The sequence below is a fragment of the Dermochelys coriacea genome, chromosome 1 (genome assembly GCF_009764565.3).
Source record: "Dermochelys coriacea isolate rDerCor1 chromosome 1, rDerCor1.pri.v4, whole genome shotgun sequence".
NCBI classification, from domain to species: domain Eukaryota; kingdom Metazoa; phylum Chordata; order Testudines; family Dermochelyidae; genus Dermochelys; species Dermochelys coriacea.
This window is the reverse complement of record NC_050068.2, coordinates 252821479-252944439: the sequence shown is the minus strand read 5'-3', so window position 1 is coordinate 252944439 and position 122961 is coordinate 252821479. Positions and strand designations below refer to the sequence as shown.

The 122961-nt window shown below is 42.3% G+C and overlaps 4 protein-coding genes across 11 annotated transcripts; 2 read left to right on the top strand and 2 right to left on the bottom strand.

The window, feature by feature from the left end:
• Nucleotides 1-15237: 15237 nt before the first annotated feature.
• On the top strand, nt 15238-50375 carry GLT8D2 (glycosyltransferase 8 domain containing 2). 4 transcript variants are annotated; one of them, XM_043519404.1, is made up of 12 exons: nt 15238-15645; nt 16522-16676; nt 18763-18872; nt 35355-35399; nt 38480-38575; nt 39815-39983; nt 41393-41510; nt 43740-43824; nt 46106-46218; nt 46699-46865; nt 48425-48537; nt 49738-50375. In XM_043519404.1, exons 4-12 carry the CDS (start codon nt 35381-35383, stop codon nt 49908-49910), a joined length of 1053 nt encoding a protein of 350 aa, XP_043375339.1. In that variant the 5' UTR covers nt 15238-15645; nt 16522-16676; nt 18763-18872; nt 35355-35380; the 3' UTR covers nt 49911-50375. The 4 variants fall into 4 exon arrangements, with proteins under 4 accessions (XP_043375339.1, XP_043375346.1, XP_038247866.1 ...); XM_043519411.1 differs by lacking the exons at nt 15238-15645; nt 16522-16676 and adding an exon at nt 16742-16902; XM_038391938.1 differs by lacking the exons at nt 15238-15645; nt 16522-16676; nt 18763-18872 and adding an exon at nt 27011-27054.
• A 126-nt stretch (nt 50376-50501) lies between these two features.
• Nucleotides 50502-71768, bottom strand: TDG (thymine DNA glycosylase). Of its 4 annotated transcripts, none has more exons than XM_038391888.2 (10): nt 71563-71768; nt 66424-66572; nt 61502-61719; nt 60903-60972; nt 56958-57093; nt 56788-56870; nt 56612-56706; nt 54910-55081; nt 54433-54561; nt 50502-52777 (listed from the first exon to the last, which is right to left on the bottom strand). In XM_038391888.2, exons 1-10 carry the CDS (start codon nt 71673-71675, stop codon nt 52638-52640), a joined length of 1305 nt encoding a protein of 434 aa, XP_038247816.1. In that variant the 5' UTR covers nt 71676-71768; the 3' UTR covers nt 50502-52637. The 4 variants fall into 4 exon arrangements, with proteins under 4 accessions (XP_038247816.1, XP_038247840.1, XP_038247847.1 ...); XM_038391912.2 differs by lacking the exon at nt 71563-71768 and adding an exon at nt 71237-71321; XM_038391919.2 differs by lacking the exon at nt 71563-71768 and adding an exon at nt 69404-69520.
• A 22-nt stretch (nt 71769-71790) lies between these two features.
• On the top strand, nt 71791-75968 carry C1H12orf73 (chromosome 1 C12orf73 homolog). 2 transcript variants are annotated; one of them, XM_038391970.2, is made up of 3 exons: nt 71791-71956; nt 72496-72646; nt 75428-75968. In XM_038391970.2, the coding sequence occupies exons 1-3, from the start codon at nt 71886-71888 to the stop codon at nt 75521-75523; spliced, it is 318 nt and encodes a 105-aa protein (XP_038247898.1). In that variant the 5' UTR covers nt 71791-71885; the 3' UTR covers nt 75524-75968. The 2 variants fall into 2 exon arrangements, with proteins under 2 accessions (XP_038247898.1, XP_038247907.1); XM_038391979.2 differs by having other exon boundaries at nt 71803-71952; nt 72500-72646.
• A 10197-nt stretch (nt 75969-86165) lies between these two features.
• On the bottom strand, nt 86166-102346 carry HSP90B1 (heat shock protein 90 beta family member 1). Its single transcript, XM_038391877.2, has 18 exons — nt 101886-102346; nt 101197-101296; nt 99609-99750; nt 99391-99507; nt 98584-98915; nt 96430-96541; nt 95307-95423; nt 94302-94418; nt 92402-92539; nt 92240-92317; nt 92091-92156; nt 91383-91652; nt 90835-91080; nt 90233-90369; nt 89244-89322; nt 89001-89156; nt 88080-88178; nt 86166-86421 (listed from the first exon to the last, which is right to left on the bottom strand). Exons 1-18 carry the CDS (start codon nt 101932-101934, stop codon nt 86392-86394), a joined length of 2385 nt encoding a protein of 794 aa, XP_038247805.1. The 5' UTR covers nt 101935-102346; the 3' UTR covers nt 86166-86391.
• Nucleotides 102347-122961: the final 20615 nt, after the last annotated feature.

Genomic DNA, 122961 nt, shown 5'->3' with positions numbered 1-122961 from the left:
TGAGTATGGAAGAGGCCTCCTTTTCCTAACCTCCCCGCACTCACCGGTAGCGGGAAGCAGAGCACCGTGGCTGGGAGGTGGCAGAGTGGAGCGAGTTGGTCTCCACTTCCCACTGTTGCCGGTGAATGCCTGTCAGGGTGGGAGGTGTGGATAGGGGTTGGAGCAGTCAGGGAGCAGGGGGGTTGGGTGGGGTCTTGGGGGTGATTAGGGATGGGGGTCTCTGGAGTGGGCAGTCAAGGAATGGGAGGGGGCAAAGCAAGTTCGATATAATGCGGTCTCGCCTATAACGCGGTGACATTTTTTGTCTCCCAAGGACTGCATTACGTCGGAGTAGAGGTGTACTAACAGAACCACTATGAAAAGCTAGGGAAAACGTGGAGAACTTGCTAAGCAAGATGCCACAGTTCCTACAACTATCACGGAACTGAGGGGGTGCCAGGTCAGCAGGGTCATATATTGAGCACCATGGAAGTGCCACTCAACGGGGCTCTGCAGCTAACCTGATGGATGCTGCTAGGGGAAAAAACTTCCGACAGCTGTGCCCGCGGCGTGTGCACACCTAATTGGAATCAATATGAGCAATCACTCGAAGAAAAAATGTTCATGTTGACAGTGGCTTCTTGAATGATTGAATAGCATTCAGTGGGGTTTTTTTTCCTGCCTTAGTTGACCCCCCTCACCCCAATCCCGATACCCAGTAAAAATAGTAAGTTTATTAGCAGCTTATGCAGGGAAATGCAGAGACTTAAGTTGATATTGGTTGACTCCTGCTTTGTAAATATTCATGCATGTCTTTTTGTCAACTGCCTGGAATCTAGTTTTCTTAAATATATTCATGTATTGAGGCCTGGGGTCCATTTTTCCCAAAGGAATAATTGTTTTGGTGATGATAGGTAAGTATTCTTTTTAAAATTCAAATCAATAGTGAAAGCTTCTATTCCTGTCCTGTGTAGAGCAAATTACATAAGAGGGGAGATTCAATTTAGGATGGGCCACGAAGAAAAAAAAAAATCTGTTGTTCTCAATTACAGGAGAACATGAAACGCATGAGACAGAACCATTACTACTGGATTGGGCTAAGAAAGCAGAATGGCAGTGGGATGATGGATCTCCATTTACTAATGATGTGTATGTTTTTCAGCTGTGACTAGAAACTTGGGGGGGGGTATTGGCATATGTCTGGCTGAAAACAGAAAAAATGAGTTGCTGTCAGAGCAGAGTTGAGAGAAATTGTATGTAATTATTTTTAATTCATCAAGACACTTAACTTCTGCAACAACAAAAAATAGATTGTTTGCTGATTGCTTCTGTCTTTAGTTGCATTAATCTGGAGCTGTAGAAATTATTGGTGATCCTGGCTTTTCACAAACATTTATCTTCAGAATGGAAGTGATTCATTCCCATATATTTTTTCTTCTCCCTAGCATCCAATTGGAAAATGAAGACGCAAAGCTAAAGTGTTCCTTCCTAAACAGTGACAAAATTGTTACTGTAGACTGCACATCTTCAAGACGCTGGATCTGTGTCAGAGTCCAAATGAGTAGTCTTCATCTCCAGTGAAGGGTTTTAGTAGTGCAAGGTACAAACATAATCTGATTTTTTCCAATGGAGTTTATTACAACTTCTAAATTCTAACAAGAGTTTTTAGAGAAATGTAGTAGATAGAGCTCTCCAGAACATAAGATCTAAAGTGCTGTGATTGGAGGCTTGTTGCAAGGTGCATCGGGGTATGCCTGTAGCTGACGTGCCATGACAAGCAAAATCCAACTCCTGTGGACATCTGCACTTATTTATTTGTATGTGTATATATACGTACATGTGTATTATGATAGCGTTCAAAGTCAAGATCTGGATTATTCTAGATGCTGTACAAACTCAATGAAGACATTATCCTGAAGAGTCGGCACCCAAAAGTGTACTTTTGTTGGGGGTGTGTGTGTATACATACACATTGTGATTCATATGTCCATGTAATACGTTGTAGGTCATTGAGGCCTGGTATGAATGACGCGTGCTTGACATGAATGCATGTGTAGCAAATTAGCAACTGAAGCAAGAACTTAAGATCAAGGACTATTAGAACTCTTTGTGCAAAAACAATCTTATGCTCTGAGAAAAATACTGAAAATCATCAGAAAAGGAAATAACACCAGCTGGACTGATATAAAATTGTATAAGAATTGGAGGAAATGGCATGTCTTGGATCATGGCAGCCCATCCAGGATTGTCTCTTTGGAGTTGTGTGGGTAGAAGCCCTAATAAACAAAGGCAAAGAACCGATGATGTGACGGAACAGACTATGAATGGATGCCTTTTTTTTTTTCCAAATTGGAGTCGTCTATTGATCCAGAGAACCATGTGGATATAGATGTGATTTTCCATCAGCTCCCCTCATCTTATGATCTTGTCCTGATGGAAGGAACCTCGACTGGCCATTGGGAGCATTCTGACTTTTGGACTCCGGTATAGTATGTTTGGGGTGTGAATGTGGAGTGAGTAAGGTTTCTTTTGTAATCAGTGAAGAGCATTTAGAGTATTATATACCAACACTGTGTCCGGTATCTGCTTGCTCCCCATCTCGTAGGGAGACCTCTATTGCAGGTCTAACACTTAGGTAATTTACAGACACACACAAAGATTACATTTTTTACAAAAAAAAAAAAAGTGTGGGAGGAGAGAGAGTCTCAGCATGAGCCTTTCCCTGCCATTTATATTTTCTCTGTCTTGCCTGTTTTGTTTCTAGCCATTGTCCATGCCACTTTTTTAGTTTATCTCATGCCATTTGCCTCTTTATCAGTGATTATTTCTAAGAAGCTAGGCAACAGTTACATACTGGGAATTTTGGTAATCTTCAATTTCTTTTTCTTAGGAATTCTGCCCTTTCCTCACCATTTACCCTACTAGAACCTTTGGCTCCTTGGTTATGACTTTATAACCTTTCCCTGCTCTTCCCAAATTCTCCTGCTACCTCCTCCCCATGCTTCAACTACATCACTCACCCCTTGAAACCCTCATTTTGTTGACAGAAAAAAGTCTGTCTGGATTTTTTTCTTAATTTCTAACACTGATAAGGGATTAAGGGGAAAAAACTTTTTGTTTTGTGAACAGCATTTTATGTAAATTAATTTTCACTCTTTTTTTCCCAGCAATTTGTGTGGATTTTTTCAACAGCAACAGGGAGAAACACTTTTACTTGACTAGATTTCAAATTCATGTTACCCACTTCAATTCAGTCCATTTCAGAGATTTGGGTGTGTGTGTGTGTGTATGTCTTTGTTTGTTTTATAAATGTACTTGAATCTACAGCAGGATTCCCAATTTACCACAGACACAAGAGAGTCTTGTTGCAGAATTCAGCTTCCACTTGCTGGACCTTCCTTAACATAAAATGCTCCAGAAAGCCAATTATAACTTAAGTGCTATATCATGGCTGTTTTAAGGCAATGGTTCTAAACTTCTTCTATACAGTGATCCTATGTGAAAACGGAAACAATTTTCAAGATCCTCCTATCTAGCCATAAAGAAGGGGAAGGTGGTTACAGCTTCCTGAAACTTGTTTGTGACCTGACAAGGGTAACATTTCCCAGGTTGAAAACCCTTTATCTCAGGTATCTGCAGTTATCATTCTGTGTAGCCAGGGGTGAGTTCCAGTGCCATATCTTTGAATCTATTGTTATAATTTTTAATAATTGTTTGTTTGTTCAACTTTAGATTTTTGGGTTATTTGCCAGACATGCTTCGGAAGCCAGGATTGTGCTCCTCTGACAAGCTGGAAAATCAATCCTAAATCTGCAAAGCCTACAACTCTAACCTGCCTAGAGTCCCAAATTGCACATTAAGGCCACATGAGAATATATGTAGTATGGTGTTTAGGCTCCTCATGTCCCACTGAAGGTACCTGGCAGTATTAGACACTTTTAAACAGTTGGATACTTCAAGTTTGTATATTTTTTTAACACAACCCTTTTCCCAGTAACTATTTTTTAAACTAGATCATTACACTTTTCTCAATGTATTCATTATTTTTAATTCAGAATGTGAAGCATCTTTCAGAACAGGGAGGGACAAAAATGTATAGAAGTAGCAAAAAGTAAGGGTGACATTTGGCTTTTTTGACTGCCGCTGCACATCAAGTGGACATTTTCAGAGAACTATCTGCAATAACTCCAAGATTTTTCGTGAATGGTAACAGCTAATTTAGACCCAGTCATTTTATATGTATAGTTAGAACCTAGATGCTTGAAAACCAATGTTTTAAAATTAACATCTTGTCCGTTATTTTTAATGGGATGTTGTATTTTCACTTACTGCTTCATACAGAAATTGCATGCAATGACGTGAGGGGCTTTGTCTACCCTCTGTCCTGATTCAAATATAAGAAGTTGTTTTTGACTCAAGCTTAAGTGACAGGCTTTCTGCTTCTAAACAATTCTTGTGCTACTTTTTGGACTACTAGGGGAATAAACATACAAAATACAGTATCTCTTGGAGAACACATACACTCTTTCCCAATCAAAATGCTGATAGCAGAACTGAGGCCAAGCTATGAAAATATCAATGTCCCATAAACAAACAAGATCAGGCACTGAAGCCCAGATCCAAAAAGGGGATTTGGGAGTAGCAATGTTGAGCATTAGGGGGGAGTTGCCTAAATTAGCCAGTGGGAGAGGCTGAGAAGAGTAGTGCGTGCTAAGCCCTGCTCCACTCTGAGATAGGCACTCAAGTCCAAGCTGCACAGATGTGCCTACCTCTACTTGCGATTTATAACCTGGAATTCCTCTCCTGGAGTCACATATGACAGGTTCAGTCACAGAGATCCCCTTAGGACTGTCACCTGATGTGCTGAAATTATCTCTGAGCCCATTTCCCCTGCCAGCTTGGGGCTTCCAAAACCCTGTCTTGCTGAGCCAGACATCTTAGCCTGCTGCAACACAGACCCAGAGTCCGGTCCATGCCCCCAAAGCTGCAGACTTAACTGAAAACAGCTCAGTAGGTTACCTATCTCCAGTACCCAGACACCTAGTTCCCAATGGGATCCAAACCCCAAATAAATCCATTTTACTCTGTATAAAGTTTATACAGGTTAAATTCATACATTGTCTGCCCCTCTATAACACTGATAGAGAGATGCACAGCTGTTTGCTCCCCCAGGTATTAATCACTTTGGGTTTATTAATAAACCAAAGTGATTTTATTAAGTATAAAAAGTAGATTAAGTGGTTTCAAGGAACAGACAGAACAAAAATTTATTTGAGCATAAGCTTTTGTGTAACTCACAAAAGCTTATGCTCAAATAAATTTGTTAGTCTCTAAGGAGCCACAAGTCCTCCTTTTCTTTTTGTGGATACAGACTAACACAGCTGCTACTCTGAAACCAGACAGAACAAAGTAAGTCACCCAGGAAAATAAAGCAAAATCATGCAAGTCTAAGCCTAATACATCAAGAAACTGATTACATGTAATATCTCACCCTCAGAGATGTTCCAATAAGCTTCTTTCACAGACTAGACTCCTTAGTCTGGGCCTAATCCTTTCCCCTGGTACAGTCCTTGTTCATTCCAGCAGACATCTCAGGTGGTTAGCAGGGTTTTCTCATGACTGGCAACCTTTGTCCTGCTCCACCCCCTTTTATAGCTTTGGCACAAGACAGGAATCTTTTGTCTCCCTGGATCCCCATCCCTTCTTCTAAATGGAAAATACCAGATTTAAGATGGATTTCATTATCAGGTGACATGGTCACATGTCACTGTAAGACCCATAGTTTCCATTCCCCATGGGTTTCAGAGTAGCAGCCGTTTTAGTCTTTATTCGCAAAAAGAAAAGGAGTACCTGTGGCACCTTAGAGACTAACAAATTTATTTGAGCATAAGCTTTCATGAGCTATAGCTCACTTCATCGGATGCATTCAGTGTAAAATACAGTTGGGAGATCTATATACATAGAGAACATGAAACGATGGGTGTTATCATACACACTGTAACCAGAGTGATCACTTAAGGTGAGCTATTACGAGTGGGGGGGGGGGGAACCTTTTCTAGTGATAATCAAGGTGGGCCATTTCCAGCAGTTGACAAGAAAGTCTGAGGAAGTATGGGGGAGATAAACATGGGGAAATAGTTTTACTTTGTGTAATGACCCATCCACTCCCAGTCTCTATTCAAGCCTAAGTTAATTGTATCCAGTTTGCTGAATTGGAATTAATTTGCAGTCTCTCGTTGGAGTCTGTTTTTGAAGTTTTTTTGTTGAAAAATAGCCACACTGAGGACTGTAATCAAGTGACCAGAGAGACTGAAGTGTTCTCCAACTGGTTTTTGAATGTTATAATTCTTGACGTCTGATTTGTGTTCATTTATTCTTTTACGTAGAGACTGTCCAGTTTGACCAATGTACATGGCAGAGGGGCATTGCTGGCACATGATGACGTATATCACATTGGTAGATGCGCAGGTGAACGAGCCTCTGATAGTGTGGCTGATGTGATTAGGCCCTTTGATGGTGTCCCCTGAATAGATATGTGGACAGAGTTGGCAATGGGCTTTGTTGCAAGGATAGGTTCCTGGGTTAGTGGTTCTGTTGTGTGGTGTGTGGTTGCTGGTGAGTATTTGCTTCAGGTTGGGGGGCTGTCTATAAGCAAGGACTGGCCTGTCTCCCAAGATCTGTGAGAGTGATGGGTCGTCCTTCAGGATAGGTTGTAGATCCTTGATGATGTGTTGGAGAGGTTTTAGTTGGGGGCTGAAGGTGATGGCTAGTGGCATTCTGTTATTTTCTTTGTTGGGCCTGTCCTGTAGTAGGTGACTTCTGGGTACTCTTCTGGCTCTGTCAATCTGTTTCTTCACTTCAGCAGGTGGGTATTGTAGTTGTAAGAATGCATGATAGAGATCTTGTAGGTGTTTGTCTCTGTCTGAGGGGTTGGAGCAAATGCGGTTGTCTCATAGAGCTTGGCTGTAGACAATGGATCGTGTGGTGTGGTCTGGATGAAAGCTGGAGGCATGTAGGTAGGAATAGCGGTCAGTAGGTTTCCAGTATAGGGTGGTGTTTATGTGACCATCGCTTATTAGCACCATAGTGTCCAGGAAGCGGATCTCTTATATGGACTGGTCCAGGCTGGGGTTGATGGTGGGATGGAAATTGTTGAAATCATGGTGGAATTCCTCAAGGGCTTCTTTTCCCTGGGTCCAGATGATGAAGATGTCATCAATGTAGTGCAAGTAGAGTAGGGGCATTAGGCGATGAGAGCTGAGGAAGCGTTGTTCTAAGTCAGCCGTAAAAATGTTGACATACTGTTGGGCCATGCAGGTACCCATCACAGTGCCGCTGATTTGAAAGTATACATTGTCTCCAAATGTGAAATAGTTATGGGTGAGGACAAAGTCACAAAGTTCAGCCACCAGGTTAGCCATGACATTATCGGGGACACTGTTCCTGACGGCTTGTAGTCCATCTTTGTGTGGAATGACGGTGTAGAGGGCTTCTACATCCATAGTGGCCAGGATGGTGTTTTCAGGAAGATCACTGATGGATTGTAGTTTCCTCAGGAAGTCAGTGGTGTCTGAAATTGTGGAAGAGCAGCACCACTTGCCCCATAACCTTGGCCGTGCAGAACATAATGCCATCCAGAGCCTCAAAAACTCTGACATCATAATCAAAAAGGCTGACAAAGGAGGTGCTGTCGTCATCACGAATAGGTGGGAATATGAACAAGAGGCTGCTAGGCAGCTCTCCAACACCACTTTCTACAAGCCATTTCCCTCTGATCCCACTGAGGGTTACCAAAAGAAACTACACCATTTGCTCAAGACTCTCCCTGAAAAAGCACAAGAACAAATCCGCACAGACACATTTCTGGAACCCCGATCTGGGGTATTCTATCTGCTACCCAAGATCCATAAACCTGGAAATCCTGGACGCCCCATCGTCTCAGGCATTGGCACCCTGACAGCAGGATAGTCTGGCTATGTAGACTCCCTCCTCAGGCCCTAGCTACCAGCACTCCCAGCTATCTTCGAGACACCACTGACTTCCTGAGGAAATTTGTTAGTCTCTAAGGTGCCACAAGTACTCCTTTTCTTTTTACAATCCATCGGTGATCTTCAAATTTAAAAAGTGCCTGTTTGCAGGCTTGAGAGATGTGAACAGTAAAGAAAGGGGGGGGGGGGGGTATTTAGGGTGGGGTCAGAAGGCTCTTACTGGGAAGGATTCAAGAAAGCAGCAGTACTTTCCATTCTGAATCTCTCCCCGCACATGTCGCAGAGGAAGAGCAGGACTTGTTACCTGTAGGTCAGGTCAGTGCAGTGCTCTGCTTCGGGAGTCGCTCTCTGGTTGGATCCGACAGGAGTACAGAACAAGCTTGTTGGCTTCATAGCAGCAACGAAAACACCCACCAAACAAGTGCAGGGCAGATCTTTGCCTGTGGCTGAGCCCGCGTGTCGCATAGGCTAAATTTGGGTCTGCCGCTATAGATGCTACTGCACCTATTACAACGATCCGCCCTGCACATTCAGCGCTCTATGGAATCAAAACTCACCTGTCTTAAGGCTGTACTTAAGTCGCTGAAGCCCGCACGCATACAACGGAAGTTGGTCAGGCAGCAGCCAACCTCCGAACGCGTGCACAGGAGTTCACAGTGATTGGATTTGGAAGCGGAGGCTCATTTGAAGCAAAGAAACCACCGACTCAAGCAGGCCAAATCGAAATGCAAGGCAGCCTAGCCGCCCCGCCCGCTGGCTTTCACACATTCGCTATATCGGTGACCTGTGGGCTGTAGACTCTCCAGCTCACAGCCGGCCCCCCAGCAGCTCCCTGCTCAACTGCCCCCCCCCAGCACCCCGCGCACAGACCGCTCAGCAACCGCGCGGCCGCCCCGCTCTGACTCTCGGCAGACACTGCCCCAGGGCGCGCGCGAGCTCACCCCCTCCTCGCGCGGGACTGTAATTCTCCCCGGGGGGAGAGCTACCGTAAAGTCTATAGCGCTGCAGCCTCAGCCAGTTCTTCAGCTCCTTGCCGAAAGGAGCCTTCTGCCTCACGCTCGCCCCAGCTTTAGAACGCGTTGTCTTTAATGGTTCACCTATCGGCTGCTTGCCAAGAAGGATGGTTTTGTGCCTAAGGGGCAGGCCTAGGCAGCAGCAGGCCTAGGGTCTGTTTCCACTTCTAACAGTGGCCTCATTTTTTCCTACCTCAAGCGGGAGCTGTAGGGTTCCTTCATTCATTGCAGTTTTCCTGTTATGCAACATAATCACATTACATGAAAATCCTTTCTTCTTTCTTTTTTTGGTAATAAAAACAAGCCCTACCTTTCAGGCATGCACTAAGCTGTGTCCTCTGAACTCAAATACAAGCATCCTGTGCGGTTTACTTTGGTTAAAGTTCATAAGTGACCAGCCTCTCACTGCCCCTTCCTTCCTACTAACTTTCCATGGTTGCTTTTGCTGTGACAGGAAGGGTTGTTTGTTTCTCTTGGTTTCACTCTGCAAAAGAGGCTAGAGATGGCAGAGGGGGAGGATGGTTACACAGCCCTACGCTTCAAAGGAAGAAGGAAAAGATCAAATGGAAGTAAGAATAACATCTCCAGAGTTTATTTCTGTGCCATGTACCACCAGATCATTTGATTTAGCGCAATGATTCTCAACTAGGGGTCTGGGGCCCTCTGGGGGGCTGCAAGCAGGTTTCAGGGGTCTGGCCTGCCAAGCAGGGCTAGCATTAGAATCACTGGGGCTCAGGGCAGAAAGCCGAAGCCCCACAGCCACTGCATGGGACTCAAGCCTGGGGCCCTGAGCCCCACCACCTGCAGGTTGAAGCTGAAGCCTAAACACTGTAGCTTTACGGGGGCTCCTGTGGCATGGGGCCTCAGGCAACTGCCCTGCTTGCTACTTCCTAATGCCAGCCCGGGCTTTTATATACAAAAAAACAGTTGTTGTGGCTCAGGTGGGCCGTGGAGTTTTTATAGCATGTTGGGGGGACCTCAGAAAAAGAAAGGTTGAGAACCTGTGATTTAGTGGATAGAGCAGGAAACGGAGTCAGGACTAGAGCTGGGCAAAAATTTCTGGACACTTTATTTGATGAAAAATACAGTTTTGACTGACCCAAAAGTATGTGCAAATTTGGTACAAATAATATGGCTAGTCACAAAATAGCAGAGGTGGTGGTGCTGCTGCTAGCCCCCCAACCTTTAGTCCAGGGGTGAGATGCAGGTGATCTGGCTTTGAATCCATGCTCTGGAACAGAGCCAGACCACCCTTTATTGATTCATCAAAAATTTTAAAAATCAAATCCGGTTCAGTTCAACCTGAACCAATTTTTCCCCCCGTTTTTTTTTTTTTAACTGCCATCAAACTAAAAGATCAGTTATTTGTCCAGCTCTAGTCGGGACTCCTTGAGTACATCTACATGGCAAGCAGAAACCCACAGCAGCGAGTCTGGATCTAAAGACTTGGGTTCACAGGGCTCATGACACAGTGCAAAAATAGCTTCCTAGATTCAGGCTTGGGCTGGAGCTTAGGCTATTTTTAGTACTATAGTGTGAGCCAGAGTTCACAGACCCAGGCTCTGAGACTTGCTGCCGCATGTTTCTGCTTGCCATATAGACGTACCTCTTAGGTCTTTATCCAATTCTGCCATTTGCTTGCTGCATGACCTCCAATTAAGCATGCTATTTAAACTTCCTGTATCTCAGTTTCCCCGTCTGTAAAATGTACTTGTTTCTGGATGTGGTGAAGCTTAATATTTATAAAATGTTTTGAGACCCTTCAATGAAAAGTACTATAAGAGTGCATAGGCATATTTATTTTCATTATATTTTTCTTTAATGAGGTTTGATAATGCCATAACCACAGATAGGTTAGAATACGTTGAACTGAGAGGGCATGATTCCTCTTTCACTTATATATCAGTGGAGTTACTCCTGATTTACACCAGCATAAGTGAGAGGAGTATCAGGCCAAGAGTCTTAACAGACTTACGGGAGCCCCATTTGCACATGAGATACTGTCTAATATGCCTAGCCTATACCGGCTGCTTTTGTAAACACTTTTGAAGAGGGTGACTGGGTAACAGCTTTTCCCTGGCACTACTGAAGCCGCTGATAGGATTTGTCACCCTTCTATGGGTTACTCTTTAGCAAAATTAATGTTATTTATAAAATAATTATATCCGGAAGTCATCACAAAATGGTGCCTTAACCCACAGGTTCCTGCCCATTTATGTAAACATCAGCTAAAGCTCCACCCAGTGAGCGAGCACGTGGGCATGTGCTATCCCAGTGCAGCAAAACAAATGTGATCCTTAAAAAGAGGAAAAAAAAATAACTTTAGGGCAGGGGTGGGCAAACTTTTTGGCCTCAGGGCTACATCGGGTTTCCAAAATTGTATGGAGAGCCAGTTAGGGCTGGCTGTGTCTCCCCAAACAGCCAGGCATGCCCTGGCCCCTGCCTCTTATCCAACCCCGTCACTTCTTGCAGCCTGATGGCTCCCCCAGGACTCCTGCCCCATCCAACCCTCCCCGTCCCCTGATGGCCCCCCCGGGACTCCTACCCCATAGACCACCCCCGGACCCCCCCACTCCTGACTGCCCCTTGCTGCCGCATCCAACCACCCCTTCTCATTCCTGACTTGCCCCCCCGGGACCCCTGCCCCATCCAGCCACCCCTTTTCCCTGTCCCCGATTGCCCCCGGAACCCCTGCCCCTGACTGTCCCCCGCCACCCCATCCAACCCTCCTTCTCCCTGACTGCCCCCCTGGGACCCCTGCCCCATCCAACCCCCCTGTTCCCTGCCCTCTGACCGCTCCACCCTCTATCCACACCCCTGCCCCTGGCCACCCCGACACCTCCCCTGCCCTCTATATGGCCCATGGGCCATAGTTTGCCCACCTCTGCTTTAGGGCAATGCATAACCCAAAGCTAATTACATCTTTTGTTGCTGTCTTAGGAGAGTGGTCATCTAGCATATATTTGGGGAGGGGTTTACGGAAGGAAAGGACTGCACCTCAGCTGCTCTCAACCTTTCCAGACTACTGTACCCCTTTCAGGAGCCTGATCTGTCTTGCATATCGCCAAGTTTCACCTCACTTAAAAACTACTTGCTTACAAAATCAGGGCATAATAATACAAAAGTGTTACAGCACGCTATTACTGACAAATTGCTTACTTTCTCATTTTTACCATATAATTAAAAATAAATCAATTGGAATATAAATATTGTACTTCCATTTCAGTATATAGTATATAGAGTAGTATAAACAAGTCATTTGTCTGGATGAAATTTAAATTTGTACTGACTTCGCTAGTGCTTTTTATGTAGCCTGCTGTAAAAATAGGCATATATCTAGATGAGTTGATGTATAATGGAAGACCCCTGGAAGACCTCTGCATACCCCTGGTGGAGAACCGCTGCTGTAACTTATCTGATCTCTGAGTAAAATGGAAGCAAGTATATTTGTATCATGGACCTAGAGAATGTACAGTAAGAATTTAGAGGGTGAAGTGTGACTGAATGATTTGGGAGTAGTGGGAAATGGGTTGCCATGCAGCTCCACCTCAATGGATTGAATGACTCAAGGAGATAGCATACAGAACCTTTTATCTCTAGGGCACAGTTTACATCCACTCTCAGGTCATGGGGAATGGGTTAAATAGAGCCTTCACCTCTGCAGAAGTCACCTTTTCCAATCTTGCCCTATGCATGTGGAGATTGAATAATTCAGGGGGGCTGAAAGGGGATACAGACCCACTCAGCTTTAGGAGCCATCAGTTCCTATCTGTTCTATGCAGGTCAGTAGTGAGTGATCAGAAATCATTCCCATCTGCCAGCTGTTCAGTGCATTATGTGAAATTATTTAGGGTTGTAGACTAATTTCTGATTGGACAATTGTCCACATCACAAAATCCACTTCCATGGCTGGGATTGCTTACCCTTAATTAGCTGGCTCCCAAGGAATGAATGGGTTACAGAGACCGAATTCCCTACTCAGCCTTGGAAGAGGGATCTTCAGATCATGATCAAGTCACTTTGATGGGGGTCTGATGTGTGTGTTGGAAACTTGTACTGCCACTGCTTATACTATACCTGTTTGGAGAGAGATACAAAGAGCTTCAGGTTCCTGGACTCACAACCCAGCACCTTTCACCAACACTGTATTCATGGAAAGTAAACCACCAAAGAACAGAATAGAATAGAAATGTTCTCTTCCTCCAACCAGTAGGCTGGTACAAGCTCATTGACTACGGGAGGCTTGATGGTATATAGGTTCATAGTTCAAAATACTTAGTCCCTAGATTCATAGATTATAAAGCTAGAAGGGTCCACTGGGATCGTTTGGTCTGACCTGTATAACGCAGGCCATAGAACTTCCCTAAATGAATTCCTGTTTGAGCTAAAGAAGAGATCGAAATATCCACAATGCCCCATATGAAGCACCATTGCACCATATATACCATGAAAGGAAATTTCTTCCTGACCTCCAGAGAGTAGTTTATGCCCTGAAGCATTAGCAATGAGGGAAATAGTTAACCCTTGTAGAGTCACTGCAGATGCTATTCTTATATTTTAATTCCTACAGAGCTATTTGCCTCATTAGTAACCCAGATCAGTGTCGTCTGTTGGGCAATTCTAACTTTCTTTCTTTTTAAGTGCCCCCCTTGTCTTCTGTTATGGGTTAGGATGAATAAAAGTGCCCAGCTGGCCTTTGCCTTGGTGGGTCTCTTCCTGTTTCTAACCAGGAGTCGGCAACCTTCAGCACGTGGCCCATCAGGGTAATCCACTGGTGGGCCGCTAGACATTTTGTTTAGGTTGACCTTCCGCAGGCACAGCCCCCGCAGCTCCCAGCATCTGCGGTTTGTCATTCCCGGCCAATGGGAGCTGCAGGAAGTGGCGGCCAGCACATCCCTTCAGCTCGCCGCTTCCTGAAGCTCTCATTGGCCAGGAACGGCAAACCGCGGACACTGGGAGCTGTGGGGGGCTATGCTTGTGAACGATTAATGTAAATAAACTGTCTCGCAGCCCACTAGTGGATTACCCTGATGGGCTGCATGCTGAAGGTTGCCAACCCTTGATTCTAAACTATGCTAACAGCTCCTTCTGTACTTGCAGCTTCTTCCAGGTCTTCTCCATTTTGCCATCCATTTACCATATCCCTAGGAGCAGCGGTGACCATTCTGCTTGGGACTGTGACAGGTTTGACTGTTCTGAGTAAGTTCTGGCTCCTTGTTTCAAAGCCAAGAAGTCACAAGAAGGGGAGGGTTAGTTCAATAATGGATTAGACATGCCATAGGACCTCCATTTTTATGATCATATCTTCCATCCCTAAACCATCTGCCCTGCATATTACACTGGAAACACAACAGCTAGAGATTTCTAGCACTCAGCCATTTTAATTGATGAAGGAAAATAGAGCCCATTGAAGAGGGAAAGAGTTTGCATTTAGAAAAGCTTGGCATTTTCTTTCACTGCTCCTGCTACTTGTCCATTTGGCAAGATGAGACAAGTGTAAAGCAATGACTGAGGCATAAAAGCAAACCTCTGCCAGAGGCAATTCAGAGAGACAATCAGGCCATCTGTGGCAAAAAAAAGGACAATATTAGATGGGCCTCATTTTTCCTCGATCAGCTCATCACAGGGTGACACTGCCCTTAGGAGTGAGCAGGGCCAGTGCCTCTGTGACTCGTCAGCTGTCTCCCAGTTGTTTTAAAAGAACTTCTGAACGGCCATACTGCGTTAGACCAAAGGTCCATCTAGCCCAGTATCCTGTCTTCTGACAGTGGCCAATGCCAGATGCTTCAGAGGGAATGAACAGAACAAATAATTAAGTGACTGTGATCCATCCCCTGTGGCCCATTCCCAGCTTCTGGCAAACGGGTTAGGGACACCATCCCAAAAGAGGGCACCTGGGCTGAGAGGGAGAAAAACCTGGTGAGTCAAAGCTCCCAGAGAACAGGAGATGGGAGGAGTTGTCTGGTAGAGCCTATAGGGAGCAGATTCCTCTCTGCAGGCCTTCCCTGGAAAGAGGTGGGAATTATTAGGAAGGCAGTGGAGGGGTTGGCTAGCTGACCTTCCTGAGCCAGACAGACAAGCCAGGAGAGAGCTTAAGACTGCGAGCAGCAGAGGGAGATGCTTACTGGCTCGTGGAGCCAGAGATCTGAAGCTGAAGGGACAGAGAGAGCAGAAGGCTGGGAGAGGCATGGTGAGGGATGCCAGAGCCTGTGGTGAAGGACGCTGATTGATTTGATGTTGGGAATATGATTATGGGACTTGGGTTATGGGTTGTGTGCATGGGACTTTGGTAATTAACCCTGCAAGGACTATGGTTGTACTCAAAGATAGTTTGGACTATTTACTGGGGACTCTGAGAAAGGGGAAACTGAGGCAGGTGTGCCTCTCATGCTGTGGCTTGCTGTAGAAGGGCACTCCAAGCAAGGTTGCTGTTTGACACAGCTATCCATTTTGCTTAATCCATTTAATGTATTTATATCTCTATGTGTTTTCTATTTAAGTCTTTCAAGGCTCTAATCTCAGCTGCCTCAACAGTGCCCAGAATTTGTCTGAGGAACTCAGTGGAAATACCCAGAATACGTCCGATGACCTTCACAGAAATACTGTGATGATGCTGGGCAAATTAAGGGAACATTTTTGTGGGGAGTTAGAGAGCGGAAAAGCAGGTAACAGCCTCATGTGATATTCTCCTTCCTATGCATCACTGAAGCATGTAGAAACCTGTATCTTTATTAATAATAGTTCATAGTTTTATGACTGTAGGCATTTATAAAGCCCCAATCACTGTAGTATCTTGGTGCACTTTGAATAATTTAGAGGAGGTTTAGAAACAACATTTCCCCCTCTCCCCAAATAGACAGCAAATACACCATCACCCTCTGCAGCACTAAACTGGCTACCCAAAAAGGACAGGGGGTGGACCACCTAGTGGCCTGAATGGCTTTCCCGCAACTTGTACTTACTATAAAGTCTGAACAGAGAGATGGATCTTACATCACACTTCAAATGGAGCCAGACTCAGATCAGATATTTTTTCCAGCAGAAGCGAATTCCAGAGGTGAGGACTGGAACATCCTGTCTATGGTGCCCATGAGTAGCCCCCCTCAGGCAGGCGGCAGGAGCATTCCTGCTGAGCATAGATGCAATGACTGGACAGAGAGAGAGAGAGCTGGGGCCTAGAAACAGGCTCTTATAAGTGATGATCAGTGCTTTGATTATCACCTATCGATGACTTGGCACCTCGGGAAGAAAAAGGAGCGTGGGTATAATAAGCTGCTGTTGCTCTGCACCACTTAGAAAAAGTGGGCAGCTGCATTCCGTATTAGGTGAAGCATCTAGCTGGTTTTTAAGGGAGTCCCCAGGTAGCGTGTGTTCCCGCAGTCTAGCCTTGAGTAGACAAAGGCAGGGATTTGCCATGTCAGGCTCCACATCTGAGAAGAAAGGATGGTCCATGAAAGAGAGAGGGACTGGATAATGAGAGGAAAACGGAGGGTGGAGATACTCCATTGATCTCTTTATAGGACTCTTTCTTTACCCTGTAGAACATGCCCAGTGTGAGTACTGCCCAGTTGGATGGGTTCTGCACCATGGGAAATGCTACTATTTCTCGGAGAAGAAAAAAAACTGGAGTGATAGCAAGTGGTACTGCAGCTCACAGGCAGCCAGCCTCACTGTGATTGACAATGAGGAGGAGAAGGTGAGAGAACACCTCGTTCACAGTTCTAATGGAGAAAGGGGGAGCGATCCAACAAAGGAACATAAGAAATACCATACCAGAAGGAAGTCAAATGTAGCTCACTTCCTGCCACAGAGGATCAGACCATTGTATGGCCTGTATCAAGCTCCTGACAAACCAGACATGACCTGGAATCCATTTGTCCTGGGTCCTTCATCTACTGCACCACTACTGGATCAGATCAATGGTACATCTAATCCATTATTCTCTCTCAGCTTTTGCCATAGTGGAACAAACCAAAGGCTCATCTAGCCCTGTATCCTGTTTCTGACATGGTCAATGCAAGATGCTGGTGGGATGTACATCCGCAATGCCCTATTATTATACTGGGGGATAGTGGAATTGCTTCCTTGAAAGTCCGTCTTCTCTGATTTTTTTTCTGGGGGTCTTGTTGTGACAACTGGTCTATAACTTTTCTCTGCTCAGAAAATTACCGTGGAAAGTAGGCTAAGTTATTTTCAATTAAAAAAAATGTTATAAGCGGGTGCAAAAGAATCAGAGAGACTGGATTATCTTAAACCAAAAAGACCACATTGATATAATCCAAGGACTGTTGAAATTATGCTTGTTAAAACATTATGTGGAGCCAGATATTAATGAATTAAAAATGGTATGTCAGTTATTAGGCCTAATTGCTGAACAAAACAATGAGAGATGGACTATCCCACCCACCATTCCTTTTGTGAGTCCTTAAAGAAAAAGACTTCAGGGGAGAAAGGACTGAGTTTCACCATCATGGCTGCCATCCCCACCACCTCCTGGGATCCGTGGGCCTTCATTATCCTAACCTGAGAGTATGCCTGCACAGGGATAAAAACCCACGGCTGACCAGGGTCAGCTGACTTGGGCTCTTGCTCCAGGGCTGACAAATGACTGCGTAGATGTCTGGGCTCAGTCTGGAGCCTGAGCTCTGGGACCCTGTGAGGGTGGAGAGACCCAGGGCACAGGCTCCAGCCTGAGCCCAAACATCTACAGAGTGATTTTTAGCCCCATAGGCCAAGCCCCACCAGTCTGAGGCAGCTTCCTGTGTGGGAAAGTGAGATTATGCCAATAAGGCCCCATGTCACTTCACAAGCTAACCAGAGTCTCTTCAAAGTATCCTACTTCTGTTTAAGGACAAAGTACAGTAATAGAGAGCTTTCTATCCAAAGTATACTAACATCAGAGAATCCTGGAAAGGCCTTATTATTATTATTATTATTATTATTTATTATTTTTAGGCTGCACTTAGTCCAGTGCCTGCACCCCACTAGCCAGTTCAGTTATTGTTCCTTGCAAAATATGCTCACTGTTCATTATCTAACTCATTTCTTTAGAAGTTTCTAGATATGGTGTTTTAACCACTTCCCCAGGGGACTATTATGTATTCACAAGGGGAAGTTTCAGGGTAGCAGCCATGTTAGTCTGTATCCGCAAAAAGAAAAGGAGGACTTGTGGCACCTTAGAGACTAACAAATTTATTTGAGCATAAACTTCAGTGAGCTACAGCTCACTTCATCGGATGCAGCTCACGAAAGCTTATGTTCAAATAAATTTGTTAGTCTCTAAGGTGCCACAAGTACTCCTTTTCTTTTTACAAGGGGAAGTGAGTGTTGCACCCAATTAATATGGGCTCAGAAAGAATAGTCTTGCAGTTAACACTGAGGTCTGGGAGTCAGGAGACCTAGATTCTATTCCTACTCTTGTCACAAGCTTGTATGACTTTTCAAATTACCTAAACTCTTTGGGTCCAATTCACCTATGTTCAGAAGGTCAAAAACAGTGTCTAAGCACCACTTAGTGGCATTCATTGGTCTGCTGCACAGGTGTGAATTTCACTCTTTGTACCTTAATTTCCCCATTCTTAAAATGGGATTAATAAAACTAAGCTGATATTCATAAAGAACTCTAGAATGGAAGGTGTCATGAAACTGCACATTATTATTATTTTATTTATGGATTATTTCCCATAAGAGCTTTGGGACAACTGGTTACACGTTTTTCTTTCTTTTGCCTTCATTAATATTATCCTGTCAATCTGAAACAGTTTTGGTCTTGTATCTTCCAGACCTTTATTATGAACAGGATGAAGATGGAAAAAGGCTACTATTGGGTTGGACTCAGTAAGGGGAAGGACGGATGGCTGTGGGTGACTGGTGCTGGGTTACCAGCAGAGAAGTATGTTGAATCCATTCCCTTTTATTATTATTAATTTTAAACTATTTGGATCAAATAAGGATTCTATTGTTTATGCAATGTTCTTACTGCACTAAACGAAAAGATCATCGGACTGATGAGACCCCTGGCCCATCTAGTCTGGTATCCTGTCTGTGGCAGACAGGGCCGTCCTTAGGATTTATGGGGCCCTATGCAGTATTTTTAAACTGGTGCCCTTATGCACAACTGCGGCCGGTGTTCACATGTGTATTTTAGATAAGGGTGGTCTTTTAAAGGCTTTATTTAAAAAATGATACGCATGACAATCCAAGCATTTAAGGCTAAAGATGAATACTCAGATTGTGCATCTAAAAATCTATGCAAGGATTTTTTAGAGATCTGATTTTATAATCTTCAGCAACACACTAATGAAATATTTTTAAAGCAAATTTTAAATTAAGGTCCTGTAGACTAACATGTTCTGAATAAATATTACAGTAATGCACAACTGTTTTTGTCAGTAAATTCAGAAACTGAGAGTGTGTATCTGGTGTTTGGCAAATGCCTGTTAAATGGCTTCATTACCACTTGAATGGCTCTTTAACAGTTTCAGTGTGGTGCTAATAGGTCTGGCAGGCTGGAAGGCTTTTTCACTTTTAAGTACTAGATCCCCTCCGGAGGAAGACTCACCAGGCTGCAGCAGCCAGCTGTGGTGGGAGCCTGCAGGAAGGGTCAAATTAGAACAGGGATAGGAAATGGCGGGAGGGTGGACACTAAGACCCTAAGGACAGTCCTGGTGGCAGAAGGCAGTACTTGATGCTTTTGAAGAAGGTGAAAGTCCCCCAGAATGCAATCCTATGTTCAACATTGCACAACTGGAGCAGGGGTCGGAGCATAGGAGAAATTCCTTTTGTCCCCCACAGGTGATCATTTCATGCCCTGAAACAAGATACTGAGCTACAACTACTGTTACTGCTCATGAAATTATGCTACCTCTTTTAAAACCAGCTACAGTACTAGACTCTCACCTCCTGCAGCAGTGAGTGCCACAGGTCAACTGTCTTGTGTAACAAACTTTCATTTTATCCATTTATAATTTGCTGTGTTTTCCTGTGTTCTTGAGTTATTAGGGAAGGGGATGGCAATTAGGAGTACCTGAGTGACCACCTCTACCATTCCTTTTGAGGAACACCTCTATTTAATTAATTACATAGATCTGTTTTATACTGCTGCCCACCATTGTAGTATCTGGGGCCAGATTTGTAAAGGCATGTAGGTGCTTAAAGATGTGGGTAGGCACCTAGTCAGAATTTCAAAAGTGCCTAGGCACCTACTTCTCATTGATGTGAATGAAATTGGGTGCATAGATGCCTAGTGGGATTTTCAGAAGCACCTATCTGCATCTTTAGGTGCCAAATACCTTTAGAAATCTGACCATCAGTGTGCCTTCCTTGTAAGACCTATACCAAGTTCAAAATCCCTTGTGGACTTCTCCCTTCTAAGTGTTAAAACTTCTGGGATATGGGTTTTGTTTTACATTTTGTTAATTTCCTATTTTTGGTTGGTCAGTAGGTGGGGGTTTAAGGGGTCAGTGTTTTGAGTGTTATTCTTACTGTAGAAAGGCTTTTTTAAAGAGGAAAGTTTTGCAGCATTTCCTTAAGACAGCCAGACTCTTGATTTGCCAGGTCTCCTCTGGAAAATTGTTCCACAGCCACATCCCGTTGGCTGAGAATACTTTGTGCCCAGCTGTCATGTGGGCATTTCTGGGATTTGTGACTGTATTGTCCCAAAGGGGGACAGCAATCTCAGTAGTTCATAGACCAAAATTTGATTTTTGATGGAAGCTAGGGCTTAATTCACTAATTGCTTTGAGAAATAGTAACCTTAAACTGACAGCTGACTAGGAGCCAGGGAAGGGCTTGAATACAGGCCTGATGTACTCGCAACTGCCTAAACCATGGAGAGGGGAGGCAGCCACTTTCTGTACCAACTGCAGCCTGTACATTTTTTTTTTCACATTCAGCTAAGGATACAGTGAATTACAGTAACCCGGACTGGATGCAACAAATGCATGGATCACTATTGCCAGATCCTCATCTGGAAGGAAGGAACTAGGTTTCCTAGCAAGCTAATAGTGAAAGAGGGCAGTTTCAGATACTAATGCTCCTTGGATCCAAGGAGCTGAGTAAGGAGTCCAACCGACCCCCAAGCTTTTTTACCACTTTGAAGAATGGGGGCTGTGTTCCTTCAATAGAAGGTCATAACAATGTCTCATCTAGTTCTTCAAAGCATTTTCTCTCTCCAACCAGCATCATTTGGGTCTTGCCCGCATTCAGCTTAAGCCAATTGCTCTTCATCCAAGAGCTGATCTCTTGTAGGCATTTTGACATTTTAGTAGTGTCCATGGTTGCATCAGTTGATATTGCATTCCCATCTTACTCTCTTCCATCTCAAGATTATGCCAGTTGGCATCAGTACTTTCTGCCCACTTATTATGTGTAGTATCATAGCACCTAGGAGCCCTAGTCACGGACTAGGGCCCCACAGTGCTAGCATTGGACAAACACTGAACAAAAAGGCGGTCCCTGCCCCAAAGTGCTTACAGTCTTTAAAATTCCTCCCGTAGTTTGACTTGAAAACAGGATTCTTCCTTTCCTTTCCTAACCTGTTGTGTAGAGGTGCTTGGGTTTGTTCTAGATAACCTGCAAAGAAAACAACATATTGGGCCCTTGCCAAAAATGGCCTGAAAGGGTTCCGGTTTTTGTTTTGTATTTTATTTTAAATTCCCCCCCCCCCCCATCAGAAATTCAGGTCTTGTCTATCCTCTCTTAACTGAGAGACTCCATGGACAATTGGAGAACTAGCAGGTTTATGACATCACAAATACCAAAGGAGTGAAACTTGAATAACTGAGGTGAGGGCAGGGCAGAGCAGGAAATCCTTAGCCAGACTTTTTAAAACTGTTTGCTTGCTTCTGTTAATATCTATTTAACTCAAATGGTTGCGAGTAAAGCTCTCTTAGTGAAAGCTGTTAACCTGCCCAACTAGCACATCATTGGAGTAAAATCTACTTCTCTGACACTTTTCCATTAGGCTTCATGTTACTGGCAGCAGCAGCAGCAGTCATAGCTGTGTTGTTTGTGGAGTGGACGAGATTCTGGCTGAGAGCTGTTTCAACCCCAACAAATGGATCTGTGAGAAAGCCACCATGGAGTTTCCAACGGTGGAGAGGGTCTTACTGGATTGAAATCCCCTCCTTGGTCCCAACAAAAGCTTGGTAAAAATAGGGCAAGGAGCACTGTTACATCAAATGCAATACTTTGGGCACAATGTAAGATTTGAGGCTAAAAGACTAAATAGGCCAAAGACTGAACTTCTCTTTTCCCTTGAGCTAGTCTCCGAAAGGAGAATCCCTAAAGGTATATTCCCAACCGGTGTGCGGTCAGGCCCAAACAGCTGTGTGTGGAATTTTTTAAAAACTACATGAGAACAAGTAGTTCTGATTGGCCACCTTCTGATTGGAACAGCCGCCTTCTGATTGGCCATCTGCCTCACTGCCCCTCAACGTCCAGGGGCGGAGCAATGGGTCAGCTCCTCTGCCCCTTCCCTTCCCTCCTGCAGCTGCCAGCCAGAGGTGAGGGGAAGAGCCCCTAGAGATCGAGGCATGCCAAGGCAGAGAAAAGGTTGGGAACCACTGATGTAATGTACAAGGGAGAGAAAAAACAAAAAATTAAAAAATCTTGGCTGAAGGTGGAACCTATGCCAAAGCCTAGCTACCCAAGCTAAGAATCTTCAGGTTAATGTCTCCTACAGCATCTTTGTAGAACTATTGGTCTAGCCAACATCACATCCTTAATACTATATTTTCCCAAGCCCCTTTCCCAGCAGAAGCAGCAGCATCGGTAACCACCCAGGCACCTTCCACCTCCCTGGCTTGTACAGAAAAATTGAATTGTATATTACATAATTTTTCTTCCCCCTCAAAGCTCATTGGGGCACTATCTGTTTCTGCCCATCCCCTCCCTTTGCAAGGCCTGCCAAAAAACATTTCCCCTTTGTTTGAGCATAACTCCATTTAAATTTGCTGTGCAGGACCTCTAACTTTTTATTTGACTCAAAAAGCCAAGTACACAGGCTATTTGTTTCAGGGAGGTCTTGAGATGAGATCTAAGAATCGGGAGCTAGAGATCTGGCTTCTCATCCTGGCTATGACACTGATTTCCTGTATAGCCTTGGGTCTCTCTTTGCCATAGTTTCCTGATACCTGAAACTGGGATAATGATAACTAACATGGCTGCTACTCTGAAACCTGGGATAATGATACTTCCCTACCTCACAGGAGTGTTGTGAGGCTTAAGTCAGACATGGCTGTGAAATACTCAGATACTACAGTGATGAGTGCCATAGGAATGTCTATAAATAAACAGGCAACCATCTGTAATTAGACTGTGGAATCCATATAGCTCAACCTACAACAACCCAAAATGCGGGACATGAAAAAATCATTCATGCAGGAAGTTTAGAATGCTGTGGGATTTGTTCCTTTAAGGTAAATATCACTTTCTATAACCTTAGGTCAATGATTCTGTATTCCAGATATAAGCAATTTTTCAACCATGAAAATGAGGAGACCCAGGGCTTGAGTCGTGCCAGAATGTTCCAGAATGCCGTTCTGTCACTTTTTTTGTGGTGAAACTGAGTTTGGCAGAGCACTGGGGTCCGTTGCCTCTCACTAGCTCACTCCACCCCAAGCCAGGGGAAGGTGCTCTGGCCCACTGCTGGGATGCACTGGGGACTCTGCCAGAGATCCATGCTGCTGATAGATTGCCAGTGCCAGCAGTGAGCCTGTGGGGGTGTCACAGGACGGTTTTTCCACATTTTCCCATGGCAAACAGATTTCTAGGATCCCTGCATGAGACTCCTACTACTTCTATAGTGCAACCATCATTTAGAACAGCGGTCCTCAAACTGTGGGTTGGGACCCCAAAGTGCGTCGCTACCCCATTTTAATGGGGTCACTGGGGCTGGCATTAGACTTGCTTGCCAAAGAGCCCTGAGTGGTGTGGCTCAGGTTACAGATCCCAACCTGGGGCTTAAACTCTTGGGCTTCTGCTTTGGCCACCCACTCAGGGCAGTGGGGCTCGGGCCAGTTCAGGCTTCAGTCCCCCCTTCTGGGGTCATGTAGTAATTTTTCTTGTCAGAAGGGGGTCATAATGCAATGAAGTTTGAGAACCCCTGATTTAGAAAAAAACAACAAAATAAATTCCATATTGTCTTTTAAATCTAGTAGATTTAGTCCATACATTTTGATTGTATAAGCATTCTACCTTCTGTAAGGCTTACAATAGAAAAAAAGACATTATTCACATGTAGAAAGACAGTTTATCTGATTCACAAGACACACAAATGTGCAGTTTCTAATTTGGGGTGAAAAGCATATTAGAGTCAGATCATCTAGTCTGACCTTCTGTATATCACAGGCCACCAGCACCCACATACTAAACCCAACAACTGAAATTAGACAAAAGTATTATAGCCCACAGGAGTCTAAATTATTATGTGCCATAGGCAGAGAATAGGAGAGACTGAGGTACACCACTGCCCAAAGTCCCCACAATCGTAGAGAAATGATGAAATGAGATACAGTATACACCTGTTTATCCAAAACCCTGTTATCCTAATATCTGCATTATCCCAACCACTTCCTTGTTCCTCAGCCTGAGGTACATGCTTCAAAGGGCATCCATCTCATGCTGGAGGACAAGGAAGGGATTGGGATAATGCAAAGGTCTGGATAACGGAGCAGAGACTCCCAGCCAGGACTGCGAGGAGGAAGAGTATCTGAAGTGGTGGTTTCAGGAACAGGGAATGCTCTGGCACACCTTATAGTCCCTCTCCACTATGAAGCATGACTTGCTGTGGCCCAGGGCTGAGGCCAAAGTCAGAGCCCCACTGCCCAGGGCTGAAGCCGAAGCCTGAGGGCTTCAATCCTGGGCAGTGGCAATCAGGCTTCAGCTTCAGCCCTGGGCAGCGGGCCTCAGGTTACAGCCCCCTTGCCCAGGGCTGAAGCCCTCAAGCTTTAGCTTTGCCCTTCCCCTCCCCGCAGGGTGGTGGGGCTTGGGCTTCGGCCCTCCTGCCCGGGCGGTGGGGCTTGGGCTTTGATTCCCCCTTCCTGGGGTCATGTAGTATTTTTTGTTGTCAGAAGGGCGTCATGATGCAATGAAATTTGAGCAACCCTGGTCTAAATAATAGTAGTATTAAGGAGAACCAAACAATGCATATAGGAGTGTGACATGGAGGAGCATTGTCTGTGATAATCAGTAATCACATTTACCTCTGTCTTTGCTTACTGGATCCTGAACAACCCAAATGAAGTTAAAAAGGCAGAGAATATGGCATTAGTAACACAAATGTCTCCCCCAATTTCCACAAATCTTACTCAGATATGGCTTGTATTGTAATAATCATAATATCTAGCTCTTCTATAGTGTATGTGTCTAGTTTGTACTGGTACAAACAATCCTGCCATAACAGACAGTTTAAATAAGCATGGAAACATTAGTTTTACATACAGCTCGTCTTTGGTATTTGCTTAGGGCAACAACTCCTTCCCCTCCTCCCTTCGTTCCCTCTCTCCCCCGTGACATTAACCACAAGGCAGCACATTTCCCATTCTCATTCCCCACCACAATGCTTTTGAGTCTGCACACACTGCAGCTTTTCCCTACCTCTAATACACAGCCACTCATTTTACAGTCACCGCCATTTGTGGCTCACATTTCAGTTCTTAATAGTCCCACTGTATAACAGACTGCTGGGGAAATGACTGGGAAAAGGCTACTGTAACCTACAGGAACAAGCCAAGCAGAAGCAGCTCCCTGAGGACGTGAGGGAGATCACTGTCTGTAACAAGCTATCTGTGCGAGGAGAGGACGGTATGGGAGAGGGGATTAGGGAAATAAGGACACTTACTCTTGTTCAATCACTATATGCAAGGTAGCGTATTTGCATATACACCTATGTACCAAAAAATCAGCTTTAAAACCAGGATGAGCGGCTGTAGCGCCAGATCCTCAGCTGGCCAGAGCTGCCAGATCCACATCTGGCCACCCCTTCTCTCTGCCCCCTCAGGGGAATGTGGCTACCACCCCATGGGAGCTGTAGGGCACACTGCAAGCCCAGAGCAGTGGGCAGCTGGGAGAGAGATGGGACTAGCTAGCGACCCCTGCCTGGTGCCCACCCGTCAGAATTTGCAGCTGTGCTGGTGCTAAGCATACACCTACCAACTGAGCCTGCTGCTCAGCAGCGCAGATGTGCTGAGCAAGCTCAGTAACATCTGCTGAAGCCTCTGCCCTGACTCTGATCTCACAGTCACTTGGACAGACAATCTGCTCCCTGCTGCTCACAGGGGTTGGCAGGCTGGGAGCAGATTTGGGGAGCAGAGGTGGGCTGAGTTTGTGTTGGGGAAGCTGACCACCCCAGAGGGGCAAACAGCTGGAGGCAGGGGGCAGAGAGGGGCTGAATCAGGGATGGGTGGAAGCAGGGGTTGGGCAAGGGCACTGCCAGTCAGGGGGAGCGGGGTGACAGTTATCTCCAGTGGGGAGAGCCAGCTGTCATGGCTGCAAAAATAGGGTGTGAGGGGCAGAGGGGCTCCCTCTTACCCCCTCCCTGTAGGACGGTACCTCTCTTAGTACCCTCTTCCCCAGGCTGTGCTGTTAAAGGCCTAGGCAAGGCAGCTCTTCCCTATCTCACATGATGTACTATTGAATCAGTGTGGAATAGTTTACGACCGTGCACTGCGTCCTTCCAAAAATTCTAATTGTCGTCCATGATTTAGTGTTTAAAAGAATCCTTCTCCATTTCTATTTCTGGATACGTCTGGCAGCTGTTCACAAAGTTGTCTGAGCTGCTCTGGTTACCTGAATTGGGGTGTCTTTTTTCTTGTAATTCATGGTAAATGTTGTTTCGCTCTGTCATAAATACAAAGGGAAGGGTAAACATCTTTAAAATCCCTCCTGGCTAGAGGAAAAACCCTTTCACCTGTAAAGGGTTAAGAAGCTAGGATAACCTCGCTGGCACCTGACCAAAATGACCAATTAGGAGACAAAATGCTTTCAAAGCTGGAGGGGGGGAGAAACAAAGGTTCTCTCTGTCTGTGTGTTGTTTTGCCAGGAACAGAACAGGAATGGAGTCTTAGAACTTAGTAAGTAATCTAGCTAGATATGCATTAGATTCTGTTTTGTTTAAATGGCTGATAAAATAAGCTGTGCTGAATGGAATGTATATTCCTGTTTTTGTGTCTTTTTGTAACTTAAGGTTTTGCCTAGAGGGATTCTCTATGTTTTGAATCTGATTACCCTGTAAGGTATTTACCATTCTGGTTTTACAGAGGTGATTCTTTTTACTTTTTCTTCAATTAAAATTCTTCTTTTAAGAACCTGATTGCTTTTTCATTGTTCTTAAGATCCAAGGGTTTGGGTCTGTGTTCACCTATGCAAATTGGTGAGGATTTTTATCAAGCCTTCCCCAGGAAAGGGGGTGTAGGGTTTGGGGAGGATTTTGGGGGGAAAGACTTTTCCAAGCAGGCTCTTTCCCTGTTATATATTTGTTAGACACTTGGTGGTGGCAGCAATAAAGTCCAAGGGCAAAAGTTTGTACCTTGGGGAAGCTTTAACCTAAGCTGGTAAAAATAAGCTTAGGGGATTTTCATGCAGGTCCCCACATCTGTACCCTAGAGTTCAGAGTGGGGAAGGAACCTTGACACACTCCTTTAAATTATTTGCTTTTCAAAATGTTATTTTTTTATTACTCTTAGCACTTCATCATTAACATTGTGCAGATGGATGTCGTGCTATTAAATTGATATTTTAATAGCAAATAATCATTGAAAATATTGATCGTTGCTAGTAGCTTCAGCAATCACATCTCAGTGTTTCTAGTGCAATGTTTCCTGTTTGTACTGCAACATTAGTTTTTTTATTCTAAATTTTTGTTCTTTTTTTCTTTTTAAAACACAAGTTTATTCTTTGGGATCATGCGACTTTAAGGCTGACTGATTTTCTGGTTTGGTGTAAAAATTTCTTCCGTTTCCTTTGATCCACCAATGGGATTGCCTTTGTCAACCGTTATTTTGCCTCTTTATCCAGGACCCTAGTGCTAATTTTCACACAATCACTTATGTGTAGAACTTGGTTCCCAAATATTCACCACAGGCCAGATTTTTAATGGGTGAAAACACCTAGATGCTTTTGAAAATCCCACTAGTTGCCTAAATACCTTTAAAATATGGGGCAAAGGGCATAGGTGCTGGAACTAGGGGTGCTGTGGGTACTGTGGCACCCCCTGACTTGAAGTGGTTTCCATCATATCCAGGGTTTACAGTGTGGTTCAATGGCTCTCAGCACCCCCACTATACAAATTGTTCCAGCACCCCTGCCAAAGGGCGCTATCTTGTATGAAATCCTTCTCAAAGGCAAATTTCTACTGTAATTTTTATTGAATATAGGTATACAATCCTGCAATAGATTGATAATCACCAGTATTCAAAAATCATGAATTTTGCACCTGAAAATAATGAAATTAAAATAAATAAATGAATACATTGGGTGGATCTTTTAATTTGTCTTTGTTTCTGAGATTTTAGGATGTATTCGCTTCATACTTTTGCTTCAGTGGGGACTTAGACACCAAACTCTGTGAGGTGGTGGAGCTTAGCACACACCTCTCTCGTCAGCATCTCCAATTGGCTGGCTTAGGCAGCTCCCAACCTAGAGCGTTGGCTTTTGTGGATCCAGCTCTGAGGTCTCTCTCTCTCTCCACATTCATTGTATAGGGAGCTTAGGCTCCTAACTCATGATTTGTGAATCACAGGGGTGTTCCTGTGACTTTCCTGGTGCTTAAAAGCTAGGCATTATGAAACTGGGCATTGCAATGCCTAAGTCCCTTTGTGAATCTAGCCCTTAGGCTTTTTTCTCCCTGCTAAGAAAGGTGAAATTTGTTTTGTTCGGCATGGGCTAACACTAATGTATGGATCTCTATTGAGGTTAAAATCACAGTGAGGACAAGGCACTTTGATTTTAGAGCAGTGAGGAAAAGGCATAAGAAAACAGAATAAAATCAGGGGGCAATATGCTTATATGTTTGTGCCAAAGTAGAGAAGTGCAAATTTTGTTTTGAAAACTTGATCAATGTGTGTAACAGTGACAATGGGGCCAGAGGCGAAGTTTGTATAAGAAACAATGGTGGATTTTCTACCTCATAACTTGTGTTTAAAATGTATTCGTAAGTATTTCAAATACTGTTCACAATGTTTTACAATAGTTTAAATGTTTTGTGTACATTTAAATGTTTGTTTACTATAGGCCATTCAGTTTCAAATCTACACTGGAAAGAGACTAATAAAGAAAATACAATACCTTCATTCAAGGTTTTACATATAATAGACCTGTGGTTTAACTCTGTAGAATGCTTTTCCAAATTATAAAAATACCTTTCTTTATTTGTGTCCAAATGTAAAATAGAGATTTCACAATGGCAGTAAATTGTGATGGGTGTCCCCCCAACCATCACAATTTACTACCCCCGATCAGGAGATGGGGAAGGGTAAGAGTTAGCAAATTGTACCAGGTGTATCCCCATTCATCACAATTTTCTACCTCTAGAGCAGAGGATGGGCAAAGATAGAGAGAGCAATTTCTGACAAGTGTACCCGTCCATCATAATTTTCTACCCATGGACAAAAGGAAAGGGAAAGGTGAGAGGTAGCAAATTGTGCCAAGTGTAACCATATCCATTAATTTGCTACCCCTGGATTTGAGGATGGGGAAAGGTGGGAAGTAGCAAATTATGTCTGTAGCAGTTTAACATTATACTAAACCTGCACTGGCCAATCTGAGCCTGAGAAGGAGCTAGAATTTACCGATGTATATTGCCGAAGAGCCACAGTAATACGTCAGCAGCCCCCCATCAGCTCCCCTGCTCCCAGCACCTCCCACCCGATCAGCGCCTCCCCCTCCCTCCTGATCAGCTGTTTTGTGGCATGCAGGAGGCTCTGGGGGGGGGGAGGGGGAGGAGCGAGGACATGGCAGGCTCAGGGGAGGGGGCGGGAAGGGGTGGAGTCAGGGCAGGGTCCAGGGCAGAGCCAGGGGGTTGAGTAGTGAGCACCCCTGGCACATTGGAAAGTTGGCACCTTTAGCTTCAGCCTGGAATCGGTGCCTATACAAGGAGCCGCATATTAACTTCTGAAGAGCCGCATGTGGCTCTGGAGCCACTGGTCGGCCACCCCTGTGCTAAATTGCTGTCTGACGGATTGTGCTACCAGTAGAGATGTTCTTTTGCTGCTCTGTCACAATTTGCTACATCTCGCCTTTCTCGTTGGTGGAGAGGTAGCAAATTATGACATATGGGGTTTTTTGGGGGGATACTACACTGGCCATGAGGGAATATGGGTGATGTGATCCTGGGGGCTCCTCAGCAGCCCCTCCTGCCAAGTGAGGGTCAGACACCACAGGGGGGACCTGAACAGTTGGTCATTGGGAGGAGGGGGCCTGGGACTCCCCAGCCGCCTGCTGTCCCCAGGTGTGGGGCAGAGCTCAGGCTGCTGTTCCCCTTGCAGGCAGTGTCGGGGGAGGCTTTTCCCTCACCCCGCCTGGGAAGAAGCCTGGCCACAGATCAGTCGGGGCAGGGAGGGGTGTTTTGAGTCAGGGGAATATTCTGTCCCCAACTACAAGCGCTTCTGGTGACAGAAGGGGAAGGGGCTCAGAGACTCTCTTCTTTGTGGCCTGGACAGGTCCCCTCTGGCTCTGCCATGCTCTGCCCTCCCACGGGAAATGTCACTGGCCCAAGTGCCTGAGGTCATGACCGTCTGCTGTTTGGCCCAAATGGCTGAAGTTTTTCAGCCACTCTGGATACATTTCCCCCAAAAACTTCCAGGTCAGGGCAATGCTTGAAGCAGAGCAGGGCCCAGCCTTCCTGCCCTGCTTCTCCATGTGCTCACTTCATGGGCAATCAGCCACCTAGGGTTGATCTACACTAGAAATTTATAGGGGCATAGGTACCTCTCTCAGGGGTGTGAAAAATTCACTCCCCTGAGAGGTGTAGTTAAGCCGACCTAACCCCTGATGTAGACAGCACTAGGTTGAATTCTTTTGTTGACCTAGCTACTGCCTCTAGGGGATCTGGGTTATCTACACTGACTGGAGAACCCCTCCCGTCAGCATAGGTAACATCTACATCTACAGGCTACAGCTGTGCCTCTGTAGTGGTTTAAGTTTACATATACCTTTAATTTGTTGCCTGGAAATTAAAAAATTCTATCTTCAGAGGCTCCCTAAAATCTTGCATTTTGTCTCAAGCTGTATTAATACTTTAAAAAGAGTTTAGAATAGTATGTACAGTATGATGTTACTGCTATAGAATAGTAGTATAGTATGATACTACTTTCAATACTTCCTCCTGAAAGCCCCATGGTTTTATTGTAAAGAAAATATTTTAATGGGGAAAGGGCATTTGACTGGTACAAGGGGAGGGAGGAAAGTCCAAGCACAAGAGGTGGCATGGAAATAGATATGGAAAAAAAAATAGGAAAAGGTTCACAGACAGTGTCAGGAGGAAAAGTATATCAGCATATAGTAATAACTTTTGACATTCCAAATTCCCTTTTTGTTCAAACCAAACCCCCATTCCATAACTTCCCCAATATTTGGGAGGGACAGAGTTCAAAATCACAACCCACAATCAGAGCTGAATTTTGTAAATGTCCCCTAATTTTAGAAAGGGACAAACCAGCATCATGGATGTGAACACTTTTGAAAATGTTAGCATGTTTGAAATCCATATTAAATTTTTACATCTTGAACTTGACTGTAATAGAAACTGTGATTAAAAAAAATAGAAAAACATCTGTAATCCAAAAAATAAAAAGTTTTCTGTTACAGTAGTCCAGTGGCAAAGTATCAGTACTAAAGATTCCAGCAAAATTCAAGGGTAAAAGTCTGGCGCTGTTGAAGTCAATAAGATTTTTTGTCATTGATTTCACTGGGGGGAGGCGGGGGAGAGATTTCACTGCAAATGTTCAGGCTTTGTTGTTATTGAGATTACAATTGGTTTATTTTTCTTTTTAAATGTAACCAGTCAATAAGGATGCTAAGAAAAAAGCCAGCCTGATACCTTTAATCCACAGCAATTGTTAAAGACACATGTCATGCTGTCCTTAATTGTGAGCATTTTCTAAGAATTAATATACTTATTGATGTCATATTAGTGTCCACAATAGTCATATATTATGTTAATACATTGGATTTGTGCCCATTCTTCTTACTTGATTCTTGCTTACCAGTAGTTATCTCTTCATGATTACAAAAAATAGCAATTAAATAAAGATGTAACTCGAGACCGTGTGATTGTTGAAGTTGCTTCTGGAGATATTTGCTTTTTCCCCCATCTGGACTTTTATTTCCTATGGGATTTATTTGCAATCTGCTGAAGGAGGATCTGAGGGGAGTTTGCCAGATCTGGGGCTGCATCATTCAGCACATCTGGAAGTGGTTTATGGGGCTCTTTCACTCCGTCAGTGCAACGTCTGGATTCTGAGCAGCTTCTCAGAGGCAGAAAAAGGAAAGAAAAACCAGCACCTCTCCAAAGTACACTTAAAGGATTCCCAACTTAAAAGCATTACTGTGGCCCTTTAAGACTCATGTATCTAGGATTTCCAAGGGGAGTCATGGGCCCGGCAGTTTTGGCATGAGTGCTTGCAGTTTTGGGTGAGCTAGGAACGGAGTGTTGTCGCCCTGCAATTCTTCTGGAGAAAGAAGCCGTGAGTGCTGTGCTTCGTTTGAAAGGTAAAGGCTAATTAAGCAGGAAATATCTAAACAGTAATGTCACTGTTTCATGTGCAGCTTTCCCTGCTGCTGCCCCTCATTTTGTTATATGATCTGGCAATTGTGTCTAGAGACGTCAGATTCCAGTAATCCGTGTTTAGGAAAACTAAGGGTAAATGTTTGCAGAGATACAAGTCGAGTTCATTTCTTTCTTCCAAAGCTACAAAATGCAGGCCACTGATATTAGGAATCTCTTCAAATATTGAACAAAAAGTTTGATTATATTTGAGTCTTTCTAGCTTTGGATTTTAAAGATTAAAAATTTGGAGCGATTTGGACTGCTTTAATTATTTCTGGAGCTAGTGTAGGGTTCTGACAGGCCAGCTGCACATCGTAGTGACTGCAAGTTACGTTTACAGTGTGGGACAAATTCTAATTGCAAGAGTGACATCCTGGTCCTATTGAAATCAATGTCAAAACTGCCATTGATTTCAGTGAGGCCAGGATTGCACCACAGGAGTGAGAATTTTGTCCACTTACAAAAATTACTGATTCAAATTTCCAGACTAGAAAGGAAAAAAATGTGTGTTCTGTACACAAGAGAGGAGATTTCAAAAGGCAAAGCTCTTCTCTTGACTGCCTGCCTGATCTACTTACGTATGTAAATCAAGGGGGTTCTGTGCATATGGAGAGAGCAGAATATTGGAGTCCAGATAAACAGTGCAGATCTGATAAGAATTTAGCCCTAAGATAACTATTACCTTACACTATGTTTATTAATCTGTTTGTTTTTTTTCAAATCAGTCACAATATTTACGTGCATACAGACTGTTCTGTTTATGTGTTCTGTTTAGAATTCAACTTGTCAATCAAAATTGGAGACTGACTCGAGATCTTTCCGTAAACTCAGAATTGACCAATAAGACATAACTGTATTTTGTGACTCAGCTTTCAAGAATTCATACCACTCTAGCCTCCTCTCCCGTCTCAATTAATCAAAATGAATTATATTTAAAAATAACAAACATAATATCTGTATCTCCAGGCATGAAAATATGGAAAAAGGGGGTTGAGATGCCATGAATAGCTACGTTGCTAGAGGGAGAAATGTCACAAGCATACATTGTTTTCTTTTTAGCCTGTGGTGCTGTGTAGTTCTTTGTTTGTTTGTTTGTTTTAATTTTTGATATCTCATCTCATGTCTTCAATAACTTGTTTCCTGATGTTTCAGTTTGCTTTCATAGGTTTACCAGCCTCAGGAGATTGGAATGTAAAAAGAAATTCCCCTTAAACATATTGCTCCAGATTATGACTGACCCTCCATAGGTGTAGCAGAGGGGCCAGAAGGCTAGCTGTGCTTGGGAGCCCGAGGAACGTGGGCTGGCTAGCACCAAAGGCAGCTCTTACTAGGGGCAAGAGAAAGGCCTTGGCTGTGCTCCCTGTACACAACAAACTGTTGTCATCAGAGCCCTTGCAGGAGTGTCAAACTAATCATCCTTTTTGTTTCCAAATGTGTGCCTAGTGGGGTATTTTATTTTTAAAAAGAACTGTTTACAAGGGATTTTTTTAAAGGCCTATGACCAGAGAAGAAACAAAATAAATAATATTATGTTTTTTAAATGATGCAACACAACATCTCTTTGATGAGCCCATCATTAAAATCAGTGGGAGTTGTGATAGGTCTGAATTTGACCCATAAATTTAAAAATAAATCATCATCTGCTTTTTACTATTAAGACTTTCTAAATTTGTACTGCCTAAAGTACAAAGAAAAAGGTAATTTGGTTTCTAAAATACAAGTAAATGTGGGATTTTCCCATAAAAGTCCATTAAGGGGATTTAATACTTTCCTCAGAGGCATCTGATACTGACCACTTTCAGCTCTTGACGACAATGACAGTTTTAAGGAAACTTCTAGTTGCTCCAGCGCTATAGATGATGTGGTTAAAATGCTCATGGCCAGTCCACACCAACGCTCTCCCCTTGTTGCTACGACCTGTTGAATTATGCTGTCCCCTGGTTGCTGCCACCAGTGAAATTACACTGATGTTATAGCAGTGGTGGAAGAGTTCCCTAAAATTGTCAGTGCAGACACAGCCCAAGACAGAGACAGGATTCTAGGCTAGATAGATCCTTTATCTGATTTAATATGGCAATATCTATGTTGCTGTGTGTTTGATTATAACAAGATCTAGAAATTGCATTATGGTGTTTACATTTGTTCTGCTTATGGGGAGTCGAGGATAATTTCAATAGATTAAAATACCTACAGATGCGTTTTGTAAACATATTGTATATTTGCATATGTTTTGTTTTTCTGTTTTACATTAAGAAAAAATCTGCGTTATAAAATGTATGTATTGCTGATATAAGTGACTATACTGAGTCTATCAAAACATTACTTGTTTTACTATAGTTATACAGCTTTGAAACTAGTTCACATATTTAAAACATTTTTGTGTTTTTAATTTCTGGATTATATAAGGTCATAAATTGTTGCCCAAAACATTGCAAATGTAATATGTTTCCATGAAAAGCTTTTCAACGTTAGGATCCAGTCTTGCTTCCATTCAAGTCAAAGGCAAAACTAATGGTGCAAAAATTGAACCCACAAAATACGAAAGAAATATTTGTCGCTGTGTTTATAACTTCTCTTCTCTTTTTTTTTTTTTTTTTTAAACTACAGATCACAGTTCTTAACCAAAGGAACATATGGCTCTGTTAAGGAAAAGTAAGAAAGATTCAGAACATTTCAGTATCAATTTGATTCACATATTTTTTTAAAGAGCTAGATAAAGATCATATAAAAATTTTACAGGAGATTGTATAGGAGGGTTGCATGCTAATTTATGACTCCAGTTCTGCAAAGCACTTTATGATGAGTAACCCCTTCCCTGATCAGCAAAGCACTTAAGTGTGTGCTTAACCCCATTGAAGTCAATGGGAATAATACTCACGTGCTTTGCTGTATTAAAGGCTATAATGACAGCATCTAATCCTGACACATGCTTAGCACCTGCACATTCCATTGAAGTTAATAGGCCAGATTCATAAATGAAGTGTAATGTGGTATAAATTAGAAGTTTAAACTGATGTAAGTTATATACTGAATGTCTGGTAATAGATCTCAGAGGGAGTAAATTAAAATGTGTGGAAGAGGCTAGTTTAACATATGCTTTTCTTACATTTTCCTTTTATGTGTTTTCCTGTGACCTGCCTCTCTCCCAGTCTTCAGTGTGGAAATTATACAAATGTAGACTGTCTTATATCTGCTCATCGATGTGTAACTTGCATCATCTTGCACATCCGTTCTGAATTTGAATCAATGGAGAAAATCTTGAGAGGTGCCACTCTGTGTTGGCCTGATTGACACTGAGAACAGTGAGGCTGTAGAATGGCTTCTCATCAGGTTCACAGTTAGGTCCGGTGGACTTATAGAAGCTCTTGCATGTAAGCAATTCCACCTCTTCCTATACCCGTTTGCAGAACTTGATCCTTCTGTCTTCCCCATGGAGGAGCCATGGAAGCTACTCAGTGTTGAGGCAATATTAAACTGCATGAAGCAGTATGCAAGAGTGAGACAGAGCAATCCAGGGACTGGGGCTCACTCTGAGCCTTCCAAAAAGTGGATGATTGGGAGTTTGAAGGGGCTATGCTAGCTCCCAAATTCCAGTTTTCTTGGAACATGGCGACCCCCAATGTGGACGAGTCCTTTGCTTTCTTGGCTAACAGCTCTGTTGTGATGCTATCAGTTGGTTCCATAGGCCACTTGCTTCCCTTGTTGTCAGTCAGCTGGGGAACATCTTAATAGGCACTGCTTCCCACTTGACATCAGAGGGGATGGATTCTTGGAATTCTGCCTCTGGGGGAATGGGTGGATCTTTCTGGCTACGGAGCAGCTCTGTGGCCACTACTGAGGAGGAGGGCTCCATATTCAAGACATGATTAGTGCCTTTGGATGCTGAGCTTAGCTTTCCTGCAGAACTCTGGTGGATTTTATGCCTGCTTAGCACCATAGTTAGGATTTGGCCCAATGGGATTCCGGGTTCTCAATACCTCTCAAGCTAAAGTGGGTCAGACTGTGCCCTCACTAGATCCATGCAACTCCACTGAAGTCAATGGGTGAGATCCTCAGCTGGTGTAAACAAGGATATCTCCACTGACATTCTTGAGTTATGCTAATTTACACCAGCTGATGATCCTGCTCAAAAGATTTTTACAGGTGTAACTGAGGTCAGAATTCTGTGTTCTATGTTTTTTGTATATTTTGCCCATATTGAGAACATTCATGATGCTACATAACTAACAAAATAGAATTGAAGATGACATTCAGCAAGTTCATTGATGATGATGATAATTATTTACCTTTAGCATTTCCAGTAACATCCTACTCATTCAGGGGGTGATTTATGTTAGATAGCTTAAGCATTCAGTCCAAGACAGACTCTGGTAGAAGCTGAAAAATCCAAATATAGAGTAAGGCATTTGCTTTTTGCATGCTTTGATTTTGCTAAGTAAAGTACTTGAATCAAAATATTTATACCTTTACAAATATTTGGAACATGCACAGTTTCTGTGGCATGCCAAGTTTATTTTTGTAATGCTTTTAGAGTTATCCTCAAATAGACCATGAATAGCTGAACTAGTTCATTGAAATGATCTAAAATGCTTCACTGTTTGAAGGTCTACCCAAAGAGATTTGAGGTAAAGGAAAGGGACAGGTAGCGTTAATTCTGAAATCCTATGGCAACTGGAGGACCACAAGGTAGCCAGAAAAAAAGTTCCAAAATCAGTTTACGTCTTTTTATATGTCTTTTACACATTTTAAAATCAGTACATTCGGTTATACAAACAAAGAAAAATGATGCACTTCTTCGTTACCCTTTAGATATGTGTATTAGACTTCCAAGTGACCTCATAATCATGTTCTCTTCCTCATCCTTCCACCTTCATCCCCCTCCCTGCGTTGTCAGTTCCTCCTTAGCTTAGGACCTGATTCTGCAACGAGTTATTACTGAATGTAATACTTATTACCACATATACCGCAGGCTGTATTACCTTTTCCAAGCAATGGCCGCTGGGGATGATGGACAGCATCCTGTCCCGCACCTGCCCACTGCTCCCTCTGCCCACCTAGTCCCACCCATGTTTGGGCCATAGAGTGTATTTTTTGAGGGGTAGAAGAACTGTGAGGTCAGAATCACAAAGGTGGCTGAACCAGCATTCTGTGTGGGACAGAGGATACTCATATTGGTATGAAGTATATAATATCCCATTCTGGGGATGGAAACAGTTTGTAACACCACTATAGAAAGTGTGTTTGAGACCATTCCCCACCAAACCTGTATCTTGCTTTCTGTAACTATGATGAAAATGGATTAGTCTCATCTACAAAAGCAGTTAAAATAATTTTCAACAATAGTTAAGGAGAAAATCAGGATAGAACCTATGGCTGCCAACCATTTTCAGCAACAGGCAATTTTCCTAGGGTCAGTAGCCCTTGAATAATAGGCTTAATGATTTAACAGTTTTCCTATTTTGGAAGTACTTGCAATCAGAACATCCTTGAAAACCAAAACATCTGGAAAGAACTGACCACAGATTTCTGATTATACTGGACCCAGGCTACAGTGCGAATTTCTAAATAAATCTTACAAGCAGTTTGTTTTTAATTCAGCCAAATAGCAAATGAGATGAGATTTGCAAAACAAATACAGTAAATGGCAGTCATGTAGCTGGTAAAATTAAAAATACAGGTATATGAACAATTAGCATTAATTTTTATACTAACTTTTGACTTCTTTATTTCAGTTAATCAGATCTTATTATTCCTACTTGTTTTGACCATCTGTGTCATTCTGTATAATAAAGTTCACAAGGTGCCATCTACATTAAATAATGAAACAAGTAAGTAGCTCATTATTTTATTCTATTCAGGTTTGATAGTAACTGAGCACTGGTTTCTGTTCCTGCTGTAGGATAAATAGGAATTTATAACAGAATCACTTGTGTTATTTTGATGTAATCTAGGACCCAGAACTTTTAATTTCTAGATCATCTGATTTGAATAATACCAGGTCAGTAGTGGCTAAGAATATCCATTGTGATTCAGGGCTTGATCCAACTCTCCTTGAGGCCAATGAGAATTCTTCCATTGACATCAATGGGAGCTGGGTCACATTCTCAACTTTTGCAGAGACTAACGGAGAAGTCAATTGGTAACAACTGTGAGGATGTTTTTTAATGATGGGAATCTGCCTGCTTGGGAACAGACTGAGATCACTAGTTCATTTCAAACAGGCTATCAAACAGCAGCAGCAGGTAATAACCAACCTGAGCCAGCCAACCACTAACTAAGGAGTTGTCTACACTAGAAAGTTTTTCTGCTTTAACTGTACTGAGTGCAAATATCCTGATGTAAAATGTAGGGAATAAACTGTACCAGTATGTCACTTTTATATGGTATAACTGCTTTCGCACTAGGGATTTTACTAGTATAACTATGGTGATTAAAAAAAATCACACTCCTCAATTTGTTAGTCTCTAAGGTGCCGCAAGTACTCCTTTTCTTTTTGCGAATACAGACTAACATGGCTGCTACTCTGAAACCTAAATGACATAGTTATACCAATAAAAGCTTTTAAGTGCAGACCAGACATTAGGGGTGAAAGGCTTCAGATCCTAGTCCAGGTCTAAACTACAGACTTCTGCTGACATAAGTCAGGGTGTGAAAAGGTGTGATTCTTGAGCAACATAGGTGTGTTGGCAGAAGCCCCTAGTGTGGACATAGTTATATTGGGAAACCCATGTTTTTAGAAGTATAGCTTGTTTAACTGGTGGGAGGTGATTATAATGTACAATGCAGAGCTGCATCCACACAAGAAGAGCTTTGAAGGTGTAGTATCTCGGTGCATTCCTATATCAATAGAGCTCTTCTAGTGTAGACGTAGCCTTGATATTTATTTTGGTATTTATGTGCACCAATCTCAGTACTGTTAATCGTGTTCCCCAGCTCTTCACCCCTTAGCAGCTTCCTGAGTGTTGTAACACTTTTGCTCTGTTTCTAGTTTATACAATTCAGAGACTAGGTCTGTTATAAGATGGTGCTGAATTCTGTACAATAATTTGGGATTTTGCTATATGCAGTTGATTTGGAGAGTCCTGAGGAGATGGAAGAAGAAATTCCAGTGGTGATATGTGCTGCTACGGGTAGAATGGGCGCAGCGATAGCAGCAATCAGTAGCATCTACAGCAACACGGATGCTAATGTTTTGTTCTACATAGTTGGCCTAAAGAACACAATTCCACATATCAGGTAACAGGATTTACCAAAAACTATTCATTCTGCTACTTAGTTAGGGCCAGATTGTTACTGGGCTTTGCATTGGTGCACAGGGATTGGGGGAGGGCCCAAGGAGTCATTCCTCTCTGCTGTGCAAAGGCCGTCACAGATCCTGCAGTCCCTGGGTACAGGAACTGCTGCCTGCTAGGGGCACCAGCCACCCCAAAAGGGGACTAATCTAAGCCAGGTGATGGCCACTGGCCTGCACCAACTAGTGGCAGAAGGGAGGCCATGCTGCACGATGATACAGTGTGTGTGTTTCTCCTTCACAATCCTTCCTGAAGCTCCCTCTGTGGCTTTGTACTGCTCTGTATTGAGGGCTGCTCCTTCAGCTTCAGAGGCGAACAACAGAGAGAGTGGGGCTAACACAGAAAAAAGGAGAGGTAAAGGTTATAAGTATGGGGTCCAACCATGGTCATACAAAATTGTAGATATTGTTTAAAGTGGGGTGGATTGAAGCCAGGTGCATACCAAGGAGGAATGAGTCCATCAATGTAGGGGCCATCTCAGTGAAGAAACAAACTCATTCAGGAGTCTCTCTCTTTAGCATATTTATATAGCCTTCATTACTATAGTTTCTTTACAATCTTTAATGTATTTGTGCTCCTAACACATCTGTGAGGTAGAAAAGCCCTGTTAACACCATTTTACACATAAGGAACTGCAGTCCAGAGCCTCAAAAGTATTTGGGCTTCTAACTTCCTTTTAAATCAATGGAAGGTAGGAGTCAGCGGGCATGTGTACGCTTACCTCCAGAGCGATCGATCCAGTGGGGGTCGATTTATCGTGTCTAGTGAAGAAGTGATAAATCGACCACCTAGTGCCCTCCCGTCAACTCTGGTACTCCACCAGAGCGAGAAGTGCAGGCAGAGTTGACGGGGGAGCATCAGCAGTCGACCTACTGCAGTGAAGACACCACGGTGAGTAGAGCTAAGTATGTCGATTTCAGCTACATTATTCACGTAGCTGAAGTTGCGTAACTTAGAGTGGTCCCCTCCTCCCCCCCAGTGTAGACCAGGGCTAAGTACCTTGGAGGAACTGGACCAGAGAGAATAAGTGACTTGCCCAGGATGACTCAGGAAGTCTGTGGTGGAGCAGGGACTCGAACCCAGGTCTTGAAGATCATTAAAAGGTGCAAATACCTGTCAAGATGAGGCTCAAAAAGAGAATCTCGTATAGAGCTGGTCACAGAATGAAGTAAAAAGTTGTGGAAAAAAATACAAAAAATTGTATTTTTTTCATTGAAAGATTTTTGTGTTTTGTTTTAAAACCAGTAGTCTTAAATATAGTCAGGGCATGTGCCATTAAGCACTCTGACATTTGATACTGAAGATCTCTGTGGTTTTCTGTAACACACTTTTATCATTTCTCTTTCATCTCAGAAAATGGATTGAAAATACCAAATTGAAAGAAATAAAGTATAAAATTGTAGAGTTCAACCCTATGGTACTAAAAGGAAAAATAAGACCAGATGCATCACGCCCTGAGTTACTCCAGCCTGTGAGTAAGCAAATACCACACATATCACCAAAACAGAGCTGTCATAGTCTCCAAGATTTTAATGCACATTTGAAGTCTTCAAATCTTCTTTGTGCTCTGCTCCTTTGTATAGAACCACAGGGGTATTAGAGGCGCCACACCAGTTGGTAATAATGTTGGATGGTTTTCTTATTAGACTAGCACTCCTCCTGTGGCAAGTGCTTCTACTCCACATTGTTGCTCTCCTGCTCTATTTCCTGAGGTACAACCCCCTTTATATGTTGTAGGACATCCTTCCAGGCAGATGACCTGACTTGATTAAACCCTGGTCTGACCTGGTTAAATCTTGGCCAGGCCATATACTTGGGCTGGCCAGTGGGGAGACCAAGCTTAACTAGCACTTTAGAGATTCATAAAAATAACACTTTTGAAGAGATGTAATCAAAATAATCACTCTTACTGCCTTGCCCTCCGAGACTGTAACTCCTAACAGAGGATTACATTTTTTTTTTTTCTTACACATCACTCGGAGAAGGAACCAACAACTAAATGTTGAGACATTATTCAAAGAGAGGAGATCATTGCAGCAAAGTCCCTGCTAATTTTCCCATCTTCTTGTATGGGGATGTTATTGGTTTGGGAACTTAACTGTGGGGCTTATTATTATAACTTTAAGAACTTAAACTCAGCTGCAACCCTGAGCTGACTCTGTTCTGGGCTAGTGACTCCTTCCCAGCATAATTTAGAGCCTGAAGGTCTAAGAGCCTGAAGCTCTAAATTCCACGGGCTGCCTGCAACTGCTAGTGACTGATGTGGAAGACAAGAACTGCTAAAATGCAAGGAAGCTGCAAACTTGTCCCCTTTCCAGGGTTGCCAATCCTCCAGGATTGTCCTGGAGTTTCCAGGAATTAAAGATTAATCTTCAATTAAAGATTATGTCGTGTGAAGAAACCTCCAGCCAAAACTGGCAACCCTCGCTACGCTCTTTCCTTCTGCAATGCCCCCTGCTCCCACAGTAGGTACTGTGTGTAGAGTAGGATTTGTTATGCCAAACCTATGCCACTGGAGGAGTCCCTTATGCTGGGGTGATTCTCCTGTGGTTGGCTATGCTGCCTTTAGGAATGCTTTGTACTGAGAGTGCTGTGAAAAGCTGCTACCCTGCAGTGGAAGATCTGGGTAGGGTTGCCACGTGTCTGGTTTTCGACCAGAACGCCTGGTCAAAAAGTGACCCTGGTGGCTTTGATTGGCACTGCCGACCAGGCTGTTAAAAGTCCAGTTGGTGGCACACCAGGGGCCCAGGGCTAAGGCAGGCTTCCTCGGCGCCACGGTAAGCACCGCCGGGACCCCCCTCTACCCCAACCCCACCCCAGAGCTGCACCCCCAGCCGGAGCCCTCACCCCCTCCCACACACACACCCTGCACCCCAGCCCCCTGCTCCAGCCTAGAGCCCCCTCCTGTGCCCCAAACCCCTCATCCACAGCTCCACCACTAGCTAGAGCCCACATCCCCTCCCACACTCTGAACCCCTCAACCGCCTTGGAGTCCACGCCTGCACCCCCAGACAGAGCCCTCACCACCTCCTGCACCCCAACCCCCTGCCCCAGCCAGTGAAAGTGAGCAACAGAAGGAGGAGGGATGGAGCGAGTGATGATGGGGCCTCAGTGAAGGAGTGGGACACAGGTGTTCAGTTTTGTGTAATTAGAAAGTTGGCAACCCTAGATCTGGGCCATTGTGAATAAATACTGACCACTGGGCCTATTGCCTTTTTAAAGTTTAAAGTGGCAGGATAAATCTCTGAATCCAAGCAGACTAAGTCTGAGAAAGGTGATCTCCTGGGGCGTCTCTAACATTATCTTGTGGCATTGTGGGTCAGATGCATGCCTGTTGTGTCACCAATGACTTCATAGGAGTTATACTAAGGAAGAATATGGACCCCATGTGCTTTAACTTAATCCCAACATTTGACAGAGAATCTGTAGTTAATATTTACAAAGTTGCTGAGTGAAAGCCTGGCCCCTCTGAAGTCATTGGGAGGAATTTCCATTGACTTCAGTAGGGCTAGGATGACATTGCCACAATTTTGAACTTGCCTCCATATTTTCTTTAAGACAATCAGTAAAAGGAAATCGGACAATATACAGTGATGAGGTGACTAAGTCACATTTGAATCCTGAAAAAGACATTCAAGATGACTGCATTAAGCCATTGTGCCACTTACAGTCTGTCATTTTGATTGTTTTTTTTTAACAGCTGAACTTCGTTCGATATTATCTCCCCCTGCTTATCCACAAACACGAGAAAGTCATATATTTGGATGATGATGTGATTGTGCAAGGTAAGCTGTCATCCAAAAATTCTTGGGATGTAGCAGAAGTTTGCAGCAGGAAATTCAGCTGCTTTAATGCTCACCAGGAAATATGAGATCTATTTAAAATTGAGGATGTTGTCTGGAGTGCTGCACTTATGACAGCTTCACACTCCCCCTTACATAGTATTTAACAAAGGAAAAGCAAAGGGACAATTTCTACTTTTGGATATTTGATCCTGATCATAGGTGTGTGGGTGACTTTCAGTGTTTATTGCATCTGATCAGTTGCTGTGCATGAGTGTACAAGGCAATTTCAAGAAGCGTGGTTTCACTAGAACAGGCAGCAGTACTCCTCTCTAAACAGAAGGACTTGACGTTTCCTATTTTGTTTGGTAGATGTGAAGATGACCTTAAATCCCCACAAATGCTAGCATCCTTACCCCAAATAACTGCTTATTCTTGAGAAAGAAGAATTTACTCAGATCACGTTGTAAAAGACCCTGGATCCTGTTGCTCTGAGCACCCTCAATTCCTATTTATATCCATGGAAGCTAAGGGCACTCAGCACCTCACAGAATCAGGCTCATTGATATGGTATCTTATGGTTAATAAAGACAAATCAGGAAACAATTCAAATTCTGGAAAATTCCTCCACATCCATACAGCAAAAGCTAAATAGAGGCAGAGTTATCTTTTTCATGTGGATTTCTCAGTCTGTTCATTCCTTTCTTTGCCACTTCCTCTGTTTTTTCTTCCTGCTAGTGTTGATGTCTTCTCTTGCTTTGTCTTTTTTCCCCTTCAGCATTCTTCCACATCCCAGTTATTTTATAGCACCTTTCATCCAAGGATCTCAGAAGCAACTTTGCAAACGTTAATTAATTAAGCCTTATGAAACACATATGCAGTAGAGCGTCCAAGGACATTGGGTCAAATTAATCCCTGGCGTAACACCTTTGAAGTCAGTGCAATTACAACAGCAAAGAGTTTGGTTCATTTTGTTTTCAACAGCTTTTGTGCAGTTTTTCTTGCCTTCAGATGTAGATTTCAGAGCAGCAATACTTAAAAGGGCACTATTGACCACTTTTTAAAGTTGGATTTGTTGTCTTTGCCTTCCCTTCACTTTCAATAAGCTTGATAATGCAATTTCTTCCAACTTATACTATTTGGGGAAAAAATAGATATCCCCCTCACTTGCATACACCTTTCCAATGGAGTCAGCCTCTCTGCCTTTTTTATTATCAATAATATTAGCAGGAATATTAAACTGTGGAACAAATTCTGAAGTCTTTGCCTCTTCAAATCTCCCTTTGAAATTAATAGGAGTTTTGCAGAGGAAACACTTAATATAGATTTCAGGATTTAGCTCTATAGAAATAGTATTTGTTAGTTACGTGCTTTCTGCAAAGCAACAAGAGGTTCACACACTGAATTTTGGTGTGTCACACCAAAAGCATTGCTTTTGATTTTCTTGTTGTTTTGTTTTACATTTCACAAAACAGAAGCTGTTTAGAATCTAGAGGAAATTCCTTCCCAGATCATAACAATTTTAAGGTAGGTCAATTTTGAACCATAAATAGGCTAACAGTGTCCCTTTAATTCAAACACTGTCCCATTGTGGGACATGAATCCTATTTCAGGTTTTCAAACTGGTGAGTTGCCCCTAAAAGATGATGCAGTTCCTGCTCGTTTCCAGGATTTGTATTACCTCATGCTAATATTGCTCTATTTGGGTTTCCTAGCAAATGAAAACAGATTTTACTTCATCATTGGTATAGCCAAGAGCACTGTGAACATTTTAGCTGCTGGTGTTAGTCTTTGGATATTGTGAGCCCACTTTTCAAGCAGTGAGGCCTAGTATCTTAATAAGATATAGCAAAATAATGCCCTAAAAAGAAAATCTCCACCCTTAACAAAATCCCAGGTAAAAGGGTATTGTGCAGGGGACCAAAATGGGATGTAAGGGGAAAGGAACACAGTCCCCCATCCAGAGGCAAGGTACAGACATGCACATCTGTGCACCCAGGCTACAGCTCGTGTCTCATGTTTGGACCTTCAAATCTGCATGTAGGCACGTAAAGTATAGATGAATACATACAAATATAGGATTTTGACTTCCAGTTACAGGACCTATGTTTGAAACCAATGCCCACAGAACAAAATTCTGCCTGCCTTACATCCAAGCAATCCTTTGAAATTGATAGGGTTGTACCAGTGTAACTGAGAACAGATATTGTCGTAAACAGCTCCAAGGATCGATACGTGGCAATGAAACAAAACCATTCTTAGACTCCCAATTCTGTATTATCAGGTGACATCCAGGAACTGTATGACACAAAGCTAGATCCAGGCCATGCTGCAGCTTTTTCAGATGACTGTGATTTGCCTTCTACTCACGAAATGGTGAGAAGTGTAGGAATGCAGGTAAGATGTTAGTTTTAAATTCAGATTGATGGATTTTTACCTACAGATTTAACATGGTTTTCTTCATCCCAGAATGAAAGTTTTCTCAGGGTAAAACGTAGTATTTGGATTTAGGTATATAGTTTAGCAAGGGGATTGTTTCCTGTGATCATCTTAAGATGTGCTGTCTCCTGATTCTTTTGCAGTATGTTTTGTATTTTACTAAACTCTTCTTGTTTTGGTAGGTCACATGTGCAACATATTTAGAAGAGAGTATTGATAGGATTGATATTAGACTTTCTGATAACTGAGAGGGAGTGAGGGTTGAACTTTGGGCTGCTCAAAAGATATTGTAATAATAATCTAGAAATCAAGTTCTCTGAGCTTATTGTTCAATGCCTATGTATTCTGCATGTGCATGAGGTAGATACAGCTGCATCTAAGTATATCTAGACATAAATTAGATTTACAGTAGATATATATAATTTTCCTTCTCTCTAGAACACATACATGGGATATCTGGACTACCGGAAGCAAACAATTAGAGACCTTGGCATCAGCCCCAGCACTTGCTCCTTTAACCCTGGTGTAATTGTGGCTAATATGACAGAATGGAAGCACCAGCGGATTACAAAGCAATTAGAAAAATGGATGCAAAGAAATGTAGAGTATGTACAGATGTCAAAGTCTTCACTTTATCCTGACTGAATGTGCTGTTTAAAGCTGAATTTTCTGTTCATTTTTCAAAGGTCCATTACTTAAGATGTGCTTCCTTTCACAGATCATAAGGCAAGATAACTTTATGTTGCACAATTTCCACCTGTTCTAATCCAACTGCAGTCAAGAACAACAAAGTGATCACTTGGGACTCTGCAGTCTTGTGCTGACTCAGCAAGCCAGGCCTAATCCTGAGAGGTGCTGAACACATGCAGTTTTCATTGTGGATGATCAGCCCCATTCAGGATCAGGCTGCTTAGGAGCAGGGTTGGTCTCTCTCCTTCTTGCAGTGGGATCAGAATGGAAAGAAACTCTCTGCTCTTGCTTAGGGCCCTATAAACTGCAATGTCAGCAATACTGGAAAGAGGACAATTTTTTTTTTTCATAACCCAAGAACCATTTCTTAAACACCAAAGATAAGCCATAATTTACATAAACTGCTGAAAATCAGAAAGACCCAACCCCAAGAAGCTGTAAAAGTGGCAATTCCACTATGAGAAGTGGTGGGGGTAGGGGACAACTATGGCATTCTCTTTAAAAACCAATGTATGGTCAATGACACAAGTCTATTCACAAAATATTTGTGGTATCAATCCATTGTCAGCGTGTGTTGGTAACTTGAATGTCACCTGCTGTACTCTGCACAGGGTAAGTCCAAAGTGCAGTATAGTAGAGCTGAAATGAAAATGGATCATAGTGTTGATCAGTTTTCTGCTACCCTGGGAAAGCATATGAAAGCCGCGGAAGAAAGCACACAGAACCAGGGGAGGAAGAATAATATCCTGGGACCAACAGCTACGACTATGAACGGAAGCCTTCCCCAGTTCCCTCCTTCCTCTCACTTATTCTGCATGTCTCATTTGGCCTATCACTTGATTTTTTTTATCCCTTTTTAATGCTTAGAAAAATACCCAGGAACCCTAAAGCAAATTGCTGTAAAGATATAACAAAGGGTTTTTACATTTTAAAGTGCCCAAACATTCTCTGTACCTGGAGTTTGAGCCCATAATAAAAACACTTCCAGGTCTCATGCAGACTTACCTTTTGTATCTGTAAGTGCTGTGCCAGTCATTTTAAACTTTAGGCACTTCAGAACAGGGGTTGGCATCATTTTAGGTCAGTTCTGCCATGCTCTGACTGAGTAGCCCCTCATTCTGAGCAGAATCCCAGAGATTTCATTTCTGCCACCATGAGGCATCCCATTGATTTTGTTGAGACTACTTACAGAGTAAGGTACTACTCAGCATGAGTAAGAGTGGTAGACTTTGGCACGATTTCTTATACAGCACCAAATATTGTCCACAATTAAAAGGAAAAAAAAAATCTAAGTGTTGGAATGCCAGTAAAAAGGTGCATATTTGAAACACTACTTCTTTACCTAATTTTAATCTATACAAAGCAGATTTTAATAGAAAATTAGCTAGAGTATTACTATTTATTGCTTTTGCCTTTGTAGTAAAGTTCCTTTTCATTTCAGGACTTTGAGCTGCTCTTTTTTGCCTTTTCACAGAGAAAACCTCTACAGCAGCACCCTTGGGGGAGGTGTGGCCACTTCTCCAATGCTCATTGTATTCCATGGAAAATATTCTACTATTAATCCCTTGTGGCATGTGCGACATCTTGGTAAGTATGTTTCATTTCAAAACACTCTGGGCTGGAACAAAATACAAATAAGATTTAAGGACCCTATGGATGATTTTACTCATTCTCAGTACATTACTTTATGCCTCAGATCCCACATCACTGCTCTACACTCATTCCCCTTCCTTCCAGATTCAAAATTAGCCCTTTATCACTGTGTCCTACTATAGCTATTTACTTGAAGCTTCTCCTCCCTCCCGTTTTCAAATTAACCACACAAGTTATTGGGCTCAATACAGGGGTGAAATGTAACAACCAATGACATGCAGGAGGTCAGGCTAGGTGATCAGATAGGTCCTTCTCGTATTAAACTCTACGAAGCCAGGGGCTGAGACGCAGTTGCAAGCTAAATCACCTATAACAGCCCTTGGGCTGGGGTTAAAGGTAGGATAGCTATTTTACACAAAGAGCTAGCCAGATCTTATTGGCAATAGGGGGCCACCTCCTCCTGTTTGTAAAGCAGCACATCATTTGTAGGGCCCTACCAAATTCATGGTCAATTTCATGGTCATGAGTTTAAAAATCATAAATTTCATGATTTCAGCAATTCAAATTGGAAATGTCAGTGTTGTAATTGTAGGGGTCCTGACCCAAAAGGAGTTGTGGGAGGGTCATAAGGTTATTGTAGGGGGGGGGATGAGGGTTGTGGTACTTCTGTCCTGCTGCTGGCACCAGCACTGCCTTCAGTGCTGGGCAGCTAGAGTGGCAGCTGCTGTCCAGGAGCCCAGCTCTGAAGGCAGAGCCGCTGTCAGCAGCACCACAGAAGTAAAGACTGCCTGCTATGGTAGTGCCTTCAGAGCTGGGCCCTTGATCAGCAGCCACCCAGCTCTGAAGGCAGAAGTATGAGTGGCATGGTATGGTATTGCCAACCTTACTTCTGCACTGCTGCTGCTAGCAGCGGTGCTGCCTTCAGAGCTGAGTGCCAGGCCAACAGCCCCCACCTTCCGGCCACCAACTGTCGCTCTCTAGCCATCCAGCTCTGAAGGCAGTACAGAAGTAAGTTTATCAACACTCTTTTACAAAATAGCCCATCATGTTTAGTACCAGTAAGAAGTATACTAGTTAGTATATTTTTTCTTTAAATCAGTTTTAATAAAAGTTGTACTTTGTTTAATTGCACAGTATCTTCCACTACTGATCTTTATGAAAGTTAGAGATATATTTATGTTTAAAACCACACAGGGTGGAGTCCCGATGCCAGGTATTCAGAGCATTTTCTTCAAGAAGCTAAATTACTTCATTGGAATGGAAGGTATAAACCTTGGGATTACCCTAGTGTTCATAATGACCTGTGGGAAAACTGGTTTATCCCTGACCCATCAGGGAAATTCAAAATGATTCGTCCTAATAGCTGATATTGAAAGATATCTAAAATGTTTATGCTTTTAAAAATAAATTTCCAGCAAGACTGTAATGGATTATTCTATTTCTATACCATACTTTGCAATACAGTTTAACTGTATATGTAACTGATTTTACAAAACTAACCCGTAAATATTTAAGCTTCACCCTAAAAATAAATGTTGAGTTAATGTGCTGGTATAGGGGGTAAAACATGCATACAAACTTCAGATTAGCTTGAGTTTCTAGTAATATTGTGAAATATGTTTACTTGATTAAGACATTTTAAAATGTTTACAAATATGAAAATCACAACTAAACAATGGGTTTTCATGCAATGTTTTGTATCATCTAAAGAAGATTCCAGTTGCTTCTTGAATCTATACGAGCAGTACTAACAGTGCTGAATACAAGATGTTTTAGCTTTCTAGTCCTGTTTTTTTAAGCAGCATTAAACCAAAATGAATGAAACATTTCAATAGGTCTAATTTTCTTATTCAAGGCAGCCACTTAGTGCCTCTTTTCAAAACACTACAGTGAAACCATTCAGCAGGTGTTTACATGCATCATAATCAGATCCCATCACACTTTAACACAATAAGATATTCCAATACAATTCCTGATTTTATTGTGAAACATCGGTAGATTTTCAAAATGGGTTTAAAACCTCCATGTTACAGCACCAATTTGAGAGAATGCACACACATTACTTGCCCTATTTAATGAAACTCATTGTACACAACTCTACTTTATACCTACATAATCTAGGAGGTGCCTCTGTCAAAGGGCCTCTCTTCAAATTAAAAAGACACCTTTACAGAAATTATGTAGTATTGCACTGTCTACTCAGCAATAGTAGTTACATGCTTCACATACTTTTGTTGAAAAAAATCGAATTGTTACAAATCCCTGATGCAAGGCACTTTTGAGCACCTGCAGGAACATGTCCATGTAAACAGTAAATTTTAAATAACAAATGAACAATTTCCATATATCTTTGACCATATAATGAACAGCTTTACACTGAGGCTAACAAACATGATCAGAAACACAAAGCACATTTTGTCTTGATTTAAAAATTTCTCTTAGGAGTAAGACACACAACTGGGGAAGAGAACTGTAAACATCATGCCAGCTCAGTGGGAGGCAGGCAGAGTGCTACCTGTGTGTGTGAGATCCAAAGCTGTTAGCAGGCTTAGGTTCTACATGGCCTGGTTCCATTCAATCCATGACAGCAACTGCCAAAGTGTGGAAGAAAGGATAAAATCTCTAGTAGCGTAATATCTGACCAGTTTGGATTAAGAAGATAGTTTGTGCATATTTCAAGTATACAAAGCACCTACTCTCATAAGATCACCAAAACATTAAATGTTTTGATCAGCTTATTGCTTTTACTTCAAGACATATCTTCCCCTCTCTATTCAAAAGAGGGAAAGAGTGATATTTTATACACAAGAATGGAAAACTCATTTCACTCCCTGATTACTACATTGGCCATATAAGTCAAATTATTTAAGTACTTTAGAAGACTATTTTCCAGGGTTGACTTTATATTCACATAGCAGCTGCCCATGGCTTTAACTTCATACCATAATTATTTGTGGGGGGGAGGGCAAGGGGAAAGCAAGGAGGAGAAATCCCCCTATGCTCAAAGATAGTTCTCAATTCCTTCCTATTCTTGAAAGGAACTGAACATCTTAAGAATTATCCTCAGTCCTGTTCCAACCCCATGCTAGTTCTCCCTCTTGGTGACATGTGCAAATAAGATGTCTGCTCTTATATTTTACAGGGAGTACGGCCTCCCCATTGCCTGAATTCGTGCTCTCTAAGCTGGCCAGTACTGAGGTATGCTCTCTCCTCATTAGTGCTACTGTTGCACCATAAGGAGCTGCTCAGTGTAAGCCAAGTGGGAAGTCAAAGACTAGCTCTGGAGGAGAGGGAGGGTACTTCAGCTCCACAGAGCCCAACTGGCTCCACCTCATTTCTTAGAGGGTGGAGTTGATACTAGGCAGCCTTATTCAAGACAACTAAGCAGGAGTCTTCAAACCCTGCCCCCGCTCAACAAACTGGATTCTCCTCCCCCCCCTTTTACAAGGTCAGGGAGATGAGGTCTCAAGTCTTAGAGCTCCAGGAGCCAAATGGCAAATGAGCTAAATGGGAATGGAGCTTGGAAGGCAAAGTGGGAAACTCTCACTTGTGGCAGAGAACAGAAGACAGGCCTTGAAAATGCACAATTCATGTAACTACATTGACTTTAAAACTCTATTCCCTGTGAGAGCAGGGCTACACTGTCAGGCAACAGTGGTAATCTTAATCAGCAAGTGGCTTTTATGTTCCCATTTTCCTCTCTCTGCATATAAAAGGGTTATAAAATATCCCCCATATGAAGGAATCAGTAAAAAGTAGAATTCCACAAACTACTGCACTACAAATTACAGAATTAAAGTAACCCCAAATCAGTCTTCACATACGAGAAAGCAGTTTGTTAGAAACCGCAAGAAATAGTGTAAGTTAAATATAAAACTCATATACAAAAAGGGCTTTTTTTTTTTAAAAATGTTTGACATTCCCTTAAAAATTACCTACTTCATAGGATTAAATCTACCACACAATTGGTTTGGACTATAATAAAATAACAGGTAAAATACTATTAAAATGCTTCAGTTAGAGAACTGAGGTACCGTTCTTGATAACTGCATTAAAACTGCAGCATTTATGCACAGCTGCCAAAGAGGCAGCTTTTACACACTGCTGTCTTCTTGCTCTTGTGCCCCACAGTTACTGAATTCTGGAATCTGGTCTGTGAAGGACTGCATCATCCACTGTCCATTAGGAATGTCACCAAAGGAGGACCCCCCACTGTAGTCTAGATTGTTCGCTTCTAGAAAAACAAACAAGAGTTTTAATAGTTTAGCTGGCATCATACCTGTAGGAAAGTTTTAGAAAAGTTGCTTTTGATTAAAAATTTTTCCAAGCATTTCTCCCCTCGCCCCCCATTTTTCAATTAGCTCTACTAGCTGTGGTGCGGAGACATGTTTTCAGTTTTTACATTAACATGGATTAGAGAGTAATCCAAAGAAAATATTGAAAAGAAGTTAACTTCCTAAAAAATAAACTTGTTTATTTGAATTGTGACTGAGTAAGTCTGAGCAAAAATTAGTTGTTTCGTTAGCAATGAACACACAGAAAACATTTAAAAATCCTCAATTTTGTTTGGATCCTGCCTACCCAGTCTTCATAACACCACACCAAACCCCATTGTGTTTCAGCTATTACATGAGAGTAAGAAATGAACTCTAAAGATCATGAACAGGAAGCAATATAGGAAGAAATCTACATCAGAGCACAAGATTAGGATATGAAATTTAAAGACCATTATCAGAAGTTGGTAATTATTCATTAGTTCCCCTATATAGAATTTAAACCTGTTCTTCAGTTGAGACCAAAAGGGACTTCCTCCATTTTTGGTTTGAAGTGAAAACCAGAATTCCTAATAATGGCTATTCTGCTACAGTCAGAGTTCCAACTCTCATTCTATTCTCCCCTTGTGTTTTTTCTGTTGCTAATAGTTTTCTCAAATTCACTTGGGGCTGAAATTGTGCATTTTGTGAAAGATCTGCAAGACAGCAGCTCTGTCCCAGGTCAAGAAACATTCAGGCTCCGCAGCATACATAAGCTCTATTTTTCTTTTTTTCCTCTCCCCAACACCCAGTATCTCTTTACAATTAGAAATCCAAGAAAAAGTGTAAAGTGTAAAACCTCGTTTTGATGTAAAAGTGAAGACAATGTTCTCAAAGTTGGGAAATACCAAAAGTTAAGGTTTCCTGCACAACATTAAATGGGATACACTACACAGTCTGTGGTTTAGGTGGGTTTTTTTTATTTCTCAGTCTTAACAGTGTAGTAATACAAAAATATGCATTTACACTAGCCTTCAAATCAATTTATGAAGTTATATGGGAACCACAAACCATCCTGATACAGAAAAAATACATTTGAATACATCCTCCGTCACCAGTAGCAAGATGAACGGGGTAACCTTATTTCTCTCTTTTTTTTAATCACTTGTCAGGTCTTGCTATTCTTAGAGTATAAATTCAGAGGTAATGACTATTTCTTTTGTAATGAAAAGCATTATGTAAATTTATGGCAAAAAATGATAATTATGATGCTCTACTAGGTTGATTCCATATGTGACTTGTAAATGATTAGTTATTTTTACACAACAGATTTGTGTAAGAATCCCTAAAATCTGATTTTGGGAAAGTTGCTGAAGTTACAGAAAATACTTTATTTAAATAAAAATGAGCGTCCAGGAAAAAAAAAGTCTCCCCTCTTCCCCCCCCCAAACAGAAAAGGGGGCCCTAATGTCCCAATAAAATGATATAGAAGAAATTATAAATTTAACAGTTTAAATGTTGTTCTTCAAAACTTTAAACAAAAACTGTGGAAGCTGCCTGAAATGGTAGAAATGCAGAAAAATAATCCTAGTATGTAAAGACTTGGGGATTAAAAGCCACAAGCATTACTTTTTACCTGTTCCATTTGAAGCAAAGTTACACTGTTCATGCTCATAGGGGGTTTTCTCACTATAAGCACCACCATACGCCGCTTCGTAACCCGGATCATATTTTTCTTCCTTAACTGCCATCTTTTTAGCATCCTCTGGAGAAAAAGGCCTCAAATATCTTAATCTTCAGGATAATAGTAAACCATGAACATTACATCACACAACACAAGACTGTATACATGTATTTTTACTTTAAAAAAGTTCTCATCCCACCTTCCATGAGATAATGGGTAATTAAGATTTTAAGAAAAGATGAAATAAGTAACATGCTTAGTTCTACAGTCTGTTGTAAATTAGAGGGAATATAGTTACGTGTTTTCTATAATTCTTAATTTCCTTCTACCCTGATAACTGCTGGTTCTATATATTATCTCTCTCATATCAAACCTGTTGATATGGCTACCATATAAATTTTAAGAAATAATTACCAAAAAGCACTATACCTTGTGCAAGGTGTAAATCAAACGTATAGTGCACCTCCTGCACCTCTGTGTTTGGCGTAATGCCTTTCAGTTGATCCCTTAAATCTTTAAGCTTTATGTAATAATGAACTTTATCCTGTGCACGTGGAAACTGAGCACATCTTGCACTGGATGATGGCATAACATAGCAGAGCTTTACAAAAGAGACAACAAAAAGCAAGCAATGCTAAATTAGAGGTCAGTAAAGCATACAATATGTAAAAACTCAAGAATAACTAAGCACTTAACCACCTTTATATTTTTAAGCCTCTGTACAAACATTTATTAATCCTCATGAGACTGGGTAATACTTACTTCCTTGCTTTCGCTTACCTACTGAGGATCTTACCTCAGACAGAAAGGTAAGATCATCAGCTGACAGAGCTATGACAATTTACATCACCTGAGGATCTGCCTTAGAAAAACTAAGATTTAAAGCTAACTCAGAAAAATTAAGTGACTTGTCCAATAAAGTATTACAATACTTATTTATGAATAATATAGTATTTGAGTTTATTTACTGCAATATTTATGAATTAGAACACAACCAACATGTTACATGGGGTTATTTACCTTAAAACAGATACAATATTAAAATTCAAGGTGTCCATCGAAGGGGTATTTTAAGAACAATTTGTGGATCAAGTCTATGTATATTCCATCCATGCTAATACTTTATGGTCCACTCATTACTTACAGTCCACCATGAACACACACTTCCTCAAAGAATTGTATTGAAACATCAAAATTCAACAGAGTGCAACTGCAAGTCACCTTTAGAAGGCTGCATTTAAAAGTACTGATCCCCTTACACGCCCAGATACAGCAGTTTTGTTACTACCACTAATAGCACAGTGCCTGACTATGTGTTCCCTCCCCCATGCTTGGACTAGTGTCATGGTCATCCTTGAGTCCACAGGCACTGACTTCCCCACTAGCCAGGGCGTGCTCGACCCTCCCCTCTGCCCCAGGCCCTGCCCCCCACTCCACCCCAAGCCCCTACTTCTTCCCACCCTGGCTCTGTCCCTTCCCTGCTTCCTCCCCCAAGCATGCCCTCTCCCCTCTCCTCCCTCACCTTCCTACATGCTGCGAAACAGCCGTTTGTGGTAGGCAGGAGGTGCTGGGAGGGAACGGGAGGAGTGACCAGTGGGGCCGCCGGTGGGGGAGAGGTGCTGTGGGGACAGCTTGACTGCCGGCGGGTGCTAAACACCCGCTAATTTTCCTCAGTGGGTGCTCCACCCTTGAAGCACCAATGGAGTCGCCGCCTATGCTCAAGTACCTCATTGTTAACAGAGAAGGTGATGTGGGGGTGGGGGGGGAGAAGGGGGTTGTTACCATAGTATTTAGATTGGATTTTTGAGTTTCTGAATGGTACACTTGTTGTCAAGTTATAATATCCTATTTGTGGGTGAATTAGGGGTATTCATGATGGTCCATAATTTTTTTATTCAGACTATAGATGCCTTTTCAGCATGTAACGATCCTGCTGACCATAATACACCATTTCCAAAAGCAAACCTATACACCCCTACAAAAGTCTGGCTGAGGAAAGGATTATATTTGCCTAATCCCATTCTTTTCTGTTTAAATAAGGCCCTTCACTTCCCCACATACATTTTGGGCATAATTCACCACCGGTGGAAGTGGGTTTCATTGGTGTTGAAATAACTTAGCAAGAACTTACAGTTTCTGTGTCTGGGACTTTGTGGGGCTGCAATCCAAATTCCAATTTTTTAACCTTTACTCCAAAAACTTCTTTACTAAAAATTTCATAAATACCTAAAATGAAATGAAGATAGATCGTTATATGCCACATAGAAGGCTGCAGGAAAGAGAATGATTCAAAATTAAGATTCTCACATTTTCCATTAAAAGCTGCTATGCGAGGTTTATACTTTTGCAATTTCTGCATCAGAATTCGTCCTCCTTCTCGAAACTCTTTGCTAAATGAGAAAAAACAATTACATTCGAGATTAAGACCTTGGCTACCACTCATTGTTTAAATATGGTACTATCCTGCATTTTCATACCTGGAGAGGTCTTTGCTACCTGGTGTTGTTCTTTCCACCATGTTTGTAAATCCAATACCATATTTTTGGGGTAAAGTGTGGTCATCCATATGGTTCAATTGTTCCTCACTCAGCCCAGACATAAAGAGACACTTCCCTGTGAAGAGAGAAGATACAAGTTTACTTATCTGCATTCTGAAATACTTCAAGATGCCAAAATACTATAATGAAATATTTATTTCTAAGGAGATACTAAAATGAAGAAAAATATGAAAGCTATTTTAAAAAAAGGGACTGCCCAGTATATTACCATTGGAATGCTAAAGAAATACTCCATGTTAAGCAAACATTTATTTCAGAAGATGATTGCCTTGTCTACATTTATTTATTTTAAAGACTGCTTTTAGTGAGCATTGTTTCTATACTGATTCAAGATAGAAAATCCCTGTTGAAAAATTTAATGCCACCACAGGATTCCTTGTTTCCATAAACAGGGCTTTGTTCCTAAAAGTTAAAATTTGTAGCTTTAAATTTTGTGACTTAAGTAAAAATGGAACAACTTTGATCAATATCTATTTCCACATTATTCTATTTGGTTCCTCTTGTGAAGCCCAGGACCACAAAGTCAGCATTAAAAGCATTATCCTAGATATGGAGAATTCATTGTGGCGCTGGAGAGAATACATTTTCAGCTATAAAAAAAACAAACAAAACCCAGATGACAGACCACTACAGACTACCAGAGGTTCAAAACAAAGAGCATGAAAAGAAAGCAATATTAGTCAAGCAAAAACAACAAAGTTGAAAGGTTAGTTAACTTTATAATGAAAGTCTTCAAAAATCTAGGCTGTTCTAATATTAAGCAAGTTGACACTGTTCATGTTAGGAACCCAAAATGGTTAGGTGCAAGCCCTGACTATGTATGAGATCTGCTCAAGGCTCCTCTGAACTGCTACACATGTTCAACACATCCCCTGACTTTTACGGATCATATCTTTACTATGAAAGCTACTCCCTTTGATGTTCATCTGTTATTCTCTCCCCTACTTAAAACCCACAGCAATTACCACCATTTCAGAGTTGTGTTTTCCCTTATATTTTTTGGTATGCCCATTAGTCTAATTTACTACCTTATCCTGTCATCACTCGTCTTTTTGTACTGGACATGGATTGTTTGAATTTTAATAAGTAGATTAACGTTTTATTTATTTGAGTTATGTTATGTGCTGTACACTGCCATCGCGCTCTTCGGCATAAAGTAAGCACACTTACTTTTTTTGTACTTAAGTTTTTAATCTTACGTATTTTAGTACTATTTCTACCTCTCCCCAATTTTTGATGTAGCATGAAAAGTTTAAAATGACAAGTTTAGTTCGTCTCACTGTAAAGAAGCATCTTCGTACTACGAAATGGTTTTATCAGCATGCACACATTTGGACTGATTCATGATAAAATATACATTAAGTAAAATGCTCATTGTGATCCTGGCAGGTTAGATGCCAGTTCTTGCCCAGGTTGCATGCATTAGCTAAGAACTGACAACCTCATAGTTGGGGACCAGACCAGGTCACCTATATGTTTGTTTTGCTCAAAACAGGTATTAGTCTTATAAGAATGTATTTAGTGTTTAGACTCTATGAAATGCTTGTATGTTGCTGCATGCATTAATCTCACTTATAATATCTATAGCCCGTATTATAAGTTAGTATTCAAGTGTTTGCTCTGAAATGTAAATCTCCCCAGTCCGGAGAAAATCATCAACTGTGAAATACTAGATTGTCACAGGAGGTGTTGTCGCCTGCCAACCAAAGAAGGCCCATAGACACCGGACAAACCACTGTGGAACATCAGAAGACAAGAGACCATTTATTGCTCCCCCTCCACCTAAACTCATCCCAACATCTTGTACTGTGGAGGAAAGGAATACAAATCCCAGTCAAGAAGAAACTCTCTTTTTGGCTTTTTGAACTCTGAAGGGCCCAGAGACTCTAAATTGAAGCCAGACATCCCCAGAGATCCTCCAGGGTCTGCCCTGAAAGACAATTTGAATAGACAGATCACTACAATTCTGTCACTCTTAAGATTTAGATGGAAACTCATCAGTGTGTATGTTTGCTTGCTTTAACCTGTAAATAACGCTTATTTCTTTTTTCTTAGTTAATAAATATTTAGACAGTTTATTACAGGATTAGCTACAGGCATTGTCTTTGGTGTAAGAGCTAGGGTACCAATCCATCTAGGATAACTGACTGGTCTCATGGGACTGGAAGCAACCTGAATGTGGTGTGATTTTTTGATACAAGTGAACATTTTTTACTAAGTCCAGTTTGTCTGGGTGGCAAAATAGGCTGGAGAGTCTAAGGGGACTGTCTGTGACTCAGTGTTGATTGTTGTAATAATCCAGAGTTCACATTTGTTACTGGCTTGGTAAAATCTAATTATAGAACACACGGCCAGTTTGGGGTGTCAACTTTGAGTGCCTACCTCAGGGCAGTGAGCCATTCTAGACAGCGACACACTCATTTCAGAGGAAAATAAATGAAAAATCCATTAACACAAAAACCCAGTACAAGATGTGGGCACTAGACTTGTGTCTTATACACAGCCTTTAATCTGGACTTGTCACTTCTGTTGATGTTAACAGGTGCTCACACAGATCAAGGGCAGACAGTCTTTTATAAAGAACCCAGAAAACAAGCTATGCACCTACCTACAACAGAAAGTGGTAAATGAGCCCTAGTTTGTTTACAGTGAATCACAAATTAAGTCAAATTTTTTACTTCTCCCTTCTACCCCAATAGCAACATTCAGATGAAAAATTAAAGTGTCCAGAATTATTAAAATAAATATGAAGCAGTTGTAAAGATATAGCAGTATTTTTTTTTTTTTTTAAAAAACCTCAAATATGGTGTACCATTAATGTTAGAAACTACCAGTTTGAGGGATTGGAAGGTGGGGGGAAGGGGTTTGTGTTTTATTCAGACATCTAGGAGGTTTGTTAATAAAGAGGTAAATACAGAATTGGTAGGTTTCAGAGTAGCAGCCGTGTTAGTCTGTATCCGCAAAAAGAACAGGACTACTTGTGGCACCTTAGAGACTAACAAATTTATTTGAGCATAAGCTTTCGTGGGCTACAGCTCACTTCATGGGATGCATAGAATGGAACATACAATAAGAACACATACAGAGAACATGAAAAAGTGGAGTAAAAGGCTAATTAAATTAAGATGAGCTATTATCAGCAGGAGAAAAAAAAAAAACTTTTGTAGCGATAATCAAGATGGCCCATTTAGACAGTTGACAAGAAGGTATGAGTATACTTAACATGGGGAAATAGATTCAACATGTGTAATGACCCAGCCCCTCCCAGTCTTTATTCAAACCCAAGTTAATGGTATCTAGTTTGCATATTAATTCAAGCTCAGCAGTTTCCGAGAAGTGGGCTGTATCCCACGAAAGCTTATGCTCAAATAAATTTGTTAGTCTCTAAGATGCCACAAGTAGTCCTGTTCTTTTAACACAATTGGTAGGGTATTCAGAAAATTGTATTTGGGAAAGATGGTCTGTTTTTATTCTGAAAGTTGGTGACTGCTGACTTATAAAAAGAGCCATGAAAACACAAATACTTGTAATTTGATTTTAATTTAATTATATGCTGTAATAAACTAAGACTAAACAAAATCATTTTTTTCAATTATATAAATCCATAACTATGTTTACATAATTCTGAACCTGCATTTATAAACAAGACCAGAGGAATCACGGACGATCCATCTTTGTTTTGTGTGTGTGGCTTTACAGTGGCTTTACTACACACTAGTAGTATGTGCTTGTTGTCATTAAATTACAGACAATGCTGAGAGTGTTTAAAAAAAAAAAAAAATACAAACAGCCTCATTTGAATTATCCTCTTATGACAGATTTCTGCAAATCCCAATAAAAAGAAGAAAAGAACAATAAACTTACAAAAGTGATTTCCAGGTCCAGGGTAATGATGCCCTTTGTAGGCTGCCATTAAACCCGGGTTTATGCCAATCTACAGAGCAAAGCATTAGTAAACTGTAGCTTCAAAAACAGAACTATTAAAATAATGAAGGGAAAAGGGAATACGTTTATCAAACTGATCTAATTACTTGGAAATCTTGCATAATAATGCATTTGTCAAACCTATTAATCAGAGATCAATTAACAATTTTCAATTATTTCAAGATTTGAAAAATTTAAGACAAGATCTCAGTTTATAGGTATAACGTTACAGCATTACCGCAACATGCATCTTACAACAGTTAGGTGTAGCACTTAGGGGGAAAACAATGAGGAAAGAACACTGAATAACAGTATGAACAGTTTCCCCCTTCCCTTATATTTAAATTTAAGATTTTTTCCATAAACTAGAACACAGTTACTATAATCCTTGACAGAAAGTGTGAAACTACTGTACACAAACAACCTGGATGTTACTTTATCCTGTGAAACCTCATCATGAAAATGCTAGATAAACAATAAAGTAAATAATAATTCATGAGTTACAGACTTCAAAATGTTACTTAAAATGTATGACTTACAATTACAATATCCAGATTGAAGGTCAAAATATCAGGAAGAGTCTTGGTCAAAAGTTCAGCTTCGGACACACCATTAAAACGGTCCACTTTTCTTTTCACTTTGAATGCATCTGTGATCTTCTCTTGTTTGCCTTTTGATTTAGTTGATTTAGCTGCTTTAGCAGCTTGTTTTTTTGGCTCTGTTGATTTGGTTTTTCTCTTCCTTCCCTTTGTAACTTCTGAAACACATAGTAATAGTTTCCTTTTTGCATGGCTTTTCTAAAAGTGTAGAACTCTTTTTAATAATATTGATGTCAAACATTAATACAAAAATATGCTGCTCACATTTTAAACTTGTCTACTAAAAACTGTTCATCTTCAAAATATTCATGCAAAATAATCCTTACATAAAACACCCTTCAGCTGAAACTCTGTATTCCAGGTTCGATCTGTGAACAGCACTAGCCCATGTCAGAAAGTGAAGTTGTGGAGGTTTAGATTCATGCTAACACACAGACAGTACTGGCATATTTTGCTTTGACAGTTGCTAGACACGTAAAAGGGCAGCATTTGGTTTCATTTGCTAGTGATGAAAATTAGACTCATTGTCCAATGGAATGCTACTTTATCTCACTGGGAATATCAATTGACAGGATCACCTAAATCAAAACCATGGTTCCGGCTCAATGAACATCACACACAAAAATGGTTACTTTATAGAAAATTTAAGATGTGCTCAAGAAAAGTCCATATACAAGTTCCCTACCATATCTCCTAATTAACTATGACTATTGCTAATTCTTTGGCCATCTGGGACTTTACTAGAGAATTTAAGTTTTGCAGATAACCCTTTATAGATGCATGTCAGAGTTCAGCTATAAATTATAACTGACTTGAAGAGTTACATGCTTGATAGCCACAGTAAATACTGGGAGTTTCTTTTATATTTCCTTATATGCTTAGCTGCCCCTATCTTGTCTCACTATTTGCGAATTGTTCAAAAAAACAAACAAACAAAACCTTTAAAAGTTCTTCGATGTTGAAAATACATGCAGAGCAAAAGCTACATGCACATATAATCAGAATGATCACTATGAATGCATAGTAATTTATTTAAAAAACAAAAAAGGCCACCAACTCGTATTGCTTAGACAGCAGAGCAGACAGCCTCTATGGTTTGCTGACCAGCAGCAGCTAATATTTCAGAGAAGAGGGATCTCAAATAAAATTGAAAATACTTGGTCTGACTTTCTAAAAATCTTTAGTAATTCCAAGCAGATGGAAACTGAGATGTTGCTCTCCTTTCCTCTCCATGCCCCCCTTCCTTTCCTTTCCTGTTCTTTGTGTCTCCCTCCCCTTTTTTGGGGGGGAAGTCAATATAAATTGGAAAAAAAAAGAAAAAAAAAAAAAGAAAAACTGAACTTAAACTACCACTACTTCAGTTCTCACAGTGGAAGAAACTACAATATTGTGGCTACAGAACACAAATCAAGATGGCAGTAATCACACAGATAATTTAGGCTAATATGCCATATACAGTACACCATATATGGAAACACTTCAAGAAATAAGAAAATTTCATAAGCTTTTCTTTTGTTTTGTGGGTGGAGGCAGAAGCAGTAAAGTCAAGTCTAAGTTCAAATGACTAATACTGCAAGTTCTATTCTGCTATAGGGGACTTCAGCTTATATATACACACACAAAGCTGATGATTAGAGATCAGTTTCTCAGCACTTAGCATACTTCAGGGTGCTGGGTGAATGGTGTATCAAAAGAAAGAGGGAAGATAAACAACATACAATGTAAGATATAAGCTTGCCTATACCACAAACCCAGCCATACAGCATACATAGGAAATCTAAATAAAATTGCACAATCCCTCTCTGAATAGACATCCCCCAGTAAGGCATAACTTAAAACTTGAGTGCACCATTATCCTTTCCATTTGACAAAGTGACATCAGAAGGGAATTTGTTATCCAGGATATATATATGAACAGAAAGTAATTCATGCAGTTGAGAAAAAAAAAAATCTTTATGAACTTCTAGCATAGAATTTCTATACTTACTATCAGTTTTGACACTACTCTGGTCATGACATGTGATCCTAGTGACGACTTTCTGCCCACCATCCTAACATTGAGGCACTTTAAAGACTAACAGATTTATTTGGGCATAAGCTTCTGAAGAAGTGGAATTTTTTACCCACAAAAGCTTATGCCCAAATAAACCTGTTAGTCTTTAAGGTGCCACCGGACCCCTTGTTGTTTTTGTGGATACAGACTAACATGGCTACTCCTCTTGATTCTTGATATCCTGACATTGTGACACTAATGAATGGGGCTTGAAAAACTCAAATGCCCATTTAACAGTGGAAAGTGATAAGCCTAACCCCATCAACTAATGCAAAATTTAAGCTTTTATTTTTTAAAAACTTTCAGCATGAAGATAATCTTTGAGATGAGAAAAATATAATAGAGACACACTGCCTTCCTGAGTCTGCAGACATCCATGATGCATCTGTGGCACTTTGCCAAGCAGTAGCATAACAAAATTAGCACCACAGTAATCTGTTTCACTGCTGCTATGCAGAACTGCAGCGGGCAGCAGCAAATCTGTCAAGAATCATGTTGATTTCACACTGTTGTTGCTGCTATTTAGGAAAGCTAAAAGCAACAACAGTCAGGCACTGAGTTATTCATAAGGAAGGAGGACCCAAAAAATTGAAGTCTGTGGGAGCAATAGAACAACAGATCTCCCTCCCTCTTCCTCTCCTTGCAGGAGCAAGAAATCTTTGCCAGTAGTCACAGAATGAAAGAGACCCACCCCTACTCCCAGTAGCCAGACTCTCAAGGAGAAGAGCAAGGTCTTTCCCAATCCCAGCAGCTAAAACAGGGTTGAATTTCAAATTTATCAGACACCTACTACAGACTATCACTACAGATGGAGCTCCCAAACAGGGTCCAGGGACAGCATCCTAACAGGAAATCCCAACAACCTTTCCCTTCCCAAGGCTGGGAGTTGATGGGCTTCTCACCAGAGGGTGACACCTGGTCTTTCATATCTATCTCCGGAGAGTAGGTTTATTCCTCGTTAGTAGGTGTCTGGTTAGTTTTTCAAGCCCTCAGGCTCATTAGCAGGAGACTTCACCTAGTTCTCAGTGTTTACAGCAAGACCTGGAATAGCTCAATAATAGAATACTATTTGAATACCTAAAGCAAAATGGAAGTGTAATTAAAAGACACTGTTTCCTCATCACAACATGTAACACAACACGAGAAACCTAACTGTACTAAATACAATACTATAGTTGTGCACTAACTGTAGTGAATAATATAATGTCTCTGTTAGAGCGACCACAGCATTTACTGCTTGAATTAGAAGATGGAGAACTGTACAATTTAATCTTGCCAAAGGTTACAGCAACTATTGTGAAAGTAAATATTGATCTAGATGTGGCACACAATTAGGCCTGGGATACCATCATCCTAGATTTAACATTCTTGCATTATGTTAGTACAGAGAGACTCACACCTATATTCAAAATATGGATAAAGGATTAATTCTTAAATAGTGGAAAAGTGCAGTTACTAATGATTTAGAACTAGCATTCAAGTATGGCAGACATTACAAGTAGTAAGCAATAAGGTGACAATATTACATAGGCTCTCATTCTGACATACTTATCACCAAAACTAATAAACAGAAAATATATAAGAAGGTTAAAGAAAGAAGATAATAGGGGCTACCTAGGAATGCTCAGAGCACCGAACTGAAATGTATCTCAAGACATGTTTTCTAGCCTTCTCATATTTGTAGGTGGGTTAAAGTTAGTTTTTAAAGTAGTAATTAAAAATTCAGATGATTATAATGCACCACAAAAACACAGGTTTCAGAGTAGCAGCCGTGTTAGTCTGTATTCGCAAAAAGAAAAGGAGGACTTGTGGCACCTTAGAGACTAACAAATTTATTTGAGCATAAGCTTTCGTGAGCTACAGCTCACTTCATTGGATGCATTTGGTGGAAAAACACTAAAACACAGTAATTAAGAATGTAACCCTAATGAAGACTTTCAGTAAAACAAGATCCTACTATGCTAATTTTACAAAATTGCTATGAACATTTACTAGCTGAAGCAAAAAAAGTCTAGCTGCTGGCCTTTTACCATGATGACTGATTTAGAAAAACCACAACACAAAACCAAGTAATTGTAGTTTACTCGCCTATAAAAATTATCACTCATGAAAGATCAGAATTTGGCAAAGCTGAGTGTTAGGATATAGATATTTATGCCTGTTTGTAAAGGCCTATACTTTAAGAATGTAGGTGTATTTTTTTTTTTTTTTTTACTTAGCTAGTTATAGAGGTATAAAAGAAAGAATTAAAATTACTGTTTGCCCGTGTAAGGGCCTTTTTTTTACTGTGACAGTTTGAGGCCCTGTTCTGAGGTTAAGATCTTTGGGCTAAGCAGCAGAGGCAGCCATAAGCTGGGACCGAACGGTCACATTTTTAACTAGTTACACTGAAATAAGGTGCTACTGGGCTCTTTGAAATCATGCTTGCTGGAAGTTCACCCCAACAAACATCAAATTGTTTGCACCTTTGGGTATTGTTGCTCTCTGTTCATGCGAAAAGGACCAGGGAAGTAAGCGGGTGAAGGAATAAGCCCCTAACACTGAGCAATGTCAAAACTACAACCAGGGTTTGGCTTTGTATTTTCCTATATGCATGCAGCAAAATTATTCTTTTAGAAATATGTTACAAAAAACAAGTTTCTGAACACTTGTTCAAAGAGTGCCAAAAAGAGAAAAAACAGGAGACTAGAGAAGCAAATTGTTAAGACAAATCATCCTTGAAAATCAACTACTAAGTACCAATTTCATTTTCAGCCTCGTTAATCAAGATTTTAATTTTATTAAAGTTATATTAATTTGGTCACACTACCTTGAATAGGTTCTTGAGCAAAGTCTGGATCTGGAATGCCCTCTACAGTCTGTTGTTCATTCATAATTTCCATGTTAGGAGCTGCAGTCATCATTTGATGGAATGGAAATGTATAAAATGCTTGAGCTTGCTGAAGAGGAGAATAATATCTTAAAAGAAAAAAGTTAGTATTGTTAGCCATATAACATTAATCTTTCAGAATTTTCTTAAGTTTATAACCTATTCAGTACATTACTTAATCAAAACAAAATCATGACATTCTTAACCAGGGTTGGCATACACTGCATGTTATATTCTCCAGTTACAGTCTATTACAGCAACACGTATAATATCCAATTCCATTAAATAAATGGTCAATGCTTCTGATCACATAGTGGGAATCAAACATTGCTGAACACCCCATCTTTTTTTAATTAATTTAATATTAAGCGTACAAGAATCAGAATATTCAGATTATTACAGTCACATTAAATATATGCCTTATTTTCTTCCACTTTTCTATAACACAATTATAACTAAAGGTTGTGATTCTTTCACGGACATCATGGAAGTCATAGATTCCGTGACTTTCCAAGACCCCCATGACTTCCGCAGCAGCTGGGGCCAGCTGCTTGGGCACCCCACAGCCAGTCGCACTGGCTGCTGCTGGAGCGACCCAGGGCCAGCTGCTCCATCAGTCCCTGGGGCCAACTGCACCAGCCGCTGCTTGGGAGGTGCTGGCTCTGGAGGCAGCTGGCTCCTGGGACCACCTAAGTAGCAGCCAATGGGGCTGGTCCCAAGGACCGTCCAAGCAGCGGTCCTGAGAGCAGCCCCAGTGAACGCCGGAGCAGAGGTCCCGGGGCTAGTCACACCACCTGCTGCTTGGGTGGCCCTGGGCAGCTGGCTCCGGGGACCACTGGAACAACAGCCAGTGTGGCTGACTCCCTAGGGACTGCCCGAGCAGTGGTCCTGGGGGTGCCCTGGGGACTGCCTGAGCAGCAGCAGTCCAGAGAGCGGTCCCCGGGAGCAGCAGCCAGGGGGGTTTAGGGGGAGGTCAACCCCCAGCACTGGAGCAGAGCTCCCCCCTTCCCCAGCAGGGCCCCCAGGGGCAGTGGGGCCCCAGAGTAGAGATTTAGTCAGGGGTATTTTTGGTAAAAGTTATGTGCCGTGAATTTGTATTTATTGCCTGTGACCTGTCCATGACTTTTACCAGAAATACCCGTGACTAAATCTTAGCCTTAATTATAACACATTACACTTTATGTTCTTAAAAGTATACCGTCAAATACACAGAATGTGGGTAATCTAGGTAAGTTAAAGCTATTGTCCAACTAACTTTGGCTTTGCCTATGCTACCAAATTAAGTCGACCTAAGTCAGTAGTTACTGTGGTGGTTCATGTCCACACTACGGCCCCTATGTCTGTGGTGCACATCCTCACCAGGAGCGCTTCCACCAGCTTACCTTTGTGGGGCACTGACAGCGGTGAGTCCTGTGCAGAGCTGACAACCTATGGGAAATTTAAGTAACGCAGCGTCTACACAGACACTGTGTCATTCTAACTACATGAACCTAAGTGCTACGCCTCTCGCAGAGGTAGAATTATTAGGTCAGTGTAGCGGTGGACCCACAACAGTGGGAGCAACATTGTAGCGTAGACACTTATAGAGTTAGCTTGATGTAAGCTGCCTTACAAGAACCTAACTGTGTAGTGTAGACCAAGCCTTAGAATTATTTGATACAAGATAGGTGAGATAACATCTGTTATTGGACCAATTTCTGTTGGTAAGAGAGACAAACTTTCAAGCTTATACAGTTTTGGGGTTTGTTTTTTTTTGCATAATGTTCGGGTATACGTTTCCAACTTGCACAAAATTTGAGTTATGCAATACTTTCTGGAATGGAACGATTGCGTAAGTCGGGGACCGTCTGTACAGAACTCTGACCCGAAGTAGAGCTCTAAAGCGTGTCTCTCTCACCAACAGAAGTTGACTGAGTAAAAGATATTACCTTACTACGTTGTATCCTGGGACCGACATGGCTACAACACCACTGCATAAAACAATTAGAATTACTTCACTTTCACCCACTTTGAATTTACTTAATCTTCCATCAAATTATTTTACTTTATCTAACACATACAGAGTGTGTGAAGCACTCTGGGTTGCAAGATGTTATAGATGCGTCGGTGATTTGAGGCACAGTGCACACGGTTTTGCATCTTTAAGCAACGCTGTACCAAACACTGGCCAGTGACATCAGAGACACTCCTGCAACCCATACACACCAGAGGCTCCTACTCCAGATATGCCTCCCCATATATGCTCACAGGCCCCCCCCAACATAGGATCTCTGCTCAATACAACCCTCATCTATGGGCACAAACTCCCACCCAGACACAGGTCCCTGATCCATACACTCTTAGTATATACAGAGAAACAACGAGGAGGCCGGTGACGTCTTAAAGACTAAACAGATTTATTTGGACATAAGCTTCCGTGGGTAAAGAAAACCCAATTCTTCAGATGCAACAGAAGAGACTCCCCCCGCCGCCCCTGCTCCATACACCCTTAGTATACACAGAAAGAAAAGGAGCATTTGGGGCACCTTAGAGACCCCCCATCCACACACACACACAGCTCCCTGCTCCATACACCCCCCCCGACGACATCCACAGTCCCCGCCCGCTCTACCCCCCTTCAACCCCGCCACCCGCGGACAGACAGGCCGAGCACCCCCGGGCACCATCCCTGCGGCGGCCCAGTCCCCGCCCCGCCTACGTCACCAGGAGCCGGGGAGCCGGCTCGGGGGAGCTGAGGAGCGCAGGGGCCTTCCCCGCGCCAGGCCTAGGCCCGGCTGCCCCGTGTACCTGCCCGGCTCCTCGGCTTCCATCCCCGCGCGCTGGTGCGTCCGGCCTAGCGGGCTGCCGCGAGCGCCAGCCGCTGCCCCCTCCCCGCGCAGCCCCCCGGCCCCTTCCGCCTCAACCACGCAGCGCCGCCGACCTGCCTGCCGAGCGAGCGGTCACGTGAGGAACGGCAGCCAATCCGGATCAGGCACCCGCCGGGCCGCGACCACGAGGCTTGCGGGGGCGGGGAGAAGGCAGAAGAGGCGCAATGGGGTGAAAGGGGGCGGGGGTCTCTCTACTCCCACCACCCAGGCCCACAGCAGCCTGTTGGATGAGTGACTCCACTCCACCCCGCCCCCCAGCCTGTTAGATGACAGACAGACAGACCGACCCAGGACGTTTGCCGTGCGCCGGGGTTGTTTCATGGCCCCCAGTTTTCTCTGACTCCCTCCCACTTTCCGGCTTTTTCTCTTGGCGGTGCAAGGGGGGCTGGTCACGACTGGGTCCACGCTAGACATGTTCACAGCCTAGAATGCGGGACGCTCTGAGATTCTTGGGGCTGGAGCGAGGGGATCCGCAATCTGTTAGCAAGTGTGGCTCTCAAACTGAGCCACAGTGAAGTAGGTTTCAGAGTAGCAGCCGTGTTAGTCTGTATTCGCAAAAAGAACAGGAGGACTTGTGGCACCTTAGAGACTAACAAATTTATTAGAGCAGAAGCTTTCGTGAGCTACAGCTCACTTCATCGGATGAGAGGCTGGGCTTTGGTCACAGTTAAGGCATCGCTGACCGTAAGACGTTAAAAAGCGCCTGTGTACTTCTTATTGGGGAGACTAAAGACAGAACAGGAGGACTTGTGGCACCTTAGAGACTAACAAATTTATTAGAGCATAAGCGTTCGTGAGCTACAGCTCACTTCATTGGATGCATCCGATGAAGTGAGCTGTAGCTCACGAAAGCTTATGCTCTAATAAATTTGTTAGTCTCTAAGGTGCCACAAGTCCTCCTTTTCTTTTTGCGAATACAGACAAACACGGCTGCTACTCTAAAGACAGAACGTGATCAGTGTTTGCCAGACAGTCCATCAAACCTGCCCATACTACTGGTTGCTCTGTGCACATCAATGCAAGTGCATGCCCAAAAAGTAACATAACACAAGGGAGGGAAGAAATCCAATAAGCAGTCTCTAGTAACTGTAAAAGGACATTCCAAAGCCTTTGAAAGAAAGTACCACTGTATTCCACAGTAACAGTTCTTAACACTGCAGCTTACTATAGAGTTACAACAGAGGACTAGTATATTTCCATATGGCTACTGCAGCTCTGATCATGCAAACACATACCCATGCCTTCCTATATTCATGTGACTAGGCCCATTGAAGCCAACAGGGCTACTCATGCTTAAAGTTAAGCACATGCAAAAGTGCCTCGCATGCTCAAATAAATGTGTTAGTCTCTAAGGTGCCACAATTACTCCTTTTCTTATTGCGAATACAGACTAACACGGCTGCTACTCTGAAACTTGCTAGATCATGGTTCACACACATAAAGTTAAGAAGGCATGTAAATGTTTGCAAGAGTAGGGCCTATATTGTAACAAGGCAACTAGTGTTACCATAGAACTGCAGTTCTGCTATCACAAAGTGCCAAAAATCATGAATCAGGCCCCAAATATGAGACTGACATAAAAATATTTGTCTTCTTATCTTTGAGCCTATAGTTGTCACATTTCCAAGCTTTCTCCCCACAATCACGAGGGCTAGAAACCTAAAAAAAAACAAAAACAAAAACCCAAAAGCTGAGATTCTCACATAATCACACAATGCCAATGACCGGGGACGACTAATGAAAAACACCAAACATTCTGACCCTTGGCAAGACCTATACTGTTCCCGGATTGTTAACATAACTATAGTTACTAGTGTTAGGAGTTACTATCCTATTACTACAGCATTTTACTGTTAATGTAATCACTCAGTTAAGGCTACTCTTACCTCAGGGGGGTAGGTTGCTACAGTGGGCTAAGCCTTTAGGCCACTGTCGTGTATTACGGATAGAGCAGAGAGTCTCTGATGCGTTTCAGAGTAGCAGCCGTGTTAGTCTGTATTCGCAAAGAGAAAAGGAGGACTTGTGGCACCTTAGAGACTAACAAATTTATTAGAGCATAAGCTTTCGAAATGCATCCGATGAACTGAGCTGTAGCTCACGAAAGCTTCTGCTCTAATAAATTTGTTAGTCTCTAAGGTGCCACAAGTCCTCCTGTTCTTTTTTCTGATGGATGCGTTAGACCATTCAGAGATATGAGTGAACATAGACTTACTGAGCCAAACAAGGGAACAGTGGGGGTGCCTCCCTAATCACCGCCGCATCCTCTCTCCCCAGCCAGTTTGGAAGGGGGCCCCGCAGCAGCGGCTCCCCATGGAGATCTCCCATTTGCGGGGAAGCGAGGACAGACTGGCAATGGACGTCGTTCCGTAGCAGCCGCTAGAGTCACGTGAGATGCGACAAGCCTGCCCTGAGTCACGTGATTCGGTGAGACGAGCTCAGCTCCTCCTTTTCTGCGGAAGGCCGGGTGGGCTAGCTTGTGTCTGGGGCCTTGGGGCTGTTCTGAGCGGACAGCCTGTCATCCGAGACCTCCTCCTAATGTTCAGTGTCCTGGACAGAGAACAAGTGCTGCCAGATCAGCGTAGTAGAGCTTTGCTGCATGCAAGTAGGTGTGTTTTCCATGCCTTAATCACTGGCAAAGAAACCCAGGGTTGTGAGTTCAATCCTTGAGGGGGCCATTTAGGGATCTGGGGCAAAAATTGGGGATTGTGCCTGCTTTGAGCAGGGGGTTGGACTAGATGATCTCCTGAGGTCCCTTCCAACCCTGATATTCTATGATTTCTATGATTTCTATGTGTGTAGCATGGCTGGGCAGTGGCAGAGTTTGTGGAGGTGCCTTTGTGGGTAAGGACAAAGAATCCTGTCGGCTGATGTCCACGGGGGGAGCTGTTACTTCTGTAGTGTGTTTAAGAGGTTTGAACATTTTAAAAGCACTGTTTTTTCTTTACTTGCTTTTAAACTTTTTAAGTGAGGCTCCATTGCAAAAGGCTTCCCCACCCCATCTCTGTTTCCTACCGAAGGTGGATGTGATTTAACCAAACGCATAGTTTCTTGTTAACAGATTCCAATTGGGCGAATTGTATTTCAGAGTGGGCTAGTTGGTATACTAACTTATTGCAACTTTTTTTCCCCCTAATTCTTCTCTCAGTCAGTTGGAGTATTCCAATCTCAAGTGCAGTCTGCTCTTCATCATGCCTGCTGGGGTATCTTGGCCTCGCTACTTGAAAATGCTCAGTGCAAGTACATTGGCTATGTTTGCAGGTGCAGAAGTTGTGCATAGATATTACAGACCTGATCTTGTAAGTGATTTAAGGTTTTAATTTTCATTTCACTTATAACTGCTAAGTAATATGTGTTTTGAAATTTCTCCTATAGGTATGCTGTTCAGTGGACATAGTTAAGGTCACTGTGGCAAAAATACCAAAACACTTCCGTTTCAAAAGGTTGATATGCTTGTTTGTAAGTACAATAATAAAGAAAAAGCAGCAAATATATGAAGCTGCTAGAATGTCATGTCTTGGGATTTTCCCTCAGTTTTGAAGTGCAATGTGTATTAGAGTGCAATGAAAATTGGCACTCCTCTTAGCATATTTTTGTCAGAGTAAAGTTACCTTTTCTCTGGAGTTAAAAGATTCTTTTCAGCTCTAGACTAGAAGAGCTAGAATCCCAAGTTGGTAATATCTACAAGATATATATTTTTTTTCTTTTTCTTAAATCAGAGTCAGCAGTTAGTTGCTTTCACAGCTTGGTTGGGAAGCAGATTGTAGTAGAAACACAACACCACATGCAGAGGTAGTAATTTTTTCAGGATCTGAAAGTATATAATAAACCTTTGTTTTTAAAGGAATTGGACACAGAACCAGGAAAAAGTTAACTTGTTTTATTAAGGCCTAAAGCTCAGAAGTGAACTTCTGGGCAAAGTTGGATCTACTTATGATTTGAGTGGAAAGCATGTGAAATTTTCGTGAATTCAATCCTAAACCAGGTGAAATGCTTCTAATAAATTTATTAGTCTCTAAGGTGCCACAGGTACTCCTTTTCTTTTTATGGATACAGACTAACACAGCTGCTACTCTGAAACCAGTCTTGATAGAGATTTGTAGTTCACTTTGTCTAGAAATTCAAGGGGTGAAAATCCATGCAAATCAAATGTTGAAAAAAGTATTGCAATGGTTTGACATCCGAGTCTTACAGCTTGCTTTTTACCTTCCATATTTTCCCAAGCTCTTGACTCTTACAACCTTTTTTTTTTTTTTTTTCTTACTTTAGGAAAACCATTCTCTCTTCCCACAATATTCCTTCGCTTCAAAAAATGGAGCTGAAATTAACATGGCTTTGTTGTGTTTGTTTATACACTAGCATAATCTACTATTACTACATCTGTGCAGATGCGAAGTGTGGCCGCATAGAGCGTAAAGTATTTTATGCGTCTTCGATGTAAACAGTTGCTGTCTTATTAACAGGTTTCAGAGTAGCGGCCGTGCTCCTTTTCTTTTTGTCTTATTAACGCAGTGGTAACTGAGCTTTTATTATCTTCTCAGATGGAGCTATTATACACTCGCTTTTTATTTATTCTTCCATCTTTCCCAAAAATGTAGAGGAAATAGAATCAAAATTTTGCTAAGAACAAATCTGTTAAAAAGAAACTGAATTTAATACTTAAAAAATCTGCAGTCCTGGAGAGTGATGTTCTCTTCAGTACCAGTTGCAGTGATAGAAGATGCGTCCACATTGCAATCACTAGGTACAGGGTGGTTTCATTTGAACCGATTGTCTTAATCCAACAGACATCGGATGGTAACTGATGACCTGGTTTAAACTTGAACCAATGCCCTAGAGCTTCTGCAACCTATAAGCCATCCCACTCCATCTGTATTAGAGCTTTTGTTGTTTAAACTTGTGTAACTTTATTTCAAAAAGTGGTGGGGTAGATCTGCCCTCTAGTAGAGGAAACAAAAGACCAGTTTCACAATGCCCTTTTCAAAATAGGAATTCTTTAAAAAGAAAAATTTATACTTAAAGAATCTTTCCACAGTTTTAGAGTGATACCTTTCCTACCAGTAGATTAGTAATTAGGAAGTATATAGTAATTTTATAAAATGGCTTCTTTGACATATAAAGACAAAACAAAATGTATAGCTGTACATCTGTAGTTATTTAAACTAGTGAAGACTCTAAAAACTTATAGCTTTAAAAGCAGCAAAGGTTAAATAATGTGAAGGGTTGTTTTTTTTTGTTTTTTGTTTTTTCCTCATCCCCAGTGTAGGTGTTTCATCTTCAAGACCAGTGTGAGGGCTGATGAGGATGTGAATTTTCACAATCACCCATGCAGGTTTGGAGTACAATCTGAAGCTCCCTTTGGCAATTTAAATATATACTGGCCACATAATACAGCTACTTTCCTCTTCTGAAGAGTAGAAGAGGCTCTTGTTCCTGTGACCAAACACTTCCCATATTCTCCCACCATTTTCAAATTGTATCTTTGGGAATCCTTTTGCACATGCACCCTGACCTGGTTAACTGGAATGGCAGTTACAAAGGTGGATGACTTAATTGAAGTGAGACAGCTGCTTATCAGGAAACCATGTGGCAATACATGAAGATTAAGGGAAGGATATATCAGTTTGAGCTTTTATTCTTAAGGGAGATGGTGAAAAAACAGTCCACTCCAGATCTCTAGTAACTAAAATGCCATCCGCACTTCTAATGTCCTATAAAATAACCAGGTTTCAGTGGCTCTTCTCTATCCCTGGAATGGAATTTAGTACTGTGGGAAGGGTTCCTTGGAAAAGATAAGGTATTCCCCACCTCCCCCAAGATCAAGTTGTTCCAAAGGACTAAAGTCAAATTGCCAGATGCAAGAAGTTGAAGTTGAATTAGAAAGAAATTGGGTTGATGCTAGAGATCAGCTTACATTTAGCTCAAGAAAGAGGGAGACAAAATTAACTTGAATGTAGTGTTCTTTTTTTTTTGCCTCTCAGGGGATGTCTAATTTTCTGTTTTGTTTAGCTCAGTTTTCTATTTCTCAGTCACAGATTTTGAGCACTGACACCTCTTTGTTTTATTTATTTATTTTATAGACTATACCTGAAATGCCACCTAAGCCTGGAGAATTGAAAACCGAACTCTTGGGTCTAAAACAAAGATCAAGCAAAGTTCATACTTCACAACAATGACCATAGAATATTGAAGTCACGAAGGGTAGAGTTTTCAGAAGTGCCTAAATAACTTAGGATCCTGAGTCTCCTTTTCCTAAATGATCTAGGAACCAAGTCACTGGGACTTATGCACTTCTGAAAATTGTACCCAAAGTCCATATATGAAGTGCTGTAGTCATGTAAATCTATATTTCTATTTATTTAAAACAAAAAAACTTGTATGTAAGAAATAATTGAGGAATACTGTTTATCAGAAATCCAGCCAGTTATTCGTTAAAACTCCTTGTATTTTTGTTTTCAGACAAATATAAATGTTTTATTTTGATTACTCTGTAAGAATTTTTAAAATCTATTGAAAGTATAATTCATATTGGCTCCCTGTCTAAAGAAACGTTATTAGGAATTTGAAAATTAATAAGATTTTATTAGGATTAATGTAATAAAAATTATTACAATTACAGAATGCTCTGCAGACTCGGAAGTCCTCTTTAGTACAGTGGCTAGACATTTTCTGTAGCACCACCACATTGAATTAATTAGCCTTTTTTAAAAAAAGCTTAAATTTTATTTGTGGACATTTAATACTACAGAGTCATGCTTTAAATATTTTCTCTAGTTGTATGTGCATATATACAAGGTATCTTAAAAGACAATTAAAACTTTATAAAAATATAACTGCTTACTATTGCTTTTATGAGCAGTTATGCTAGATTTCTCATCAGAAATTTTGTCAGCAAATCATCTTTTTTCATAATACTGTTTATGTATATGGCTAATTCATTGTAGCTGCTGTTCTTGTATGGACGGGAAAGGCAAAAACACTGTGGATTTGAGTGTCCTGTTGGTGTGTGTGTTCTTGCAGGTTTCTTTTTGGCTGAACAGTGAAACATTTCAGTATGGGCTGCTGTAAGAAATCTCTCTCAAAATGTAAAGAAGGGAAGAGTAAAAATAAAAGCACTAAGAAGATTTAATAAGTATAAAGGACAGAATGAAAAACTTACTTTAATGGTTTCTCAAAAAGTTGTACATCTTACTGTTGTGAATGTCGTCCTGAACAAACATAACTTCTAGCCAAACTTGCACTAATAAGTTTAATTATAACAAATAGTATCATGGATATGATTTCTTACCCCCTTCTGACACTTCCTATGAAGCATGGAGATCATGCCTGAAACCTGTGTGACCCTCTGCAAAATCTTACTGCTACTGACTTCTATTCCTTCAGGAGGTAAATGAATCAATGGGTGTACACTGTCCTAAAGCTGATAGTAATATTAGGCCCTGATGGCCAGTAATAAGGAGTCACAATGTATACTAGTCCTCCTTTCTGCCAAATTATGTAAGCGTGAAAGGAGGTCTATTTTTAATTTGCTGAAATCTAACAAACTAGGTTTGTCAATTGAATAAATGTTATAGCCCATATAGAATGGAATTTAATAGAATAACCCTTTTTTTTTACTGAGTCCTGGGAGTGTTAGCTGACTAATATTAATACTGGGTTCTTTTCAGATCAACTTTTAACTTGAACATTACTCTCAAATCAGGACACTTGCCTTTTCTTATCTAATCAATAATTTATTAATCCACCCAGAAGCACATTAGTATACAATCAACAGTTGACCACTCGAGTAACCAAACCAATGTTGTAGGTGTATACTACACATACACAATACAGTCTTGCAAGAAATTATCAGACATGAGGGTCAACAGTTATATCAAGGAATGATGCAAATTATCAAGGTTTCTTACTATGTTTATTTACGGTCATCAATTCATAATTCTTTAGTATCTAACTCATTTATCACACTTTCAAGGATGCACTTGTTTTTAAGGCACTTTAAGAGTTTGGTTACTCTTGTTCAAATGAATTGGTTGAAAAGGGACAATTGTAGACTACTAAAAACAATTGCTTAAAGGTATTATTTTCAGTCTCTCAACTAATTTGCTTGGATTTATAAAGGAGTCATAATCTAAAATATGGTTACTTGAGATCTCACTAGAACGTATAAACTTAGCAAGAAAACCTATAGTTACTATATTAAAGAAATAGAAGTGGAAATACAATCTTGGTGAGATTTCTTTTCAATTTCTTCTTAACCCTGGTATGGGGAGGATCCTTTCCACATGGTTGGTCTGAGTTTCCATCACACTTAGGATTGTGCAACTTCTTGTTGGGTTCAGTTAACGTTCCAGTTGCACATGGTGACCTCAGTTTTAATACCTAATCGTTCTGACATCTGTCAGAGGGAGTAGAGTGGGATTCTTGGATATGTAAATGGGAACACCAAGTAGGAGTAGAAAGGCGATATAGCGAGACCATTATTGGAATACTGTGTTCAGTTCTGGTGTCCACACTTTAAAAAAAAACAAAACAAAAAAAATTGAAAAATTAGAAGTGGTTCAGCAAAGAGCTACAAGAATGATTTGAGATCTGGAAATATGCAGAATTAGGTTTAAGAATTTCAATCTAAGAGGTAACCTGATCAGTCTACAAGTACTTATATAGGAAAGAAATTTCTAATAGTAGAGAGCTCTTTAATCTAGCAGAAAAAGCCATGAGATCCAGTGGTTGGAAAATAGAGGTTACTTACCATATAGTAACTAGAGTTCTTTGAGACGTGTGGTTCTCCGGAGTATTCACTGTGGGTGTACATGTGCTCCCTGTTCCTGAGACTGGATGCTTTTTCAATAGCAGTGTTTGGTCTGCACCTGTGCTGTCTCGTACTTGTGCCTCCGCTGAACTGAGGGTTTAAGGGGTGTTGTGGACTGACTGTTTCTCCAGTTCCGGCTTCGCTGTGAATCGGTGATAGTCTGAACAGCAGGGAAGGAGGACATATGGACTATACCCATGGGAACTACACATCTCTAAGAACTCCAGTTACTATAAGGTAAACAACCTCCATTTCTTTGAGTGCTGGTCCCTATGGATATTCACAGTGGGTGACTCCCAAGTAGTACTCATTGTGGAGAAGGATGCGAGGAAGCTGCATTACAGATTGTAAGATTACTGAATCAAAGGAGGCATCCCAGATGAAATTTAAACACGGGCGTAAAGCCTAGTAATGATGCAAATGAAACCCCAAGTTGTCACGCTACAAAATTCCAAGAGGGGAACTCCCTGCAGGGAGGCCACTGAGACAGCTTGTGCTCTAGTAGTGTGTGCCTTGACAGCTGGAAGGGAAGGGGCTTCATAATCTCACAGAAGAGGAGAATAGACCCTGAAATCCATCTCGGAAGTCTATGGGGAGAGCTGCTTCAAGACTATTTGTTTTCATTGCTGAGAACAGAGACTTCCTAAAGGGCTTGTCCTCTGCAAGTAGAAGGCTTAAGCTCTGTGGACATCTGAAGAGTGGAGCTTCCTGTCCTCCCTGTTTATTATGAAGTTTTAGATAGAAAATGGGCAAATGAACAGTATGATTCAGGTGAAATTCAGAGGGAACTTTCGAGATGAACTTGGTATGCAATCTTGAGGACACTTTATTACTGTGTAGGGAGGATTCACCAGGGGGTCCTCGAGCTCATCCACTCCTCTAGCAGAGGTGATAGCCATTAGAAAGGCTGTTTTCATGGAGAAGTACAAAAGAGACCAGGAGGCCAGAGGCTCAAATGGGGGGTTTATAAGTGCCGAGAGTACCAAGTTCATGTTCCTGGCCAGTGCACGTCGTAGTACTGCTGGAAAGGCTCTGATGATGCCTTTCAGGAACTTCACACTGTTGTGGGATGGGTAAAGATGGAGGAGTTCTCCATTGGAGACGGAAGGCGTTGATAGCTGCCAGAACATAGTCCAGAATAAAAGGGATCCCAGACTCTCTTCTAGAGATAAAGTCATGCTGTTGACACCAGAGGTAGAACAGCTTCCATTTGGCTACACAGTACTTTCTTGTAGAGGGTCTCCTGCTGTTTGTTGAAGATGGAGTGGACCTGTTCAGAGCATGATCTCTAAATCTGTTGACCATCCAAAAACCAGGCTGCCAGATAGAGAGGCCACGTTGGGATGGTTAGTTCTGCCCCTGTTCTGAGAAGGTAGGCGCAGGAGCGGTTGTAGATGTATGCATGGGTGAGAGGCTATCTGCAGGGTGGTGGTGAACGCAAATTGTTTCAGCCACCAAGGTACTATCAGGATTACTTTTGTCTTGTCCTGCCTGACATTTTTGAGGATGCAAAATAATAGAGGAATGGAAGGAAAGGCATGCATGAGTGGATCTGACCATAGTACTAGAAAGACATAGTCCCCTTTGGAATTGTGCCGCTGTGCAGCTCAGGAGGAGTTGTCTGGGCATTCCTTGTTTGCTTGGGTTATGAAGAGGTCCCAGGATGGGAACCTCACTGCCAGAAAACCATCTGTGCCACTAAAGAGGGGAGCTCCCATTTGTGATCCTGATGGAACTTCCTCAGGCTGTTTGATAAGGTGTTCGCTATTCTTGGTCGGTGAACTGTTGAGCGTGATCTGATGCCAGATGCACCAGTTCCAGAGTCTGATCGCACCACGTGGAGTAGGGAAGACTTTGCTCCTCCCTGCTTATTTACATAATGTACTATAGTGATGTTGTATGACATGACTTAGATGTGTGTACCGGATGAAAGGGTAGAAACCTCTTGCAAGCTTCATGAAGTGCCTGAAGCTCAAGAAGATCAATGTGCAGTTTGGAGCACACTTAGCTATATAGTCACCCAGGTCTCCCTAGGCCAGTAGGGAGGTATCCGTAAGTGTCTTTGTGGGTGGTAGAGGGATGAAGAGAATCCCTACACAGACAGTCTGTTTTCCCACCAAGTGAGGGATGTGAGACACCCTGAGGGAGCAAAACTTGTTTTGTCCAGGGTGTGCCTGCTTGGGATGTAGACTGTCTTCAGCCATGCCTGGAGGCAACAGAGGTGAAGTCTCACAAAAGGTATTACATAGGCACAGAGGTGTGGGGGGGGGCAAGAAGGGGCACACCCACAACAATTGGCATGAGCATAGAACTCCTCCAGCCTCAGGGTTGTGGCAGAGCTAACAGCTCCTCTAGCCCTGGGGCCACAGCAGGGAGAGCGAGCTCCTCCTGCCCTGGCGGGAGCTGACAGTTCCTCCAGCCTTGAAGCTGTGGCGGGGACACGGAACTTGTTCCACCAAAAGCAGTCAAATTTAAATTTCTGCATATGCCCCTGCACAGGTACAGGCAGCCATGTGATCTAGAAGAATCCGGCAGAACCAGACTGTTGTCTGGAGGCTGAGTCGGAGTTGGGCATTGAGATCCCTCATCATGAGGAATCTGTCTAGTGGTAAGTATGCTTTGGCTGAAATTGAATTCAGATTCACTCTGATAAAATCTGTAACTGTGTATAAGTGTCAAAGTGGACTTTTCTAGATCTGCATGAAGTCCCAAGTGAAAGATCAAATGAGGAGAGGACTGCCATCTGCACTTTCTGGTATGGCTATCCCTTGAGCAGCCAATTGTTGAGGAAATACAGGGCTGCCTTGGTGCTCCAGATACACTACTACCACAGAGAGAAATTTTGTAAAAACTCAAGTGCTGCCAATAAGCTGAAGTGAAGAGCCCTGTATTTAAAGTATTCCTGGACCACTGTGAAGTGCAGGAATCTCCTGTGTGCTGGACGAATGTCTATATGATAGTAGGCTTCCTTCTAATTGAGGGCTGCAAACAAGTTGCCTTCATTTAGAGAGGATCTCCAGAAGCTTATGGATTGAACATCCTCAAAAGGGATCTGGAGAATATCTGCAATCTTCCCTAAAGAGGTCCTAATATTGTTTATAGTCATCTAGTGGTGAAGGTGAGGCTGGTGCCACTGCCTCATCCGTGAAGAAGAAAGTGCTGCCAGTGGATTTGGTGGTAGTAGTTCCTCCAAAACCTTCCGGGGGCAGAGGGGCCTGAAAATCCTCTCCGTGTGGTGATCTCTCTCTAAAGCGTTACCCAGGGCCTTTGTAATTCAGAACTCTAAAATAGGGATTTAAGGACTTATAATATGACCAGTGAGTGGGATCACAGGAGGACCCCATGGGGGAATCACTGGTCATTAGGCCAATAATGTTCTGTGTGGGGATGTGGTGGCATTGGGAAGGCTCTGGAAGCCCTATCAGGGTCCACGTCTCACCTCAGGACAGTTGGTGAAACTTCTGTTTCAGTGGAGGAATAGGAGTCGCCTGACTCCACTGGTGGAACCGATGGTACCATCTGCCTTGTGACACTCTGAGGGAAGGAACCAGTAACTGGTGAACTGTTGTTGGAGCCTTGACAGCGTGACTTGTACTCAGAATTGGCATCTGACGCAACGTTGGTGTAGGAATATTCCTGGGCAATACTAGGACTGAAAGGACTGGCAACTCTGTAGATAGCTAGATCCTCAAGAATATGCTAGTCTGGCAGATAGAGTGGGAAGGATTCCTGACTCTAGGTGATCTGGCGGTGCAGGTTTGTGTGAGGCAATCTTCTTGTGGTGCAGTACTGCCAGTGCAGGAAGTGAAAGGTTCCTTCTCTCTCTTGCAGTGTTCAGACCCACCCCTTGCATCAACAGCTTCAGAGCGCATTTAGCTGTCACTATTGTTGGTGCCAATGGACATTCCCCTTAACTCCAGACACACTTGCACTGGGAGTGTGGAGTCTCTTTTGGTACTGAGGGTAGGGGGGAAGACTGTCCTCTTTATAAAAGACAGGTGAGGTAATTTATCCCTCTTAAGGGAGTGTTTACCTTTACCCTCCCTCATGCCTGTTTAGACAGATCCTTGGGCTTATCTGAAGCTATGGTGTGTTGGTGCCAGAGGGGAGCAGGAAGGTGCAGGACTGGACTGGAGCCTCATGGAGAGCTCCGTTAAGTGCCTGTGGAGTTGGAATTTCTAAGACTTTTTTTTTCCCCAAGGGTGAAAGGAGCAGCAGCTTTCATACTTAGAGGGAACATGTGATTCCTCAAGACAGTATAGGCAGCTCTTGAGGATTTCTAACTGGGATGACCCAGGGCAGGCCAGTCAGGGCTTAAAGCCTAGAATCTTGGGCCTACTATGTGCTCCAAATGATGGTGGGAGTACGGGGAGGACCCCTTCCCCCAAACCATGCTATACATGATTAACACTAAACTAAGAACTAGCTAAGACTAAAACTATTTAGAAAATTGGAAAAGTCTGACTGGGACACCTTGGATCATGAGCTGTAGAAAGGAACTGGAGAAGCGGTCAGTCCATGCCATCCTTTATGCCCTCAATTCAGAGCAGGAGTCGGAAGCCCTGACCAATGGACACTGCTATTGCAAAATCTTACCAGCTCAACTGCACAGAGAGTATGCACATAGGGACTACATTCAATGAACTGCAAATTCAGTTGAGAAATAAGGTGTAGATTTTTAGTAACAATTAACCTTTGGAACAACTTGTGTAAGGATGTGGTGGATTCTCTATTACTTGAAGTCTTTAAATCAAGACTGAATGCCTTTCTAAAAGATCTGATTGTAGTTCAAACAGAAGTTATGGCTTTAACACAGAGTTTACTAGGTGATGTTCTTTGGTCCATGCTATGCTGGAGGTCTAACTGGATTCTTCTGGCCTTAAAAATCTGTATGTAGGTAACTTCCAACCTGGGAACCAGATAAGTCATAGGGTGGGGAGTTGTGGAAAGATATTAGAGGACTAGAAGCCATCAATTATTGTGTTTATGGCACTAAGCTAGATCCATACTATAGGCAATTTGTACGAGCAGCACTCATGGGAAGCTCATTTGAGATCTGCCCTGTATCTCCAACTGTGCCAGCTGCTTTGAGCAATTCTACCAGCCATATACAATTGAGGGGATTTTGGCTAGGATCTATGAAGGAATTTAGGTTTTGTGATGCTCGGCATTTCCATGCTTAATTTTTAGGTGCTTAGGGGAAAAAAAAATCACAGGAACACCACTCAGATTCCACAAAGCTTGAGTTGGGTACCTTAGAATGCAATCCACAAAAGCCAGCATGCTAAGATGGGCGTCACTTAAACTAGGCAACGGGAGATGCTAAGGTGAGGGGTATTCTAAGCCTAGTCCCCCTCTGAAATAGCTGCCTAAATCCAGGCTGCAGGGAGGTGGTGATTCTTGTTTAGTGATTCAGGCTGCTTGGATACCTGGGGGTGGGGGGGTAAGAGAATGAGTTAGGTTCCTGTCTTCTTCCACTCAAAATGGCCAGAGAAGGTGGTGGTATTGGTGGTGCCTATCTTATAACTTTTACCCTAGTGGTTAGAACACTCACATGGGAGGATTCAACCTGGCTCTCCTACCTCCCATCTCTGCCAGAGAGGGAGAAAGAAGACCCTTGTTCAAACCACTGAGGTATGAGTTATTCCAATGGGGGTTCCCTCTTTCCTGTTAAAGCTTTTCCATAATGGACCAATAAAGAGAGAAAGTGAATGGGGTGGGTGACTGGACACAGGATTTCCCAACTCTTAGTAAGTGCCTTAATCACAGGGGGAAATAGTTTTATCTAAGTATTTATCTGCAGTGGAACATGTTGTGCCAGAAAAAGTGAGAATGACTCTAGTCCAGAAGTTAGAACAGGCATCTAAGTTTGGAGTTTAAGCACTTAAGACCTTTATGGATCTAGGTTGATGCATGTGTATGGGACCATTTCATATTTTTCAAAAATCCAACAGAATGTTCACTGAAATTTCTAAGTTTTAAAAATCTAAGTTTTAGGGCCCTAGATTTAATCTGATATAGAATTTCTATTATAAACCCTCATTTAAAGGGTTCAAGAAACTATGCAATAATTACATTGGCAATCTCAAAAAACAATTGCTCCTCACGTTATCAAAGTCCCACAGCTGCATGTTGTGTTCAAGTTATTCAAGGTAGGAAGCTAGAGTTCTGCACTTACCTAGCAGGGAGCCCTACCTTGAGATCAAGCTCCCTGGCACTACTGCAACACAGAAGTTCCATAAATTTAAGACACTGACATATACTCTTGTTTGAGACCTTGACCTCTAGCTTTTAATTAGGTATTTTTCAGTACCTGCACTGAACCCATTACTTAGGCAAAGTAATGGGAGTTTGTGTTGAAAGCATTACCTTTCAGCTGCTACAGCTACCCATATTGGGTCTTTTTACTAGGTGATCTTGAGAACGTTTCTTTTATTACTATTAAGAGTAATGATCCAGTTTAGCTGCCAAAGCTTCACTTTCACATTGATAGTGTTCCTTTATAAACCTTGCTTTTATTTGCTACCCAGGGTCAGGACCAGCACCTTTGGTTCAAACTCAAGCAAAGCAGCTTAACAGAATCACTGTTCTCACCTATTAATTGGCAGCAATAGCACACCTACAAGAGTGTACTAGTAAAAATTTAAGTGGAATATAGTACCTCACTTCCAACACTGAGCAAGGCTACCATAAAAATAGAAAACAAAACAAAAATCTGTCACAATAGCATGTATACTTTGAAGTTGGGTTTTAGCACAGTAATTAAGTCAGACTCCATGGCTTCTTAAGATTCAGATGAGCTATGATGAAGTAAAAGTAGTAGTATGAGCAACAGCACTAACTACACTTGGCCCAGTAAGAGTTTTTGGGAGGCCTACAGCCCCTGTGAAGTCTGAACTTAATACATTTTGTAGTAAGGAAAAGAGTTATTTGCATTTGAGTGTTTACCATATGCAGAGATGTAGTCACCAGTATAAGAGTCTGAGGAATTACATGAAGATGAAATTTACCAACTTTAAATGACCAGAAACATTCAGCTATTTAACTTTTACACCAAGACACCAGCAGGAGATAGAGGCATGAAAACAAAGGTCATGTTCTAGTCCCATCCATGCCACCAATTTGCTATGTGGCCTTAGACAAGCCACCTCACCTTTCTGGTTCAGCAACCCCACCTGCCTCACTCACAGGTATGTTTGAGGATTAGTCTACTTCTTCAAAGTCCAAGACAAGTGTTCCACATTTATGGTTCAAGTACAAAGTGGATGGATGGTGTGTTGTTACAGACTGAGCAGATTGTAGAAACAAGTTTAACTTACTAAGGTTAATAGAACCAAGTAATTTTTACATCCTTCCATTTATTATGGCACTTGAGTCTATTCAGCTTGATAGAGGCAGGCATGGATTTGTATAGTTCTAAAGCAATATTTGATAAGTGTGAAGATTTTCAGTGCTGGTGTAAGGGGAAGTAAGAGGGAATAATCTGAGATCCATGCAGTCTTTTAGATTCAAAATGTTTTAAATTCACTCATGCTCTACTACACATTGTAGGAGCCCAATATACAGCCCTGTTCAAAGTGCAGCAGAGGTAGAAGACATTTATACAATCAAATAATGAACCATTTTAATGCAATTTGCAATTTCTATTTGCTGTACCCAACCCCTTTTGAAGCAAGCTCTGTGAAGCTGACTCTTCAAACCCTGAGTGCTAAGACTCTCCAGTGTATTTATTCAGCCGTAACAAGATGCAGCACTTCTGTACTTGAAGTGATACTTCTACAGCTTCTCCTAGTCTCCCCCCTGCCCAAACGTATGATCTTTAAAGGTTAATGCTGCATCTCTCCACAAGACAAGTGAATGGTCTGGCTTTGACAGCAGAAAAAGTTTTAGTTAAAACTGTTCTATTGGGTTATATCATAGGATATTCCCCACAGTTATTAAACTAGGAACCAAGTAGTGCAAGCCTACTTGCCAGATGATAGTGGCACTTTAGTGTAGAGTTTACACAGTGTTTGGGAACATGTTTATTTTGTACACGACAAGATTTTACACCAAGGATAGTCAGTTAAATAGTACAAATTTACATTCATGAGGAATGTTTTAAAAAAATTCAACTTAAAAAAAATCCTCCTCTGCCCATAACCCCACAACACCCCCCTCAACATTTTACAGTGAAAAACTGAACAATCTAATTCACATTCCCTCACCCCAGACAGGATGCTAGTTGAGTGCAGCTTACAGTTCATCTTTTACATCTGTGGATTCCTGCAAAGATGAGAGAGTTAAGTTTATAATCTCAAGACAGCTTAAAAAAAAAAAAAAGACTTAGTCTTCCTGATGTATAGATCTTTGTATACTGAAGAGACCATGGCTTCCATGCATGATAGGATGCTTCTAAAGGCCAGTTTCTGCAGTACCATATTTGCTGCATCTCATTTTCACAACACTTGTAATGCTTGTGACAGAAGGGCTTTTTAGTCCTTAAAAAAGCTATTTTGTATCTTAACACCCATTTAACTTAATTAGGGGATAGATAATTGACAGATCTTTAAGTCCACCCCATCTCTACAGGGGCTCCAACTGTCTGCTTGTCCAAGTGGAGGGGAAAATATGAGCTATTTAGTCTAGAACAATTTTTTAAAAATCCTTCCAGGCTCTTTATATCAGATCAGCAAAAAGGGCAAACCCCAACTTTTCCCACTGTAGGCCACCTTTGGAATGCAATTATGATTGTGGTCCATCTCTGCTCAGTAAGTGGGGGGAGGGGGGGTGGAAGAAGAGACTTACAAACACTACCAATGCTGATAAGTTTACTGGCTTTCTGGTCATGACTGTCTAGATCTTAACAGGAATTCAATAGTGTGGACTAGCAAACCAAAACAGAACAGAATTCCCTCCCATAATAATATTGCTGCAGCAGCTCAGAGTAGGTATGGCAGGTAAATTTAAGCAGCTATGAGTCCAGACACAGGGAGCAGTTCTGTTGGAAGTAATTTTTACTTAGTGCACTGTGTTTCTCCCCCCTCAACCTACTCCTGGACAAGCACTTCATTAAAAGCAGCCTTAGATTTTTGGATACAATTAAGCAAAGCACCACCATGCGACACAGGCTATAGGAGCCAACCACTTCATGTAGGTGACTGAACACCTGAACCAATCACCAAGAGATCAGATGTATTTAGTTGGAAGAGGCCCTTCCCCAACCTAGACTCCTGGGAACCAATAATTCAGTCCATTTGGTTCAACAGTTCTAGTCCTCAGAATTGGGAATGAAGCAGTAGGCAACTGCAGTACTGAAAGGAGGAGAACCACCCCAGAGCATCACAGCTTGTGACCCTCTACATTAAAATAGTTGCACACATCTAAAAAATGAGGGTTACTTTAAATTCCATTTGTGGTGTTCAGTAATCAAATTTAACCCTGAAACATGATTAACTGGAAACAAATAGTTCCTAGTTTTATTGGAAAGTATTAACATTCTATTAAGAAATAAATTTGCTGAATCTGTGGTCAGAAATAAGTTCAGCCGCTAGCTAAATAGTCCATCTCTAACAAGTTATACTTCCCAATCTGCTCTTCTACATTTAAAGATTCTAGTAGCTTCCCATGTAGTAGAATTAGGACAGGCATACGGGAGAGTAGCCTTGCCTAAATCCCAGTTCAGATCAAGCCTTAGGACTACAAGATGGAGATTTATCTCAGTCTCATCTGACAAGTTCAACAAATAGTTTGCCTGAAGTCAAAGCATATTACAAGTCTTTGGTATATAGTGGAATTCCACAAGCTTTATCTATACTATGCCTCAATGAAGCCACGTTTTATTTGCTCCCTGAAAACTGTTCACTTTGAAATCTGTTACTTTCATTAGTTTTAGAAAAATCTGTGAAATAGAGACTGTAGTAATTGAGTTATTCTGAACAGACCTTCTCTGTTTCGTCATCACCATCAGCTTCTACTTCCTCCTCCTCCTCATCTTGCTCTACTTCAGCTATGTCTTCAGGTTCTTCCGGCTCCTCTTCCACCTTAGATAACATGAAAAAGCTATTTGTTATTCCATCCTCAATAGATCAATTTGCTTATTTATTTGTCTTAATGGATAGGACTGAAAGTGGCCCATAGACTCACCTTTCTGGCCCATTCACCTGCCTTTGCACCACTCAGGTAGCAAGACCTGCCAATAGACCTTGATGTGCTTTTTTTCAAGTGTGGCAATTCCCCAGTAGGCACATCTAGTATAGCTGTCTCCATATAGCCAATTTTGGGAGAAGACTAGCGTTGAGGTACAGCATAAGAGCACACTGCACTGTCTTCAGTTGGTGCTGGTCACTTGGGCAAAATGTGCCAAAATGAAAGACTAAGAGCATCTTTGGAATGTGGCCAGTAAAATCAGAACTGGGTCACTAATAACCCACCCTTATGTGCAGAGAAGCTAGATACACAGCAAGTGGGTCTAGATGCTATTAACTATGTCCCCAACTGTTACCTAGAATATATCTACACAGTATTTTGGAGTGAGCCTTCCAAGCCCAGACTGACAGACTTGGGCTAGCAGGCTTGTGCTCTAAACAGCTGTATAGCCCCAACTTCAAAGCACTATTTAACTTCAATCTGTGGCTTATACAGCTATTTTTAAAAACTAGCTGAAGCCCTGCTGGCCCAAGACCTGGACCTGGACTTTGAAGGCTCACTCCAGAACACTGTGTAGACGTACCCATACATGCACACACCCCTTCCCCCACCCCAAGTTGACTTAAGTGGAAGTGTTTTTTTTTTTTTTAAAAATTGAAGTGCTTTGAAAATTAAGACCGAGTACCAAACATTACCCAAAAATGAAGGCAGCTCACCTTTGCATCAAGGTCAATATTTAAACTTAAACGAAGCATTCTTTCTATCCTCTCTCCATATTCCTTTGTGTCTGGTAACATATATCCTGATCTTATGGTCGCTGTTTCGAACAGAACTACAGCAAGATCTGCAACAGTTTTATCATCTTCATTTTCCTGATTTGGAAAATTAAGGAAGAGCCATTAACCAGGGTTCATGCAACCAAACAGTTAACATATCATTGCTTCGTAACTTCTGTTTACCTTTATGCGCCTGAGCATGTCCTTGATCAGCGGATGTCTAGGGTTAATTTCAAAGGTCTTCTTCTGACTAGCATAGTAACTACAAGAAGATAATCACATCAGTAGCTAGCTTTTTAAAAAAGAGGTAGCACCACTTTTAATTTGCCCTCTAATGTTTAAGGCTTAGTTTACTTAATAGTCTAGAAGTTCAAATTCTGGAAGACAACTAAAGTGCAGAAAGTAAGCTTTACATGTAATAATTAGCAGAACAGCAGTGAACTGTTTGATTTGTGCAGATGCTTGTTATCAATTCATTCTGTTGTGCTTCAGTAGCATCAGTTGTGAACAAGCAGGTACACTTGCTACAAGAGAGGGTCACAAACCAACACACTTTCAATGCTTAGACACTAGATGGATTCAGTTAGTTTGTTGTAGGCTTCTTTCTAAACGGTTTAATGTATACCTTTAAATATTTTCTGAATAACTTAGTCACTACTATTGTGACAGACCACATATTTACACTATTACTGCAAGTGGACAGAAAGTTCTTATTTGTCAAACAATTTAAACACTTAAGGTATTAAAACAACAGGTTAACTTAAAGACTAGAGCTGAGTTTTTGGAATCTGATCAGCTTGTTTTTACCATTAGTAAAAAAAGCCCATCTGGTCTATAGCCTCACTATTGTTAACGCTGCAGGGGAATGTCTGCATACAAAAAGACTTTCACTGAAACTTTCAGTGAACGTGTATGTATATCTCACATACACAATTTTGTAGTTTGGGCTGCTAATTATGCGACTGGATCCCTTTAAATCCTGTAAATATGTATAAAATTCAATATGTATACTTAAGTCCTTGTGAGATGAAAGCTAGGTAAAAAAAGGATTATTTCTCTTACAGGTCCATTCTTGTCAATATGGAGCACCGTTAGTATGCATTTATGACTGCCTAACTGTGGCTCATATCTGTGGTGTTGGTAGACCATGGTATACAAGTATGAAAGCTTACTTTGTGGAGATATCTTTCCCAGTCTGGTATGCCTGAGCCTTCATAATTCTTTCCATGTTGCCAGACCATCCATACTGACTAGCCACCAGTGCACATGGAGACTGAGTTAAGCGTTGAGACAATACCGCTTTTTCAATCTGGGGGGGGGGAGGGGGGAAAAAAAAAAGTAGAGATTGAGGGAACCTCTAATGAGCAAGAAAAGTGTCTACCTATTTCGTCAGCTCTTCATTACTGCAGTAATTTGAGAGATCACATTTGCAGTTCTCATCTTTGAGATTGAGAGTTTTTACTAAAAATCTGTAAAATTCAAATAGTCCTATATTTGTTATAAATACTTTGAGGTGGCTTTGATAGCTTTTCATTGGAAATAAAAGTTCTACTATTCCATTAGTATTTTTGTCTAAAACCCATTGAGAGGTGAGCAAAGTACTTTTTAGAAAGCTATCTACATATAGAAACCAAAGTTTATGTCCCCAGGGGGACAAATAAATGAATGAAGTCTACTGAGAGGATGAGGGTGAAAGGAAAAATTGTATTTTTATTTATGCACACATGTAGATGAGAGATGCAGACTAATGCTACTGTGAATATTGAATGTGTACCTTGTCCTTTAAAGCCTTGTCTTTCATCCAGTTTAAGAGTGGCTCAAATTCTTTTTCCAAAGCTTCCCGACTCTCCTTGGATTTATCACTTTCATCAAATTTCACTCCTTCCTTAGCAACATTCTGGAATCTCTTGCCATCAAATTCTGGCAGAGCTTGAATGCAGTATTCATCTACAGGTTCAGTCAAATAGATCACTTCATAACCCTTTTTCAGAAGACGTTCAACAAATGGTGAAGATTCAGCCTACAAATACAAGTTAATTAGAAACAAATTTAATATTGCTTGGCACTAAATTATTGAATTCCATTGCTGTACAGTTCAGCCAGTTGTGAAAATATTAAATATTAGCAGTGTCTGGCATTTAGGTTAAGTTGCCTTGAACAGCAACAGTAATACTACAGTACAAGCAACTACAATCATATGGCACACTGAGTATAGCCACTCTTTCCAGCAGTAAGATCTTGAATTACAACTAGATTGATTCCTAAACTCAGACAAGTTTGCTACTTGACTATTTGCTTTATAACACTGATTTTTATTCTTGCCTCTTTTCTGTTGGACCCCGCCATGAAATAGATTTTGTCTTGTTTCTCCTTCATCCTCTCCACATACTGGTCCAGACTAGTAGTGTTACTTTCATGATGAGATGACTGGAAACGAAGAAGTTTAGCTAAACGGGTACGGTTGGAATGATCCTCAATCACGCCAAGTTTTACGTTAGTACCAAATTCTTTCCAAAATGTATCATTGTATTTTTCTTCAGCAATCTTCTTGATCATGTCAAGAGTTTTACGAACCAGTTTCTTCCTAATAACCTAAGAATTCCAGAGACAAAATAGCAAGTTCACCCATACTGTTACATAAACACTGAGCACAACCAATCTTTTGAATCTACTAAAAAGAATGCTCCAACAGAATCTGTTAAATACCACCTCAGTTCTCATGTTACTCTTCTGTAGCCATCTCCTTTTTGTTTTCTTCCAATGAAGATCTAACAAATTTTGAATTTGTGGCAAGAGTTTATGCATCATTCCACTTTGTATCTTCAAGCTTAACTTCATTTCACTTACTTAAAAGTGATGTCTTGCTTTTTACTTTATTCCTAATTTAGACAGGATAGGGCTAGAAAGAATCTAGGCCAACTATGTCTACTTGGGCATTTTTTGTTTCCCCATACTTACTACAATCATGTTACTTAGCCAGGAAAGTAGAGTTATCCACTTAGCTTGTTAAAATTTGTCTAAATAAGATACCTTTAGCAATTTATGCTGCTGGAGGGTTTCACGGGATACATTCAGAGGAAGATCATCAGAGTCCACCTAATTGGGGAAAAAAGGTGAATTTATAAAATAGAAGCAACAGTAACTGAAGCCAACTCAGTTAAAAACTTCAAGATACTTACAACACCCTTGACAAAATTAAGATATTTAGGCATCATATCATGGAAATCATCAGTGATGAACACTCTCCGGACATACAACTGCATGTTAAAAATAATAAAGTATTAGGAACGTTTGAGGGATGTTTAAGTTTATTCCAGCTTTCAGCATACTTATGTTTTTACCTTAATGTAATCACTCTTTTTGGATCCATATTCATCAAATAAGCCACGTGGAGCTGTGGTGGGAATAAACAAGATAGACTTGAATGTTACTTCTCCTTCAGCAGTGAAGTGAATATAAGCCATAGGATCATCGTGTTCCTGTGGAAGGAAAATTACTATTTAGTCAGTGTCTCTTTCTAGCTTATGTGTGAAAGCTATTCTTGTGAGTTTGCACTTGTGAAAGGAACAGCTGGATCAGTGATGTAGAAATAATTCATGGGATAAATAAGTACTGGTAACCTCTGCATAACTCTACCACTGATTTAATCTATCCTTTAGAATGAAAGGAAGATAAAAATTTCCCTTCTAGATTTGCATGAAATGAGATTGAGAATGCCAACTAAATACTGAGACTGAAATCTTAAACCCCAGATTATGGTAGTTTACTTTCATGTTAAATAGCATGCAAAACAGTAGTTCACTATATTAGTAAAAAAGAAAAGGAGTACTTGTGGCACCTTAGAGGCTAACAAATTTATTTGAGCACAAGCTTTCGTGAGCTACAGCTCCAAAAGCTTATGCTCAAATAAATTTGTTAGTCTAAGGTGCCACAACTACTCCTTTTCTTTTTATGGATACAGACTAACACAGCTGCTACTCTGAAATCTGTTAATATATTAGTGAGCAGCTTGGTTCTACCAAAAGTGAGGAACAATCATTGAAACTGAAAAATTAAGCAATATACTAGTGAAAAGTAACAACAGCCATTATACAACCACTAGCATTTTCACTGGTATTTGCAAGGGGACATGACAAAAGTAGGATGTCTCATTTGCAAAGATTACTTCTACTAGAATTCTGTAATGCAGATTTAATGTTCCCTGCAGAATTCCCCCCACGGTCCCAAGTTTGATTTTCACCCATATGCTTCTTTTCCAGTTGTGTGGTTCAAATAGATTAGTTGGGTGTACACATAATGTCTTTGCGTGCACAGGACCCTAGTGATGCCACCCTCCCTCTTGTATTCCTTGCCAACCTGAATCCACCCCCTATCTGTTCCCATCTACCACCGCATCCCTGCACCCAGCACTCCTACCCATACCTGGCATGGGGGCATGCATATCACCTCTGGAGATGAAAGGGTTTTGGCTGACAAACCATGTCTATGACTGAACACACAAAAACCACCACGTGCACACACCTTTCCCTATGCTAGCCACCCAGTTCTCCCTTCCCCATGCTAACCACCTTTCTTACAACTACTGCTAACTCACCAACCCTCCCATCCCACTACAATGGCATGACCCAAAAAACATACTATACACAGATGCTTGAACTTTGGACTAGACATGACAGACACACAAAGCAGTCCTTAAGGACACTATTGCCCTCTTAGGCCAGGTCATTACAATACTTTTGTATGACTATTTAAATGAAATATTTAATTTCACTGAAAAACAGAGCTGTCAAAGATTTCAAGTTCTTTATTAATATGCCTAGAAATCTATTTCTCAAAACAAACAAACAAACAAAAATGTCCTGAATCTTTGTCTGTATTGTTACAGGCATTCTTGCCAACAGGTACTTTTGAAATAAATTGCCAAAAATAAACGGAAACTAGCATGACTATACATTGGGTTACTTTGACAATAATGTAAAATATTTTAAAATTGTGCAGAATTTAATATTTTGGTGCAGCATTGCCCAAAGAGTAAAAGATCATACCAACTCTCTTCCCCACTACTCCTCATTCTCCCTTTCCCACCCTCAATCAGAACAAGAATGTTTACTGAAAGGTAAGTTTAGTGGTAGGTTTAAGGGTCTGACCTTCCACATTGTCACCTCCCATACATTACTTTAGACTGAGCTTATACTGTACGAGAGGTGTACTATAGCAGTTTGAAGCCTGTATCAAATTTACCTTAGAAAATGATTTGTAAAAAGCTTTGTATTCATCTTCTTCAACTTCCTTAGATGGTCTCTGCCAAATTGGTTTGATATCATTCATAAGCTCCCAATCCCAGACAGTTTTTTCAACCTGTGCATAAAAAAAAAAGTCAAATTCTACATGGTTCAGCTCTTTTGCTTATGCCTGAAATTGCCGATATTGATGTACAAGTTACTGCTTCACTCAAGTTAGAAAGTTTACTCACGTATTGTCAACCTCTGTAGTGTTTTGCATGCAGAGTGTTACTTCACCAAGTGCTCATAATGTACTAGGAGCATACTGACAAGTTACACATAATGCCTACCCTGAAGGTTTTACAGAGTGAAGCTTAAGATGTAGTACACAATGGCAAGCACTGTGGTGGGAATGACTGAAGGGGACGTCACTGACAATTGATAACTCAGGGTTTATGTACATGATGATTTACTCACGTACACAAGAAATGGAAATTATGCATGTTTTATGTGAATTTATATCGAACCAAAATACTAAATTTCTCTTAAGCCTGAGTTTGGGTGAAAAAGCTTTCCAGTAGTGTTGCTGGAATTATTTTGATTTGGCAGAGTTTGTGTTCTCTAATGGCTCAAGACTCTTGATCCCCTTCAGAAGCTTACTTGCCAATGTAAAAAATACATTAGAGGCTGAGAACAGGGCTAGGTGTATTGTAGAGACATCCTTATGGAACTACCATTCACAAGATACTACCAGTATTTCTGAACAGAAGACATTTTCTGCTGTTTGGCAATTGTTAGATCAAAATATGGTGTATTAGAATTTTTTTTTTTTTACTGTCTTGCCAACAGCAGATTTCTACTAACGCCATACTGATGGTAAACTGAAGGCACCATTGTTGCTAAAAATATATTATGCACATCTGGAAGATAAAGGGTTCTACATCCCTTAACATGGAACTGTAAACCCAGTTGTTTAGTGCTCTGAAGTCTATACACCCCCCCCAAAACCCAAAAAACCACTTACCTTTTTAGTTTTTGGCTTTTTCTCTTCTTCTTCCTCTTCTTCAACAGCAGCTTCATCATCTGTTTCATCTTTTTCTTTTACTTCCTCCTCTTCAATGGGTTCTTCTACAGTCTCAGTCTGTGGAAACACTTAACTATAAGTCCACTTTGCTTCAGAAGAACTTGGTCAAACAGCCTTTCCTTGCCTAGCATCCTCATGAAACAGTGATTTATGATAGATAATCCAGGGGCTTAGATTTGAAAATCTAGTCACCATTTGACTACAATAAGCTGTTCTTTTAAATGAAAAAAAACTCTAGAACATGTCAACTGCCATAATTTATGATAAACCATGTAGTATTTTTCATTCTGATTAGTATGTAATAATTCATTGAATAGCAAGAGTTGTGAATGGGGCTGCAGCAGAAACAAGCTTGCCTAAATTGATTTTCAACCATTAGGTAGGAATTTTGTACTATACCACTAAAGACACTAACCAGAGGCATACACAAAACATCAGAATGTAAACCTCCAGTAAGGCCCCAAAACAATACCCTGGGTGAGAAGCCCCAGAAACTACAGGTAGCATGGTATTTATTTCCACCATGATGCATTCTCTGCTTGAGGCTTCCATCTTTCTTTTGCTTCTGGCTATTAGATATGCAGGGCCACCATATAGCTTCTTGAAGGGAGAAGTAGCAGAGTTACTTTCTCCCTCCACACTTGGGGAGGTGGAAGGACAGGTCTCTGACTTATCCTTTCACCTGCCTCTTTTGAGTCATCCTTCTTATGGATTCCAATTTCCTCAGCTACTGCTCAGCTTTTACAAGTAGTGTGAAGTTGCCATAAGTTCTCCTATTCCCCAGGTTTGAAGAGCATTGAAGCTGGCCAGCATCTTGTCAGTTCTGCTGCTTTGGAAAAGTCAATCTGGAGAACCACCACCAGCCAAACACGAACCAATATAGTTTTTGAAACCATGAGGATAAGTGCTTTCATAGGATGCTTAAGCTCTGTAGAACAGCCAGCTCAGAAAATTCTGTGATGAATGAGAGCACCCTATCAGAACTTGGGTATTTCAAGCCTTTACATTCGTTATATACACACACAGCACAAGTTCCAATTAGTTAAGAGTTAGAGCTATTTACCTTGCTGCTCCACACATATATAGGGAAGTTAATGAACTGTGAATATTTCTTGACTAGATTTTTAATTGTATCCAGCTCAAGATAGTCAGATGCCTCCTCCTTCAAGACAAGTCTGAAGAAGACAGTACAAGCATTAGACAGGCTAGTATATCAATACAATTTTGCTATTTGAATCTATGCATAAGTATTTTGAAGCATCTAGCGTATCAGAACACCAAAATAGTGGACAGTCCCTTGGGAAAGTTCCAACTAAATTGGGACTAAGTCAACTCTGCTCCTTTGCTTTTCCTCTGGAAAAAGACAGAGGAGAGCAGTACCATTACAGCTGTTCCATGGAAGCCCAACAAATCAGACCAGAACAGCTTTAGAAAACTGCATTTAAAGACAAATCAGATTAGCACAAATCATTGTTTGAAACCAATTCTACATCATTTGCTAGACTTCGGGGGGGGGGGGGGGGGAAGGGAGAAGCGTCACACAAAAAATTTTACACTAGTTGAGGATCTTCCCCAACTAATCTAGCATTCTTACAAACAAAAACCTAAAATCAGCTGCAGCTAAGAAACATACTGCAAGATGAAGAGAAAGGGTCCACTGGAGGATGTTGAATCACCCTCTAATCCATGAGCTGCACACCAAGCCAGTCCCAGAGTATAACTGAAATTGGCTGCTCAGAGGGATTTTTATCGTCAGGTAGTTTGGCCTTATTTAAGAGGAACTACTACATTTAGCACTTGTTTCATTTTTTTCCCCCACCACATTAAGTTGGAGAAAGCTTGAGTTGCAAGTACTGCTAGGAAGACTATCAGGACTAGAAAGTGCCTTTTCTAAGTAAAATCTGAAGTGCACTAAGTGAACAGGAAAAAAGGTGGAGACCTTAATTGTGCATTTTCAATTTTTACATGCAGTAGCAGACAGAAAATTTAAGATTTAACCACTTGAAATTAATGGAAAGTTCGACAAAATTGAAAAATGGCACGTTTCTGTTTGTGGTTCTTGCTATTCAAGTTTGATAAGCCTCAGATAGGAAGAGCAAGCCAATTGTATTAGCAGAAAGGACAGCCAACACAGTAGCCAGTTATGTCAGAGCAGTACAAGTATGGAGATCAGCTCTGAAGGGATCATTTGTTATTCTCTACACTATGCATTAAATGATACCAGAGCTTAGCACAAAGTTCTTTGTCAGTGTGGACTACAGAAATGGACTGCAGCTATTTAAATTTGCAGGCACTTCATTTGTTTGTTCTAGTCCACTCTTCTCCATCACTAAGTCTACACTAGCAGTTTAGCAAGAGTATTGAAGTATGTACTTTTTCAGCTTATGTAGCTGAACTAAAACAAAATTCCAACTTTGTGAAAACTAGAAATCAAGGATGACCAAGCATACCTGTTAATATCTCATCACATCCTTAAGCTATGCAAGAAAGTGAAAAATTGGCAAAAACTCCAAACACCTTTAGTCAATAGTTATTTAAGTCCTTAAATCATGGCTTTGATTCAGGAAAAGCACTTATTCCAGGCTAAGGACACTATAAATGAAGAGTTACTGCACAGGATTCATAGTTCGTGTCCTACCACATTCATGGCCATGAAAAATGCATCACCAACCACAAAAGTTTGCTCTTTTGTACGCTTTTACCCTATACTGATTTCACAGGGGAGACCCAAGTTTCTCAAATCGGGGATCCTGACCCAACATGGAGTTGCAGGGGGGTTGAAAGTTTTTTTTGGGGGGGGGGGGGGGGGGAAGAAGAGGGAAGAGATCATGGTATTGCCACCCTTACTTCTGCACTGCCTTCAGAGCTGGGCTCCCGGACAGCAGCCACTGCTCTCCAGCTGCCCAGTTCTGAAGGCAGAGCCACCACCTGCAGCAGTGCAGAAGTAGGGGGTTGCGGTACTGCTACACTCTTACAGTAACCTTGTGACCCCCACACAACTCCTTGTTGGGTCAGGACCCCTATAATTACAATACTGATATTTCAGTTTTAAATAAATAGCTTAAATCATAAAATTTATGATTTTAAAAATCCTATGACTGTGAAATTGAGCAAAATGGACCATAAATTTGGTAGGGCCCTATTCATAATGTAGAGAACATGTTACTGAGCAAGGTATACATCAACAGGTTAATATTGGATCAGCTGCAATACTTACGTTATGGTGGTGCCTCTGCCTAAGGTGGCTCCTCTGGGGTCATCAATCACTGAGAATTCATTTGAATCAGATTCCCAAATGTGTTGAGTATCATTGTTGTGCTTTGATGTGACAATAACTCTGTCTGCTACAAGGAAGGCAGAATAGAAGCCAACACCAAACTGGCCAATCAGCTCAGATGTTGACTGACTATCTTCCGGCATTTCGGTAATCTTGTTTAAGAATTCACTTGTACCAGACTTGGCAATGGTACCCAAGTTTTTAATTAATTCTTCCTTGGTCATGCCAATACCTGTGTCTGTAACATGAAGCATGTTCTTCTCTTTATCACACTAGAAAATGAATAAGAAATTCAGTTAAGTATCACTTGGAGACAGTATGCATTGCATCTCGTTAAAGTTGAAAGTTACAGGTGAGATGTTACAGTAACTGAGAAGATTCTTCATGAAGAAAGTGTACTATGCAAAAATCTGGCTAGAGCATGGATTCACATTAATGCAATAAGGGAAGACACTCTTGCTGAAGCAATGGAGTGGTTCAGCCACTCTTCACTGGAAGAGACACTTCAGAGGCAGCCATAAATGTCTGCTACAACACCAAGACAGGGCATTTGAAGATTTTATGGTCAAACCAATGGTAGGGTACTAAGGTTTTAGTCAAAGTAGTTTACAAACTCTGGGATATGCAGAATGTTAAATACAAATTTGTTAGCTTGGGCAAGGAAAAGCTAAAAGGTATTTTCTAATGGAGGGGGGTGGACTGGATGGAAGAATCAGCAGATTTCTGTCATTAGCTAGCAACTCTTACCTTTATTTTAATAGTGAGTTCTTCATTACCAGCAAGGGCATTTTCATCAGTCAGTGATAATAGCCTTATCTTATCTAGAGCATCAGAAGCATTTGAAATCAATTCTCTCAGGAAAATCTGAAATGATATGTATATGGATGATAAACTTTATGCTAGAACTAAACTTTATGCTAGAACTATACATGTTGACATTGTTTAGATAAACATATATTGCTTACCTCCTTGTTTTTGTATAAAGAATTGATAATGAGTTTCATCATTCTGTTAACTTCAGCTTGGAATGCAAACTTCTCAGATTTCTCTCTGATTTCTTTTATCTGGGATGCATTTAAGCCATCTAATTGAATAGCTTCCTCCTCTCTGTGGAGACAAAGTTAGACCTTTTATTAGGCCTTATTGAGTTACTACATAACTTAGTCCAGTGGCAGAAGCAACTGAATTTGAGGTTACAGCAGACAGATAGATCTTAGGTTACTATGACGTTTTACAAACCATGGCATAAGGATGACAGTTTAGAACTGTGATTTGATTTTGACTACGGAACACTAAGTGTGAAAACTATTGGGAAAGTCTGATAACAGGCGAGTGCATTAGATGTTGTAAAGGCTGGATCTCTCTACTATTCAGCAAAAATCCTACCACAGTCCCTGGTAGGCTCCACTCTGAAGTTACAATGTACAATAACCTCTATGCTACAGAAGGGAAGGCATACAACAGAGTTATTTTATAACATTAAAGAGGTTATTTCAAGTGTACTGCATGTGTTTGCCACAAGACAGTGTACTAATATAATAGCCCTCTGTGGAGTATCAGCAAAAAGAAGGAAGCTGACAGGTACCCAAGGAAGTCAATGACAGATGTCAAACATAACAGTGCAAACTAGCTACCATTTCACACAGCAGGTATAACAGGTTTCAGAGCAGCAGCCGTGTTAGTCTGTATTCGCAAAAAAGAAAAGGAGTACTTGTGGCACCTTGGAGACTAAAATTTATTTGAGCATAAGCTTTCGTGAGCTACAGCTCACTTCACTGGATGCTGATGAAGCTCACGAAAGCTTATGCTCAAATAAATTTGTTAGTCTCCAAGATGCCACAAGTACTCCTTTTCTTTTTTACACAGCAGGTATGTTTTGTTTTACCTACCATTTATCTGCTTTTAAGGGGATTCATCTCATACAAGAGCCACAAAACATGGGTTATTTGCTTTTTTAAAAGTAAAGGGACGGAAAAGATCAGAGCTCGTTTCCCTGAAACTGTGGCCCTCTACCTTTCCAGACTACCGTCCATACCCCTTTCAGGGGTCTGATTTGTCTTGCATACCTCCAGGTTACACCACCTCACTTAAAAACCACTTGCTTACAAAAAATCAGACATGAAAAGAAAAAAGTTTCACAGCCACTATTACTGAAAAATTGCCAACTCTCTCGCTTTGTCATACAATTATAAAATAAATAAATCTGAATATAAGTATTGTACTTGCATTTCACTGTACAGTATATACAAGTCATTGTATGGAATTTTAGTTTGTATGGACTTCGCTGGGGCTTTTTATGTAGCCTGTTGTAAAACTAGGCAAATATCTAGATGATTCGATGTACCCCCTGTAGCTCTGTTTCCCCCCCAGGATTACACATACCCCTGGTTGAGAACCGCTGCTCTGGAATACACTGCATTAAAAACACAAAGCTCTTCCCCATCATAATACTGACTCCTTGGCCAGCAAGAAGGAGGAGGCAGTAACCAGCCCCATGGAGCTCCAGGGTTTGGCGATGGGGTCACAGCTCTTTACAGCCTTATAGGTACAAACCTCTGAACCACTTCGTCATCGGTCCGAGACCCCTCTCGGCTTTTACCCAGGTCATCTTCTACTTTGCCGTCCACGTCGAGCTCCTCCGCTCTAGCCGATGCTGGGGGAGAAAGGGGGCGTTAGAAACGTGACCCACAGCGCGGATCCGCCTCCCCCGCTCCAGGCGGCCTTCCGCGCCGCGCACTGCGAAAGAGGCGCCTGTCAGGCCCCCGCAGCGAGCGACACGGGGGTGGGGAGGTTTCCGAGCGGCAGCCCCAGCGCCATGACGGGTCAGGCGGTGCAGGGAGCTCCGGCCAGCGCGCCCTGGAAGGGGGACCCGCCCCGCCACCCCGCCCTTGGCACTGGGTGGAAACGCCGCCGCGGGAAGCGGCCCCGCCCCCACCGCGGGGCGCAGCGCGAGGCACCGCCTCGGGAATCAGGCCCCTGAGGGGAAGAGCCACCGCGGATCCCGCCATTCTCCGGAGAGGCGGAGGAGCCATGGGAAGGCGGGGCTGGACTCCGAGCGGTTCTCCCCGCTCGCCCGAGAGCGGAACCCTCCCCCCTCCCCGGGTTCAAACAGCCGCGCGCCCCTACCCCGAGGGTCCCGGCCCCTCCCTCCTATTCACCGGGCAGAGGCCGCGCAGGCCCAGACCACCTGCCCCAACCGCTCCTCGCCAGAAGCGTCTAGAACCCGCGGGCGGGCGACTCACAGGCTAGGAGCAGGACGCACAGGAGAGCGAGTCCCCACAGCGGCTTCATGGCGGTGTCAGTGCGGACCCAGGAGAGAACACTCGAACCCCTGCCCCGCGCCTCGAGCTCGGAGGAACAGCGCTACCGCCGAATCTACCAGCCCGCTGAGCCCGCCTACCCCAGCCTTATCACTGTCCGGCACGCGGGGCGGGGGAAGGCGCTCGGCAAGCCACCAGTCAGCGCGCACCACGCCAAACACAGAGCCAATGAAGGACCCCGAGGGGTGGGGCGGAGTCCGGTCCTTGCCAATCAGAGCCTTCCAGGTGCGGCTTCCTGCGGCCAGAGCGTGGCTACCTCTGATTGGTCATTGGTCGGAAGAGTCGGCCAATCGTTTCTAATGGCTAGTTTAATCGGCCTGCCTTTTATTTATTTTTTTAAATTAAATACACGGAAACGTTTGGCTCCGCGGCTACGTGACTCACGCACGAATGGAAGCTGTGTCTAAAGCGATAAAAGTCTCCACATGGCCGGATCGATCCAAAGCATTTCCGGAGCGCCCAGAATGTTTGCCCTAGAGACAGTTACTACGGCAACGTTTACTTCCGGCAGGTACAACCTCCGCAGAGGCAGCTATAGAGGAGTGGGTGAGAAGTGAGTGACGGAGGCCAATACGGTCTCCGGAAGCGCGCGGGGCTGCTAGCAAACAATGTGCCACGGGCTAGGGCAGGTGCTCCCGCCATAGGGAATGTGGGGGGAGGAGCGGGTTACCCGACACCTCTTAGACCGCAACTCCCAGCATGCCGCGCTCCGCGGTACTGCGTGCCGGGACTTGCCTACTAGCGCCGCGTTGGATGTGGAGAATCGTAGTTCTTACGTTTTCAGCGAGTTGCGGGCGCGCTGCATGCTGGGAGTTGTAGTCCTACGTCATAGTGCCTGCGTGTCTTCATCATGGGCTGGCAGGACGCCCCCTGCTTGCTGGTAGCTGTAGCCTCTGCATGGTCGTTGACTCTGGGACGCGCCTGGAGGGCGAGGGCCGACCCGCAGCGCTGGTTGCTCTGGCTGGGTCATAGAGGCCACGGCCCCCAACTTTTGCAGTAGTTTAGGGCCAGATTTTTAAAGGCATTTAGGCACCTAAAGACAGCGAAAGGGCCCCCAGCGGCATCATTGGGCTCCTAGATCCCTTTGAAAATGTGCTCTTGACGGCTGCTATTCCAAAGCAGTGACATTCCCGCAGCCCCTGCTTTTTGCGCCCTATATGGCTAGGGTTACCTATATTCCTGGAGGTTTCCTCACCACATAAGCTTTAAATATAAATCTTTAATTTCTGGAGACTCCAGGGCAATCCTGGAGGGTGGCCCACTCTACCTGTCCATGGGATGTAGCAGTTGGCTCCCTGGGACAGGAGTCGTCATCATAGTCGGAGTCTTGCATAAGCTTGAATGTGTGTGAACCCTGTACACCCCCCTCCCCACTTTAATCTTGCTCTGGGCCAGAAAGTGCAAGACAACACGGTAGGGCTGCCAGCTGTCTAATTGTGCAAACCCAAAGACCCATGCCCCTGCCCCCCCTTCTCCGAGGCCCTGCCCCCACTCAATTCTCCCTCCCTCCGTCGCTCGCTCTCCCCTACCCTCACTCACTTTTACCAGGCTGGGACAGGGGGTACAGACTCTGGGAGGGAGTTTGGGTGCAGGCTCTGGGCTGGGGCACGGGTGCAGACTCTGGCAGGGATGGTTCTGGTTGCTTCTGGGAGTGGTGCAGAGCCAAGGCAGGTAAGGGAGCCGGCCTTAGCTCCATTACTGTGCCGGACTGTTAGTGCCCAAAAATCTCCTGTTTTGGCTGAAGTAGCCTTTGGGAGAGAGAGTTCAGAGTAGCAGCTGTGTGTTAGTCTGTATTCGCAAAAAGAAAAGGAGTATTTGTGGCACCTTAGAGACTAACAAATTTATTTGAGCATAAGCTTTCATGAGCTACAGCTCACTTCATCAGATGCATTCAGTGGAAAATACGGGGAGAGAGTGTGATTCCAGGAGACTCCTGGCCAAAGCAGGAGGGTTGGCAACCCTACAACAGTGTCACTAATAGAAACTGCAGGGTGTTTTTGCGGAAGAGTACACACAAATTGCAATTAGGTCATAACGTAGAGGTTAGTGTGTTAAAAGTGTCAGAGGATCTTTAATGACTGTGACAGGACAATATCATGCAATATTCTGTACAAATCCTTTTGAATTAAATTTAAGTATTTTAGGAGTTCACTGTTTTAAAAATAAAAAAAAAATGGGGGAGGGGGACTACAGCCCTCCAGGAACTAAGAGCAGTGGGGGGCAGTAGTTAGAACCCAAGTAAATTTGCCTAGGAGTTACCACCACCTGGACAGAGGCTTGCATATATTGGTTCAAAGTAGTTTATCTAGGGACTAACAGATAGAGGACTCTTGGTTAAATAGCCTGAGTTAAAAACTGGCTCAGGACTTACTGATCCAAGGAATAGGCAGGACCATCTATGCACAGGGGGCCAGATAGGTTGGAAGGACTTAGGCTAGTCTGTTTTATTATTCTGAGTGAAAGCTGTTATGAACATGTGACCACAAAAAATCCTTGGGTGGGGTGTGAAGGATTATACACTGGCTGGAATCCTTTTTGAAGTTGGGGTTATTTCTGGTAATCTTATTAACCTGCATGTAGGTTATTGTTTTACCTATGTTTTCTCTGTAATGCTTTTACCTTAATAAACATGCTTTCTTAGAAAGAGCTGTGTGATATCTTAACTGGCAATTACAGTCTGTACTGTCTCAGAAGCAGGCCTGATTAGGCAGGCTGCAGGGCCATAAGCAGGGTAGGGCGAGCAGGACAGATGCCCAAGACGCAAAGCTGCAGGGGTGGAAAAATGGGGCAAAGAATTGCTGAAAAATCCAGTAGGGGGAGCAAATATGCTTGCTCATCCTGGGCCATTAAAATGTCTAGTTACAGCTCCGGCAGTCTGTCTTTTGCTGGGGATATCAAAATGTAGTCTGGGAACTGTGCAGCCTGGAAATATTCCAATCAGGACAAGGGCGAGAAACATGTGTCTTTACACAAGAGGACTAGGGTGACAGCTGGGGAAGCCTGGAGCGGGTGCCCTTGCTGGACCCCAAGGGGAAATGCAGGTGCAGTTGTCTAACTACTAGGGATCCATATATGTGTAACCTGAAAGTTGGATCTGCCTGCAGTAGAGTGTCCCCTAAACCCATGCTGGGATATTGGCTCAGTACTGACTCAGAGCAAAGAAAGGCTGGCAACCTGAGTGTCTCCATGTTTCCCTGCTTTAATGTTTTAGCAGCACTGGAAGTTGAAAAGTGTTGAACTACAATATACCTGAAGTCCTTTTTTGTGTATGAATAAGACATTGGAAATGTCCCATACCCCAGAGTGCTTAAGCAAAAAAAAAAAAAAAAACACACCACTGTTTTCATTTCACACACTGGTCATCTATTCAGCCGTATACATGTTCAACAATAAAGGACTTCCAAGAAGAAAGATTACTTGGCAAACAACATTTTCCTTTGACTTAAACTCTGCACTTCATGAGTGACATATTTCAAAGCTATTGATCTGAGATGGTCAACAGAAGAGGTACAAAATCCATCCTGCTCAAGACTTCACAGAACATTCCCGTCTAGTCTGTCAACAGCTAAAGCTTTGTCTGAACTACACAACAAACTCATTCTTTCTATGCCTGCTGGGCCAGACATATGGCAAGTTTCACCCTGAAAACTCGATGTCCTTACCTCCTTGCTCACCCGACATTCAAAGTTTATTCAAAGTAGAAAACAAATCTATTTTGCAGCAAAGATTGGTTATCCTTGGGTTCTTCATGGGTTCTTCATGAAGGAAGCCAACAATGCAGCCTGAAATGGAAATAATCCATGCAACTTTTCTGAATGATTTGCAGTTTCAATATTTTTACTTCAGAGGCTATTGCTACATTGATGACAAACTGTTGAATGCTGCAGATGGAGAAGGGGGAAGAATATTTTTCCAGCAGGCACGTGAAGGTGACTGAAAAATTAAGATTAAGAGAGCTCAAAGCCAGAATCATAAAGGACTACCTGTCAGATCTTATAGAGAGCTGTGTGAATGTGGAAAGAGTTTTCAAAGACTGGTCTGATGTAACTGAAAAATTTTCCTGCTTTGAAGCCTGAAAATATGTTGTTCAGAAATTTGAACAAAAGAAGTACGACATTCCTAGAACTCTGTTAAAAACACTTTCAGGGTTGAGTTTTCTAAATGTTTCCTAAATAAAGAGTACAAATGTTGTGGGAGTACATACAGCTATCTGGAGGAGATGGGAACTCAGAGCAGAATAAAGTGGCACCTATATACCTGTGAATAAAATTTTTATTTGGAACAAGTTTTATGGGAGTTTTGCAGCTTATTCTTCTGAGATATGAGAAATTGGAATCATTCATCTCAATCCCTCTGATTTTCAGGGGTTGAGATAAAATGGGGCCCAGAACCAAACCAACTCTGTTATTGGATTTACTAAACCAAGAAGCCACAGATGAAGTTTGCAAAAACTTGGTTTTGCAAAAAAGTGTGTTTACCCAACTCTGATAATTATACAAGTGTGGAGTTATTGTTCATTAGAAAATATTTGAAAGAGTTAGGAAATCAAAAAAAGCTAGGCTTTGTCCTGTTCATGTAGAGGTCATGGCATAATCTGAAGTACAGTATAACTAAGTGTTAATTGCTTTACTTAGATTATATTGTTTGTACATTAATGAAAGTGAACTTCAATGTCCCATTGTAGTGTATAGTACAAAGACAATATATAAGAAAGTGTGTGCTAAGTCCAAAAGGAAATTTGATCTCTTAAGAAGAAATTAAGAGATTTTGCTTAAACTAGTCTTCAAAGTTCAGCAAACCTTTTCTAATGGTTTTTTATTCCTTAAGTCATGAACAGTCTTGAATGCTCTTATGAAGCTTTTGCTGCAAAGCAGTACAAGTTATCTTTGCCCTCTGATGAATAGAGGGCAGTTTTTGAAATACTGGATACATATGTCACTAGTGACATTCAAAATGAACATGGACATTCTCTCTCAGGTGATGACTCAATCACTTTCCAGGCATTAACACCAAGATGAAGTGTATTGAAATGTGGTAATTTAAATCTTCAAACTGAAGACTTATTTAAATTATTTCTGTAAAAAGCAAGTATTCTTTTGACAATTGTATAAGACATAGGCAGTGCTGAATTTGTGCTGGGGCTTATTGGGGATCAGGGTTGGCAGTTCATAGCTCCGGCACCTCTGGGCTTGGTACATGAGTTATGAAAGTAAAAAAAACAAAACACAACAACTATTTTTTGCTCTGAAATGTGTTTTTCTTAAAAATTTTCAACACAGTTGTATCCATCAGGGCCGTAACCAGGGCAGGGTGAGCAGGGCAGCTGCCCAGGGTGCAAAGCAAGGGAGGGCACAAAATGGGGCTGATGAAAAAGAAAACAATAGGTGGTAGAGCACTGCCGCAGGACTGGGATCCCACTGGCCTCATTACCATACCATGCCACCCTTACTTCTGTGCTGCTGCTGGTGGGGGTGCTGCCTACAGAGCTGGGTGCCTGGCTTGGTACGGCAACAGGACATGCAGAATCCCAGTCCCATTGCAGGGGACTACCCCCTATAGTTTTTTTTGTCCGCCTCATTTTTCAACCCCTCCCACCCCACTTTGCACCTTGGGCAGCTGTCCGCTCACCCAACCCTGGTTAAGGCCCTGCAGCTGCCAGAGGACTGTCCCTGGAGTGTTGTGCTGCTGCTTGAGCCCTGCATGGCACCCAAACCAAAAAAGTCTGGTTACCACAGGCTGGGAGGAGGTGCCGGGTCATTTAATCTGTGCCAGCCCCTGCTCAGCCAAGGCCGCCTCCTATCTGCAGGCAGGCTCCTTGAGACAATCCAGTGAACAAGGTGGGGAAGGAGGAAGAGGAGCAAGCGATGGGGGCAGGGTCTTGGCAAGGGAGAGGCGGAGAAGAAGTGAGGCCTCAGGGGAAGAGGCAGGGTAGGGGTGGGGTCTGGTTACCAACAATTAGAAAGATGGCAACCCTAGTATATGCTGAAGTCTTCATGGCATCTATCAGCTTAATGCCATGTGCACGTGTACTAGATGGAATGGAATAGATCAGGGGTGGCTAAACTTACTGACCCTCTGAGCTGCATACAACAATCTTCAGATATTTGAGAGTCAGAGCGTGCCTGCCAATGCTTGGGGCTTCAGCCCTGTGGGGAGGAGGGTCTTGGGGCTTCAGCCCTGTGGGATGTGCCTGCCAGGGTTCAGGGTTTCTGCTGACGTCCCTAGCCCCAGCAGGTGCACCCATGGGGCTGAAGCCCTGAAACCTCCTTCCGTGCTGGGCAGAAGCCAGAAGCAACATGTTGGGGCAGGCATGTGGGATCACATGCCTACCCCCAGCCCCCGATTTTTGCCAGGGTTTGCTGGCCCTGCTCAGTTATATGGTGCTGCTGGGCCCTCTCCCTGCACAGCAACTGCTGGAGCCAGCAAGCTAAGAGCTGCAGCCATGGGGAGAGGCAGCAGCAAACAGCCGGGAGCTGAGGGAGAGCCGCTTGTCTCTGGGAGCTAAAGCAGCAGCCCCTCCCTTCAGAGCCAACATCTGGGAGCTGCAGGGGGGCCTCCTGAGAGTAAAAAGGAAGTGTGCCTGGGGTGTGTGACTCAAGCTTTCGGGGGGCTGAACCTCTAAATTGTGCCTCCCCCCACTCTCAGCAAGCATCAGTCATCTCTGGCAGAAACCCCACTACCCCATTGCAGGGTAGAAGCCCCAAGTTCTCTTTCCAGTCTGGTAGGCAGAGAATGGGGGACTCTGCGAGCTGCACTTTAACTGTAAAAGAGCTGCATGCAGCTCGTAAGTCACAGTTTGGCCACCCCGGAATAGATGGACTGGAATGAATGGTCTTTCAACGCAGAAGGTAAAACCTGTGAGGTTTAGATAAATTCTACCTAGGGGAATAACTGTAGTACAGATACATTAACTGCACAATGCGAACAATGCAAAGTTTTTTTTTTTGTTTTTTTTTTAAAAAACAGTCTTTACGTTTTGGTATTGCTGGTTATCTACACCTGCAGAAATATGTTAGTCATGCTGTAGTGCAAGAGAGTGAGAGCACATGTAACAAAGAATATCATTTCACTCAAATGAGTCAAGTTATCAAATTTTCTATCCTCTATAACTGAAAGATTTTAGGTCAAACTGGACAACCACAGCAAACACACAAGATGTAGCATCTGCTGCAAAGTCGTTTTGGCTCCACAACAACTTTGGCCATTTTTTTTATTAATTCCTTTAGGGCCTCGCACCAGCAAAGCACTTAGGTGCATGCTTAACGTAGAAGTCAGTAAGACCATGGACATAAAGCAAAGTATGTACTAAAGTACTTTGCTGGATTGCATCCTTAGTTCAGAAGGAGACCGAAAAGAAAAACAGCTACGTTCGCTGCTTGTGTAAATCAGTACAGCTCCATTGACTTAAATGACATTTGGCCCATTTGCACCAGCAGAGAATTTGGCTCAAAGAGTGCTTCTTATTGCTTAATAGTATCACTTCTGTTTTTGTTTATCCAGATTGGCAACTGCAGCTATTGCAACGGAAGCACTATTTCTACATGGTATCTACACAAACTTGGTCAGACCTTCAGCTGGTATAAATCAGCAGAGCTCAGTTGGAGTCAATGGAACTATGCCAATTTACACTAGCTGAGGAGCTAGCTTATTATTTGTGTAGCACAACATAGATGTGGCATTACATAGTTGCTTTCTTTAATTATAAATATAGCAAATATTAGTTCTTACATTACTGAGTGAAGGTTAAAATGTCACCTGCAAGACAGTTTGGGACAGAAAAACCCTGCCCCAGAAAGCTTAAAGTATAGGTGATAAACAGGATATAACGGGTGGACAAACAGAGACAACTGAGGGTTAGGAGGAGTGTTGGGATAATGAAGTAACAATCTCAATTTAGCAGAGTCGCTATGAAGTTCTTTAAAAGTTTTCTTTTGATGGAAAGCTCTTAAATGCTAGAGAAACACAATAGCATTAGAACCTTTATCATGTCTCTTTTACTGTATTGTGTTTGCTGCTCCACAACTACCCAAAGCTGTGAAGACAGGACTCCGAGCAGGGAATGTTACCAATGTTATCATGTGTGATTTATCCATTTTCATTATTATTGAGACCTCAATCCCTGAACTGCTTTCCCATGTTTGAATTTTAAAGTCTTTCCCTGTCACAGGGTAGGTACACTCCACCACAGGGAATCAGGTCATATGTGGTCCAAAAGAAGGGAAAAGGCTTTACCGCAGCCAGTTAGTTCTTATGCAATGACCTCTGCTATAAACATGGTAGTATGGCCTAGTGGCTGGCATGAATAAGGTCACCCTGCCACTCAGTGCAACATGGCCCAATGGCCAGCAGCCATAAAGCAGCCCACCTCTGTGGGATTGCATGGCCTGTTGGGGGGAGCAGGGGCACCACTCAGGGGTGTGTGGAACCCCAAGTAAGGGGACTCAGGCCCTCCCTGCTCCTCCAAGTCCCAGCCATGGCCCTGGCAGTGGTGCAGGTGCTCACCAGCAAGTCAGCAGGGATCCTCCCAAAACACACCAATGGGTTCCCCTGTTCACTCACCAGCAAAAAGTTTAAGTCCCCTTGGCTGCTTCTTACCCTTTCCCCCTCATCAAAAGCTCCCCAGTTCCTCTGAGGTCCTCAAATGACAAGGCTCCCACCAGTGCAGTCTCTTTTTGGGGCTCATCAGGCAGCCTGGAATCTGTCTAGAATGCTGCAAGCTATGATCCCACAATCATAACCTGTAAGAACTCCCCTCCAACAGCCTGACCTGGGCTGCTACCTTTTATATGCTGCCTCCAGGCTGAGCATGCCCAGCAAGGTCAGAGGGGCGGGGCTTCCTCAGCCTGCAAAGCAGAGTTAACCCTCTTGGGGCTGGTGTAGGGTAGGTGTGCTCCATCACACTCCCACATTGTTCTCTTCTTGACCAGGCTCATATATATTATATAAGAATATGTATCACATATATGGTGGTAATAGTCATGTGATAGATAAATGGCATTTATCCTGGTCCTTTGATCAGCTCACCTGCAGTCTGCTTATTACACCCTTTACACCAGAACTTATTCTAACATTCTAAAACCTTGAACACCTTAAAAAGGCTGCCATTTTAAAAAGTCCTTCTCCTCCTTCCCACAGAAAAATCTTTGCCCTAAGACTAGGATGGGCTATATACAGTCCTGAGCCAGTGGTAGGTTTAAAGTCTGATATCTCACAAACTTCAAAGGCTAAAAATAGGGGGCTTAATTCTCCTCTCATTTACACTAGTTTTAGACCAGTGTAGCTCCATTAATTTCCGTAGGGTTACTCCAGATTTACATTAGTGTAAATTATTGGAAAAATCAGCCACAGGCACTGGAGTGTGAAATCTATGGCTTTCCAGTGAGACACGTAGCACTTGCTCTTTGAACTAGAAGAGCCTGAGAGCACATACTTGACTTTTACAGTCTTTATTTTACGTTTAATTTCAGTTTTCTCTCTTCAATAGTAATTAACTCAGAGATTAATTGCCTTTTTTATTGTATCAGTAGATAGTTTGGTGTGGGAATAATGGAGTAATGATGACATGCTCTGTTGGAAGAAAGATTTCTTTTCACACCCATCCATTTACCAAAATGTTGCTTGTCGAAAGTATTACTAGTGGAAAATTCTTACATTTTAGTTCTGAAGCGTCTCTGGCTCGAAATAACAACGAGTCCATTTTTAGGCTTCTGTTGTCCCTTAGCCCCAATCTTTACTTCTCTAACAAAAAGCCTACACATGATTTGAACACTTGAGCATAGAATAAGCTGTGAAATCAGCTGTGAGGTATTTGTGGGATGGCAGCACACCCTAGTGGACTGTAAGATTGATCTTCCATTAAACCTCATGTATTGTGCCTTTTAATTCAGGCAATGACGACTGAGGCAAATTGATTGTAGTCTATTACTTCTAAGGAGTATTTTTATTATATTTGCCATAACTCTCTTAAGAAAATATGAGAAAGTTGCATGAGAAGGGGCTAAATAACTGTGCGTGAATAGGGCACATCACCAACAGAATGCATTGCATCATCTGCACCTCACCATGAGGATGTATTAAGCTAAGTTTGAAAAGAGCCAGTTCATCGGTATAGCTTTGCAATTATTGTTTAAATATATATTTCTTTCACTAAATTTTTTTACTAGGTAAAAGATTATTTCTAGCTATCCACTACATTACCACCTAACTGCAAATTTATCATGAGTACTCTCTGTTTTCTGATCTGTCCTACATATCACTCAGTGCATGTCCAGATGTCCAAATGGTGAATTTTTGTAATACTCCCAATGAAGATACACAGATAAGAATCATTCAGCAACATTTATCAGGGCCAGACAAGGATATCCTGCCTCAAGTCAGAAACATCACGAGTAAAACATTAAGTATGAGGCCATTCCAACTAGCAATCTTGGCCACCGAGCTTTGTGTATGTGGAATGTACAGAAATTAGCATCAATGTCTTAATGAATATTTGGAAGCACTTTCTATTCAGGAACTATGGCTATTAGTTCTTACATGTTGGATCAAAGAGTATAGCTGGAGAGTAGACACAAAAAAGAGCATCAAAATAAAAGAAGTATCTTCAGATTTTCAGGTTTCTCACAAAAGTAAGTGTCCTCAGAACTTCTTATTCATAATGCTCTTTTTTTGAGACTGAAAAGTTTATAAAAGGAACACTAGTACCCTTATTTGCATAGCCAACTAGTCCAAAAGGAAAAGAACCACTTTTTAGTGGGAATACACTATGAAATGTACATTAAAATGAAATGTCAACTTTTTCTGACCATTGCACATGCCAGCAAACCAGCCGGCAGATGGGGAAAATGGGAAGAGTCCTGCTTTTGCCAAAATCTCCAGAGAAACCACCTCATAGGCCCTCAGTGAGTAGTAACAAAAGGATGTTTTAGGGCAGGGCCAATGGGTTAAGGGGGGTGGCCTGGACTACGTCTGCTTAAGCCCCTTGACCCACAATAGCAATTGCACAACCTCACAACTATCCATGCAGATTAATTTTATTCCTAGAATAATACCGATGAAGTGAACTGTAGCTCACAAAAGCTTATGCTCAAATAAATGTGTTAGTCTCTAAGGTGCCACAAGTCCTCCTTTTCTTTTTGCAAATACAGACTAACAGGGCTGCTACTCTGAAACCTTCCATGTCTGAGTTATGCATATAGCTGCTTGTAGAAGGTGAGCAACCACAAACAGTGCCACCTAGTGGTCAGGTTGGTGTGTGGCAGGTGTTCTCCGTGTTGAAAATACAGTCCCGTCCTTCACAGCCCTCTGTCCCCTGCAGCTCTCAGGGTTTTCCCTCCTTCCCTTTAACAGGGGCACTTTGGGGTCTGGGTCCTTGAACGATCAAGGTTTTCACCAGCTGGGTTATTCCCTGAGGGGAAGGCTCCTGTTATTGTCACATCTTTTTGGAATGGGGTAGAAGAGTCTGGACCCACCCTCTACTGGGCTCTGATCCAGGGTCCAGCGGTGGGCAGCTATGCTCTGCACCTTGAGGTGTGAAAGAGCCACCCCCTGGATGATTTCCTATCCTCCCCAAAGAGTCTCCTCCTCCCCAAAGAGTAAATCAAATAGTCTCAAATAAAATCTATGACCTGCACAATCAATCAGTCTCCTGCCTCTCCTTTGTAGGTTTGCTCAGGTCTCCGTTGTCAGGTCTCAGGCAATGAGCTCCTGGGCTGTACTTGCCCTCAGAGCAGCCGTTTACTCCCTTCCATTGCCTGCTTCTGAGCTGCTCTGCTTCACATTTTAAGGCTCACTTTCAGCTTGTGGAGGCTTTGCTCAGTGTGGCTGAGTGGGGCTGGCTGGGCCCCAGGGCCGGTGCAACCACTAGGCGAACTAAGCGGTCGCCTAGGGCGCGAAGTGGTTGGCGGCGCCAAAAAGCGGTGCCCTGGCTCGGCCGGGAGAAACTGCCTTCCAGAGACACCGGAGAGCCAGAGCGTCGGCTTGTGGGTGCGGCGAGCCCCAGCTATGGAGGAGCCGGCGCGGGGGCGGGGGTTGCAGCCCTGAAAAGGCAGTGGCACTGCTAGTGGGGAGCAGCCGTGCCCCCCACTCCTGCCCAGGCTGCGGCCCGGCGCCTCCCCCGTGGGGCTCCTGCAGGCTGCAGCAGATGCATGTGTGTGACGGCCCCCCTGCACCCCCTGGCTCCCCCATCGCCGTGCTCGGGCTCTGAGGCTCCTGGGAGTGTGAGCCGCTGGTGCTGCCGCTGGGGTGCAGGACCCTGAGCCTGCTCTGGGTGGGGCAGTGGCGGCTCACAATCCCGGGAGCCGCAGAGCCTGAGCGCGGTGACGGGGGAGCCAAGGGGCACACGGGGGCTGTGGCCCACATGCATCCACTGCAGGAGCCCCGGGGGGGAAGCCTGGGGGCACACGGGGGCCGCTGCCCGCAGGGGCTCCCCCCTAGGGGCTCCTGCAGTGGATGCATGCAGGCGGCGGCCCCCGTGCACCCCCTGGCTTCCCGCTCGCCGTGCTTGGGCTCTACAGCTCCCAGGAGTGTGAGCTGCCACTGCCCCACCCGGAGCAGGCTCAGGGCCCCGCATCCCAGCGGCGGTGGCTCACATGCCTGGGAGCCGCAGAGCCTGAGCGTGGTGAGGTTAGCCAGGGGGTGCACGGGGCCGGCATATAAATGCATATTTAAGGTTCTTCAATAACTTGATATCCCATCACATTGCATTTTTGGCCTTTTGTGTTTGAAAAGCAGATTCTGTGTTCACCACTGAAAAATCTTGGTTACATTCCAGAACAATGATACCGAATTCAGAAGAAGCCCTACCTAGATTATATCTCATCATGCAAGATGGGAATATTCTTCAGATTTCAGATAAAAAAAGGCCAATTACATGAGGAGTAAATATAAAGTATTTTAATGTGTTTATACAAAGTGAGTTTGTTTATACTTGGATCATCACATCTTAAAAAAAGTCTTGTTTTACTAATTTTAATATTGTTAAAAATTCACAAAGAAAGCAAATGATTTTGAAAGTTGAGTATGGAAAAACAACCTTTTTTTTTTTTGCCCTTTTCTTCCTTTTGAGGTACTGTTACTCAAATATTTGCACAGCAAATTTTGAAAGTCAAATGAAAAACAATGAACTCATATCAACTAAGCCACCAAGTAGTTAGGTTTCCAGAGGATGGGGAGAGAGAAATACATTTTTTTTTAATCTAAGAGATAAAGAGCCTAGATGTTCATGAAAGTTGCTGAAAGTTAATGGAGTGGGATTTGTCAACTGCAAAGTTGATTCTTGGTAGTCTATGCCAAGTGACTTTATTTATTAATTTGGATTTCATTCTAAAAGAAACATCCCACAGCCATACGCACCATTGACAACCTGCTAGTTGTTTGCCTATGCACCTGTTATATCATGTCTTTAGACTGTAAACACCTGGGAACTATCATTTACTATGCATGAAATGCTGTCTGATAGAGCTGATGGAGGAAAAGATCCAAGGTTTGGAGATGCAGGTGGAAAGTCTGGTTGAGTTTAGGAAGGGGTTTGAGCAGATGATGGAGCAAAGACATGTGGTATCTGAAGGGAAAAGCTCAGACTCACGGATGGAAGCAGGGCTGGGGAATTTTGAGGGGAGACTGGGTGAGGAAAGTGGTCAGTGGGAGCATGTGACTAAAAGAACCAGGCAGAGGAAAAGACGGGCTAGTGAAGGAGAAATAGAGCTTAGGAAAAGGTTTGCAGAGTTGGAAAATGAAGAAGGGGCTCAGCAGGTAGTCGCTGAAGGTGGAAGGGCAAGGAAGAAGAGAAGAGTGGCTAGTCCTATAGGAAAAGGGGAAGAGTCAATGGAGACTACACCAAATATGAGCCCCAGGAGGATACAGGATGGGTTGAAGAGGATTATAAGGGAGAATAGGAATGGAAAGAACTTGCAGCCAGAGGGAACAGGGGAGAGACTGGAGAATAGCACCGTCACCAGGAAAAGGCAGGTCTATGTGATCGGGGACTCTTTATTGAGAAGAACAGACAGGCCTGTAACCAGAGCTGATCCAGAGAATAGAAGGGTGTGCTGTCTTCCAGGTGCTAAGATACGGGATGTAGACCTGAGGTTGAAAAGGATCCTAAAGGGAGCAGGAAAGAATCCCCTAATTATCCTTCATGTGGGAACAAATGATACAGCTAGATTCTCGCTGGAAAGTATTAAGGGAGACTATGCTAGGCTGGGGAAGACGCTTAAGGAAATCGAGGCTCAGGTGATCTTTAGTGGGATTCTGCCTATTCCTAGAGAAGGGCAACAAAGGTGTGACAAGATTATGATTATCAACAGATGGCTTAGGCAGTGGTGCTATAAGGAGGGCTTTGGGATGTATGGCCACTGGGAGGCATTCATGGACAGAGGACAGTTCTCTCGGGATGGACTTCATCAGAGTAGGGAAGGAAATAGACTTCTAGGATGGAGGCTGGCACAACTGATTAAGAGAGCTTTAAACTAGGAATTAGGGGGAGATGGTTGGGAGATGTCCAGGAAATCTCCACGCCAGATTTTAGCATTGAAAGGGAAGAAGACGAAATAAGAAAGGATACAGCCGTGGGTAGGAGAATGTATATAAGGAGCGAGGGCAGTGTGGATACCAGTCTAATAGGTTATACTGGCTGTAGAATGACTGTGCTTAATAGGGTACAAAATGTGAGCGAGGCCAAACAGCAAAAATTAAGATGTTTGTACACCAATGCGAGGAGCCTAGGTAACAAAATGGAGGAACTAGAGCTACTGGTGCAGGAAGTGAAACCTGATGTTATAGGGATAACAGAAACATGGTGGAATAGTAGTCATGACTGGACTACAGGTATTGAAGGGTATGTGCTATTTAGGAAAGACAGAAATAAAGATAAAGGTGCTGGAGTAGCATTGTGTATCAATGAGGTAGAATGTAAAGAAATAAGAAGCGATGCAATGGATAAGACAGAGTCTGTCTGGGCAAAAATTACCTTGGGGAAGAAAACTAGTATAGCCTCTCCTACGATAGTGCTTGGGGTGTGCTATAGACCACCAGGATCTAATTTGGATATGGATAGAGCCCTTTTTAATGTTTTTAATAAAGTAAATACTAATGGAAACTGCGTGATCATGGGAGACTTTAACTTCCCAGATATAGACTGGAGGTCCAGTCCTAGTAATAATAATAGGGCTCAGATTTTCTTAGATGCGATAGCTGATGGATTCCTTCATCAAGTAGTTGCTGAACTGACTAGAGGGGATGCCATTTTAGATTTGGTTTTGGTGAGTAATGAGGACCTCATAGAAGAAATGGTTGTAGGGGATAAGCTTGGTTCAAGTGATCATGAGCTAATTCAGTTCAAACTGAACGGAAGGATTAACAAAAATAAATCCGCAACTAGGGTTTTTGATTTCAAAAGGGCTGACTTTCAAAAATTAAGAAAATTAGTTAGGGAAGTGGATTGGACTGAAGAATTTATGGATCTAAAGGTAGAGGAGGCCTGGGATTACTTTAAATCAAAACTGCAGAAGCTATCGGAAGCCTGTATCCCAAGAAAGGGGAAAAAATTCATAGGCAGGAGTTGTAGACCAACCTGGATGAGCAAGCATCTTAGAGAGGTGATTAAGAAGAAGCAGAAAGCATACAGGGAGTGGAAGATGGGAGGGATCAGCAAGGAAAGCTACCTTATTGAGGTCAGAACATGTAGGGATAAAGTGAGACAGGCTAAAAGTAGAGTTGGACCTTGCAAAGGGAATTAAAACCAATAGTAAAAGGTTCTATAGCCATATAAATAAGAAGAAAACTAAGAAAGAAGAAGTGGGGCCACTAAACATTGAGGATGGAGTGGAGGTTAAGGATAATCTAGGCATGGCCCAATATCTAAACAAATACTTTGTCTCAGTCTTTAATAAGGCTAAAGAGGATCTTAGGGATAATGGTAGCATGACAAATGGGAATGAGGATATGGAGGTAGATATTACCATATCTGATGTAGAAGTGAAACTCAGACAGCTTAATGGGACTAAATTGGGGAGCCCAGATAATCTTCATCCAAGAATATTAAAGGAATTGGCACCTGAAATTGCAAGCCCATTAGCAAGAATTTTTAATGAATCTGTAAACTCAGGAGTTGTACCGTATGATTGGAAAATTGCTAATATAGTTCCTATTTTTAAGAAAAGAAAAAAAAGTGATCCGGCCTGTCAGTTTGACATCTGTAGTATGCAAGGTCCTGGAAAAAATTTTGAAGGAGAAAATAGTTAAGGACATTGAAGTCAATGGTAAATGGGACAAAATACAACATGGTTTTACAAAAGGTAGATCATGCCAAACCAACCTGATCTCCTTTTTTAAGAAAGTAACAGATTTTTTAGACAAAGGAAACACAGTGGATCTAATTTACCTAGATTTCAGTAAGGCATTTGATACCGTGCCACATGGGGAATTATTAGTTAAATTGGAAAAGATGGGGCTCAATATGAACATCGAAAGGTGGATAAGGAACTGGTTAAAGGGTAGACCACAACGGGTCCTACTGAAAGGTGAACTGTCAGGCTGGAGGGTGGTTACTAGTGGAGTTCCTCAGGGATCAGTTTTGGGACCAATCTTATTTAATCTTTTTATTACTGACCTCGGCACAAAAAGTGGGAGTGTGCTAATAAAGTTTGCAGATGATACAAAGCTGGGAGGTATTGCCAATTCAGAGAAGGATCGGGATATCATACAGGAGGATCTGGATGACCTTGTAAACTGGAGTAATAGTAATAAGATGAAATTTAATAGTGAGAAGTGTAAGGTTATGCATTTAGGGATTAATAACAAGAATTTTAGTTATAAGATGGAGACGCATCAATTAGAAGTAACGGAGGAGGAGAAGGACCTTGGAATATTGGTTGATCATAGGATGACTATGAGCTGCCAATGTGATATGGCTGTGAAAAAAGCTAATGCGGTTTTGGGATGCATAAGGAGAGGTATTTCCAGTAGGGATAAGGAGGTTTTAGTACCATTATACAAGTCACTGGTGAGACCTCACCTGGAATACTGTGTGCAGTTCTGGTCTCCCATGTTTAAAAAGGATGAATTCAAACTGGAGCAGGTACAGAGAAGGGCTACTAGGATGATCCGAGGAATGGAAAACTTGTCTTATGAAAGGAGACTCAAGGAGCTTGGCTTGTTTAGCCTAACTAAAAGAAGGCTGAGCAGAGATATGATTGTTCTCTATAAATATATCAGAGGGATAAATACTGGAGAGGGAGAGGAATTATTTAAGCTCAGTACCAATGTGGACACAAGAACAAATGGATAGAGGAGTGAAGTTTTGGAATAGCCTTCCAAGGGAAGCATTGGGGCAAAAGATCTATCTGGCTTTATGATTAAACTCAATAAGTTTATGGAGGAGATAGTATGATGGGATAACGTGAGTTTGGTAATTAATTGATCTTTAAATATTCATGGTAAATAGGCCTAATCCCGTGAGATGGGATATTAGATGGGTGGGATCTGAGTTACCCAGGAAAGAATTTTCTGTAGTATCTGGCTGGTGAATCTTGCCCATATGCTCAGGGTTTAGCTGATCGCCATATTTGGGGTCGGGAAGGAATTTTCCTCCAGGGCAGATTGGAAGAGGCCCCGGAGGTTTTTCGCCTTCCTCTGTATCATGGGGCATGGGTCACTTGAGGGAGGATTCTCTGCTCCTTGAAGTCTTTAAACCACGATTTGAGGACTTCAGTAGCTCAGGCATAGGTGAGGTTTTTCGTAGGAGTGGGTGGGTGAGATTCTGTGGCCTGCATTGTGCAGGAGGTCAGACTAGATGATCAAAATGGTCCCTTCTGACCTTAGTATCTATGAATCTATGAATTTAGTTCTTAGCACAATGGGGCCCCAACGTGGTTGACGCCTCTGGCAATATAAATCTTTAATATTAATATTTTTAAAAAACAGTGCCATAGGAATTGTAATACATAACTGCATCCAGAGTAGCAGCATTTTTCCAGCCCCCATGCTACAGGCACTGAAGCATGTGAGTAACTTTAAACATAGCAGGACTACTCACATGGTTGAAGTTATGCAAGTGCTTCAGTGCTGTATTGTCTAATCATCAGTTAGTAGATGCAATGGCATTTGAAGTGCTCTTTAACCATAAACTGACAGATTCGTGTTGTCCTGCACCCTAGGACACATAGTACATGGTTGCAAGTAGTCCTGCTTAAGGGACTCACTCTGGGTATCCTTGGGGCACAAATTCCCTCGAAAGGTGCTGGGCTGCAGACTTGGTCATGTTCCCCTTCCACCTTTCTCCACATTGGTTGCAAATATAGTAGCATGTCCCCTAGGGATGGTGTGCCATGCACATGCCCTATCCTTGCTCTCTGGAGTTCTTGGGAGGCAATGTGCCTATTCAATTGAAAATGAAGCATATGGGTGTCATGTTGGCCAAAGGATGTGTCTATTTAAGAGCTAGCTCTTCTAGATGTTCCTCTGATTTGCCTTGCAAGGGAGAAGAATTTGTGTGTTGCAGGAATTCTGATGAAAAGCTGGGAATAGAACACTTCCAGGCATGTGACTCACACACAAGACTTTCCTTCTTAGCAGCATGTATGATTTATATTGTAAGAGGAAAAAGATTTATAACTCAAGAATAAAATATCCCTTCTTCCCTTGTATTGTATGATTGTATTCATTACTGATCAGTAAGAAATATCTTTTTAATAATCAAGAGGTAACAGGTGCAGTTAGAGCTATAAAGGCTCGTTGGGATTTGCCCCTCAATGAACCGATGTGCGGGGGGGAGGCGCAAGGTGGAAGTTTCACCTAGGGCGCAAAATATCCTTGCACCAGCCCTGCTGGGCCCAGAGCTGTTCCTTAACTCTTGCTTTCCAGTGTGGGGTTTGTATACCCCATCACACAGCTACATGCCGTTATTTGTACATATAATTTTGCTGCATTTGCAGTATGTCGCTGTGCCTGTCTTTATGGCCAAGTAGTCCAACAACAGAATTTGGCTTACAATTTTAGTTACAATTTACATTTCTGATCCTATTTCTGGTTGTGGGTGTCCTGCTGAAATGTGACATATGTGGCACTTGGAACCTTATGGAAGAGACTGAGCCAGTTTCCTATCTGCTGCAATAGTGGTTTCAAAATTAAGTCTTTAAAAAAAAAGTAATTAAAAAGTGAATGGGCTGATTCTTGACTGGCTTGCACTTGCATAATCCTTAACATATGCAAAGTGGGTATAAAAAGCTACCATGCTGATTTGCAGTGAATTTATATGGGTGTAAATGACTCCACAAGGTACAAGGCAGTGGAGAATCAAGCCTGAAAGCTGATTATTTATATAGTCAATGCATAAATAGATCTTCTCATTCCACAAAAACCTTGTTAACCACATGATTGCCAGTGGTGTAGCAGCATTCCTTTGCAAACACACTTCGGAATTTGTTGGTCTTCCTTTCTAATATGTACATACAAAGCTGCTGAAATTGAATCAGTGCTGATAGAAGTGGCTGCTGGTTTGGCTTCGAATATCCTCACTTTCTGATCTTGTCCTGCCACTTAATGTGGACCAGTTGATGAAGATGACAAGAATCAAAATAATAAATTCAGTGCTCTCAGCCCCCACGAATCATTGTCATACAACAGAGTTGGTAAATAATGGTTCTGTAGATCTGCAGCAGCAAGCATGGAGCCCGCTCAGATCACTTTGGCAATTAGGAGCACATTAAACACCACACGCATTATCTAGCAGTATATGCAGCACCAGAACCTAGCAAAGCGAAACTGGACAAGTAGGCGACGTCAGCGCGGTGACGAGAATGATGAGGACATGGACACAGACCTCTCTCAAAGCACGGGCCCTGCCAATGTGGGCATCATGGTGCTAATGGGGCAGGTTCATGCCATTCTGGGCTCGGGAAACAAGCACAGACTGGTGGGACCGCATAGTGTTGCAGGTCTGGGACGATTCCCAGTGGCTGCAAAACTTTCGCATGCGTAAGGGCATTTTCATGGAACTTTGTGGCTTGCTTTCCCCTGTCCTGAGGCGCAAGAATACCAAGATGAGAGCAGCCCTCAGAGTAGAGAAGCGAGTGGCAATAGCCCTGTGGAAGCTTGCAACACCAGACAGCTACTGGTCAGTTGGGAATCAATTTGGAGTGGGCAAATCTACTGTGGGGGCTGCTGTGATGCAAGTAGCCAACGCAATCAAAGATCTGCTGATATCAAGGGTAGTGACCCTGGGAAATGTGCAGGTCATAGTGGATGGCTTTGCTGCAATGGGATTCCCTAACTGTGGTGGGGCCATAGACGGAACCCATATCCCTATCTTGGCACCGGAGCACCAAGCCAACGAGTACATAAACTGCAAGGGGTACTTTTCAATAGTGCTGCAAGCACTGGTGGATCACAAGGGATGTTTCACCAACATCAATGTGGGATGGCCGGGAAAGGTATGTGATGCTCACATCTTCAGGAACTCTCGTCTGTTTCAGAAGCTGCAGGAAGGGACTCTCTTCCCAGACCAGAAAATAACCGTTGGGGATGTTGAAATGCCTATAGTTATCCTTGGGGACCCAGCCTACCCCTTAATGCCATGGCTCATGAAGCCATACATAGGCAGCCTGGAGAGTAGTCAGGAGCTGTTCAACTACAGGCTGAGCAAGTGCAGAATGGTGGTAGAATGTGCATTTGGATATTTAAAAGCACGCTGGTGCAGTTTACTGACTCGGTTAGACCTCAGCAAAATCAATATTCCCACTGTTATTACTGCTTGCTGTGCACTCCACAATATCTGTGAGAGTAAGGGGGAGACGATTATGGTGGGGTGGGAGGTTGAGGCAAATCACCTGGCTGCTGGTTACGCACAGCCAGACACCAGGGCGGTTAGAAGAGGACAGGAGGGTGCAGTGCACATCAGAGAAGCTGTGAAAACCAGTTTCATGACTGGCCAGGCTATGGTGTGAAAGTTCTGTTTGTTTCTCCTTGATGAAACCCCCCACCCCTTGGTTCACTCTACTTCCCT

Coding starts and splice junctions, on each gene's coding strand:
- GLT8D2 (XM_043519404.1), top strand. Junction 46,219..46,698: donor TGAGAAGTGTAGGAATGCAG/GTAAGATGTTAG, acceptor CCTTCTCTCTAG/AACACATACATGGGATATCT. Junction 48,538..49,737: donor GTGGCATGTGCGACATCTTG/GTAAGTATGTTT, acceptor AAAACCACACAG/GGTGGAGTCCCGATGCCAGG.
- TDG (XM_038391888.2), bottom strand. CDS start 71,675: ATGGGAGATCTCCATGGGGAGCCGCTGCTGCGGGGCCCCCTTCCAAAC. Junction 57,094..60,902: donor TGGACCTGGAAATCACTTTT/GTAAGTTTATTG, acceptor CTCTCTTCACAG/GGAAGTGTCTCTTTATGTCT. Junction 55,082..56,611: donor AAGTCCCAGACACAGAAACT/GTAAGTTCTTGC, acceptor TCTTTTGTAAAG/CTCTGCTATGTTATGCCATC.
- C1H12orf73 (XM_038391970.2), top strand. CDS start 71,886: ATGTTCAGTGTCCTGGACAGAGAACAAGTGCTGCCAGATCAGCGTAGT. Junction 71,957..72,495: donor GCTTTGCTGCATGCAAGTAG/GTGTGTTTTCCA, acceptor TTCTTCTCTCAG/TCAGTTGGAGTATTCCAATC. Junction 72,647..75,427: donor GATATTACAGACCTGATCTT/GTAAGTGATTTA, acceptor TTTATTTTATAG/ACTATACCTGAAATGCCACC.
- HSP90B1 (XM_038391877.2), bottom strand. CDS start 101,934: ATGAAGCCGCTGTGGGGACTCGCTCTCCTGTGCGTCCTGCTCCTAGCC. Junction 92,157..92,239: donor TTAATTTTGTCAAGGGTGTT/GTAAGTATCTTG, acceptor TTCCCCAATTAG/GTGGACTCTGATGATCTTCC. Junction 90,370..90,834: donor ACAAGGCTTTAAAGGACAAG/GTACACATTCAA, acceptor CCCCCCCCCCAG/ATTGAAAAAGCGGTATTGTC.